The following is a 144,179-nucleotide window of genomic DNA, read 5'->3' on the forward strand; positions in this document are numbered from 1 at the left end:
CTTCCTTTTTTTAATTGAGGATTTCAGTACGACATTAGCTACAGAATTAAAACAATTAAAATTCATCAATATAACATAACTCAATTTCGTATTGAATATTTAAATTTTGACTCAATATTTGCTTAAATTTCAATTTAGTCCTTAAACCGAGACTAACTTTATTCTTCACATTTAATTCTATATTTTCATACAAATTCTACTTTAAACTAAATTTAACTCCTATTTTCACTTAAATCTCTAAATTTCTAATTTTTTCATAATTTAGTCTCTATTACTCAAAATTTACAATTTATTCTACAATTTAATCATTTTTCATTTCTAACTTAAAATCTATCAATTTAATCCCTAATACTAAAATTATTCAACATTAACAACCTTTAAAAACTCAATCAATGCTAAAATTTCAACATGGGTCGGGTAATACTTAACTCGAGATTTCAAAAACATAAAAATTACAAGAAGAAGGACTAAATTGACTAACTAATTAACTTTGTAATTTTAAAACCCCTAAGGCTGTGCGTCTGCTTCTTTTCTTCTTTCCCTTTTTCGTCCTTTCTAATTTGTTTTTGCTTTTGTCTTTTATTACTTTTCTTTTACTTATTTGTTTCATTTTAATTATATAATATATATACTTACGATAACCTATTATAATATATTTATATATTTTAACTTCAATATTATAATATATATTAAATAAATTTACACATGTAAGTTACTAATATCGTCCACTTAATAGAATAAGGTATAATTTCTTCTTTAGTCCCTTTAATTATTCTTTAATCTATAATTCAACTTTCACCTTATATGCAATTTAGTTCTTAAACTTAATTACTTTTAATTCAAGAAAGTTCACTTAACCGAAACCTAATTAATTACATAACTAGGTATGTAAATATTTATTAAAAATATTTACTAGTCCGATTTACAGGAACGGAGTCCCGGGAACACACTTCTTTTTTTTTCAATTTGGTCCTTTTTAATTAATTAACTATTGAAACGTTAAAATTTCTTAACGAAACTTTAATACTATCTTAATGACACTCTGTAGAGATTTTTATAAATATTTACGACTCAGTTTATAAAAACAAGGTCCCGGTACCTCATTTTTAAAAACCACTTGAACTTAATAAATCACTTATATAACATAAATTATCAAATCAAAAACCTTTTTAAAAATCGCACTTGTCTCATAAATATTATATAAATAATATTTACTAACTTACTCGTTGGATTTGGTGGTCTCAAAACCATTGTTTCCGACATCACTGAAAAACGGGTTGTTACACTACTAATCATAAAAGAATCTTAGCCTCTAAATCATCAACGTAGAATACATTTAGATTTAAGGAAGGTTTCAGTAGACACCACTTAAGGAAAAGAAGGAAGAACCCCTTTTCAGAACACACTCTCACATATAAATATGATTCATCTTGCTTTAACAATTGTCGTACGTATCAAAAATTATCTTCTTATTGGCCTACAGTTTCCGAGAAAATATAAATAAGTTCCCTTCATCAAACTTATCACGTTAAGATATACATTTGATTTCTAACCAAATTACTTTAAGCCTAGCTAACATAATATTCCATACAAATCAGCGTACTATACCTTTAGCTAATATTTATATCATATTTCACTTTTTATCCATTAACACAAATGTCTCAATAAATGAGCCCATTTGATCAATTAATTTTCATAGGACGTTTCATATGTAAGATTACAGGCTTTAATCTATGACTTATAACACATCCATACATAAACATATCAATGAAACAAATGCCTAATCAACAATATAAGCTAAAAAAAAAAAAAAAAAAAAGACAAATAAACAAACAAGAGAAAAAAAAAAAAGATGCAATAAAGTACGGGGACACTTTGTCCAAGTGGTCCAACATTCAACCGTTCATATACTATCGAAGTGGTTCAAATTGAAGTTAGGCTGTGATGGGTCATTCGACTATCATTAAAAAGATAATATAAATTACATCAGTTTTATCTATTATATAATTTCATACATTAAATTTTATTTCATGTAATTATACATAAAAAAATTGGAATGTAGACGTAGAAATTTTATTTTGATTCAAATATATAAATCTAAATGAATAAATGCTTTAGTTTATTTTTATATTTAATAAATAAAATTATTTATGTATTTAATATGTAAATATAAAATTCTATTATATTAATAATGATCATGATAATTTGTGAAAATCAATTAATTTTTTCACAATTTATTCTTGTTCTAATAGTTATTACAATGGACGTTCACTTAATTTATCATATCGAGAGACTAATTAATGTTGAATAAATAAATCCAACTATTAATGTCCGTATACTTAAAATGACTTGATGTTACATCTAATTATATCAGAATTTTTGTGTAATATGAATATATCCTTGATATTTATCACATTGAGGTAAGAAATTTTGGTAGGGTGGGTCTCTTGCGTTGCCAATCAGAAGCAAGAAAATTGTGACAAGTAAAGTTTTGGAGACCACCACTTGTTTGGCTCTCTAAATCATTCAGCTGAGCTATGTTCACACTAAAGGTCTCATACGTGCAATTAATGTTATAAATGAGATAGTAACATCTTGTTTAGCAAACAGTCGAAAAAGATGGATGACAGAATGAACAAGAGTGACAAAAAAGCAATGGAGAAGGAGGAGAAAGCTACCGTCGCAACAGATGATGAGCCTGAAATCAACTACAGATGATGGAAAGCCATGCCATTTATTATAGGTAACTTTGGAACAAAAGCTTGTTTGGTTTTGATTTTTTGCCTTGGGTTTTTGAGGTGTATGATTCATGGCAGGGAATGATACATTTAAGAAATTAGGAGCCATTGGGACCTTAGCCAACCTGTTGATCTACCTCACTACTGTCTTCAACGTAAAGAGTATTACAGCTGCAACTATGATTAATGTCTTCAATGGCACTACAAATTTTGGAACCCTGGTCGGAGCTTTCCTCTGCGATACTTACTTCGACCGTTACAAAACTTGGGATTTGCTACAGCTACCTCTTTCTTGGTAATAACATTTAACATAGATCACACCCTACCCTTCATTTGAAAACCCCCAACAAGGAAACTAATCATAAAAAAGTATAGATCTAAAGCTAAACTATAATAGGACATTGACCCAATCAAACTTTATCAATTTTGTGCTACAGTACAGATTTTGATATAATCTTTTGGCTTTTTTTTTTCTCTGCTCTTTTGTTTATAAAGGGATTGCTAGCAATACAACTAACAGCAGCTATCCCAGAGTTACATCCTCACCGGTGTGCAGCAAAAGAGAGTGGGGATGCGAAGGGCCAATAGCAGGGCAACTGCCATTTCTGCTAATGGGTTTGGGGCTAATGATTGTGGGAGATAGGGGCGTTTGGCCATGTAACTTGGCATTTGGGGTGGGCCAATTCAATCCTAAAACAGAAGTTGGAAAGAGAAGAATCGACAGCTTCTTCAATTGGTACTTCTTCACCTTCACTTTTGCGCAGATGGTATCCTTAACCCTCATCGTCTACATTCAATCAAACGTGAGTTGGGCTGTTGGCCTTGGGATTCCTGCAACTCTCATGTTTATAGCTTGTGTGGTGTATTTTGTTGGTTCTAAAATATATGTCAAAGTTCAAGCTACTGGTAGTCCAATGACCAGTGTAGCACAAGTAATAGTGGTAGCTATCAAGAAAAGAAAATTAAAACCTGTGGAGCAGTCTTGGCTCTCCCTTTTCAGGTATTTTCCTTCCAAGTCTATTAACTCCAAGCTTTCCTATACCGACCATTTCAGGTTAGCACACTATCTGCTCCCACTTATCAGTTTACTTTAAGTATATCCAATGCATGCCTCAGGACTAAGCAATGTAGCTAAAACAAGAGGGGAAAAGAACATGTTAAGAATTGGCTTAAGTTAGTTTTTTTTTCTTTTTTGTATATTTAGATTCCTAGACAAAGTAGCTATTGTGACACCCCAAGATGAAATAAAGGGTGATGGATCACCAGCGGATACATGGAGACTGTGCAACTTGCAGCAAGTAAAAGAACTGAAATGTCTGTTTAGAGTAGTTCCTATATGGGTATCACAAATCATGTATTGTGTTACCCTTGTTCAACTGCATAACTATGCCGTGTTTCAAGTCGTTCAATCTGATAGACGCCTCGGAAACAACAACTTCAAGATCCCAGCTGCATCCTATGTTATCTTCATGATGCTTAGCCTGACCATTTTTATGCCTGTATACGATTGAGTTATCATCCCATTCCTTCAAAAAATCAGAGGGAAAGAAGGGAGCATTACAATCCTGCAGAGGATCGGTATTGGGATGTTTGTCTCCATATTCACCATGCTTGTGTCTGGGATGGTAGAACAACACCGAAGAAGCATAACTCTGATGAAACCGACCCTAGGAGTTGTGCCAAGAAAATGTGTCATTTCGTCAATGTCAGCCTTGATTTTAATCCCTATATTCATACTTGGTGGACTGACGGAAGCGTTTGCATCCATTGGCCTCATTGAATTGTACTACAAGTAGTTCCCTGAGAACATGAAAAGCATCGGAGGGTCTCTATTCTATTGTAGGTTGGCAGGTTCAAATTATTTCAGTAGCTTGTTGATCTTTATAATTCATCGAACAACAAACCGCACAGCCATCGAAAACTAGTTAAAGGAGGATCTGGATAAGGGAAGATTAGATTACTACTATTACATAATTGCTGGCCTAGGAATCTTAAACTTGGACTACTTTTTGTTATGCGTAAGTTGGTATAAATACAAAGGAAATAGCGATAATACCCCTAAGCTTGAGCTTCACGTTAATGGCGAGAAACAGCAGTCTGATAAACCTTAGTCTTATGTTGAATTGTACTCATATATAGATGATGTATAGGTAGCTAACTTAGATGAAAACCCTTTATTACTTTAGCTTTAGATTATAAGATCCAACAAGAATATGCAGTTTTAGGACTGAAGAGAAGCAGGATAAATTCAAGAGATTGATGTTGCATCTAATTCATATTCTATTGACATGTTCCTACGAAACAAGAAAAATAAAAAGGATAAGTGAGAAGCCAGAATTCATGATCTTCATACTATTCTTGTTTTGATGTTTAGTTTTAAAGTACTTGTCCTTATATAGCTCCTTACTTTCCTTTGATTGTTTAAATGATTAAAGAAAAAATATATATGGAAAGAGGACCTAACATTTTTTATATATATATATAATTTGAATACGTATGTTAATTTTTATTAAAAATATTACATTTCGAATATATATTCTGAATGTTAGTATTAAAACTTAATTTTTTTAGTTTGCCTTTATTTTATTTTTTATATTATAAGATAATGGTCAAATTTTAGTTTTAATTATTATATTCTATTGAAACTTGATATTTAATCTACATGCTTTAATTTTTATATATTTTAGTTCATTTATTTTATAATATCATTAGTTAATCTAAATAATTAATTATTTCAATTAAAACGTTGACAATATTTTTTCTTTAAAACACTACAACAAAAAATTATTTTATCAATACAAGTTCGAGCGGGTGTTTATAAGGAAAAAATTCTAATCAATATTTTCAACATTATTTTTATTATTACATGACTACAAAATGAATGTATTTTTCTTTTAAATTTAAAATGCCATTCTAGTAGATTTAATAGAAGAATTTTAATAACGATAACAATTAGACTTAAAATTTTAAATTCAAAAATAAGAGTAAATTCTTAAAAATAAAAGAGGATAAAATCCAAATGTACATAATGTATAGATACTTGAAACATATTTTAATCTCCAAATTCTTACTCAATAATTTGATACAAATAAATAATCAACCCAACACGATATAAATTAGTTGATATTTTTTTGTTGTTAATATCATCTGTAAAAATTGTTTCATATTTATCAGACAGTTTATTTTCCAAGAAGAATCCATCCTTTTTTTTATTGGGTTAATGATAAACCATAAATGTAACATATTTTAGTTCCATGTTTGGCATATTTTTGGATGATTATGAGAATTAGTGAATTTGATGCTCCTAATCCCTTAAATTCATATTTCTATAATTAGGAGAGTATTTGGGAGCAAAAGGAGCGAAAAAGATGTCAAAATCAAAGTTTTCAGGATCCACACGGACTGAGCACATGCCCAAGTGATCCACACGGGCAGGCCACATGCCCATGTGCCAGCCCGTGTCGATATCGCTCCCTGCTTCCCAAACACGCGAAAAAAACCAATTTTTAAGGTTTCTGAGCATTCTAAAGTCTATATAAACACATTAGAAGAAGACCTAAGGGGGGGACACAGAGCCGTTGGAATCATCTTAGAAGCAGATCCAACTCAAGATTGAAGATCTCCATTCAAATTTCTCTCGAAGTTTATTTGGGTATTTTTATGTCTTTTTATTTTTCTAAAGTTGAGATGTTTTCCTGTAACGCCCCCTTTACCCGAGACCATCGCCGGAGTCGAGCACGAGGCATTACTAAACTTATTTGAGCACTTAAACAAATTCAAACAATTTATATCACACTTTCCAGACAAGCTGTCCAACTGTGTCATAGTTGCTAAATAATTCATATCTCGAGTTATAAAACTCGAAATCCAAATCCGTAAATTTTCTCTGAATTTATACTCATATATCTACTTACCAATTTTTTTCTAGAATTTTTGGTCAAGCCAATTAGTACAGTTTATTATTTAAAATCTCCCTGTTTCAGGGTTTGACTACTCTGACCTTTGTGTATTACGAATCAGATATCTCTGTACAGAGCTTCAATGACTATGCCGTTTGTCTCTAATAAAACTAGACTCAATAAGGAATCTGTACATATAAAGTATGACTTCTAATTATCTTTGTAAAATTTATGGTGAATTTCCAAAGTCAGAACAGGGGATCCAGAAATTGCTCTGGCCCTGTTTCACAAAAATTTAAACATCTCATAAAATATAGCTCATATACCTGTTTTGCTTCTTCCATATGAAAATAGACTCATCGAGATTCGATTCTATAATTTATTCATTATTTAATTCCATTTCTACTATTTTTAGTGATTTTTCAAAGTCAAACTACTGCTACTTACCGAAAACTGTTTTAGTACAAATATTGTTAACTAGTTTATAACATCTTTACTTCAATTCATTCAAACTCTATACATGCCATATAAATCTTCAAACATAAAACAAAAGCTACGGAATTGATCTGGATAGTGTGCTTTGTTGTGTTGATCCGATCTACCCACTTCACTTCAAGTCAATCTACATAAAAATATTAAACACACACAAGTAAGCTTATTGAAGCTTAGTAAGTTCATAGGTTAAAAGTAATGCTTACCAAACATAATATTTCCAAACAATACCAAAACATTTACTAAAGTTTCCTGCGATTCACAACCATTGTTATAATAATTCACATAGTTGAGCTCAACAGTAACAACTACTCAATCTCTTTCATTTGCATCACTTCTCTTTTATTTCTTATAATCAAATTAGGAAACGACTTACGAAATTGAGTACGTCGTTGCTCAATGCCACGATTCACAACTCAGTATGGTTTTCCTCATTGAAATACCATACCTACATTTTTTAACTCGGTATGGAAATGCCATACCTACATTTCTTAACTTCGGTATGGATTTGATAATACCATACCTACATTTCACACTTCGGTATGGATAATACCATACCTACATTTCACAACTCAGTATGGATGATACCATACCTACATTTCACACTTTGCCATGGAACAACCATGGTCTTATCCAATCAATTCATCACACGTCACGATCTGAACGTACTCAATCCTGCGTTTTCCTAATTTGCATTTCCACATTTATTCTTTCATTAACAAAATCTACACAATCCCACAACAAATTCGTATATAATAACACATTATATACTTCAATCATTCACAAATAAACATCTAATTTCAACCATATGAACTTACCCGCTAATTTGTAGAAGATATTGAAATTTTGGGACTATTCATAACTTTTTCTTTTCCTCGTTCTTCTTTGGATTCTTGATCTATAATATAAAATATTTCTACTCATTAGCATTTATTTGATTTCTATTTCACTTCACAATTTATGCTGTTCAAATTTCGAAATTGCACTTTTACCCCAAAATTTACTGATCTTCACAATTTAGTCCCTACTCAATTCACCCATCAATTGAACTAATTTTTCTCAATTAACACTTTATTTTATCATTATAAACTATTTCAAAACCTTTTATATTCTGAATTTCAACAGCAACCTTCAATTCACAACTTTTTCACAATTAGGTCCTAAATATCATTTCCTATCAAAATCACTTAATAAAACCACCTTAATATGAAATTAGAACTTAAATTTCATAATAATTCATCATAAAATTCCCTTATCCATCCAGGGTAACTTCCAATTTCACCCATAAAATCAAAAACTAATGAATTCTACAAGTGGACCTAATTGTAAAAGTCATAAAAACATAAAAGTATCAAGAAAAAGCAAGAATTAGACTCACATGATGTAAAAATATGAAAAACCAGCTTTCTCCAGACCTTCTATGGCGTTTTGGCTGAGAAATTATGAAGAAAATGTCTAGATTTTTCAATTACATCATTATTTAACTATTAACTTTTATCTATTTCCAATTTTGCCCCTTGTTCACATTGTTTTCTTGCTTATTTCATACCCAAACCGTCCAGCCATTAACCTTTGGGTCTAATTGCTCTTTAAATCCATCTTTTTAAATACTTAAGCTATTTACTCACAATTTAACAAATTTTGTGCTATTTTCAATTTAATCCTTTTCAATTAATTAGCCATCCAAACGTTAAAATTTTCTAACGAAACTTTAATACTAACTCAATGACACTCCATAAATATTTATAAAAATATTTATAGCTTGATTTTCAACTTTGAGGTCTCGATACCTCATTTTTGACCCGTTTGACCTAATAAATTCTTTTAATTCACTAATTTCACCATTTCACAAATTCTTCTAAATTCTTACTTGACTCATAAATATTAAATTACTATCTTGTTCAATCTTATTTGTCGAATTTAGTGATCTCAAATCACCATTTCCGACACCACTTGAAAATTAGTAGTTACAACTCTCCCCCTTTAAAAATTTCGTCCTCGAAATTTGTTACCTGAAAATAGATTTGGATACTGTGATCTTATTGACTCCTCTGTTTCCCAGGTTGCCTCCTCCATACCATGTCGATGCCATAATACTTTAACCAATGGTACTCTTTTGTTCATGATTCCTTAACTTCACGAGCCAAAATCTTCACTGGTTCTTCTGAATAAGTCATATCTGGTTGAAGCTCAATTTCAGTATGGGGAATTACGTGTGAAGGATCTGACCTATACCGCCTTAGCATAGACACATGAAACACATTATGAATCTTCTCAAGTTACGGAGGTAAAGCTAAACGATAAGCCACAGGACCAACCCTTTCCACAATTTCATATGGCCCTATGAATCTCGGACTTAATTTTCCCTTTTTACCAAATCGTAACACCCTTTTCCATGGTGAAACTTTTAAAAATACTCGATCACCCACTGCATATTCTATGTCTCTTCGTTTTAAATCCGCATATGACTTGACGATCCAGGCGACTTTTAGACTATCTCGAATAATCCGGACTTTCTCTTGGTTTCTCGAATCAAATCAACCCCAACTATTTTTGATTCACTCAATTCAGACCAACACAATGGAGTCTTGCATTTTCTACCATAAAGAGCCTCAAATGGTGTCATTTTTATACTAGGCGATAGCTATTGTTGTAAGCAAACTCGATAGCGGTAAATACCTTTCCCAACTGTCACCAAACTCGAGTATACAACATCTTAACATATCTTCTAAAATTTGAATCACTCGCTCTGATTGTCCATCTGTTTGAGGATGAAATCTTTGTACTAAAATTCGATCTGGTGCCTAAGGCTTCTTGCAATTTATTCCAAAATCTTGAAGTAAACCTCGGATCCGATGCGAAATGATAGATATTGGAACTCCATGTAGTCTCACAATCTCGACACATACAATTCGCTAACTTATTAAGTGAAAAATCTATTCATTGGAATAAAGTGTCTTGACTTTGTCAATCTATCAACAATCACCCATATCGAATCTTTCTTTCTGAGTCACGAGCAATCGACACAAAATCCATTGAAATATGCTCCCACTTCCATTCGGAATCATAATGGGTTGTAATAAACCCGTTGGCACTTGATGCTCTGCTTTAACTTGCGGCAAATCAAACATTTTGCAATAAATTCGAAATTTCTCTTTTCATACCGGGCCACCAATATGTCTTTTTCGATCACCATACATTTTGTACTACCGGATGAATAGAATACATACTATTATGTGCTTGAGAAAGAATATCATTCTTTAAATCGAATTATTGGGAACACAAATCCTATTATGATAGCGCAATATACCTTCATCATCAATACTAAACTCGAATCTAAATTATCCCGAACCATTTGTCGTTTCAAGACCAATTTTGGATCTTCATTTTGCGACTTCGAATTTGTTGAAGAAACATTGGTTTTACCTTCAATTCTACTAATACAACACCTTCTTCATTAAGAGCCAAATGAGCATTCATTGCTGAAGTGCAAACAAGGATGACTTTCGACTCGATGCATCAAGAACTACATTAGCTTTCCACGGATGATAGTCAATAACCAAATCATAGTCTTTCAAAGAACTCTAACCACCGTCTCTGTCTTAAGTTCGGTTCCTTCGAGTCATTAAGTATTTCAAACTTTTGTGATCCGTATACATATAACACTTCTCACCATATAAATAGTGTCTCCAAATTTTTAAGGCAAAAACAATTGCATTAACTCAAGATCATGTGTAGGGTAATTCTTTGCATGTGGTTTTAATTGCCGTGAAGCATAAGCCACTACCTTTCCATTGCATTAACACATGCATCCTTCACACACAACATACGGTATACGATTACGGTTGAGTTAAGACTGGAGCTTCTGTTAACATTTTCTTTAACTGATCAAAGCTCTGCTGACATTCATCAGACCACATAAACTCAACATTCTTCTGTAATAAGCGAGTCATTGGTGAAGCAATCATGGAAAAATTCTTTACAAAACGGCGATAGTATCCTGCTAATCCCGAAAACTTAGCACTTCATTTACATTCTTGGTGTTTTCCAATTCACCACTGCCGAAACTTTACTTGGATCCACACGAATTCCTTCAGCTGATATAATATGACCCAGAAATCCAACCTCATGAAGCCAAAACTCACATTTACTAAATTTCGCATATAACTGTTTTTCTCTCAAAGTCTGTAGTACAATTCTCAAGTGCTGTGCATGTTCGGATTCTGTCTTTGAATAGACCAATATGTCATCAATAAATACCACCACAAATCTATCCAAATAAGACTGAAAATTCGATTCATTAAATCCATAAATGCAGCAGGGGTATTCGTTAAACCAAAAGGCATTACCAAAAATTCGTAGTGACCATACCGAGTTCGAAAAATAGTCTTTGGCACATCACACTCTTTAACCTTCAGCTGATAATACCCAGATCTAAGGTCTATTTTTGAGAACAACTGCGGCACCTTTCAGTTGATCAAACAAATCATCGATACGAGGTAATGGATATTTATTTTAATTGTTACCTTATTCAACCGCACGTAATCAATACACAATGCAACGAACCATCTTTCTTTTCACAAATAAGACAAAGTGCCCCAAGGTGATGTACTCGGTCTGATGAACCCTTTATCCAATAACTCTTGCAACTGTGTCTTCAACTCTTTTAACTCAGCTGGTGCCATTCTATACGGTGTTATTGATATTGGAGCTGTACCCGGAATTACATCAATTGTGAATTCAACCTCACGATCTGGGGGTAAACCAGGTAATTCCTCAGGAAACACATCAGTAAACTCATTAACAACTGACAATTGTTCCATCTTCAATTCAAAACCCCGAGTATTAAGAATATAAGCTAGAAATGCTTTATTACCTTTCCGAATCAATTTTCAAGCTGTAAAGGCTGAAATAATCCTGACATCATTCTTTTTATCCCCAAACTCAGCTGAAACTATTTCCCCTGTCTGACATTTTAAATCAATCCGTTTTTCTCTACAATTCACTATGGCATCGTGTTCAATCAACCAATCCATTCCAAGAATAACATCAAATTCTCGGAAAGGTAACAACATTAAATCAGCAGAGAATTCACAGCCTTGTATTTTCAGTGGACAATTCCGACATATTAAATTAACCAACACACTTTGCCCTAGTGGATTAGTGACTTGCAATTCAAGGTCAGTGGACTCAACAGTCATTTTCTTTTCTGACACTAATGCAGTGCAAATATATGAATGTGTAGATCCAGGATCAATTAAAGCATACACAGAATCATCAAAAAGATAGAAATTACCAGCTATCACATCTGGAGCAGAAGCTTCTTCCCTTGCCCGGATAGCATATGTACGTGCAGGTACTCTTGTCTCTGATCGGGCTGCAGTATCTCTCGTTCCCGAATGAACAGTCCCAGTAGCACTACTTTGACCTGAACGTTTACCTTTCTGAGGAGTATTTGCTTGCTTCTCCCCTTGTTCTCTATCTTCTTTTAATAATTGAGGACAATCCCGAATAAAATGATCAGTTCCACCACATTTATAGCAAGCTCGGCTCTTCCCCAACACTCACCAATATGAAATCTACCACAATTTTACATCTAAGTCTCGAATATTTTGCACACTACTAACACTAGCTGCTGGTTTCTTAGTTACTCAGACATCTTGTTGAGTCGTTTCTTGTTATTCGATCGTTCGGGATTATAACAGTCGACGAATCATTCTGAACTTTTGGCGAAAAAGTCGAAGTTGGTCTAGAGAAACTTCTTTTGTATACCTCTTTACCTCTTCTTTCTCTTTGCATCTTTCATTATACACTTCTTCCATCTTTTGAGCTCGATCGACGAGAATCACAAATTCCGAATCTCTGTACCTCCAATCATCATTTTGATTTCATCATTAAGCCCTTCTTCAAATCTAATGCACATTTCTTCCTCTGTCGATTTTAACATCTCGAGCATATCTCTTGAGATACACAAATTCTCTTTCATATTCGCCACTTTGTTTTATTCCCTTGTCGAAGATCAAGAAATTCTCTCTTCTTCTTATCTAAATATCTCTTTCCCACATACTTCTTCTTAAATTCGTTTTGGAAGAATTCCCAGGTAAGTTTATCTGCAGGTACCACTGCCTCAATGGTTTCCCACCAATTATACGCTTCTTCTTTCAATAGCGAAACTGCACATCCCAAATAATCCTCCGGAGAACACATCATCTGTTTAAAAACTCTCTCCAAACTCTTTAACCAATACTCTGCTTTAACCGGATCATCGTCCGATCTCCCTCGAAATTCTTCAGCTCCAAACTTTCTGAGTTTTTCAATTGGTGTTCTTTTGCTAGATTCAGTTATCGGAGGAGGTGGAGGAGCAACCGGGGGTACTACAGATGTTGAGATAGGGGGAGGAGGTTGCGGAGTCTGATTTCTTTCTCGCACATTCTCATTATACCACTGATTCATGAATCCATAAATCATATTTTTGAGTTCTTGTTCTCGCATCAATGAAATTGGAGCTTCACTACTTGTTCCTTGTTCAGAGGTTTGTACTCTGCTATTAACTTCTTCTTGCTCGGTTTGTTCGGTCTATCGACATCTTTTCAAATCGAAGATAATCTATAATAAAACAAGGATTAGATCGGATCATACACAACACTATCACAGATTTATATGGCATGTAATTCTAGATACTTTTCACATCATACATATTCGAGAATCGCTAAACCGAAGCTCTGATACCAATAAATGTAACGCCCCCTTTACCCGAGACCATCGCCGGAGTCGAGCACGAGGCATTACTAAACTTATTTGAGCACTTAAACAAATTCAAACAATTTATATCACACTTTCCAGACAAGCTGTCCAACTGTGTCATAGTTGCTAAATAATTCATATCTCGAGTTATAAAACTCGAAATCCAAATCCGTAAATTTTCTCTGAATTTATACTCATATATCTACTTACCAATTTTTTTCTAGAATTTTTGGTCAAGCCAATTAGTACAGTTTATTATTTAAAATCTCCCCTGTTTCAGGGTTTGACTACTCTGACCTTTGTGTATTACGAATCAGATATCTCTCTGTACAGAGCTTCAATGACTATGCCGTTTGTCTCTAATAAAACTAGACTCAATAAGGAATCTGTACATATAAAGTATGACTTCTAATTATCTTTGTAAAATTTATGGTGAATTTCCAAAGTCAGAACAGGGGATCCAGAAATTGCTCTGGCCCTGTTTCACAAAAATTTAAACATCTCATAAAATATAGCTCATATACCTGTTTTGCTTCTTCCATATGAAAATAGACTCATCGAGATTCGATTCTATAATTTATTCATTATTTAATTCCATTTCTACTATTTTTAGTGATTTTTCAAAATCAAACTACTGCTACTTACGAAAACTGTTTTAGTACAAATATTGTTAACTAGTTTATAACATCTTTACTTCAATTCATTCAAACTCTATACATGCCATATAAATCTTCAAACATAAAACAAAAGCTACGGAATTGATCTGGATAGTGTGCTTTGTTGTGTTGATCCGATCTACCCACTTCACTTCAAGTCAATCTACATAAAATATTAAACACACACAAGTAAGCTTATTGAAGCTTAGTAAGTTCATAGGTTAAAAGTAATGCTTACCAAACATAATATTTCCAAACAATACCAAAACATTTACTAAAGTTTCCTGCGATTCACAACCATTGTTATAATAATTCACATAGTTGAGCTCAACAAGAACAACTACTCAATCTCTTTCATTTGCATCACTTCTCTTTTATTTCTTATAATCAAATTAGGAAGCGACTTACGAAATTGAGTACGTCGTTGCTCAATGCCACGATTCACAACTCAGTATGGTTTTCCTCATTGAAATACCATACCTACATTTTTTAACTTCGGTATGGGAAATGCCATACCTACATTTCTTAACTTCGAGATGGATTTGATAATACCATACCTACATTTCACAGCTCAGTATGGATAATACCATACCTACATTTCACAACTCAGTATGGATGATACCATACCTACATTTCACACTTTGCCATGGAACAACCATGGTCTTATCCGTCAATTCATCACACGTCACGATACTGAGCGTACTCAATCCTGCGTTTTCCTAATTTGCATTTCCACATTTATTCTTTCATTAACAAAATCTACACAATCCCACAACAAATTCGTATATAATAACACATTATATACTTCAATCATTCACAAATAAACATCTAATTTCAACCATATGAACTTACCCGGCTAATTTGTAGAAGATATTGAAATTTTGGGACTATTCATAACTTTTTCTTTTCCTCGTTCTTCTTTGGATTCTTGATCTATAATATAAAATATTTCTACTCATTAGCATTTATTTGATTTCTATTTCACTTCACAATTTATGCTGTTCAAATTTCGAAATTGCACTTTTACCCCAAAATTTACAGTCTTCACAATTTAGTCCCTACTCAATTCACCCATCAATTGAACTAATTTTTCTCAATTAACACTTTATTTTATCATTATAAACTATTTCAAAACCTTTTATATTCTGAATTTCAACAGCAACCTTCAATTCACAACTTTTTCACAATTAGGTCCTAAATATCATTTCCTATCAAAATCACTTAATAAAACCACCTTAATATGAAATTAGAACTTAAATTTCATAATAATTCATCATAAAATTCCCTTATCCATCCAGGGTAACTTCCAATTTCACCCATAAAATCAAAAACTAATGAATTCTACAAGTGGACCTAATTGTAAAAGTCATAAAAACATAAAAAGTATCAAGAAAAAGCAAGAATTAGACTCACATGATGTAAAAATATGAAAACCAGCTTTCTCCAGACCTTCTATGGCGTTTTGGCTGAGAAATTATGAAGAAAATGTCTAGATTTTTCAATTACATCATTATTTAACTATTAACTTTTATCTATTTCCAATTTTGCCCTTGTTCACATTGTTTTCTTGCTTATTTCATACCCAAACCGTCCAGCCATTAACCTTTGGGTCTAATTGCTCTTTAAATCCATCTTTTAAATACTTAAGCTATTTACTCACAATTTAACAAATTTTGTGCTATTTTCAATTTAATCCTTTTCAATTAATTAGCCATCCAAGCGTTAAAATTTTCTAACGAAACTTTAATACTAACTCAATGACACTCCATAAATATTTATAAAAATATTTATAGCTTGATTTTCAACTTTGAGGTCTCGATACCTCATTTTTGACCCGTTTGACCTAATAAATTCTTTTAATTCACTAATTTCACCATTTCACAAATTCTTCTAAATTCTTACTTGACTCATAAATATTAAATTACTATCTTGTTCAATCTTATTTGTCGAATTTAGTGATCTCAAATCACAATTTCCGACACCACTGAAAATTAGGCCGTTACATTTCCTTTTACATTATGAACTAAAATCCCTAAATACCTAGGGAGGATGAAACCTACGATGGATCTTATTATTTAATTGTTTGAATTACACGATAAATACTTGTTCTTGATTATGGGCTCTTAATCATTGTTTTAATATTTTCAGAATATTATTCCAAGTTTGATGTGCTTACTCAGTGGAGCAAAAGTCCCTGTTTAAGAGAAGATCTACCATAATTAAGCGGAGTTGATTGCAATCCTAGAAATAGGACGATATAAATCTGCCGGATTAGAGTCAAATCTAATAATGGAATCCATAGATCGAGTTAATGCGACAATAGGGGTTTTAATAAGAAAGAGATTTCAATTAATCAACCTAGAGTTAGTTGTTTTTAGTCTCGAAAGAGATATTAACATAATTTAGGGATTTCTACGGATCAAGACAAGTGAATAAATAGTTTGATTCAAAGTCAGAATAATAAGTGAAATCTAGGTGGATTCTTTCCTGGGTATTGTCCTCTTTGTAAGTTTTCTTCAAATATTTTTCCCAATTCACTCTCTATCGCGTTCAGTAGTTAATTAGTTAGTTAGTTTTAGATTAAAACAAATCCCTCATATTTTAGGCTAAATCATAGAAAGATAGTTAATACTAGTACTGTTAGTCATTGTGGATACGATATTTTGGACTCACCATAACTATACTACCATTCGATAGGTGCGCTTGCCTTAGTCGTGATCGTGGTCTAGTTTAGTGAATCATAAAAAGATCATCAAGTTTTTGGCACCGTTGCCGGGGACTAAGATATTAGGAACACTTGATTTTTATTAATTTAGCCATTTTATTTTATTGCATGTTATTTTTTTGTTTTGGTTTTATTTTTAATTACTAATTTTTCTTTTATTTGCTTCTGGAAGGTTCTTGTGGTTTATGACTAGAGAAAACCAGTCAGGACCTCTAATTTTTTACAGTGAAATTGAAAGCACAGCTTGCAGAAATCGTAGAGAAATAAGGCAGAGTCTACAGTATATAAAAGAAGAGCACGAGGACTAAACTAATAATACTGAGGAGATGGTTGAAACTGCTACGTCCTGTGATTGTCGCAATTCCTGTAAATTAGAATTCTGCTCCTCGTACTAAGTACGATTATGCTAAGCCCACTCTCACTGGGGCTGAATTGAGTATTGTTAGACCTGCCATTACTGCAAATAATTTTGAACTGAAACCTAACACTATTCAAATGATTCAACAGGTTGTTCAGCTTGATGGTTTGCAGGATGAAGACCCAAATACTCATTTGGCCAATTTCTTAGAGTTTTGTGATACTTTCAAGATAAATGGGGTTTCTGACGACGTCATTCGCTTACGATTATTCCCCTTCTCGTTAAGAAATAAGGCTAAGCAGTGGTTGAACTCCTCACCACGAGGGTCCATCACTACCTAGGATCAAATGACCGAGAAGTTTTTATTGAAATATTTCCTACCAGGTAAGATAGCTAAGTTGAGAAACGATATCTCCTCCTTCATGCAAATGGATTTAGAGACTTTATATGATGCATGGGAGATGTATAAGGACTTATTGAGAAGGTGCCCTCACTATGGGTTACCTCTATGGTTACAGGTTTAAACTTTTCATAATGGTTTGAACCCCTCAACTAGGCATATGATCGATGCAGTCGTCAGTGGTACCATAAATAATAAAACACCTGAGGAGGCTTATGAGTTCATAGAGGAGATGTCACTGAATAACTATCAGTGGCAAGTCATGAGGATAAAACCTAATAAAGTAGCCGGTGTTTTCAACCTCGACGTGGTCACCATGTTATCAACCAGGTAGAGCTCTTAAATAAAAAGATTGATGGTTTTTCATAGATAAAGTTAAAATTTCAAAAAAAATTCATGTTTATGCTCGTTTTTGATCAGGCCCAACCTGCTATAAAATAAAATAAAGTTTAAAAATTTTGCTATAAAAAAAGAATATATAAAGCCTAAACAAGGCATGGATATCAAAATCCAAAATAGCCTTAAAAAATTTTACTTTTTGAAATATCCTTTCTTTTGTAAATTATATTCATAAGGATATAATGAATTAGATGGTATAATTCATTATGTAAATTGGTTTGAACCCTAAACTAAATAAGCGATTACAATAGATATTTATGGGTTCACCCGACAATTGCATGTAATTGAAAAATCAAAGAGGCCGGAAATGGACTTCAATGTCCAGCCCAAATGAAGAGGTCTAACTTTGAAAACCAAAGGATATCATCCATCATCCACTTTAATTAAGTCATGCAAGCACGTCCACGTTATTATAACGCATATAATAAGGACCATGGAAGGTCCAGTATGGCAATATTATTGGCTTTTCCAATGATTCATTTAGTGCACGCACGAAACTGAAATTAAATTATATATTTTATAATAATAAAGATTTAATTTTGTTATTTTCATAGTCTATATTTTTATAACTTTTAAAAATTAAATTAAATTATTATTATTTTAGAGGTTAAAATAAAATTTTATCATTATTAATTTAAAATATTATAAACTATAAAAAGCTTAAAAATTTCTTATTTTAAGGAAACTGAAGTACTTGCCAACTCTATAAAATAATCTATATTCTAACAACAAAAAAGTTACGTCTGATTTTACTATACAACTAATCTATAATAACCATAATTTTCATAATATATATATATATATATATATATATATATATATATATATATGAAGCTAAAGTTAGTATAAAACTTAGTTCTTTATTATTTTTCATTGGATGTAACTATTAATAATTCCCAGTAGTTTGGAATTTTATTTGTAAGATATTTCACACAATTGATCCATCTATCAATTACCAGATATTCTATTTTTATCCAACTATCAGAGTTTGAATCAGGAAAGCAGTGAATCGTTCAAAACCAATAAAATATCCAAAATTGAAAATAATTCAAATATTTTATTCTTTTATTAATTTTAATTTTTAATAAAAATACTTTTCAACCAAATTATATATATTATAATAACTTTTTTTTCCTTTTACCGATTATGAAGATGATGATGAAATGAGAGGACTACAACGCCCACCGCGATGATGAAAAAAATTGGTTGTTTTTTCATCATTGTTCACTCTCAATATAAATTTTCTTTTTTTTTTTTAATATCCTAATTTTCTTTTTAGATTTTTATTTCAAATTTTTTAAAAACTACATGTTAGTTAAATTGTGCGTTGAACATGTTAGAGATCTTGAGAGTTTGAGTTGATTTTAAGTTAGAAGAAAGGAGGAACAGATGAAATTTTGTAGGGTGAAGGTCGGCAATTATGAGAAATGACTTGCGCACCTTAAGTTAGCATGCTTTCTTTTAAATGGTATAATTTCATATTTCAGTTTCGATCTTTCATGGTTTTATGAATATGCAATGCGAAGGACAATTTTATCTTATTAATAAAATAACATATTTATATATGCACAAAATCTACTAAAATCATTTAATATTTTTAATATTTGATTATCAATAAATATGTTTTAATTTCAAATTTATATTGTGTAGTTACATAATATCTATGAAATACAATATGAATTTATTAAACATATTTTTATTATTAAATACAAAAAAAATGTGCATAACACATGTAGGCAAACTAATTTAATTATAGTTTACTATATCATATTGTATAAATATCTAAAATTAATAAATTTACTATAAAAGTCGAAGTTTCCTAACAAAATTTAAATATTAGAGTTGAAATTTAAAATTTTATACGGGCAGGTAATATAAACTTCCAAAACATGATTGAATATATATATATATATATATATATATATATAGATTTTTGAAGACCAGAATTATGTTATACCTATACAAACACAATATTTTTCTATTTACAAAATTTATATGGGTGAACTTTGTACTGAAAATTTTACGTATTCATTACATTTTTAATTAATTAATGAAAACATATTTTAACTAATTTTAAATTTATAAAATATCTACTTTCAAAATTAATTTATTAATTTATATTACAAATTTAATATACACCGAGACCAGATCTCTTATATAATAAAAATTAATTGGAGGTAATTTTGTCTAGTCTTTGGTTATTGTAGGTCGAAAACTAGTTTAATTGTTTAAAAATAAAATATAGTTAAAATTATTATTAAATATAAATTTAAAAGTTGTGCCAACTCACCAGGTCTATTGTTAACTATCTCTCTCTTCATAACTTCAATGTGGTTTTGATATTATATAATTTAAGTTATGAAACTTAAGATATGGATAAGAGAGTTGCAATATGAATAATGAATTTATACCTACTATTTTCTACATTTCTACTTATTGCCCTATGCATAATTAAGTTATAAACTTCTTTGAAAAATTATAACAAACTCCAGTACAATGGAGTTAAATTAAATTTAAAAAAATATTTGATTTGGGCTCATCATCCCAAACAAAACATGAATTTGTTCTTGATAATATGATCAAAATACGTGAATTCCGCGTTGATAAAAACGAGTCACCAATTACTTGGGCTAATCAAGCACCATTGAGCTCCAGAAAATAAGTCGCCATACAATACACTCAAATAAACTTGAGTAGCTATTAACTCGACGGAGTTTTATTATTAAAAAAAAAAAAAAAAAAAAGAAAATTTCTTCAAGTTGAAAACTGATCAAACTTAGAAAAGGGCCTTGGCGAAAAAATTAATAAATTAATTTGGGGAGAGGTACACCCAAAATTTTAAAATGATAATTTAAAATTAATAAAATTATAAATTAATATATGGTCAAAATTAATTTAAAAATAGTTCTAGATTCCCCATTGAATGAGAGTGGCTACCAACTGCCCATAGGCTAGTTGCCACATGTCAGGGGTTGCTGAAAAAGGTGTCTCCAATGGGTATTTAAAATTTGAATTTTGAGAGAAAGACTTTGCATTGTTCTCAAGTTAATTGACTATTTCACACTAGTGTTTTAATTAATTAAATTCAAGCTCAAATAATGAGCTTCTTTTCTATAAAATTTCATTTCTCGTACCGAGTTTTAATTTTATCTAATATAAAACCCAATTTTTAAAAATAAAATTGAACAAGGTTGAAAATAAGTTTTGATTCACAAATTTGGTTCAACTAGTTGAATTACACCATCATTAATCAAGTTTTATAAAACTGGGTTTAGAGTGGTGGTATATTGTACATGTGTTCAATTTTTTGGTTAAATAACATAAATTTTAAGGTGAAATCAGTTTGGGGTTTGCCCCTGGCCCTTAGATTGCTAAAATAAGAAGTCTTGCAAAGTATAAGTGAAACTGTCACGGGCCGCGAATAGCACCGAACAAAAGCATCATCATCAGTATCAACTATCCATTTTCTCCGTTCGGCTTCTAATTTTGATCGACGGGGCACTTAAGAAAATGTGTATTTTCACTGAATAACACAATTCAAGCTGTTGAATCTAAGGTTTAGAAAGCACATTGATTTGACCTTTTGTTTTTTATAATAAAAGAAAGGAACTCAATCTAATTAACCATTACAAGAATCAGAACACAGCAAGTCATTCCTAAGCAGCGCCCAGGCACCAGGAGTTGGTTCTTCAAAGCAGTGTAAAACATCTTCCCTGTTAGCATCTCTGGGTTTTTATTAGTAGTCTCATTTGTGTGTGATTGAAAGTATAAATACTTTGAAGATTTCACTGGCAAAAGAAGGGTGACCCAAAAAAAAAAGAATCACAAACCAAAATTGCATCTAAAATCTAAAATGCAATGGGGGTTTCTACTGAAATAATTTTTAAAAAAAATTTATTTACCAAAATAAATTGTCAGCCCGATTATTTATCAAAATGGGTTGTTTTTCTCATTCGCGCCTATTTGACAGGCGCAATTCAATTTTTTATATTAATTTTTTTATTTTTTTAAATAAAATATCATTATTTTTATTTTTATTAAAAATATTTAAATATATATACAGGTAAAAATATGGTCTAACAGGTCAAAATACGGGTAAAAGCAGTTGTCGCTTGTCAAATAAGCACGATTAATCGAGCCTAACAGGTAGGCACGAATGGGCTGCCCACACAGTCCCCCTCCTGCAGCAGCAAACCGTCCACCCAGCTGCCCCTTACCTGCGTCTGATAGCTCTCCTCTGACCTTTGTTCTTTGCATGCATGTAATTTTTTGTTATTAATTATTAATTATTAATTATAAAATATTTATGTTTAGTATTTATAGTTTTGGATTAATATTTTGTATGAATGTAATTTTTTTTTTATAATTATTTTAAAATTAATTTGTTAGTAATTTAGGATTATGTTAAAATTTTTGTGTTTGTAATTATTTTAAAATTAATTTATTAGTAATTTAGGATTAAGTTATAAATTGTTGTGTTTAGTTTAATATTTGGTGAGTTTAACATATAAGTTTATAAAAAATTAAAATCATTTCATTTTGAAAATAAATTTGGACAAATAATGTTTAAGCTCATTTAAATTTTTTAAGTTACTGTTAAGTATTGGTATGTTAATAGTTGCTGTTAACTCATTTAATTTTTTTTTATATCAACTTGGATATCAAGATTAAGTTATATAAATTATTTAACACCCACAAATATCAATGTTTTTAGTGTTTTGTATTTTAAGCAACATACATTCCTGTGGGCCTCACCATTTGTGCCTCTGAGATAGGCACGATTAGTCGCGCCTCTGAGAAAGGCTCAATTAGTCGCGCCTTAGAGATAGGCACAACTTGTATTCGTATCTATAATCTGAAAACAAAAAATAATATTTTATTTTAAAAAACAAAAAAAAATATATTTTAATATAAAAAAAAAGAGTCGCTCCTGTTAGATAGGCACGAATGAAAAAAAATAATCTATTTTAATAAATAATCCAGCTAACAACTTATTTTAATATATAATTTTTTTTTAAACTTATATCAGTAAAAAAACCCATGCAAAGGCAATGAAGTTTGAAGGGATGGTAGCACCTCACACATGGAGTGGTTCCCACTCAATAGTTCATCCCACTAATACAGAATAATAAAATTCCAAATCTCCTTTTGTGGAGCCAATTCCAAGGAAATATGTCAACTGGAAGTAAAGCAACATACTGTTGTTCAACATTAAAGCAGCTCCACCATGAAAGTTACTGAAACTGTAGATAAAGAATTTATACAGAAAGTGTCAATCAAAGCATTCTCATGGGTTTTCACATCACGGAAAATACTACTTTTTTCAGCTTTCAGTGAGATAGCCGTATTAGCAATTCAAAGCCTGCTAACTGCTATGTTTGATCTTATCTCATTGAATTTTGCATATGCAAAGGGTCAAATGCCTGCGTTCAATAAGCGAATCTCTATATTTATGATCCCATAATGAATGAATAAAGCATAAAAGAAGCTGCAATGGATTGTGTAACATTTCTAAGAACCTTATCAGAAAAGTTGTTATTTAATTACATTCCTGGGGAATTGAAGCTTATCCAACTCTAAGAAGTAAGAATCCCCCCAAAGCAAACTAAGATTACACAAGGGGACAAAAAACAACCATTTCGAACCACAAACCAACACCAACACATTTGCATTTCAATGCCATTCATTGGGTTTTTATTGCTTACTTATAATTGCTACTACAGAACAGACTTAAACAAGAGAGATTATAAATACAGGAACTCAGTAAGCCCAAGACCAAAAGGCATGATCATCAAGAGGGAATCCAAAATTACAGGAACCTGCAGGCGGGTCGGAGTAATCGATGTCTTGGAGTTTAGGGAAGACGCATGAAGGAAGATGTAAGAGGCCCTTACTCAAGTTGTCTTCCTCATCTTGTGATAAATCAGACTGGTCTGGTTCAAATGGATAAGATGAACCAGCACCCTCCAAGAGTACTGAAGAATGAACCCCTTCAGTGTAATCGCTTTTCATCACTGGCACAACCTTAGACTCTTCCCCCTCGGCAGCCTCTGATGGTAGCTCTTGCGAGGATGTTTTCGCATCAGGAAGCTCCGACTTTCCCTTCTCTTTCCCTTCCAAAAGTAACTTGTCCGTGAGCTGAACAACCTGAAATATATAAACATGAAAATTGACTTCATTATTGACTATATGGAATTTTGTAGCTAATTAATTACCTCTTCTTTTAGTTTGTCAGTCTCCTTGACGAGATTGTCATAGTCGGCCTTGAGGCTATTATAGCTGGCTTGCAAACTGTCATAGTCTTTCTCAAGCTGCTTGGTCTTCCATCGAGCCCTGCGGTTCTGAAACCATATGGCAACTTGTCGTGATTGGAGCCCAAGGTCTTTAGCCAGCTGAACTTTCCTATCGGGTTCAAGCTTGTTCTCCGCCTCGAAACTTTTCTCTAGAAACTGGACTTGGTCAACCGTAAGCCGTCTCTTCTTTTCAGATCGATGTAAATACTCTTCTATATCCTCCTCCACCTTCTCTTCTTCATCAAATGTCCTAAAATACGATCTTCTTCGGTCAACGCCTTCGAAGCTTACCATCGATCTTGTACCTGAAACTGGACCATCATTTTTCAGATCACAAAGAAAGGATGAGAATAAAATTAAAAAAAAAAAAAAAGATGGAGAGAATACCAAGAAAAGGAGAAGGAGAAGAGCCTGGAATGAAAAGGGTATCAAGAGGCTCAGAAGAGGAAGGAACCCATTGACTTTGAAGCAAAACAGAGAGATTATTAGAACCAGCATCAGCACTAGTATTACTACGATAGACCCTCCCACCCGCCATTAAAATTTTCAAGCTAAAGGATCGATCTTGCTGTTTTTTTTTTTTCTTTCAAAATATCAGCTTCATCATTATCATCAACTCGTCAGAAGAAGATCCAATAAGATTAAAAGGGGAAAAGAAGGCCACACTGGATAGGTGGGTTTCTTTGTTTCAAAGAATATGAAATTCTTCACTTCACTTGTTTAAGGCTTGTGGCGAAAGAAGCTGGTGATGATGATTTCAGTGATATGGGATGTGTGGGAACAGCGGCAGATCACACCCATCATCAGTCAGAAGAAGTAGAAATTTTGTTGAGTTTCCGGTAGAGGAAATAGATGGAAGGAAAGCTTGGGGAAGAAGATGAAGTGGCAAAAAGAGAAAAAAAAAATTGAAACAAAAACAACAACAACAATGAGAGTTGAGTATGATGGGTTTGTATTAAGTCCAGCAGATTGGTTTTCATGGGGGCATGATGTGCTTAATTTGATTTTTATTTTATCTTTGTTTAATATTCCTAAAATAGCTTTAATGAATCAATTCTTTACACCTAAGGCCATCACTTTTTATTTGTGAAAAGTACTCAACATTGTTCCAACTTTTGCTTGGAATAGTATCTCCTAGTTTTAGATTGCTACCAATAGTTAGGATACAGTAACTTGCATGGCTTTCTTGGGCTCATATTGCCCTATTTGTTCTTTAAATGTGAAACAACACATGAATTTCATATGTAAAATTGCAAAAGCAATAGGGAATGAAAAGGAATCTTCCTTTAACTTATGAAAATGGGTAAAAAAGAAAATTGGATGACAACCCAAATATGAGAACATATCTATCAAAATCATCAACAACTTATGATCAAATTCAAGAAATTTTTAGAATTTCCAAAAGATATCTACAAAATGATAAGGAATCATATAAATTATTATAATAATTAAGGTTTATATGAAAAAAATACTCAAACTAGGTATCCTGTTAGAGGTATTTATGGGCCGAGTTGGGTTCAATCAAAATTTTAGGCCTGTTTATTAGGTTTGAGTTTGGCCCGACCTAAAAAATGAGACTAAAATTTTATCCAAACCCGACTTAGATAAAAATATTAAAATACAGGCCTAGCCTGACCCATCAATATTAATTTTTATATAATTTTTAAATATATACAATACATCAAAAGGCTAAAAACATTAAAATAAATATTTCTCAATCAATTTTAAAAAATATTTATACTTAAATAACTTGTCTCTAAAATAATAACAAAATTAACAATAAAACAACTGTTATATAATATCCAAACAATAAAAATAAAATAGTAGTAATATAATAGTAAAATAATAGCAAAATAGAGAAAACAATAAGAAAATAACATTAAAACAACAAAAAAAGTAGATTTTTTTTGTTCTTTTGTGAATTCGGGTTGGGCGTAGGCAAAAAATGTCTTACCTGAAGCTCGATCCATTTTTTAAACGGGCATTATTTTTTGTCCAAATTTATTTTTTGAGCCTATTTTTTGCTCAAAGCCTCCCACTTTTTGACCGGACTCGGCCCAGCCCATGAATGTAGCGACATAAAATTTGCTTGGGCGCTAATTGAGGTGATTTATTAAAAATTTGAAAATCGAATTTTGATTTTATAAAAAAGTGGAGAGTCGCCATCAATCCTTTTTCCTAGGTGTGATCGGACACCTAATAAATCCTCTTTTTAACAGAAAAATTTATTTTTGGGTAAAAAGAAGGCCGGGTTTAGGTCTACATTAAAACTCTAGAGAAAAATAGGGTTCGGGAGTCGGTTACGCACGAGGAAGGTATTAGCACTCTCGTGACGCCTAAAAAATAGTATCTCATTAAACATGTGTCGTCTCAATTTTCAAAAATGCGAGTTCAATGTAACATTTAATCGTGATCCAATCAAAACACGAGAATTTTTATAATTTTGGTTTCTTTTGAGAAGGACATTCCGTTTTTAACATAAGTCGATTGACATTCACCCAACATAGCGATGAAATCGACGACTTAATGTTAAATCAGTACGTTGCCTTGCTTATTGAAATTAATTAGAAAGCATGAATGAAAAATTTTAAATTAATAAAAAGCAAACTGATACAGAATGCGTAAGAAACAAAAAATAAAAGAGTTAGAAATACATCGAAGTAAATAATAAACCTGACAATAATGTTAGAAACGATAACAATGCATGCGATATTAAATGCGATAATAATATTATTAATCACGAAATAAAAACAGCGAATATATATATAAACATATAATAATAGTAAGTAAGGTGACGAAAACATAATATTAAAAATACTGATAATGCTACATATAAATATACATGATAATAGTATTAAAAACTATATACATAATATATAAAAATATAATATTAAAATATATATACATAAAAGGGTAAAATGAATAATATGGAAAAAAACTTAATATAATTAATAATGAAACATTTTAAAATAAATAAAATGGAGTTTAAAAATAAGGTATATAAAATAATTTAAAATAATAAAACAATTTTAAATAGATAATACATGAAAACAAATTCAAAATCAAATATATGTAAAACCCTTCAAAATAAATAAAATATACTGAAATAGCTTAAAATAAATGATACATAAAATTTACAAATAAGTAACGTATAACAAATTTTAGAATGACATAAAAAATAGTTTAGCTCAAATAACATTTAGAAAAAAAGAACAATATATAAATAATTTGAGAATAATATAACAAGTTTAAAATAAATAATGTATCAAAGTAATCTAAAATAAAAATAAAAAATAGTTATATATATAAAATAGTATACAAAATTTAAAGAATATGATAAATGAAATAATGTATTAATATATAATAAGGCAGTCTAAAAATAAATAGAATATATAAAAATAATATATGTAAGACAAATTTTAAAATAAACAGTATGTAATTATTTATGATAATCAAAAAAAAATACATATGAAAAGGTTTAAGCTGAATGATACAAAACTTGAAACAAATAATGCAAAACAATAAAATAATAAGCAATGGGTTTTTTACCTCAATATTATAAAAAAAAATTTATACACCAAAATAGGTTGTCAGTCAGATTAATTACGAAAATGGTATGTTTTTTTAGGTCGTGCCTATCTGACAGGCATAACCGATTTTTTTAATATTAAACTTTTTTTTGTTTAAAAAATTATTATTATATATATATATATTTTTTTTGGGTTAGTATACAACCCGTGTATATGGAAGCATACATACATGTTGTGCCTACCTAGTTGAGCCTATCTGACAGGCACGACTAGTTGTGCCTTCTTGGTAGGCACAACTGGTGGAGCCCACATGCTTAATTTTTCCCTATATATTCCCTCGAAAATCAGATGAAGAACATACAGAAAATTTAGCAGCAAAATAAAAGTAAGAAGAGAGTGAGAAGAAGCAAAGAAAGGAAAGTAAGAAGAAGGATAAGGTATTTTAATTTATTTATTTTTAAATAGGATGTAGAATTTTGTTAGAAATTTTATTATTTAAAAGTTTGTTAGATTATTAATTTTGTTAGCTTCTGAATAAAAAATTTTGCATTAAAAATTTTATGTAACTTTTTTTGCTATTCGAAACTATTTTGAGAATTTTGAAATTTTTTTAACAGATCTAGTATTGAATATGGAGAATCGGTTTTTCGTATGCGTTTATTTTGATGGAAAAATTTTGACAACAAACGTAGGATGTATATTTGAATGTCGCAAACAAGTGCAATGAGATTCAATAGAAATATCTCTTTTGATGATATGAAGGAAAAAATTAGTGAAAAAATTTATAAACGTTGTGGGAGAAGGATCTCGAAACTTTTCTACAAGTTTCCAGTTTCGACGGATCCCATAAAATTCACCGAAATGGAACTTGTAGACGATGAAAACGTGGAGACAATGGTCGCTCTTTATTGTGGGACTTGGAGCAACCAAAATGCACCGATTCGGTTATTTCTTTGAGTTAGGTGGTGTGGAGGAAACTGAAGATGCCACTCCATTAGGTGAAGAAGATAGAGCTCAAGAACCGTGTATGGTGGTTCCGGTATCATCGTTGGTAGTCAATCAACTATACATGGGATCGACATTGATCTTAATCTTTTACCCGACTAGCGTGGTTGGTGATGATGTATACCATAGTAGTGATCCTTCTGATCATGAAGTCGATAGTGAAAGTGATCCCGACATGGATGAGGTCTCGGATGATATTGACGATGAAGGCGTGAATGAGGAAGTAAATGTTAATGCGTCTTCAGTCGGGAACCAGATTCGTCATATTGTGATACATAATAATCCTGGGGTACACATGTCTCGGATAGACCCCGATGCGGTGCATGTAGCCGAGTTCCCAGAGTACCCTGAAATACAATCTAGTCATCGGATGACCGTATATTCTGATCCTGAGGAGTTGTTCGTGGGCCAGAGATTCGAAAATAAGGAAGTGTGTGTATTTGCCATTAAACGGTATAGTATGAATATATCAGTAGACTATAAAGTCGTCGTGTCTAAACCGACATTATATATTGGAGAATGTTGGAAGTCAGCGGAAGCTGCAATTGGCGGATACGAGCTGCATTTATCAAAAAAGTCGCAGATGTGGGAGATACGAAAATTTGTTGGGTCTCACACATGCACTTCATCACGTATGACAGAAGATCATCGAAAACTTGATTCCAAAACTATCTGTACGTGCATCATGCCAATGGTTGAAGACATGCCGGCCATTAAGGTTTCGGTACTAATTTTCGAAATACAGACACGATTCCTGTAACACCCCCTAACCCCAAACCGTCCCGGAAGAGAGTTATGGAGCATTACCAGAGTTTACAGAATAATTACACACAATTTCATTTACTTTCTTATGTTCATGTCAAAACTGTCTTCTTGAGTAACAGTCACTAAAATATTTATATCTAGAGCTACGAAAATCCAAATTAAGTTCCGTTAATTTTTCTTAAAACTAGACTCATATACCTTTCTACCATAAAATTTTTAGAATTTTTGGTTTAGCCAATTAGTACAGTTTATTCCTCAAAGTTACCCCTGATCTGCTGTTTGACAGTTTCGACCTTTCTTTACTAAAATTTAATTATCTCATAGCACAGGACTTGGATGATGTTCCTGTTTATTTTTCTTGAAAATAGACTCATTAAAGATTCTAAGCATATAAATTATAGCCTGTAATTATTTTTATATAATTTTTAATGATTTTCCCAATTCAGAATAGGGAATTCCAAAATCAATCTGACATTGTCTCACAAAAATTCAAATTCATACCAAATTAGTCAAATCCTATTTTATACCATAGCCAAATCTAAATTTATTTATTTCATCCTTACATTTACAATTTCAAAATGACATACACATAAGACATCCTAGGTACATGCCATTACCAATAATTAACACACTTTACCTTAATGAATTCGGGATCGATGGGATCTTGATTCAACGTTCTATCTTTACTAAACTGCATGCACGAAACAAACCGTCGCTGAGTATGGTATACTCAGTGGTATTTCTATAATCCGAACACTTGATAATATAACAATTAAACTTAAAATCACAATGATAAATATAACCATTCATTTATTTATTTTATAGATAAGTTTCATTTACTTACCATAAAAATTCTATACAAGCCATATAACAAACACAACAACATATTTGCTCAATTCTTTTCATTTGCTTACTGTATAAATTCTTTCAATATATTCACAATTCATTTGTATTCACACTTTACTTCTTAACAATATATCATTTTAATTCATTCTAACATCAATCATCATCTATTTGAACTTTACTCATTTCATGAACCTTTTGGTTCATGTTTTCAATCTCATATCTTAATTTCAATTCTCAATTCAATTTCTCATTTCATTCCAATAGTTCAATCAATCAAATTCACTCGATTTATCTTTTCACTTATTTACCTATATTAACAAACCCGGACTTTGATGGATACACGGATTCCAACCCAAACACACCAGTACGGCACATTGTGCCTAAAACGGTACATAGTACCTGATCAGTATACGACACATAAAGTGCCTAAAACGACACACGAGGTGCCTGATACGACACACGAGGTGCCTGATACGACACACGAGGTACCTGAAATACGACACATAAAGTGCCTAATCGGTAAAGCCGGCAAATCCTGTACACTTTCAGATCCTATGGCATACCAATTATATCCGACTTAGCCCGACTAGTTAATAGGGTATTTCATTCACTTTCTCAATTTAATAATTCTTTCATCAATATCTCATTCAGATAATTACATATATTTACCCATTTTCACAATTCATACAATTTCATTCAATTCAACAATATATTTCAATTATTCACATTAATTCATAATTCAATACAATTCAATTCATTTTCAATATCAAATATTCAAATATCACAATCTCATATATTCATACCAATTTCCTCATATTTCCAATCAATATATTTTTCAATATAACATTCATTCAATATTCAAATTTCTACATAAATCATATATATTATATAATTCAATCAATATAAATTCAATCAAAATAATTTCAATCAATATAAATTCAATAAAACAGATATTCATAAATCAATTCAATATAAATTTATCACACACTAAATCAATTCATTTCAATTATAAAGACACAATACAAATAATTCCCATCTTAATTATTTATCATAATATTTATCCAAAATTCAATTATCATAATTGCATAATATCTCATTCACACACACACACACATATATATATATATATATATTTATAATATATAATTCAATTTAATTCAATCAATATAAATTCATCACATACCAAATTAATCCATTTCCATTATAAACACAATAATTCTCACTTCAATATTTATTAAATGCATTGAATAAAAAAATATAACAATTAATAACTAGGTTCGGATTATAGAAATACAAACCGTATTTTCTCGAGCTAACTCCCTTTGTCTTTGCCATTTTTTCATTGCTTAGCCGAGGTTTCCCGAGACAACATTAGCTACGAGAATTAAAACAATTCATATTCGTTAATTCACTACTAATTTATATCTAATTAATACAATTTTATTCAATTTCTACTTTAATTTCAATTTAATCTTAACTAGATTTACTTACTTTTTCTATCTCAATTTATACTTCATTTCTATTCAAATTTTGTCCAAACTCATACTTAACTATTAAATTTCCAGCATATTTTCATAATTTCGAATTTATTTCCATTTAATCCCTAAAACTCAAAACTTATAGGTTAGTTTACGATTCAATCCTTTATTCAATTCCAATCAAAATTTCTATCAAATAAACCCCCAATTCCATCATTTTATTCAACATGAACCATACTTAGAAATCTAATGACTTTCAAAATTTCTACTTAAAACAAGTAGTATTTATCTCTAGGATTCCAAAAACTCAAAAATCATAAGAAAATGGGCTAAATTGACTTACCAAATTAACTTGGAACCTTTAAAACCTTATTTTCCCTTTTCTTTTCTTCCTTTCTCCCTTCTCTGTTTTGTCCCCTGCTATTCTGTTTCTTTCCTCTTTTATTCTTTTGTTTCTTTCTTTTGTTTCTTTTATATATATATATATAATGACAATAATAATTATAATAAAAATCTATTTAATAACAAATATTTATTTAACACTTGTACCAATCATTTTTATACACTTGTTTTTCTTTTTTTTATTATATATACATATATATTTAATAATTTAATAATATACATAATTCAAGAAAAATCTTGATTTTTCTTCCATTCACCGCCTCATTTCATGGGTATGGCTTAATTGCCATTTTGATCCTTTTATTTTCTATTACTTTAAAACTAAACTTTCACATTATATTCAATTTAATCTTTTATCCAATTATCTTTAATTAAGCTAAATTTACTTAATTAAACTTTAATTAATCACTCACTTAACTTCATAAATATTTTTACTTTTTTTTTATAATCTAATCCATTTTTCAGAAACGGTGACCTGAAAATACACTTTTCTAATAACCTTAAAGTTCGGGTCGTTACAATTCCAGTATCGAGTGTCATACCAAAAGGCATGGATAGCTAAACAGATGGCAATGGAGCAATTGTACGGAGATTTCGATGCATTATATAATGAGTTGCAGGGATGGATTGCCGCTATGAGGGAGTACGTACCAGGGACTGCCATTGAGTTGCAGACACGACCTTATTATGGCCTGGATGAGCAACTACAACAGAAAAAGAATTTTCCAACGGATGTTTTGGACGTTTGATCCATGTGTACGTGCATTTCCCCACTGCAAGCCGTTTGTGCAAGTAGATGGGACATGGCTATACGGTAAATATACACAGATTTTACTTCTTGCGATTGCTCAGGACGGGAACAATAACGTGCTCCCGATTGCATTTGCCATCGTAGATAAAGAGAATATGGAGTCATGGGAATTCTTCCTTACAAACCTGCGGAGGTATGTTGTTAGTAATGATAGTATTTGCATCATCTCCGATAGAGGGAAATGATTAATTGCTGCCATTAGGCGTTCCGGTGTGCCATGGAGATCTGTTTACTGCATACGGCACATTGCGTCTAACTTTCATCGAGATTATAAGAATGCAGACTGAAAGAGACAAGTTGTGAAAATGGGTAAAGAATAACCTTATCCTTTCAATATATAACCTAATGTTTTGTGATGAGACTGTAACTTATATTTTCTTAATACATACACAGCGTACGAGCTTGAGCCACACATTTTTCGGAAAAGGATGACTCGACTTGAGAATGACATGGAAGGTCAAACGAAGACATCTTTCCGACAATGGTTGGGTACTATGGAGCCGTGGCAATGGGCTCAAAGTTTTGACGAGGGCTTTCGTTACGGTCAAATGACTACAAACTTGGTGGAGGGCATCAACGCTGTGTTATTAAAAACACGACATCTTCCGATTTCATCTGTCTTCTCAACTATATTCTACAGGTTGGCTACCTTGATGCCAAGAATGGGTCAGCAACAAGTCAACTAGATAGAGGCAGGACACGTGTTTGTCGAATATGTTAGGGATGCAATGGTTGCAAACCGTTGGATGGCGAGGTTGATGAATATAGAAGTATATTCACGACGTAATGAAATGTTTCGCGTTACAGAGACCATCGGTCGTCGACCCGGTATACCACCTAGGTCCTACGGAGTTGATCTCCGAAATAGACGGTGCGATTGTAGGAGGTTCCAGACACTTCATTATCCTTGTGCACATGTTGTAGCAGCTTGTGCTAAAGTCTCGCTCAATGTGGATCAATTTATCGATGAAGTGTATACCCTCGAATACACGTTACGTGTATGGGAGAATGAGTTTCCCGTACTTTCTGACCTATCTACTTGGGAGGTTCCTCCGACGACATTCGAGCTTGTCCCAGACAAAGGGTTGCGTAGGAACCCAAAAGGTCGTCCGCAATCATCTAGAATCCGTAACGAAATGGACATTAGAGAGAAATCCGATGGGAAGTTGTGTGGAGTTTGCGGATTACAAGGTCATAATCGGAATAAATGCCCGCTCCAAACTACCATATTGGACAATTGTCACGATCAGATAGAAATTAAGATTTTGTTAATTACATGTTGGAAGAAAAAGTCCCACCAAGTAGTATTAAATGGATTTTTTAAGCATTTTAAAATTGATTGTTTTTAATACTCCTCTTTTTTTGCAATTATGCACTTCAACCCAAGCAAATCCAAAATTCGCCTTCGAAGCACATGTTTATATACAATTTACATACTTACTCCAGGTGAAGCATGACTATTTGTGTTCATACATACTTAACTCGAATTTATTATGTATTTCATTTACTATTATAATAACGTTCTTCAACTGAGGAAATGATAACTATCCTTTGTAATTAATGATAAAAAACTCATTACATAAATAGTCATTACATAATTTGCCAAAAAATTTATTACATAAAAAAAGAAGTTATTTATATTACAAAACCCCCTAAAATTGATGGTTTGATGGTGTGGTTCTAGGGGTATATTTTTGTGAAGCCCGACGTTCACGTTGCGGACGACTACGACGATCAACGTTCTCTTCATCTGTATGTGGAGGTGTGTGAAACATAGACGAAAAATCATATGTCTCAAATGCCATCGATGAACTTGAGCCGAGAGGAGTAGAATATGGAGGTGGATATGGGCCAGGAGGAGTAGAGTACGGCGGTGGATACGGCTCTGGAGGAGTTGAGTACATAGGTGGATACGGTCCGGAAGGAGTAGAGTACTGAGATAAGTATGAGCCGGGATGACTGGAGTACTGAGGTGGTAGTGGGCTGAAGATATCAAACTCTGAATGATATCCGTGGCCTGAGGAGCCCGAGAAATAGTCATCGCCCCCTAAATCTGGATGATAAGAACTATCTCCAGAGTGTAGTTCCGGCTCTAGCTCCTGCTGTGGCTCCAGCTCTGGTGCATGATTCGGATCTGGAAGATGTTGCCCAATTCGTGTCGTATGTGGGGGGACTACCATCGACCGCCCACCAAACAAAAATGGTTTCCCTATCTCACAGTACCACTGTAGGTACTGTAACGAGGGCTGAAGATCCAAGCCACGATCCATTTGAGGTACCCTCTCAAACCGGTTGTTCCACATCGTAACATATTCTTCATGCTTATCTCTCCAACGTAGGTCGAGTGAAATAAAATAATAAAATAAAATTGATATTGAAAAAACTTACCCCCTCTCCAGAATGATTCTCGATCTTCAGGCGGTATATCGGAACCGTGTATGATCTTAGATACGGTTTGTGCTCCATCTAAGAAAAAATTGTTAGAACAACATAATCCGAAAAAAAAAGTCAACTAATTGTTACAATGCATAAAAATTCATCACCTATTAACGAGTGGAAATATATATGATTGGTGACTAATTGATGCCAAGAATGGTATCCGGTAAAGTGCCTACGACTGCAGTAGTATGAGGCATCCGCCTATGTCCACCGCAGAAGGATCTGTCGTCCGACAAAGTTCTCGATACAACATGGCTAACACTACGGACCCCCAACTATATGAACGGGTGTTATGCAAATTAGATAATAGGGGTAAGTGCATCAAGTGAACAGTACTACCGTTTGATTCTTTCATAAGTACACCCCCTATAAGGTGCATAATGTAAGTTCGAACGGCCTGCATCACCTCCCGTTCATTGGCAGTACTCGGCAAATACTCAAAATTGGCTTTTAGCCATGACAACCTCAAACTAGCAAATTTCCCCTCACTTGGCGAGCGTCCAAGTAATTCATAGCAAAGGGTTGCCGGCCTGGAGATCGAACTTATGCCCGTGACCGCATTCCCGTCGATAGGGAGCCCGAGCTGTACTGCAACATCTTCTAGAGTGATGGTGCACTCCCCGCACGGCAAATGAAATGTGTGGGTCTCCGAATGCCATCGCTCGACTAAAGCGGAAATCAGGTCATATCGCAGATCAAAACTCCGGATCAATGCTGCTGATCCGAACCCGGCTAACTCCAAGAACGGTATTAGGCATTCATCTGGCTGAAACCCTATACTATTAACACGGCCTCTCAATACGCGGTACGACTCCTGACATTATTATATTAGCGAAATAATTAATACAATATAATTTAATTCAACCAATAACAAGACTATGAAATAAAAATTTTATTACCATCTCCTTAATGGTACTTGATATGTGATTTGTATTATCAATCAAAGAACCCATTTGTTACAAATCTACAATTAAAAAAAATTCAATTCAGTTTTTCTTATTTCAAAAGATACAATAAATTTTTCAAATTTTAGAAATAAACACAGAAATATCTCATAATTTCTCATTTTTACCTACAATTTTTTTTATGTTAGATAACAATAATAATATAATTAAAAACAAATAAACTATCTAAATATAAAAACATACAATTAAAAAAAATAGAAACATACCTAATTAGAAGAACTTCCAAATAACCTATAAAATTATGTAACAACAAATTTAATCAACATTTTAATAAATCAATAAAATTATCAAATAAATATATAATAATATAAAATTACATTATATAAAAATTACATTAAAAATCACAAAACACTAAACTATAAACACTAACAATTTATAATCATATACTAACACAAAATAACTATAAAATTATTTTTTAAATACATTACTAAAAAAATCACAATACATTAATACACACTAAACCACTAAACACTAACAATATATAACCTAATCTTAAATTACTAATAAAATAGCTATAAACATATTTTTTAAAAATATATTACTAAAAAATTACAATACGCTAATACTAAACCACTAAACACTAATAATTTATATAACCTAATCTTAAATTACTAATAAAATAGCTATAAAATTATTTTTTAAAATATATTACTAAAAAATCACAATACACTAATACACTAAACTACTAAAGACTAACAATTTATATAACCAAATCAACTATAATTTTTTTAAATATATTATTACTAAAAAATCACAATACACTAATACACTGAACACTAACAATTTGTAACTTAATCCCATAAATTATTAACAAAACAAATAACTATAACAAAATACAAAAAACTAATAATTTATAACCTAATCATAAACTACTAACAAAATAATTATACAATTTTTTAAAAAATTTACATACTAAAACTCACAAAACACCATAATTTTATAATAAATTACTAAAATAATACATTACCTTTTTTTTCTTCTTCTTCCTTCTTCTTCTTTCTTCTTCTTCTCCTTCACCTTCCTTCTTTTTCTCCTTCTCCTTTCTCTCCTTTCTTTCTCACCCGTAAATGCTTCAATATGGGGGGGACCATGCTTATAAGGTCCCCATAAATTTTTTTTTTCCCATGAGTGATAAGACTCATGCATGAGAAAAAATGGGCAGCATGCAGGGGGAAGGCAGCAGGAGCAAGGGGTGTTGTGCCTACCTGTCAGGCACGACTTGTCGTGTCTACCTGACAGGCTCGACCCGTTTCGGGTATTTTTACCCGTATAAAATCCGTTTTTTTACATATATATTAATATAAATATTAAAAAAATAATATAATAATACTTTTTTTAACGAAAAAAATTAATATTAAAAAAATCGGTTGTGCCTGTCAGATAGGCATGGCCTAAAAAAATATACCATTTTCGTAATTAATCTGGCTGACAACCTATTTTGGTGTATAAATTTCTTTTTTTATAATATTGAGGTAAAAAACCCAATAAACAATACAACAGTTTTTAAAAAATAAGCAAATAAATGAAGTAAATGAATTAAGGACAGGGATGAAAACAAGCTAAAATTTCGGGGTGCTCAATATAAATACTGGAAAGTTAATTAAGGATCCGAACGAAGCGCATTAAAACTAGCAGGGACTAGATGGGAAAACATTCCCTTGGTTCCCTCCGCATGTTCAGCAAGACAGCCCAAGGGACCGAATTGAAAAAAAAACCACACGAAATTTGAGGGCCAAATAAAAAATAATAAAAAAGAAATAAGCCTGATCAAGTGGTGCTACAAAAGGGAGGGATTAAAAATGTAAATCACCCTTTCAAGGTGGGAATGCACGGATTCACACCCGACACAGCTGTTTCATTCAATGTTTTAAAACCCATCTTTATATATATTTTTTTAGATAAAAAAACAAAAAAAGTTTTGAAACCTTTCATCTCTTCTGACGAAGGCTCTTTCTTTGCCCACCGTGCCACCATAGCACCGGCGGCCGACGATGCACAGACAAGGCCTTTCAACCCCGTTTCGAAACCTCCTTTTCCTTTTTTTTTAAAGAACTTTAAATCAGTTTTTATTTTTAAAAAAAATGGAGAAAATGATTAACAAACGAACATACAACCACTCCGTCGCCTTTTGGGACCCTCGGACACCGACTACGTCCGTCGACGAGGAGGGAGATCGATTCAGGTATTTTTCGTTTTCTTCTTCTTTTGATTTTCGTATAAAATATATGTAAAAATGAAAAGAATAGAATGAAATAAAGAGAAAAAAAAAAGAAACTACCGTCAAAACTTTTTCTCTTTTTTATTGATAAGTATTTTTTCTTTGAACAATCGGTTCCCCCTTTACATTGATTTTTTCATTTGGCTTTATAGCCGATTACATATGATTTGTTACTATTCTTTGCTTGTTTCTGCTTCTACTTTGCATGTTTCTCTGCCCTCTGTCTTGCTTTCTTTTTTTGTTCTCGTTTTGCAGGCTTAGACGGAAGCGATGGTGCAGAAACTTGCCATGTTGGTACAAGCGGTGTTAGGGGAGCTGATCTTCGAGCGTTGGACGTGCCGACGAAGCACGTGGGAGGGGGCAGTGGCTAGGGCGACTCCTAGGGTTTGGTTGAAAATGTTTTAGGATAGTGGGCTGATCTGTATTGGGTAATTGGGTTTAGGGCTTAAGTTAGGAATTGGGTTTTAATGAGGGTTGAACATTATTGGTTTATTTATATTAAGCCCAGGTCAAAATTGACCTATTATAATGAATAGGTACTTAAATTTTTTTTTGTCAAAGTATTTAAAATTTTATTTCGTTATCACTTTTAGTCTAACTGTTAACTTCCGTTAAAAAATTCTTTGAATCAATCCAAATATGAGATAATATATTTTAAATTAAATAAAAATATTTAAAGTTAATATTACATAAAAATAAATTAAAAGATCTCCTCTCTCTCAACATATATATATATATATATATATATATATTGCAAATTGACCTTCAAATTTCTCCCATCAAAACAAACCACATAAGTTCCAATATTTAAGCCTCATCTTATTTGCCATTAAAACAAACACCAATTTTTGTGTTGTTTCGCATTTTAAGTAATTTTTTTTCCCTTTCCTCTTTCAAATTCTTAAAACTGAAAAGATAAGATTATAAGGTTTTTGTTTTTCCAACGTCAAGGACATGCGAGGCTGTATTTGGGTATTTTATTTTACACATGGATTTTGGAGATTATTTGCTAAAAATATTGGATTTGTATAGTATTCAAATTTTAATTTTAATTTTATTTAATTAAAAACATTATATGTCATAGTTTGATTGGTTCAAATAATTTTTAACAAGAATTAAGAGTCGAATTTAAAATAAAACGAAATAAAACTGTAAAACCTACTTTGACAAAAAGAAAGATACTTAAATAGAAAAAATCGTGTCTAATAATTATACTTGGAAGATATAATAAGAAGGATGAAGTTGTAAATAATATCATTAAATTGCAGACTCCCTTTCTAATTTGATTTTTTTGGGGGGTAATAATAGCAAGCTAGTGCATATGAAGACTTGGTAGTAGTTTAAAATGATATGAATTTAATTTTAAGTAAATTTTAAAATAATGTATTATTTATGAATAAACAGATAAATTAAGTGGTAGGCTAATTGGCTTTACCTGTCTTTCCTTTTTCCCATCCTAATTACAAGATTGTTATTAGCTTTCTCATCTGTTGAGTATGCAATTTGAATTACTTGCATACGTTACTTGTATTGATTTATTTTGGATAAATAATTGATTTAGAAAAAATAAGTTACAAATTAAAAATAATTATAAAAGAAAAATAATTTTATTAAAATAAATAATATAAAAATATTCAATATGAATATTGTTATATTTGTAAAAATTTATAAATAGTTTTAATAAAATAAAAATTTAAAATAGAAATTATAATTAAATAAAATTTTAAAAAATTAAATTTCTTGGAATTACCTAGAAATTTTAAAATTCTCTTAAATATTTACTCAAACAAATAAATTCATTTTAGAATTTAAAAAACCTTATATAAATAAAATCCTTCTTGCAAATTCCTCACCTAAGTACACTCTTAAAAAAAAGGCAATTTTTTAAAATGGAATTTCGAGTTACCATATTTTGTCCCAAAGTTTTCTATACCTTTCCTAATAAGGATTGGTGTTGTGGTAAGCAATAAGATTGAGCATATTGTATCATGTCTTGACATGATACTTCCATGTAGAGTTCAACTTCTAAAGGAGATCATCCTGACCCTTCATCAATAGGTCAAACTAATTTCCCCACCAAGGATGTCATTCAAGGCTTTAACATCCCATTATCGTTTGTCAAGAGAGGCATTAAGTCTCTTAGTTTTGTGGCTTGAATTTAAACATACTACTAATGTTTTTTTCTTTCTTAAGATAAATAATATTATATTTTAAGAAATTGTGTTATCAAACGTAAAATAAGTAATGCTGTCGTTTCACTTGAATATTTCTTTTGGAACACCAACTCTTGTTTAGAATATTTATTGTTCAGAACAATTGCTGGTTGAGAATAACTATATCTAGAATACCTATACTTGAATATTATTTTTGTCGCTTTGGAAACACTATACTAGGGTGTTCCCACTAATTTAGGTAAGCACTATGATAGTTTGTTTCGTAAACACTATACCTAGTTGTTTCACTTTTTTAGAGAAACGTTATAACAAATTGTTCCCTCTTTTTTTAACGAAACAATATAGCTAGTTATTCTGAAAACACTATAGTTGATTGTTTTTACCTTTTTAGGAAAACACTACAGCAATCTATTCTCATTCTTTTAGGGAAGCGGAAAAGGGATTGTATGAAACTGTTACTCTATCCCTATCCCTTTATAATAGGAGAATGATAAATCAGATTTTTCCTCTTGATTTTTAGTATTTTCAGTTAGATTCATCACTGTTTCATACAATCATTTCTCAAAGGAAATATTATAACTAGTTATTTTTAATTTTTTTAAAGATTAACTATGATATGCACTTCTCAATTTTATTTATTTATTTATCTTAGAGAAAAGCAAAACATGGTCTTCCCAAATACCATAACTTACTCTTCTCAAAATTTTCGAGAACAATTTGCATGCTCTTCCCATTTTTTATATAACTTGCTAGTCTACAATTTTTAGAGAAACGTTATTATCTTCTTCTTTTTTTAAGGGAAAATGATTTAATGCTTAAGTGATTAAAATGAAAACACCTTAAAAATTGCATAATAAATTTGCAAGAATTTTTTTGAATGGTCAAAATGAGAGTGTTCTAAAAAATTAGGTAATTTATTATTTTAAAAATTAAAACAACGAGCATTTAATAAAATATCAAATTTGAGAGATGCAATGATGCTAAAATCTTGCATGTAATTGACTTTTGAATTCAAATTTTTTTTTATAGGACTTAAAATTATCATTTTTAAAATGGTTTTTGAAATTTCTTTTATAAAGATAGTTTTAAATGTTTTGAGTCAAACTTAACCAAAACATTAATAATCGCTCATTGTTTTTAAAAAAACCAAAATATTGATATCTTTTTTCAAATATTTGTGAAGCTGATTTTTTATTTTTTATAATTTCAACCGAAAAATAGTCGTAACAACGTCATCATCACCCATTTGTGTTTTATGAATAAAAGCATTCTTGAAAAGGAGTGATAACATCTCCAAGAACCAGCTTAAGTTTGTTTACCAGAATTTCAGGGGAATAGTAGGAAGCATTGTTCTTGGGGATGAGGGGATGAAGGTTTTATTGACTTTCCCTTGACATAATGTAGTTACCCATGAATTCCCAATTAGGCCCAGGAGCTTTTAAGTGGCCAAGAGAGAAGAAAGCTTCTCTGATATCTTCTTTTTGTAATGGGGGCATCCATTGGGGGAAGCAAGTACTCACTACGATTGTCTTGAAGACGACACAAATGATTGATAAAAGCTTCCTTAAGTCCCTCTGTGAAAAATAAAATAGAATAAAATAAATAAAAATAAAGAACACATAAATTTTACGTGGAAACCCTTTCGGGAAAAAAAACCACGAGCAGAGGAGAAGAAAATTCACTATGTCGAAAAATTTTTACTCAAATACAAGAGGAATAGACTATGTCTATTTATAGGCTTGCAAAGCCATATTCTAGTAGGATTGAAACACCTTATCCTAATCAATATAAAATAGATGGAGTTTAATAAGGTTTAAAAACCTTATTCTAAAATAAAATAAAAGAAGTCTAGTTCTACATGGATTTTACTTTTATTTTATTTTCCATCGTATTTTATTTAAATAAGAATTTGGGTCACTTAATTCTAACAATCTCCACCTTGACACAAATTCTCAATGAACAAGTTCTTCATCGCGAACTTTCAATAAACAAGTTCTTCACCTCTTCCAAAAACCCTTAAGGGTTTAACTTCAACAATGAACACCAACCAAGTCTAAGCAATGCTCAAACTTGGTTATAGGAAGTGACTTAGTCATCATATCTGCAGGATTTTCATGAGTGCTAATTTTGCTCACAACAATATCACCACGGGCAATAATATCACGAACAAAATGATACCGAATATCAATGTGTTTTGTTCTCTCATGAAACATTTGATCTTTTGTAAGAAAGATGGCACTCTGACTGTCACAAAATACTGTGCTGATTTGAAGGTCTTCATTGAGTTCACTAAATAGTCCCTTCAACCAAATAGCTTCTTTACAAGCCTCAGTAATCGCCATGTACTCAACTTCATTGGTAGACAAAGCGATCGTAGTTTGCAAAGTGACTTTCCAACTAATTGCACAACCTCCGATTGTAAAGACGTAACTTTGTGAGAGATCTTCTTCTATCAAGGTCTCCAGCAAAATCAGCATCAACATACCCTATAACTCCATCTTTAGTTCTTCCAAACTGTAAGCAAACATTAGTAGTGCCTCGTAAGTATCTTAAAATCCACTGAACTGCTTTCCAGTGTTCTTTACCAGGATTCGCCATGTATCTGCTAACTGCACCGATCGCATATGATAAATCGGGCGTGAACAAACCATAGCATACATGAGAGATCCTCTGCACTAGAGTATGGAACATGTAACATGTACTCAATCTCATTATCGATTGAGGAGATAAGGTAGATGAAAGTCTGAAATGGGTCGCTAAAGGAGTACTAACAGCTTAGCACTCTGCATATTGAACTGCAAAGAACTTTCTCAATGTACCCTTCCGACTTAGGTACAATTTACTTGCTTTTCTATCTCGAGAATCTCCATACCAAGTATCTTCTTTGCTGGTCCTAAATCTTTCATCTCAAATTCTTCACTTAGTTGGGCTTTAACCTTTCTTATCTCTCTTTATCTTTTGTTTGCTATCAACATGTCATCAACATAAAGAAGTAGATACACAAAAGAACCATCAACTTTTTTCTTAAAGTAGACACAACTGTCAAAACTACTTCTTTTGAAATCATGAGAAGTCATAAAGGAATCAAACCTCTTGTACCCTTGTCTTGGTGATTGTTTCAAACCGTAAAGGGACTTTTTCAAAAAGCAAACATAGTCTTCTTTTTACGAGACTATAAAACCCTCTGGTTGTTGCATGTAAATATCTTCCTCAAGTTCTCCATGCAAAATGCGTTTTACATCTAACCGCTCAAGCTCCAAATCATGCATGGCAACAATACCAAGCAAAGCTCGAATCGAACTATGCTTAACAACCGGAGAGAACACATCTGTGAAGTCCACTCGAATTTGATCTGTAACCCTTTACAACAAGCCTTGCTTTATATCCGGGTTCTTCAACTCCCAGAGTCCCTTCTTTCTTTTAAACACCCATTTACAACGAATGCCTTTTTACCTTTAGGAAGTTTTACAAGATCCCATGTTCTGCTTTTGTGGAGTGATTCCATCTCCTCTTGCATAGCAAACATCCACTTTTCGAGTCTTCACACTAATCGCCTCGAGAATAATTAAATGGCTCTTGATTCGCATCTATATCTTCACCACATTTAAAGCATAAGCAACTAGATCAACCTCGGCATACTTCTTTGGAGGTTTAATTTCTCTTCTTGTCCTGTTTTTGGCGATAGAGTATTGCGGTGAAGAAGCAACTCTATTCTCAATTTTGTACTTGGCTTGAGGAGTTGATTACGTATTAATCGATGCTCCACCGCTTTTGGTTTTCTTTATTGGAAGAGTCTTTAAGAGATAAGTTAGGTAGCATAGCGCTTTCATCAAAAACAACATCTCTGCTAATCACAACTTTTCTATTTTCAGACACCATAACTTATAGCCTTTTACACCACTTTATAACCAAGAAAACGCATTTAATGGATCTCGGTTCCAATTTTCCATTATCAACATGAGCATACGCAGGACACCCAAAAATCTTTAAATCGAAATAATTAGCGGATTACGGACCATACCTCTTGTGGAGTCTTTTTCTCAATGGCAACGGATGGAGATCGGTTGATCAAAAACATGCATGAGAGGTCGTACGCCCAAAATGACTTCGGTAAGTTGGCATTTGACAACATACATCGAACCTTCTCCATGATCGTTCGTTCATTCGCTCGCAACGCCGCTTTTGTGGAGTATGACGAATCGTCAAGTGTCTCATGATCCTTCGACTTGCACAATCTATTAAACTCATTAGAACGTAACTCTAAGCCATTGTGCATGCGGAGGTATTTTATCTGCTTTTCCGTCTGCTTTTTCAATCATAATTTTCCAAGACTTAAATGTGGAAAACACATCGCTTTCGCTTGGGAAGAACGCCCAAACTTTTCTCGGAAAAATCATCAATAAAGGTTAGCATATAATTAGCTCCACCTCTCGAAGGCACTCGGGCGGCCCCACGATCGAATGGATATACTCCAACGTTTCCTTCGTGTTATGGATTCCTCTAGTGAATCGAACTCTCTTTTGCTTCCCAAAACACAAGGCTCACGAAATTCAGTTTGCAAATTCCTTGTCCATTAAGAAGTCCTCTTTTGCTTAATTCGCCATGCCATTCTCACTCATATGCCCTAGGCGCATATGCCAAAGTTTAGTAATATCATCATCGACAAGGAAGAGGAAGCGGCAATTGCATCACCGATATGATAGAACTCAGAAACATATAACTTGGCAATCTTTCTTTGCCCTTTCATCACAACAAGGACCCTTTGAAATCTTTAAAACCCCACTTTCATTGTGTATCTGCACCTTTTGAATCAAGAGTACTCAACGAAATTAAATTTCTTTTCAATTCGGAACATGCCGCACGTCACTCGGTGTTCGACAACTCCATCAAACATCTTAACTTTAATTGTTCCAACACTGCGATTTTACATGAAGCATTATTTCCCATCAAAACAACACCTTCAGATCTTGTTTCATAAGTTGTAAACCAATCCCGATTGGGACTCATGTGGAAGGTGCAACTGAATCAAGTATCCACTCTCGCTTACTTTAGAATCATTGATGAAGCAACTAGAAGTTCACCATTGTTGTAGTCTTCTACAACATCGCCTTCACCGAATTTTCCGTTTGTTTTCCTTTTGATTCGCATGACCTCCTTTTAATCTTATTTTGTAGCTTATAGCACTTTCAGATTTAATGTGCCCTTTCTTCTTGCGAAGTTGCAAGTTTTACCTCTGTTTGAAGATTTCGATCTACCCTTAGATTTACCACGAGGATTCCGTTCTGTGTTCTACCACGATCATCATCAACATTCCGGTCTTGTCTCCCACGAACAATGAGACCCTCTCCCGAGAGTTGGGTTTAACCACAAGATGCTTCATCTTATCATACGAGGTTAAAGAATCATAAACCTCATCAACTGTGAGAGACTCATGGCTATATAAAATCGTGTCTCTAAAGGTTGAATAAGGCAGGGCAACGAACAAAGTAGAATCAACCCTAGATCTTCCTTATCATCTTGAACCTCCATGGCCTCCAAGTTTGAGAGAATTTCTTTAAACACTTTTTAGTGTTCGTGTACGACGCACCTTCCTCCAAACGATGAGCATAAAGACGCTGCTTCATATGCAACTTGCTTGTTAGAGTTTTCGACATACATATTTGTTCTAGCCTCTTCCATAATGCAATGGCGGTTTTCTCTTTCATCACATCCCGCAAAATTTCGTTGGACAAATGCGAGATGTAATTGTGTTAATGCCTTTCGATCCTTACGCTTCTTCTCTTCATCTGTTAATGTCGAAGGCATCTTATCTATCCTAGCGGGCATCCTCTAGATCCATCTGTGCAAGAAGCGCTTGCATCTTAATTTGCCACAACGCAAATCGGTGTTGCGATCCAACAATGAATTTCATACTTCAAAGACGCCATTACCGTGATCGAGATGAATAACCCTAAGCTCGATACCAATTTGTGAAAAATAAAATAGAATAAAATAAATAAAATAAAGAACACATAAATTTTACGTGGAAACCCTTTCGGAAAAAAAACCACGAGCGAGGAGAAGAAAATTCACTATGTCGAAAAATTTTTACTCAAATACAAGAGGAATAGACTATGTCTATTTATAGGCTTGCAAAGCCATATTCTAGTAGGATTGAAACACCTTATCCTAATCAATATAAAATAGATGGAGTTTAATAAGGTTTAAAAACCTTATTCTAAAATAAAATAAAAGAAGTCTAGTTCTACATGGATTTTACTTTTATTTTATTTTCCATCGTATTTTATTTAAATAAGAATTTGGGTCACTTAATTCTAACACCCTCTGTATTTTTAATAGCATTCCTATAGCTATCTTTTAAGAACCAAATTCCATTATCAACTCTTCTCTTTAATGGTTCCAGCTTCTTGCTGCCAATTCCTTATTTAATCATCTTTTCCTTCTAAGGCCTGGATTTTTTATTCTACCAACATACTCACTCTGTTTACTTGAAAAGCTGGCATGCCCTTAACATTCTTCTCCCATTTTGATTTCAACTTTTGTTTTACTTTACATCTACTATTATGTGTTTCAAATTTCAAGCAAGTCACTGAACACTTCACAATCCTTGAGATTGTCACAACTGATTAAAATCTCCCAGTAAGACAGATTTGGGTTGTGTTTATCATTGCTTTTCAAGCCAAATATTTAATAAAAATATTATCCAACTTCGATTCATAAGACTTAATTTGTCTTTAGTATTTACACACCATGTCAATGTTAGCTCATAATATTTGATAATTAAAAAAAGTCAAAAACTGCTAAAATCAACCTAATGGAACAAAGAGTTGAGTTTGATTATTTTGTTTGTCGATCTAGCAGTTGAAAATTGTCAATTTACTTGATTTTATATGTAAACTGAATCGATCCCGACTAAATACATACCTTTATTAACCCCAACAAAGACATTGCAAATCAGATCAAGATACATGTATGAACAAAGAATGGAGTTCAAGTGTGGTTTTAGTTCATGTGAGTAAGTTCGGACACCATTCAAGGCCGCAACTATGGCCCATAGTCTTTATTCAGAATCTAAAACTCTTGGGGCAATGGTAAGGTCAGTCCCTTATGGCATCGTCCCGGGTCAGATCAAGTAGGCTCTTCGACCATTTGGAGCCCACAGCCAAGTTGGGTCGCATGGTTGTAAGTTCAAAAAATTTAGATCGTTTCTTTAGACATTTCCCACCTGCACTAGAAATTTCTGTATCAATCATTCGACACAAGGAAATGATAAATGGTCCTTTCTTTCTACTAGAAGATTTTGGATGTAAACACTGCCTTGTCCATTCTAGGCTTGGAACCCAAAATATCTTTTTGTTTTTTTTGTATATATCTACAGAAAATTAATTGAGTTAAAAAATAATGCTGAAAAATGAGATTTGGAAATTTTTGTTTATTTGATATTATTGCGAAAAAAATTTGTGGTGACTTCGTAATATATTTGGATAGAAATTTTAAATAATCTATTTTATTTTTCTAAAAAATCTACTTATGTATTTTAAAAAAAATATTTTGATGTAATTGTCCATTGGGTATTAGATCAATTAGTATTGTTGTTTATTGTAAGCATAATGATGACATAAGTTTAAGTTCGCTCAAGTACCTATTATTCTCTAATTTAAAAATTTAAGAAGATTTATTGATAATAATAACAATTGTATAAAATAATAAGGGTTTGAGATGGTTTATCGATAGTAATAATAATTGTATAAAAATTATGAAAAATTTTATTACTATTTACCAAAGTTTCGAAACGTTTAAAGACTGAATTGACATTACAACTTAACTTGACACTAACTTAAAATTGACGATGGTTTTTTGTAAGTTACCACTCTACTTGCCATTCAATTGTTAAATGAATATTTTATAACTATATTTTTAATGTTAAATAATGCATATAAATTTTAATATTTTATAACTATATCTCACTTGACATTTTGATAACATGTTAAATAATGCCACCTAACATTGATAACATTTTAGTGTGCTATAGAAAAATGACAATACGAGCTAGAAATCAATTGGAGTACATTTAATATTCTTAATCGCATTTATTTACATATTTAAAATTATTTTTACTCACAATTTAAACTAATTTATTCTATTTTAATTGTGTACATATTGTATATATCACCCATCAACCGGGTCTCAATTTAGGCTCCATTTTTCACTGAAAATGACTTCAAGAAAATGATTTGTTTTTCTGGAAAAGTTAATATTTTCTATTGTTTGGTACATTTCCTGAAAAATATTTCATAAAAGCTATTTTCAGTGAAACAAACATACATTTGAGATTTTTCATATTTCTATTATTTAATTGAGTTTATTTTATATTTGACATTGTTCTTTGTAAAGCAAACACGACATAAATATATCTGTTATAAATATTTATTATTAAAAATATGAATATTTTAATTATATATATGAGTATTGTTTAAATAATGCTTAGCTTCATTTAACGTGTTAATATGTATTCTCATATATGTAATAAATATTTATTATTAAAATATTTATATTAAATATTTTCAATAATATATGAAGAATATTATTTAAAATTATTATTTTTAAAATTTATTATTAAAATAAAATTGAAATATTAAATAATTTATTAAAATAATAAATTATTAATATAATTTATTATATGATTAGATATAGATAATTAAATATGTATGTGTAATAATATTAGAAATTACAATATTTTATTAATTTTATTTTTAAAAATAAAAATAAAATTTAGTAATAATATAATAATATTAAACTTGATTTAAGTTGATTTTTATATAAAATAAATTCACCCAAAAGGAGCTTTTCTGAAAAATAACTTATATTTTTAAAATGGTAAGTCATTTGGTAGGATAAATGAAACAAACACAAGAAAACACAGAAAGTATTTTTCAAATCTATTTTCAATTAAACCAACGAAGTTTTAATCGTAAGATTTTAATCGTACAATTACTAAAAGCTCTTTATTTTACAAAATAATAAATATTATTTTGAGGATGATTTTATTTTTAATATAAAATCTAAAACATAATAACTTAATATCAATTTTAGTATTTCAATCAAAATTATATTTGATGATTAATTCTAACTATTTAAAATTTATTACATTCATTTTTCAGTAAAATCTAATATTATTATTATTAGATTCAACTCAATTTTTAAGGTTTGAGAAAACTCCAGAACTACTTGAAGAGCCCCACAATATAGCAACCCTTAACAATCAAACATCTTCCGAAAGATGGATGACTAGTAACGGAAAAATATGATTATACAACCTAAGTAGTAAAAAGATAATTAAAATATAAGCAGAATGAAAAATAATACATATAATTAAATTCAATATAAAAATATATTATTGTCAGATTTTGTATAACAATACTCATATCATACATGCACGCATTAGAATTGTACAAATAAAATTCTTTTACTACTCCCCGAATAACCCTTAGTTACCAGTCCAGAGTTCATAGATGTACATAAAATAAATAAGTGGCGCGCGCATGGCAAAAACGTTGAAACATGCATCCCACCATATGTGGCCACAACGCAACTATTGCCATATCTCCTTCCCTCTTTTTATCATGTTGGGCAAACATGTACCAGACTTATGGCTTAGTTGTCACTGCTATATCATTTCATATTTTATGTAATTTTTTTTGTTAATAATTTGTGTTATATAGATTTTGATATATTTGCATATTTATGTCATGTTTTTTATTTATTGTGTTTTTAGTTATTTATTTTTATTTTATATATTACATAATTGTGTGTCATGCTCAATATTGTCAACTCTTCAATAAGCTGTGAAATTGGTTTTAATAAAATTAAAATAATTAACTACAATACCACTAAGCTTAAAATTAGTGAATATTTGGTTTCAAATGTCATAATGATAATGTAAAAAAATATGTTTAAAATAGGTTTAAGTATAAAAGCATGCCAACACTTTTAAAAATATAATTTTATCGTTATTTTATGAAAATTGAGAAGTTAAAACCTTTTACTTTAAATTTTGTTAGAAGTTGATCTTCATACTTTACGAAAACTAGTAAGTTAGTCCAATTGTGTAACATTAGTAAACATTTCAAACTTCAAATTAGAAGCTTTAACAATTTATATGCAATGAATTAGTAAAATTCATCAGTTTAATTATTATATGTAATAAATTAACAAAAATCAACGATTTTAGTTCACATGATTATCAATAATTGGATTAACTTCTTACTTTTCAGTAAAATATGATGATTAAATTCTCATAAGTTAAAGTGGTGATATTAATTTGATAATTTTCATAAAGTGTAATAATAAAATTCATAATTAGACGATTAAAGTAAGAAAAGAAAAAAATGATTAAAATAATAAATTGTTATGATACATGCATCTTGAATGTTGTGGATGACTCTATACATATAATGACTTTTATGAGATTTATGTATTTATATGACATATTTGTATTATGGAATGAATCACCTCTCCTCCTATAAAATTGCAATGATGTATATGCTATGACACATCTTTTTTTAATGTATTTATTATTTGGAGTTGTGTATAAAATGAAAATTTTAAAATTGGAATAGTGATTGGAATTAATCAAATTTATCTATTCTTCAACTCAGTCAATTAAACTACAATTAGAGTAAAATCCAAAATTCAAGATCAACCTGATGGAATTCAAATAAAAGCTTAAACCTTTGACTTTTGCTTTGCCTTGGCCTTTGTGGTCTTTTTAAGAGGATGTTGACTGTGAATTTAATATGTAATTGTTGCGTTTTCGAATGGGATTGATTTTTAGATTATATTTTAATTGGTTTTCAATTTGATTAAAGTCTGATTTACATAATATTAAAATTTTGAAAATTTTGTTTATATTTTAAAATTAAGCTTATTTTTATTTTTGAATTTTAAATAAATTTTAATATATATATTTTTAAAATTATAATTTTTATTTTTAACAATTATATATATTTTATGTTTTTATTAAATTATGACAAAAATAAATTTTAAAAAATTTATACACTCTTAAAAGGTAATGATCAAATTGATAAAAATTATAATTGCTGAGGGCTGAAAATTATTTTACCTTTAATACCATTAATTTTAACAGCAAAATTAGATGAAGAGATCAAGATTTTCAAATTAAAAATATAATGATTCAATGTCTCAAAATTAAAATACATAAATTAGAATTTAATTTTGAAAAGAGTAAAAAACTCTAACATGTTTTAATCTTTTTATTTGAATGAAATTATAAAAAGATATTTACAAAAAATACTTTAAAATTTTATCGAATAATGTTGAAACTCATAATAGAAAACCGAAAATCAAATCAAATTATTACAAAAAAAAAAAAACACTACTAAATGGAATCAAAGTCAACTACAACATTAAAACATATTTGAGAGGAAATTAAGTATAGTGGAATTGGTTATCCAAAACCTCAGTTTAAGTGTACTGAGATTGAGGAGATGAAACATTTAATAGAATCAGAATCTAAATAATTTAAAAGGAAAAGAAAAAGTGAAGTGAAGTGAAAGGCAGAATCAAGATCAGCTTTTAAAATAATTGTTTATTGGCTTAATGTTAGGATTATATCCCATCCAAATATATTATTAACCAATGCTTACAAAATATTAATTTTCATCTTTTTTCTTTTTAAATTTGTATTTTTTATCAAATCACTCTAAAATGAATAAAATTGTTAATATTTGTTAACTTTACTAACGTAACATATACGTAGATTGCCACATGAATGATATATTAACATTTAATTAATTTTTTAAAATAATAAAAAATATTTTTAATTTTAAAATGATTTTTATATTTTGTAAGTTTTAAAATTTTAAAAATTTATTAAATGCCAACGTGCCTTTCACGACAATTCATATGTATGCCATGTCAGAAAAGTTGAAAAATGTTAATTTGATAAAAAGATATAAATTAAAGACTTAAAAGAGACGAAAAATTAAATAGATGACTAAAATGATTTTAAAAAAATTATTATACTCAAAAAAATGAATAAAATCTTTAAAGAGGTGCGGAAGGGGGGCATGGATCAGTGGGCGGTGGTATGTGACGGAACATCGGCCTACGTCCGGTACGACTCTTCCTTCATCAATAGGCAAAGGAGCTGGGCGTATAGTGACACTGTCCACCCTCTACAGTATGCCCATTCCTGCTCTGGTCAACAAGATATGCTGCTCGATATACTAGTTTAATGCACATGCAATCGCCCTTTAATTTCATTGGCTTTTATTTATTGTTTCCTAAAATGCTCATTCACCTTACATTGTTTCATTATAATGGTTACCATATCAAGGCCAAGGGCAAAAACTTGTGGGAACTCACACCTAACTTCCAAGTTATTTGTTATGGCCGGAAAGCTTCAGCGATGTGTCCCATGAAAAGCATCTATGCATGGGTGGCAATATATGCATGCAAGCAAATGGAAGGAAGTCTGGTCCCAATCCTAAAAGGCTATAAGCCACCCAATTTGGAGATTTGGAAAAGGTACATCGTTATCACGTCCACATAATCGGCTGAGCAAAGGGACTTTCAGGTGGCCTACAAAGGAAACCGGTGATGAAGGTAATGCCATTGGAATCAAATAGTACACCACACTCCTCAGATGGCCTTCTTTGTAGTGACTTGACTTGTGAGAATTGAAGCTGAAAACACTAGTAGCAACATGAAAAACGGACAGTAAATTCACATGTATTAGACGGTGACACGACATGACAAAGAGATTAGCTCTTTTTGTCAGATTAGAAATTCAATCAGCCTAATCCAAGTGATCTGGAACAACTTTTTTATACAAGAAAAAATTTCAACTGTTCATCACTTTATCTGTGTTAGGAAAGTCAAAATATAGGATTTATGAGGATAAAACACAGATAGTGGAAGTAGAAAAGGCACTTATCTCTCTTTTATTAGCTTTAAGTCCCAATGGCATTACCACCAGAAAGAGTGAGTGTGGGTGTGGGGCATGTACAGAAAGCAAGGATCTTAACTTTACCCTCATCAACATCATATCACTATAGCTTCATTTAATCTACTCCACTTGTTTCTTTTATTTTTATATCTCATTCTCAGATACTCATCCTTGTTTGGGCATCTATGTATTGCACAGTCTGGACAGGCAATCATCTGACACCACATTCATTTCCAATTTGCAGCTAATATCAACTAGAAAATAATCTCCTTACACATGTTCGCTATCATAATTTCCTTAGACATGAATAGACAAGTTTAAGTAGAACCTGAGAATTAATCCAGTTGGTTCCATGAAAACGTTGGCCTTAATATTTGCAATTCTTTCCTCTTTATGAGCTCCTTTGCGTAAATAATAAATATGACCATCATCATGAAGTTCAAATAATCTTCTTATTCGTGTTGTTTTGATGATAATGGTTAGGCATATCATCTGGGGTAATCGAAGCCCATCTAAAACAGAAAACATAACAGCATTTTTCAATCATCATAACAAGTGTGCAAACAGGTCTTGATTCCTAACCTAATATGCTTCTCATTTTTATCATCATTTCCTGTATGATTCACTATAACCAAGTGATCTTAGATAAGAATACACCTCCACTAGTATCTCTCTCTCTCTCTCTCCCTCCCCTTCAATCTACAACCTACACTGACAATATAGGAGGAAATGAGTAGTCATTATCATTGGGTCTAGACCTTTCTCTAAGGCTTGGACCACATATTTTCTGTCTATATAAATGACTCAAATCTCTACTACCTTTTATTCAAGAAATTCTGTATCAAATTCTTCTCTACCAGAGATATCCCACTTGAGTTTAAAACACTAAATATAATAATAACAATAAACGTTGCTATGGTGATCTTAACATCTTGTTCCTTTTTCTTATTTTATCTTCACGCTTTGCCACTTGATTCTAATGCAGTTGCTGGTTCATGTTGCAGGAAGAAGGACAAGAGTTAAACAAATGGGAAGGGTATGTAAATTGGAGGAATAAACCTGCTAAGAGAGACCAACACGGTGGCATGCTAGCAGCCTCCTTTGTCCTAGGTCAGTAGCACCATCATCTGTATTGTTTTTATCCGATTCCAAGGTCTTACAAAAGTACGCAACTTGGTTGTTGCAGCAAAGAACAGTTTAGATATAGTAAATTCAACAATATGAAAGAAATTTTTACGATATGTTATATTATCTTATATTGATATTGCAATTAAATTATACCCTAGTGGTGGAGATACTGGAGAATCTAGCTTTCCTGGCTAATGCAAGCAACCTTGTGCTATACCTTTCAAAGTTCATGCACTACTCTCCATCAAGTTCTGCAAACATTGTTACCAATTTCATGGGAACAGCCTTCCTCCTTGCTGTCCTTGGTGGCTTTTTATCGGATGCTTTCTTCACCACCTATCGCCTCTATTTGACAAGTGCTGCAATAGAATTCATGGTAAGAATCTTTAGTAAACTTAAACTCTTCCAACTTTATGTTAATTTTTTCCCCATTTTCTTTGGAAGCTTAGAACAATAAACTAGCCGAATATTGAAATATGAAAATCGACCAGCACAAAAGCTGCCATCAACTGGGGTACAAGTTGGTCAAGAGAGCACTTAATCGGCTTTTTCAAGCTATGTTGCTCCGATTTTTCATTTTTGTTGAGTTACTCAGCATCAAAAGCTTGTGTTTGATATATGGGTATGGAGATATGACTTTCAAAGATCCTCACAATACATGTAAAAACTTAAAAAAACCTGACCATATCTGTTTTGGGCAATTAGCCATATCCAAAACTTACACCCAAATTCGGGTAACATAAATTTCAAGTCTCTTTGGTAGGAAGGGTGTAGAACAGAAATCACCACAAAGTATCTGTTTGTTATTTCAAGCACGACGAAACATTTAATGCTTCATTCATCTAGAAGCATGTGTGAACAATGCTGCATGTCCCAATTAGCATTTCAAAGGGATATGTTACTACCCTAGGCCCACCTGATGATGTCCCTACCTACAATTGACACATTATCAATGGGTTCAGAACAATGACTCCATCGCAAGTAAGACAGGGCAAGCCTAGCCAATAATGATCAATGAAAAGAAGGGGTGGGGCAGGGGGAAATACAAAGATTGAAAGTGTTAATTTGGCCTGTCCTAGCATTGTAAATTTACATTTCATGGCAACTGGGCTTGGTCCCACAAATGAATCTGCTTTTCCTTTAGAGAAATTTTATTGGTGGAAGAAAAAAATTCCACGTCTAATTCCCCATCTGAGTCCACTTCAATTAAATGCAGTCCATGTCCAACCATGTAAAAACTTGATTAAAAGCGGGTGTTATTAATGCAATTAAGGGGGCAAAAGTGTATGTGCCATACAAGCTCCCCCAATCTTCATAAAGTAAATGTAGTGTGACCAAAAGAATATGGTGCCCATTAAAACTCCATTTGCCATTGTTTTTAGATGTGTAATAAGTAATAGGGACTTTTGTTTGTTTGTTTGTTTTCCCGCAGATATTTTTTACTTGGCTTCTACCTGATTTTTTTTAACAAATTCTAATAATCCAACAGGGCTTACTGATACTCACAGTGCAAGCTCACACACCTTCATTGAAACCACCAATTTGTGCTTCAGCAAGCACTGAAATTCAATGCGAGAAAGTCAATCTGCAGAAAGCAGCCATGTTGTTTACTGGACTTTATCTGGTGGCACTAGGTGTTGGTGGAATAAAAGGTTCACTTCCCCCTCATGGAGCTGAGCAATTTGATGATACCACCCCACAAGGGAGGAAGCAGAGATCATCCTTCTTCAATTACTATGTTTTCTCCCTCTCTTGTGGAGCTTTAATTGCAGTAACATTTGTGGTATGGATTGAAGACAACAAAGGGTGGCAATGGGGTTTTGGTGTTGCTACTGCTGCAATACTGGCTTCTATCCCCGTTTTTCTCCTTGGCTCTCCTATTTACAGGACAAAGATTCCAGCAGGAAGTCCCATTACCACAATGTTTAAGGTAGAAACTCAAACGAATATTTAAATTTAAGAGTACAAAAGCACTGCAAGTTGCAAAGCTAGAGCTTGACTAAGTAACCCTTTCTCATTCATGCCCAACAGGTTTTAATTGCAGCAGTTTACAACAATTGCAAGTCTAAGAATCCAAGCAATGCAGTCATGGGCATGGAGACAAGTCCCTCATCCTACACTACTGAAACCGGTGAAGAAGGGAATGCTACCAAGGTGAAGGTCCCAAGTCAGACTCTTACAGAAGACCTGGAGTTCCTAAATAAAGCAGTCACAGAACAAACAGTTAGCCCAATGTTACAGTGTACGGTAAAGCAAGTAGAAGAGGTGAAGGTAGTGCTTAAAATAATCCCAGTTTTTATGTGCACTATAATGCTGAACTGCTGCCTTGCTCAGCTCTCTACCTTTTCTATTCAACAAGCAGCCACCATGAACACCAAGATTGGTTCCTTAAAAGTTCCACCAGCTTCTCTACCTGTCTTCCCTGTCATCTTCATGATGCTCATTGCACCAACCTATAACCATGTCGTGATTCCATTTGCCAGGAAAGTAACCAAGACTGAAATGGGAATCACTCATCTCCAGAGAATAGGAACAGGGCTGATTCTATCCATCATTGCAATGGCAGTGGCAGCTATAGTGGAAATGAAGAGGAAAAAGGTAGCAATCGAGTCGGGGCTACTTAATTCTGCGGAGCCTCTACCGATCACATTCCTATGGATAGCTCTCCAGTACTTGTTTCTGGGATCTGCTGATCTTTTCACCTTAGCCGGCATGATGGACTTCTTCTTCACCGAGGCCCCGAAAAGCATGAGATCTTTGGCCACTTCCCTCTCTTGGGCTTCACTTTCCATGGGATACTATTTCAGTTCAGTGCTTATATCAATGGTCAACAATATTACCAGCATCTTTCGACACACGCCATGGCTTTTTGGTAGCAATTTGAATCACTACCACCTAGAGAGGTTTTATTGGTTAATGTGCATACTTAGCAGTCTAAATTTCTTCCATTATCTCTTCTGGGCAAACCGTTACAAGTACAGAACAGAAAGCACAGCTGATTAAAATATCTAGAGATCGACTAGTTGTGGTCAACCAAATTCATCAGTTGTACACCCCATTTATATGAATGATTAATGTCTAATACCTTTTCACTTACATTTGAATCAGCTAATAAACGAGTCAAGAAATGGCCGCAAAGTTGGCAGAGTGCACAAATCATCACACTTACTTTGCTTACTGAATGTTCAAGAGCAACACCATCCAAGAAAACAGCTTAATCTTGAAATATTTGCCTGCCTCCAAATAAAAAGAAGGATGTCTAAGTGGCACGAAATTAGCAATATTAACAACTAACGAGAGTATGGGTGTTTAAAGTATAGCATGCAACTTTTACTTGTAAACAGATTGAGATCAAAGTAAATGAAAAGTGTAATATGTAATGGAACAGTGACCTCGAATATGCATGTTAGCTGGACTCTTCAAGGGAGGAAAAGGGCAATGTCAGCCCATCCCCACTTTGATTGATCTGACGACAATATGTTGAGTACCTGAAACCGGGAAATGTTGGAACGAAATAAATATTCCATTGAAATAAGAGCAATAAATTTGGTAGTGGTCCTGCATTCTCATGTGCTTAATCACAAGTCATCTTTCCTTGGTTTCTAGGCAACTCAACAGTTCATCATCATTAATTGAAACATTAAGGCTAGCATGTGCCTACCCTTATACGGACACAAAAAAAACAAATAACAAATGAAGAAATACAACAACATACCTGCAAATTGCAAGGTGAATAACTAACATTGATCAAAATAAGTAACATTTTTCACCAAAAAAAAAAAAAAGAGTAACATTCAGAATTCCAATCATCACTCTCTTTTCAAAAGGTTTGCCTTAAATGACTAGATAACAATCAAACAGACTAGACCTCCTGCTTTTGGATGCAAATAATTTTATTCTATTTTAATTTTGATTGAAGCCTTGCAACAAAGGGGATGTAGCTCAGATGGTAGAGCGCTCGCTTAGCATGCGAGAGGTACGGGGATCGATACCCCGCATCTCCAAATCATTTTAATTATTTTTTGGATTTCTTGCTTCCATGTTCCGATTCCCAAACCCTCTTTCCTTGCTCAGAATGGGACTTCATTCCTTAAAATATAACTTTGTTATGGTGCCTTACTAGGAGCCAGCTCCAAGCACATTTTAATTTTATTTTATGATTCTTGTAACAGTTGCCTCAAAATATATAATTTTGTTATTGTGTGTTTACTTGCAGGCAGCTGCAAGGGTAATGAGAAAATTTTGAAAATCAAACCAACTGACATGATGATCACTGAATATGTAAATATATGCGAGAGTGGCTGGTATTGCTGATCAGCAACTGTCTATTGTTCATAGTTTTTGCGAGATAGCTTCTCTGTTAATGTCCCTGGGGAGGGGATTACTGCAAATGAAATGATGTGATTGACATGAAAGGAATTGCAGCTGCTCCCCATGTCACTTCTCAGATTGTAATGGAGATGGACTCCTCCAGGCCACCTTTCTGTAACTATATGACTGGGTTCTGCTTAAGACAGGGAATAATGGGTTTTGATGTGTGCCTGTTTAGTTCTTGCTGCCTTTGCTTTTGTAGTTGTGGTTGTCATCCATGACCAAGAACATGATTTGTAAAAAAATAACAAAAAATATGATACCGCGGAACAAAATGTGATCATATGAAGTTATCAAAATTTATACAATATGATTATGACACAAAAATAATACCAAGAATTGCCTGGTCTAGTTCATGAGTTCCTCTTGCTGCAATCTTGTCTTTTCTCATATGCAAATGCAACACTTGTTTTCACTGCAATTGTTTCCACAACATTAGCAGCTGCTTCATGGCTTAACTTCCGATGAACCCTTCATTAACTTAACTTTTTCTGCATTATTTGATATCTTTCACATCATTATTTATCACTAATACAAGGAACCTGTATACATAACAGTAAATACTACGATTTTGTGGCGACCAAATCAACTGAGTATGATGAATTGGGTATTCTTTCTAGTGCTTGATTGCCATTGAAAGTCCAATTCTAGGAATACTATTGTTGTCCCTTAAATCGAGCTCCCCTGCAATGGAGACATAGAACCTTTGCCAAATTTCCTGCCGAAGAACAGCACTGACTTTGCCATCAGTATTCATACGAGCCTTCACCAATGTATATGGCAACAGTGCATGCTGGGCTCCAAATGTAAGGGTGGTTGCATCCCTGGAAATCCTATGCTTCAACTCAGCTGCAATTGCAGTCATTGTTGGGGGGTTCAGTGGATGATAAACTGATGCTTTTACACTGTCACAACTATCACTCCTGCATTGTCACAGATGCTAGGTTTTTTATTTCTTCTATTCTAACAATAACAGTTCTATTTTCTTCTCTAAATTTATATACTGCATGCTCACAGGGTCATGGAAGCAATAAGGAAGGCACTATTCAAGCTCAAACCGGCACTGAATTTGTTGAGAGTCCTTGTTGTTATGTCGATCCCCAGGTCTGCTCCAAGAGAGACGACAGTGCTTCCTATTACACCCGAGATGTTAGCAATCGGATCAAATCCATGTGCAGAGTTTGCCTTCAGTCCTATTCCAGCACTAAACCCCACATAATCACGCAAGTATTGCAGTTCTGCCTGTTATTGCAATCACCATTGCCGTAAGACTTAGCACTGTGCATACTTACAATAGATTCTTGTCCATATTTATTGTGCATTACATTGTTCAAGTTTCATATGACAAGAAAATTTAAAGCATATTATTAAGTACCTGGCTTGAATCTGGAACAACAACTCTAAAAACTGTGTTCAATCCAGGCAAAACCTCTTCAACTGTAAAACCATAAAAACTTTGTAAGCCAGGAAATGAATCATCAGCTGAATTTCCTACAAACAAGAAATTCTGCTGCATATGATAGACTCAATTCAACTCAATTGTGCAAGAAGCAACTTGATTAATATATATATATATATATATATATATATATATATGGCCAAAAGCAGATTCCTGGAAAACAGACTTAAAACATAAAAGAGAATAAGAGGAGAAAAATTACTTTGGCATGAGAAATCAAAACTCCAATCATAACTTTGGTACCGAATCTGTAGTGGTTGAGGTTGAGCATAATCCTTGTACAGAAGATCTAACAAAACATTCAGATGGTAAGCATGAATGAAGAACAGCAAGTGCTTAAGGAAACAATTCTGAATCTGTATTAAACAATGTTATAAAGTAACCTCTAGCTTTCCTGCCTATAGCAAAGTATAAACCAGGATTCATGATAATTTGTTGTTTAAGCTTTTAAACAGCGGATTTCAGCTTGTTTATTAACCAGTTTTAATTTTAATATATATATATATATATATATATATTGTTTCACGAAAATTTATTGAGAATGAGAAGAATGAGCCAGAAAGGAAGCTTCAAAAGTAGTGACAAACAAAAGATTCCTGTATGAAACGAAATTTCCAGGAACCAATAATACGGTCCATCGAAAATGCCAGCCTAAATCAGATGTCTCTCATCTTGGATTTGCCTATACTTTTGTGAATTAGTGACAACTTAATTTAATATAGTGAGAAGGATACTATTATTTTCAGTCTTTTTTTTTTTTTCAAAGAGACTCTTATAAGAACTGAAAATACCAGCATTAGTGATACTGCCATTTTTTATGTTCATTTGCTTAATTTTTTTTTTCAAATTTTGATTTTGTTTGTGAGTAAATATGCAATTGCAGCAACAATATATGAGGATAGAAGTACTACGAATTGAACCATTTAAAAAGAAACACCAAGAAAATAAAGGCGACAAATACTGATGTAGATTTTAGGGGTAGGGAGATACTCCAATTGCTCAAAAACATAATAGAAATAAAATATGACGCAACAATTAAATTGTTTAGAGAGTTTCTTAATAAAAATTAAGTTATGAGGGCATACTGGAGCATATTAAAAGGCATAGAAGAGATACAACAAAATTTTCCTTCACCTTTAACAATGGTTTGAGATCTATTATCTAAGTTAACTGTAGAGGAGGAAGTAAAATGGGAGGTAACTAAGGATAGAAAAAAAAGATTTTGTTACCAAAACTATGATCAGAAGTACCTTAGTCAAAAGATTTACTTGGTTGATCCAAAGCGTGATACTATAAATATTCATTACAACCTAATCCAAACAATGAAACAGATTTGGTTCCTTGTGCATGGGTGGTTGAAAGCGGAAGAAGTCTATGTCCTTGAACTTGGGCTACATGAGCAGTGGGTCGATTATGGCGAGGAGGCTAAGACCCACTTCAGTTTCCTCTTCGATTATCACCTTGTGGCCAGTTTTTTGTACTGCTAGAATAGAGGCTTCTGCCTCAACTTGGGCTTGGTTTGAGGAGATGTGAAATAATCAGTCAGTCACCTCATCAGGAGTTGGAATGGTTGGGCTAGTAAGAATCTGATCTTGGGTCGAGGCTAAATCTGCTCACAATCTAATCGAAGGAAGTACCATGAAAAATTTATCCCATTGCTGCTCCTGATAAGCAACATTTTTAGTAAGAGACAGAACAACATTGAACTCATCCTTCAAAGTTTCAACCTGACCCAAGTAATTGGCCATATCCTGTTGGTTTTGCTACAGATGAATAAGATTTGAGACAACTTTGTAAATCTACCTAATATTATTGAAGTATAAAGTTTTGGCCTTAGTCCAAACTTTGTAAGAAGTTTTGTAGGACTGCAACAAAGAAAGTTGCTTTGGGTTAAATAAATGCCACGATAAACTACATAGTTCAACAGAAGCGACCCAATTTCATCAACTTCATTAACATCAATTTCTAGATGATCCTTGCATCATTGCCCTCTAAACCACAATTCAACATAAGCGACCCAAGATACGTAATTATTATTGCCTTGAAATTTGATAGTAATAATAGTTTGAGAACTTGAGGGATCCATACTGAAAAGAGAAGTTCAATGAAAACAGCAGCCGGGGTCGGAATAGCAAGTGCACAGCACCTCCGGAGTTGGATGAACAATATCAACCTTCGAGAAGACTTTGTTGGAAAAAAATCAGTTTAGAAATCGATTTTGTTGTACAATATTTTTTTTCTAAAATCGAGTCGTGTTATTTATAGCAATAAATAATTTACCAAATTAGTATCTATGATTTGGGCTAGGCACTTTAGGTTGTGTTCCGGCTATCTGCTAACACAATCTCCTTCATTATTCTTAAACTCTCAGCTTGCTTAGATTTTATGTTTTAAATTCACAAATCGATTAACACAATGAATAAATCTCTCTATAAAACAATGGGTATATATTGGCCTAGCCCATAGCCAATAGTCTTAGTTGAACGAGAAATAATTAAATATTAATATTTTAATAAAAAAATATAAAATCCCTATGAGATCGATTAAAGTGGGCAACGAATACCCTTGGTTTGAAGCTCATCACTCATCAAGTGGGCTTATTGGGTTCATTTGTATATTAAGTACAATTATATGTTTCTTTTCGGTCTTTAAACCAACTCAATAACTAATTTTATTTACAAAATATTATTTATTTAATTAATTAAAATAAGCTTAATTAATTTATTCAATTAAATTATTTTCTCAACTTAATTTTAATTCCATCAAATTCATGACGATTTTACTATCTAAAATCTACAAGTAAATAAATTTAATTGTCTTATTCAATAATCTGCAGTGACTAATTAATATAATTACTACTTCAAACTTCAATTATTTAATTATAATTAATTAAATAAAATAATTCAAAAAGTAATTTACTCTCTAAGTCATCTCTTACTCATAGCAAGAAAACGCATTTTGTAGATAGTAATACATGTGATCTATTTCTCTAATTCATCATTTTCATTTATTCATTGTATTGGTTCAAATAAAACCTTCAAGGGTTGCATCGAGATAGCGAAAGAACAAATTAAACAAATATAATTAGGACTCAAATAATTTGTGTAAAAATAGAACGTTGGTAATGACAATATATTGCAAAGAAAAGAGAAATAAAAATAAAGAACACACAGATTTTTACGTGAAAACCCTTTCGGGAAAAAATCACGGGCAGAGGAGAAGAAAATTCACTATGTTGAATTTGAATAATTACAAGAGGAGTAGACTATGTATATTTATAGGCTTGTAAAACCATATTCTAATAGGAGTGTAGTAAGATTGAAACACATTATTCTAATCAATATCAAATAGACAGAGTTTAATAAAGTTTAAAAAACTTTATTCTAGAATAAAATAAAAGAAGTGTAGTTCAATATGGATTTTACTTTTATTTTATTTTACCATTGTATTTTATTTAAATAAGGATTTGAGTCACTCAATTCTAACAATTTGTAATTAAGTTTCGACTCTTCGTCTATTAATTACAATATTAATCATGGAGTCAATTCACTAAAAGTACCATTACTGAACTCTCCCCATCATATACCATTACGAAAGCAATTTATCAAGTGCTTGATCAATGACCTGATCATATGTGTGTTACCCTCATAAGATATCTTTAATATATTTAGGTTAAATTTGTTCACCCAATATAATCATATTTTACATCATGGTAATAATTACATCTTCCTTCATGAAAATGTCAATCACTAACACATAGTAATTAAATTATTCGTCTTAGACAAATTGACCTGTGGCCATGTTATTTTTCCATCAATTATGTAATGTCAATGAAATGATATCATCTACCATTTATTAGGATATGAATTCTAGTATTGTAAATAAGTTATGCTGCAAAAGTCATATACCCAACATGCTAACTTTCGATTCTATACTAATTGAACTCAAGCTTTCAAAACATCAAATGTATATGTCTCAATCTTCTAAGAGTCACCCGCTCTGATACCAAAAACAAAGTATCTTCTTAATTGAACTTGATAAATGACATAATAGTCCTTGAATTGATTTACTTAGTTCCAATTCATCAGACTATGGACATTTAGTTTACCTACTAATATAAGTTGCCTTTGTATTATGATCTAGTCGCAAAATATAACTTAATATTAGTTAAACGTAAAGTAATCAGTGAGTCAATATTTGCTTAAATATTTTACTTTACGTGCAAAAACTATCAAGGATAAATACAAACAATATTAATGTAAATAATAAAATTTTATTAAACCAATCTTTAAAAAATTAAAAGTGTATATGATGAAAAACTATACTAAACGTACTGGATCTCAACAAACTCACTATGATGAATGGTGGTCGGAGGGTGGCTCACACGTTAGTGTGTGGGAGAAGAATAGAAATTATACAGTGATACGTGTAGGCTACACGTGTGTATTCCAATGGTCGGACCTAGTTAGAAAAGATGATTGGAAGTGGATTTTTTAGTGAGATAGGTGGTGAAAATGATGTAGCTCTAATACCATAGTAATTGAAAAGAGATTCAAGAAAAGAAGAAAAAACATTGTTAAATAACATAAACAACAATCATATAATATTCGAAGTTATTGCAAGTTGTTTTTAATATTTACATGAGTTGAGGGGTTAAAAAGCTAGTGTGTATCTCATTGATAACAATAAGACAGATATGCAAATCAAATTGTTTGTTTACTCTCCAATTGATTCAAACCTTTTAGACGCAAAAACTCCTAAAGCAAATGCCAAAGCAAGTGATAGAAGAATGTTGTTCCTAAGCAAATTGATAACCCTCTACAATATTTCTCCATTCTTTCTCATCTCTTTGTCAGTAGCATTAATAATATTATAATCATCAGTCTGCTTGCTTTGTTCCTCACTCTTAGCATGACAATGTTGTTCATGTGTTGTACTTGTTTAATTTTGTTCATTGCTTACTTCTTTTTGTTTTTCTTTTTCTTCTTGTAAACTCTTTTTCGTAGTGCTAGGGTTGCCATTTTTGTTTTCTTCTTCTTCTTCTTCTGTTCTCTTGGGAAAAGTTAGAGTGAGTATTTCATCCTCAAAAGATTGACCTACCTTTTTCATATCTAAATTCTCTGGCAATTTTAAAGCTTGCCCAAAATATGTGCATTTCTTATCATTCACTATTCTTTCTCCACTGATTGTTACATAGCCAGGGTATGCAAGTCCAACCTCCATCTCTTCCTTTCTGCAACCTATATGAATTGGGTTTTTCAATTTCAATACATAAATATTTTTTGTGACGCAAAAACTTAAACAAACAAGTGGTGCTATTCTCTATTGATGCTAAATGTTTTTTGGGATTTGTATAATTAATTCATCCTATTCCTAATTTTATTTGGCATGAAAGAATGGAGTTTTGATTTATTTATTTAGTTTTCATGTCATATTGAAAATAATTCATTAAGGATTTTCAAATATGATGCTTTTATCAACAGAATTTTTCTCTGAAATCTAGATAAACTCAAACTCTAGATAAACTCAAACTTAGGTAGGAGTTACAAATATGCTTGATATGTATAAAAACATGTCCATGGCAAATGAGTATTTCAAGAACAATGTTGGGTTGAACCCATATAGAATTTCTCTTAATTACTACTCTCACCATTTTGCATCACTACTTGAACAAAAAAGCAATTTTTATGCTTATAAGAGGCTTAAAAGCAACAAGGAAAAGAAAAGCTTCTGAACACAAACACATTCATGTTCCACGAATATCACCCATGTTGAACCAAATGATTGCAGAAAAAGAAACATAGAGATGAATGTGTTGATTTGTACCAGGAAGATGAACTAATAAGTAATGTTTCATTAAGTCTTCAATCCAATTCAAATGGGGTACCAACTCTTCAACTGTTCTTGCCCGACGAATATCACCCATAATGAACCAAAATTCCAAATGAAGTATTAATACTGAAACCAAACATTACCAGGGACTAAAACTATAGTTTCTTCTTTTATGTGTATGCTTTTCATTCAAGTTTTCTTGTCATTGTACTGCACCTTTATTCCTAACTTAGGACATTGTTTTCTTAGGTTGTATTTCAAGATAAGAAAGATTTTATACTTTTACTGTGCTTCAAGATTTTGCCAAGGGATACCAAGGGGATAAGTAATTTTTGGGTATTTTATTCCAATAATATAATTTTTTTTTAAAAATTACCAAATTAATACACATTTTATATTATTTGCTAAACTAGTACAAATTTTGTAAAAAACCGACTTTTTTAATATATTTTTAAATCCAGTCAAACATCAACTGGTAAAATCAATTTTTAAAATCTCATTAATATTTTAAAATATATAATAAAAAGGTGATTTTTTATTTTTGTATTATTAGAATAAAAATAAGAAGTTTAATTTTGTTAGCTAAATTACATATAAGATTTTTGGATATGAATAGGAATATATTTGCATACTTATATTTAAATAAGTAAACCAAATATAAGACACAAAGGAAAGCTTGAGCAAGCTTTCTAACATGCGGTGGTTAGTAGGGGTGAGCAAAATTCAATTCAACTCGAAAAAATCGAAAAAAATTTAAATTTCGAGTTAAACGAATCAAGTTATTCGAGTCAACTCGAAATTTTTTTCGAATTTTGAGTTCGAAGCAAGTTGAGTTTTCGAATTCGAATAACTCGAATAATTCGAATATCAAACTATAATATTTTATATTTTTACCTCAAACTCCCAAACCTTTTTATTTTTTCCTCAAAACTTTTACTCCTTCTCACTTTTGCCCCAAAACTTTTACTCCCCTCCTATCCCAACTCCCCCATCTACCCAAAATCCATTTCCCACCATCATTTTACTCTCCCATTTACTTTTCCTCAAAATTTTACTCCCAAAAAACCTTAAAACTTTTTATTTTTCCCCTAAATTTTTACTCCCTCCCACTTTCCCCCCAAAACTTTTACTTCCTTCCCATCCTAACCCCTATCTACCCCAAACCCGTCCCCCCTATTTTTTTTTAATATTTTCCCTCCAAAATTTTACTCCCCCTATTTACTTTCCTCAAACTTTTACTCACCAAAACTTTTACTTCTCACCCTTGACTCCCAAATAAAAATCCAAATTATCCAAAAAATCCCTAAACATAAATAGTAATAATTTTATTTATATCTACTATTTATATTATTAAATTAAATTTCACATTTTATATTATTTATATTATTGAATTGTTTAGTCATATTGAATATTTATATTAAAATTAAATTATTAATGATGCAATAAAATATTTGTGTTAAAATTTTATATTGGTATCAATTTCACATTTTATCTTTAAAATAAATTTTATTAAAAAAATCACATTTTACATTTAATATATTTTTAATTCCAAAATACATAGTGACAAGAATATGAAGATAATTGAAACAACTAAGCAAGTAAAGAAGCTAACCTGTATATAAAAGATTAATAAATAAATTATGATGTGATGAAAGGTAATAAAAAATTTGATTACGGTGGACAAATTTTATTACGATTGGTGACAGAGGTTACAAGGACCCAAAATTATTTTTTAAGATTTAACTCGAAAAATATATTTGAATTTATTCGATTTGAATTTCATCTCACTCGGCTCGATTCGAGAAAAATTCAAATCAAATTAGGATGATAAAATATGATTCGTCAACTCAATTGACTCGAAATATTCGATTCGATTGAACGCTTACCCCCAGTAGTCGGTAAGGTGAAGAATTAGTGAAATAGCCTTTAAACTTATGTGAAAAAAAAATTAAGCAAATGAATATTTTAGAGAGAATTTTGTGAATCAAAATATAAAAAAGTCTAAAAAAGTCATTTTACAATTTGTGGTAGACTCCTATTTATAAATTTTACAGATAGTAGTTATAAAACCAAACATTCAATGCGCGTAAAACTTTATGGATATGCTTATTACCGTCCGCTATATCTTAATTCTAAATGGTTTAATTATTATTTTGGGTCTTTAATTAATTACAATTTAAGTCCTCAATTTATTTTTAACTAAAATTTATAGCGATTGAATTTTACAATTTAGTTACTAGGCCCAACTTAATCACAATTTTGGTCAAATTAATCATTCAAAATTTAATTCACCTACATAATAACTCTGTAAATATCTTTATTTAATATTTATGAACTTGATTTACAAAAACAAGATCCTGTAACTGTATTTTTTAATACCACCGAAAATCAGATCATTACAAATATTAAGAGGAAACCTTTTAACTTCCCCCATATTTGATCTACCGGGTCAAACTTTTTATAAGATCCCAAAACTAAAGATACATTATAAATAATGACTTTTTGAAAAATAATTTATCTAAATAAAAATATTCTGAATGATGATTATTCCTAATATAGCTATTACTAAAGCATAGTTATTCTAAACAAAAATATTCCATCTCAACAAGAGTAGTTCTCTAATCATAGTTAATATGGATAACAATCATTTTAAACAGAAGATATTGTCAAATAACAATTGCTCTTAATAAAATAATTATTCTAAACAAGAGTTGTTATTCTAGAAAATATATTAAAGGTGTGTTTGTTTCACGAAAAATTACTTACGAAAAATGTGTGTGTGTGTTTTTTGCATTTTCTTGTATTCGTTTCATGGAAAACAGTTTGGTCAACAAAAAATGATTTATAATTCAAAAAAAAAAGAAAAGCCTTTTTTATTTTCTTGGAAGAAAACTCCTTTATAAATATTTTTTATATAAAAATTAACTTAAATCAAGCATAATATTATTATACTAATAATTAAATTTTAATTTTAATTTAAAAATATTAAAATAAAATATTATTAAACATATATATTTAATTATTTATATTTAATAATATGATAAATTATTAATATAATTATTATCTTAATAAATTATTTAATATTACATTTTATTTTAATAATAATTTTAAAATTTAAATATATTACAATTATAACTGTTTTATAATATAAAATTTAAAATATGTTATAAGTCCATGTACTCTTCAAATTTTGGAATTTAGTCCCGTACTTTTATTTTCAAGAATTTAGTCCATCTACTTCTTAAATTTGAAAATCAAGTTCTATTGTTAACATTATTAATTTTTTTTGTCAAGTTTGTTGATGTAACATTTTTAAATAAAATTTCTCACATAGTAGTCATGTAATTAAAGAATGATGTTGTAATAAATCTGAATTTAACAAAATATTTTTAACAGTGTTAATAGTTAGATCTAAATTTTGTAATCTAAAATGAAGTATTAAAATCTCAAAATAGAAGAACAAGGACTAAATCATTATTAGAAAATATTATCTTATCATAAAATAAATTTTGATTGTCAAAATGAAATTGTGTACTACAATATTTTGTAACAAATATATTATGTCGCGTTCGTTTCAAAAAATAATTTTAGAAAATAATTTCAGGAAAATTTGTCAAACATAAAAAATCTCAGCTTCCCAGAAATTATTTTTAAAATTTATTTTAGTGAAATAAATCCGGTCAAAAGTAACAACATCAATACTTATTTAAATTAACTTTTACGTAATTTCTTGAAATATAATATTAGAAGAGATAAAATATTAAAATTGTTTATCATGATTTGTTGGGTGCATTTGGAATGGAAAAATGTGAAGATAAAAGGGTTTGAAATCTTTTTCAATAGAAATTCATCTTTTGTTTTATTCTTCATAAATGTGGGATGCAAGTGTGCATACATACACATTCAATTCAATCAAATGTTCGACAAATGAAAACCCCAACCGAAAAAGCAATAATGACTGAAACAACGGCCCCTTTATTTTTCTTAAGAAAGTTCATTGCCATTTCTAATGGACTCTCATCTTCTTCCCATTTCTTTAACGTCTCTTTGGGAAAGCTCGCAACTTGGCAAGCTTCCTTACCGATCGCCTCTCCTTTGGGTTGTCGCTCCTCCTGATCATCTTCACGTTTACTTTGATTTTCAGGATGGTCAATGTTGGTTTGTTTTTGAACAGTAGTTTCTCCTAAGCCATTTGCAGCATAATTTCCATGGCTGAGCTCCTGCTGTTTGTCTTGTTCAGCAACCGATAGCTTGGGGAGAGTTACATGAAGAAAATCACCATCGAATTTTGCATTGATGTTATCCGTGTCTGAATTTTCAGGCACTTCAAAGGATTCCTCGAAGTATACGGATTTGTTCTCATCAACTCTTCTTTCTCCACTGATGATTATATGGCCAGTTGAAGCAAGCTCAAGCCTCAACTCCTCCTTTTTAAAACCTTATTCAACATACCACAACGCATGAACATCAATAATATATATTGTAAAATGCTATATATACATACAGAGAGGGTATTGCATTTGTACCAGGAAGATCAACCAAGAGAAAACTGGCCTTGTCGTCATGAGTCCAATCAGAGGAAGGCACAATCTTTTGACGGAAAAGATTAGCCATTGATCACCACTGGTTCCCAAATAGGCAAATTTGCTGCTTGCTTTACAATGAGGATCTACAATTCTATATATGTCTTTGTTTTGTATAGGTAGGAATGGAGAGATTTGGGTCATAAATGATTATATATAGGTACGTATTTAACCCATGTTGGTAACGTTGGTCTAATTTCTTGTGAATCCATGCGCATCAATTATTCCAAACTTCACTCAGACTTTGCTCTTCTTCATTGTATTACATGTCTTAGCTTCCTGCGCATGATATTCTTGCACTATCCAACAAGGAAAAACATGTTTTTTAGAATTTGTTGCAAAACCATATAATTTTAGACCTTCTTATTCATTTTAGTCGAATAAGTAAGCATAAAGCAAAGCAACTAATTCAATTTTATAATAATGTTTATATATATATATATATATATGATTCTTTTTCCTTTTAATGTTTATTTGTCAAGTTGAGTAATTGGTGTTAATTAAATATGATATATTTTGTCTAAATTATCATTAACATAATAATAAATTGTAATAATATTATGATTTGCATAAATTTTAACATCTAAAATAAACTTTAGATAATAATATAGACCCTCAGTGATAGACTAACCTTTTAAAATTGCAAGTTTGAGTTGAGTGAATTTTTTTCTCAAATTTATTTTAATTAACTTGTCATTCTTAACTTTTAAAAGATCATGTTGAGGTGAAGGTAATTGAGTTGTGCAAGGCCCACTTGTACAAAGCCTGGCGTGTTGGGTCAACCCAGGGCAATACTGTTGCTACCTTCAAATTAGGATGAGGTAATGTTTTCACTTCACAGTTCACACAGTTTGAGCTGTAGATTTGAGAGCCAACATTGCACTCATGATTTGTTGCTCAACTATAATATATTAAATTCTATCTATTTTTGTCCCTAAATATGAAAATTGTGAATAGCTGATGTTGTAGCGGGAAAATGAATTTTTGAAGAAGTATTTATTTATCGATCAACCTTAGGATTTATAATGTAGATAAATAATGGCAAAGCATGGCAGTTACTAGAGAAAAGATAGATAGGTGATTAGGCGTGTCATTTTTTAATTGTTAAATCTTGATTTCTACATTCCACCATCAAATTATATTCAAACAACATCTAATTTTGTTGTTCATATTCTAGCTAAGGAGGGAATCAAAAGCGAAGGAAGTACTTGTTGAATTGAGGAAGCTCCCGCGTCTATTATTCACCAGATGACGGGGGTTAGACAAGGTTTATAGATATGAGAATAAAGATTGTTGGATCCTGCCTCTATTTCTAATTTTAAGCTCAATAAAAGCCTTACTGAGGATAAGTCAACCATGCTTGAGTCTTTCGCATTATTGAAGAAAGTTATCTTCACCAAACCTAACATTTGGAAACCACACTAGTTTTACGTAAAAAAAAAAATAATTATTCAAAAAAATAGTAAAAATACACAAAAATGCACAAAAAAGTTAATTTTTCTTTTTTAACTTATGAACCATTTTGAATCGAATAAGTTGCAAAGTTGATACATTTCACAAATGTAATTTTGTGAGAAACCATTGTATTAAACGGTAAGATTTAAAATTTTGAAACTCTAAATGATGTATACATTACCTTTAATAAATAAGTGATAATACTCTTCATCCAACTATTATACACTATTTTATGAATGTGTTTATAATAAAATTAAATTAAATTAATTATATGTAAAGTAAATAAATAAATTAATAAATGTAGTTGAAAAATGGTTTATACGTTCTTATCCACCTATATTAGACCAAGGTCAATGAATTCATTTCCCTTATTAATATTTATGGTATCTCACATCCTCGTGATGTGCAATTTAATCTTCCATGATGTAATAATGGATGAAAGTTGTCGTAATTGATGGTATTTGTCTATTGTGACCTATATAGGCAACAATAATGACCATGAATTCGTTACAGTAATTAAGTTGCACAAAAAATATGTGAATTTTATTTTCTTTCAAAAATATTATTAAAAACCTATATATTTTTTTTCGAAGTCAATAGAGTGTAAGTGGAAGTACTATTTGTGATTGGGTGTTTGATGGTGATCATTGATCCCGGTACTAAATAATACTCTCATTGTCCTTATACCTAAGTTCTCTAACTCAAAAAGTATTTCACAATTTCACCCTACAAGCCTTTGTATTGTTTTATACAAGTTGATTATGAAGATTATAGCTAATTGCTTCAAAATGGTTTTTCCTTAAAATCATGGCACAAGAACAAGCTGGTTTTATATCGGGAAGGAACATCTCAGATAACATTATAATTACACAAGAGATTATTCACTCTATGAGAGGGAAACAGAATAAAAAACGATAGATTGTAACACCCCCCACCCGTATTCGTTGCCGGAATAAGGTACGAGGAATTACCGGAGTTTACGAATTAAAATTTTTTTAACTCAATATAACCTCTTTATAGATACCTAACATTTCCTGCAATTTTAAACCAAGACCAATCCACATCAACCAATCCAGTTTAATATATTTTCAAGATATATTCATGCATATTTATAAGATAACCTGTAACGCCCCCACGCCCAAAACCATCACCGGAGTCAAGCTTGAGGTGTTACTAAACTTATCTTACCTTTTAAACAACTCTAAATCACTTATTTTAATTTTCAGAATAAACTGTTTTTCTGCGTCATGGTTACTTAAAAATTCATTTCTTGAGTTTCAAAACTCGAAATTAAGATCCGTAAATTTTTCATAAAACTAGACTCATATATATATCTACTAATTTTTTTCTAGAATTTTTGACTTAGCCAATTAGTACAGTTTATTAGTTAAAGTTTCCCCTGTTTCAAAACTCGACTGCACTGACCTCTTCTTACTACAAACCATTTTTCTTCCTGTACAAAATTCATATGACTAAGTCATTTGTTTCTCCCAAAACTAGATTCAACAATAATTCTAACCATATAAATTATACCTTCTAATTAGTTTTGTACAATTTATGGTGAATTTCCAAAATTGAAACAGAGGATCCAGAAATCGCTCTGACCCTGTTTCACTAAAACTCAGATATATCATAAAATATAATACTTTTACCTGTTTTTCTTATTCCATAAGAAAATATACATAATAAGCTTTAATTTCATATATTATTCATCTTCAAACTATGTTTCTACAATTTTAGTGATTTTTCAAAGTTACATCATTTCTGTTACTTGAATCTGTTTTTAGGTTACTTTCACATTTTCATAATTTTCATGTGATAATCATCATTCAATCATACATATTAATAAACATGTATATCATCAGCTATTTTCTTAGCTAATCACTAGCAAGTATTTACACATCATTCATTATTCATATTATACCAAAAGTAGCTAAGTTTCTATACATGCCATACCCAAAACAAAACGTCTAGTTATACCGAGTTATTTCTTTGATAGTGTGATCGGCCTCCGACATTTCCTTCGATCCCGAGTGACTAGATAAGTACTATAAGAAGAAGAAAATAAAGAGATTAAGCACTAGGCTTAGTAAGATTACAAGCAAATAAATCACAACATTCAACATAATGGATAATTATGCATAATATCATCTAACATCATAAATTTCTTTACTTCTTAATTTCTATCTTCTTCTTTATTCCCTTACCTTCTTTCTTACCTGACCTTTCCTTTTTCATAAGTATAATCTACTTTTCCTTTACTGTTAATTCACTGTAATTTAACTCGTATCCTGACCCGTTGAACCACTCGAATACTAAGGATACTAGGGTCGTTCTGCTATCAATATCTCGCCAATGCCATGTCTTTGACATGGACTTACATGAATTATTCCTGTCTCCAATGCCATATATAATATGGACTTACATGGCTCAATCCTGTCTCCAAAGCCATATTTCTAATATGGACTTACATGGCTCATTTCGTTCATCTCATCAACCCTAATATCCTAACATTCCTAGGGTTCAACCGGGCTTTCTAACACTTTTCCTCTGTCACTTCACCTTAAATTCGACTTTAAATATTTTCATAACATAATATATAAATGCTGAAATTGACAATAATAATGTAAAATAAAAGAATATTGCATTTATTTACTGTAAACTTACCTTGATACAAAATGTGACTAAACCTTACAATTTAGTCCTTTACTTTTCTTTTCCTCGTTCTTCTTTGGATTCTTGATCTATAATATAAAATATTTCTACTCATTAGCATTTATTTGATTTCTATTTCACTTCACAATTTATGCTGTTCAAAATTCGAAATTGCACTTTTACCCCAAAATTTATAGTTTTTACAATTTAGTCCTGCTCAATTCACCCATCAATTGAACTAATTTTTCTAAATTAACACTTTTATTTTATCAATATAAACTATTTCACAGCCTTTGATATTCTGAATTTCAACACCAACATCTAATTCACAATTTTGCTCACAATTAGGTCCTAAATACCATTTTCTATCAAAATGACTTAATAAAACAACCTTAATATGAAATTAGAACTTCAATTTCATAATAATTCATCATAAACTACCCTTACTCAGCCAGGGTAACTTCCAATTTCACCCACCAAATCAAAAACTAATGAATTAGATGATTGGACCTAATTGTAAAAGTCACAAAAGCATAAAATTACTAAGAAATAGTAAAATTGAACTTACATGGTGCAAAAATATGAAAAACCAGCATAGGAGACCTGCTACGGCGTTTCGGCTGAGAAAGATGAAGAAATGTCTAGATTTTCAATCACATCGCTTTTTAACTATTAACTTTTATGCTAATTCCAATTTTGTCCCTTGTTCACATTGTTTTCTTGCTTATTTCATACCCAAACCGTCCAGCCATTAACCTTTGGGTCTAATTGCTCTTTAAATCCATCTTTTTAAATACTTAAGCTATTTACTCACAATTTAACAAATTTTGAGCTATTTTCAGTTTAGTCCTTTTTAATTAATTAGCTATCCAAACATCAAAATTTTCTAACGAAACTTTAATACTAACTCAATGACACTTCATAAATATTTATAAAAATATTTATAGCTCGATTTTCAAATTCGAGGTCTCGATACCTCGTTTTTGACCCGTCTGACCTAATAAATTATTTTAATTCACTAATTTCACCATTTCACAAATTCTTTTAATTCTTACTTGACTCATAAATATTAAGTTACTATCTTGTTCAATCTTATTTGTCCGATTTAGTGATCTCAAATCACCATTTTGACACCACTGAAAATTAGGCCGTTACATTCTACCTCGATTTGTGGTTTTGCAACCACTGTTCCGTTTAGGCCCTATTTCGGATGTTACATTTCTCCCCCTTTAGGGATTTTCGTCCCAAAATCTTACCGTGAAGAGATTTTGGTACTATTTTGTATAGCCTCTTGGGTTCCCATGTAGCCTCGTCTACCCCATGTCTATTCCATAGTATTTTCACAAGTGCAATACTTTTGTTCCTTGATTGCTTTACCTCTCGAGCTAGAATCTTTACGGTTCTTCACCGTAAGTCATGTCCGGTTGAATCTCAACCTTTGTCTAAGAAATCACATGTGACGGATCTGAATGATAACGACGTAGCATAGACACATGAAATACATTTTGAATCTTCTAACTCAATCGAGAAAGCTAACCAATATGCTAATGGTCCGACTCTCTCAATCACTTCAAACGGTCCAATAAAACATGGACTTAGTTTTCCTTTCTTGCCAAATCGAGAACTTTCTTCCACGGGATACTTTCAAAAAAACTTTGTCACCAACTTGATATTCGATCTCTTTTCTTTTAAATCGCATATGACTTCATGCATCAAGTCGCTTTTAAACAATTTCGATAACTTTCACTTTTCTTCTTTTCTTTAACTAGATCAACCTCAGAATCCGGCTTTCTTTAAGCTCATCCAATATAAAGGTGTGCGACATTTACGTCCATACAAAGCTTCATAAGGTGCCATCTTCAAACTCGATCGATAACTATTATTGTAGGCAAACTCTACTAATGGTAAATATTTTTCCCAACTGCCTTGAAATTCCAGTACACAACATCTAAGCATATCTTCAAGTACCTGAATAACTCTCTCTGACTGACCGTCGGTTTGAGGGTGGAAAGCTGTACTAAAACTCAACTTTGTGCCCAAAGCCTTCTGTAATTTCTTTCAAAACCTTGAAGTAACTCTTGGATCTCTGTCTAAAATGATCAATAATGGTACCCTGTGTAGTTTGACTATCTCTGACATATACAACTCGGCCAACTTGTCAAGTGAATAATCCATACGAACTGGGATAAAATGAGCCGACTTCGTTAACTTATCAATCACAACCTATACTGCATCTTTCTTTCTCGGTGTAAACGGCAATCCTGTCACAAAATCCATAGTAACTCGATCCCATTTCCACTCAGGGACTAGCACAGGCTGCAATAAACTGAAGGTACCGATGTTCGCCTTTACTGGCGACAGATCAAACATCTAAAACAAACTCGAAATGTCCTTTTCATTCCTACCCACCAAGACATTTTTTTTTAAATCATTATACATATTTATACTACGGATGAATAGACAAAGAACTACTATGTGCTTCCCAGTAAAATCTTTCGAATAAGCTCATCATTCTTGGTATGCATACCTGTCTCGAACATCAAACAACCGTCGAATCGATCTGAAAATCGACTCTACATCCGACTCAGACCGATCTCTTTTGGTTAACAACTCATCATCATTTTTTTTTTTGAGCTTCACAAATTTCTTCAAGAAACATCGGTTTAGCTCTCAACTCAGCTAAGATAAAACCATCATCCGATAAGGCTAGACTAGTGTTCAAAGCTCTTAATGCAAATAAAGATTTCCTACTCAAAGCATCAAGAACAACGTTTGCCTTACAGGTGATAATCGATCACTAGCTCATAATCTTTAATCAACTCTAACCATCTTCTTTGCCTCAAATTCAAATCTTTTGAGTCATCAAATATTTCAAACTTTTGTGATCGGTGAATATGTGGCACTTCTCACCGTACAAATGATGTCTCCAAATCTTCAAAAAAAACAATGGCGCTAGCTCTAAATCATGTGTCGAATAGTTCTTCTCATGTGGCTTTAGTTGTCTAGAGGCATAAGTAATTACCTTCCTTCTGCATAAGTATACAACCAAGTCCATTCATGGACGCATCATCAGAATCACAAACTCCTTACGGTTCTAGTTGCACTAAAGCAGGAGCTTTAGTCAACAATGCTTTTAATTTGTCAAAACTCGTTGACATTTCTCGATCCATTCAAACTTGACATCCTTTCGCAGCAATCTTGTCGTGGGGTAGCTATCATGGAAAATCCCTCTACAAATCGCCTATAATATCTGGCAAGACCAAGAAAACTTCTAACTTTTGATACATTTCTAGGAGGCTTCCAATCAACAATGGCTGAAATCTTGCTCGGATCAACCTTAATACCTTCACGAAACAATATGTCCAAGAAAACCAACTTCGTAACGAACTCACTTTTGCTGAACTTGACATACAACCGATTATCTTTCGAATCAGAAAAGCGTTCTCAAATGCTCTGCATGCTCAGTCTCATCATGAGAATAAATCAAGATATCATCAATAAACAAAACTACAAACTTATCCAAGTACGGTCTGAAAATTCGGTTCATTAAGTCCATGAAAATGGCAGGAGCATTAGTCAAGTCAAATGGCATCACAAGGAACTCATAATGACCATACCTAGTCCGGAAAGCAGTCTTCAAGACATCTGACTCTTTAACTCACAACTGATAATATCCGAATCTTAAATCTATCTTGAAAAACACAGTAGCTCCCTTCAATTGATCAAACAGATCATCAATTCTAGGCAATGGATACTTGTTCTTTACTGTTACCTTATTAAGTTGCCGATAATTTAAGCAGAATCTCATCGATCCGTCATATTACCTTGTTTCAATTCCAGGAATTCCTTTCTCTTCTGGTCAATAAACCTCTGACTGATGTACTTTTTACGAAATTCCTCCTGAAAGAAATCCCAAGTGACCCTCTCCTTTGGTACAACTGATACAAGTGTCTTCCACCAGTAGTAGGCTGAGTCTCTAAGAAGTGATACTACACATTCCATACATTCCTCGAGTGTACAAGATAACTCATCAAAGACTCTGATAGTATTTTCTAACCAAAATTCTGTTCTTTCTGCATTATCATCTTTTGTTGCTCGGAACTCTTCGCCTTTGTTTCTGATTCTATCAATGGTGGCTTTTCTCTTATCACTGTACCTGTGATTGGGGGAGCTTGAGCTACATGGGTAGCCTGATAATCATTAGGGGGTGGAGGTCTAACTGCCGGATTCGTACGAACGAACTCGGCAAACAAATCATTCAAAGCTTGGAAGAGAGCTTCTCGAGTCACTCCTCCCTGATTAATCATTCGCCTATTCTCGGATGGCGCTACCCTTCTACGGAGCAGGCGCATTACTTTCTACATCATCATCACCAGCTCACTCGGGATCCATTACAATAAAACAAAATATTTAAAAATCGTCGAGTCGTCACACTATCAAAATACAAGTATGGCATGTATAGCTAGACTTTTCTCACACTAGATGTTCCGAGAACCGACTAAACCTGCTCGATACCAATAAATGTAACGCCCCACGCCCAAAACCATCACCGAGTCAAGCTTGAGGTGTTACTAAACTTATCTTACCTTTTAAACAACTCTAAATCACTTATTTTAATTTTCGAATAAACTGTTTTTCTGCGTCATGGTTACTTAAAATTCATTTCTTGAGTTTCAAAACTCGAAATTAAGATCCGTAAATTTTTCATAAAACTAGACTCATATATATATCTACTAATTTTTTTCTAGAATTTTTGACTTAGCCAATTAGTACAGTTTATTAGTTAAAGTTTCCCCTGTTTCAAAACTCGACTGCACTGACATCTTCTTACTACAAACCATTTTTCTTCCTGTAAAAAATTCATATGACTAAGTCGTTTGTTTCTCCCAAAACTAGATTCAACAATAATTCTAACCATATAAATTATACCTTCTAATTAGTTTTGTACAATTTATGGTGAATTTCCAAAGTTGAAACAGAGGATCCAGAAATCGCTCTGACCCTGTTTCACTAAAACTCAGATATATCATAAAATATAATACTTTTACCTGTTTTTCTTATTCCATAAGAAAATATACATAATAAGCTTTAATTTCATATATTATTCATCTTCAAACTATGTTTCTACAATTTTTAGTGATTTTTCAAAGTTACATCATTTCTGTTACTTGAATCTGTTTTTAGGTTACTTTCACATTTTTCATAATTTTCATGTGATAATCATCATTCAATCATACATATTAATAAACATGTATATCATCAGCTATTTTCTTAGCTAATCACTAGCAAGTATTTACACATCATTCATTATTCATATTATACCAAAAGTAGCTAAGTTTCTATACATGCCATACCCAAAACAAAACGTCTAGTTATACCGAGTTATTTCTTTGATAGTGTGATCGGCCTCCGACATTTCCTTCGATCCCGAGTGACTAGATAAGTACTATAAGAAGAAGAAAATAAAGAGATTAAGCACTAGGCTTAGTAAGCTTACAAGCAAATAAATCACAACATTCAACATAATGGATAATTATGCATAATATCATCTAACATCATAAATTTCTTTACTTCTTAATTTCTATCTTCTTCTTTATTCCCTTACCTTCTTTCTTACTCGACCTTTCCTTTTCATAAGTATAATCTACTTTTCCTTTGCTGTTAATTCACTGTAATTTAACTCGTATCCTGACCCGTTGAACCACTCGGAATACTAAGGATACTAGGGTCGTTCCTGTCTATCAATATCCTGCCAATGCCATGTCTTTGACATGGACTTACATGAATTATTCCTGTCTCCAATGCCATATATAATATGGACTTACATGGCTCAATCCTGTCTCCAAAGCCATATTTCTAATATGGACTTACATGGCTCATTTCGTTCTGTCCTGTCAACCCTAATATCCTAACATTCCTAGGGTTCAACCGGGGCTTTCTAACACTTTTCCTCTGTCACTTCACCTTAAATTCGACTTTAAATATTTTCATAACATAATATATAAATGCTGGAAATTGACAATAATAATGTAAAATAAAAGAATATTGCATTTATTTACTGTAAACTTACCTTGATACAAAATGTGACTAAACCTTACAATTTAGTCCTTTACTTTTTCTTTTCCTCGTTCTTCTTTGGATTCTTGATCTATAATATAAAATATTTCTACTCATTAGCATTTATTTGATTTCTATTTCACTTCACAATTTATGCTGTTCAAAATTCGAAATTGCACTTTTACCCCAAAATTTATAGTTTTTACAATTTAGTCCCTGCTCAATTCACCCATCAATTGAACTAATTTTTTCTAAATTAACACTTTTATTTTATCAATATAAACTATTTCACAGCCTTTGATATTCTGAATTTCAACACCAACATCTAATTCACAATTTTGCTCACAATTAGGTCCTAAATACCATTTTCTATCAAAATGACTTAATAAAACAACCTTAATATGAAATTAGAACTTCAATTTCATAATAATTCATCATAAACTACCCTTACTCAGCCAGGGTAACTTCCAATTTCACCCACCAAATCAAAACTAATGAATTAGATGATTGGACCTAATTGTAAAAGTCACAAAAGCATAAAATTACTAAGAAATAGTAAAATTGAACTTACATGGTGCAAAAATATGAAAAACCAGCATAGGAGACCTGCTACGGCGTTTCGGCTGAGAAAGATGAAGAAATGTCTAGATTTTCAATCACATCAGTTTTTTAACTATTAACTTTTATGCTAATTCCAATTTTGTCCCTTGTTCACATTGTTTTCTTGCTTATTTCATACCCAAACCGTCCAGCCATTAACCTTTGGGTCTAATTGCTCTTTAAATCCATCTTTTTAAATACTTAAGCTATTTACTCACAATTTAACAAATTTTGAGCTATTTTCAGTTTAGTCCTTTTTAATTAATTAGCTATCCAAACATCAAAATTTTCTAACGAAACTTTAATACTAACTCAATGACACTTCATAAATATTTATAAAAATATTTATAGCTCGATTTTCAAATTCGAGGTCTCGATACCTCGTTTTTGACCCGTCTGACCTAATAAATTATTTTAATTCACTAATTTCACCATTTCACAAATTCTTTTTAATTCTTACTTGACTCATAAATATTAAGTTACTATCTTGTTCAATCTTATTTGTCCGATTTAGTGATCTCAAATCACCATTTTTGACACCACTGAAAATTAGGCCGTTACATTCTACCTCGGATTTGTGGTTTCGCAACCACTGTTCGGTTTAGGCCCTATTTCGGGATGTTACATAACCTCATCACATACCAAAGCCAATATTTGTTAGCCATACCAATGGTTGACTTTACAATCTTTTCACATTAACATTTACTTTATTAGCTTATACATGCCATTGATTTCCAAAATAAAGTTTCTTTATATACCGAAATCTTGAGGTTGATAGTGTGATGTGTCTCCGACCGAATCTGACCTCTGAGCTCTTAACACTATAAAACAGGGGAAAAGGAAACAGGGTAATCACTTTGTGTTTAGTAAGCTCATGTAACAAGAATTATACTTATCTAATATTTTCAATACAATGCAATAAACATTCAAATATCCATTCAATGCATTATTATCCTAACCTGCATAAACTCAACATTCAAGTTAGTCCAATAATTTCCATGTATCAATAGTATATATCATGATTGATGAGCTCATCAATACCATGATTTCAATTCCCTTGTTATTTTTCCATATTTATCCCGTTGAATTTCTCGGAATTTCGATGGATTTTCAGAGGTACACTTTTAGTGTACAATTTTCGGGTCCATCATTTCATATTCATGTGTGCACATTTCCATTTCAGAGAGCACACTTACGCGAACCTCATCCTTACAGCGAGATTACCAGTCTACGCTAAATCCCTTGTAATATAAACTCATAGAGTATTGTCGGGATTACCAGTCCAGGCTAAATCACTTGCAAAGACAATTACTCTAATGAGCTTGGATTTGAATTACCAGTCTAGGCTAAATTCAGACCCTAATTCGGATTACTCGTCCTGGCTAAATCCATTTTACACATATTCTTTGGGAGGGCTATATCAGGATAGGATCACCCGTCTGGGCTAGATCCTTTTTACCATCAATTCCTTTTCAGAGATCTATTGAAATTTCCTTTCATTCAACCGGGATTTCTTCCCCTTTTTATCAAATATATCAATGTTTCATCAATTTTCATACAATGAACATTCAAATCATATTCACATCAATAACATACATTTCAAGCATTTAAGAATATAATTCAAGTTACACAAACTTACCTCGATACTTGTTCGTATACAAAAATCTACTAATCCTAAACTTTTTCTTTTCTTCAATCTAGCTTCGTATTTAAATTTTCTGGATCTAAATAAATAAATTTAATCATCAATTTAATACATTTCATCTTCATATGTAACATTCTCTACAATTTCACTATTATTTATAGTTCATTCAAAGTTATCTACTTGAGTCATAGTCACTAAATTATTTATATTTTAAGCTATAGAACTCCAAATTAAGATCTGCTAATTTTTCCTGAAACTAGACTCATGTATCTTATTATCATAAAATTTTCATAATTTTTGGTTTAACCAATAAGTATAATTTATACTTTAAAATCACCCCTATTCTGCTGTCTGATAGTTCCAATCCTTTTTCACTAAAAATTAATTATCTCCTCAGACAAGGTTCGAATGATGTTCCTGTTTGTTTCTCTTGAAAGTAGACTCATTTAGGATTCTAAAAATATAAATTTAAGCCCCTAATTATTTTTATTCAATTTTTTATGATTTTCCAAATTCAAAACAGGGGAACCCGAATTCATTCTAACCTTGTCTCACAAAATTTATTATATCTCATAATTTATAATTCCATTGCTTACACTGTTTCTTCTATGAGAAACTAGACTCAATAAGCTTTAATTCCATATTTTTTTCATCCTTAATTTGATTCCACAATTTATGGTGATTTTTCAAAGTTATTCTACTGTTGCTGTCCAAAACTATTTTAGTGCAAGATGTTTATTACCATTTTCCCCTAAACTTTTAATAAATAATAATTTCGTCCCTATTCAATTAGCCTCTCAATTGAGCTGATTTTTTTCTCAATTAACACTTAATTCGATCACTTTAAACTACTTTATAACCTTTGGGAATCATAATTTCAACATTGGACTTTAATTCCAAACATTTTCACAATTAGGTCCTAAAAATCAATTTCTATTGAAATTACCTAATAAAATCATCTAATAAACAATTTAAAGCTTCAATTTCATGCTATTTCATCATAAACTTACAGTACTCGACCATGGTGACTTTCAATTTCATCCATGAAATCAAAAACTAATGAATTTAATTGTAGGACCTAGTTGTAAAAGTCTTAAAAACACAAAAATAATAAGAAAAAGGTAAGGATTAACTCACTTGGTGCAAAAATTATGAAATACCAGCTTAAAGAACCCCTCCTATGGCTTTTTTTTTCTGATGAGAATGAAGAGAAATCACAAGAAATCTAGATATTTCCATACTAGTCGTAATTTTATTTAGTTAATTATGCAATATTCTAATTTTGTCCTTAAATCATCTATTTTCTCGCTGATTTCATGCCCTTGCCGTCCAGCCCATATAAATTTTGGGTCTAATTGCCTTTTAAATCCTTTCTCATTAGACACTTAAGTTATTTAATCATCCCAGCCACTTTTACACCTTTTCCAATTTAGTCCTTTTAATTTAATTGACTACCCAAATATTAAAATTTTCTAACGAAATTTTAATACCATATTACTAACATTTCATAAATATTTATAAAAATATTTTTGACTTAGTTTTACGAGATCGAGATCTTGATACCTTGTTTTTACCCAATTTCTTCAATAATTTCTTTTTCTAACTAACCACTAAATTGGTAAAATTTTTCTATTGATATTTTCATACGATTTTCCTATCATATCAATATTTATGCAAAATTATTAAAATAAATTTATCTTTAAATCGGATTTGTGATTACGAAACTACTATTTCGATAACCTTGAATTTAGGCCATTACATGGATGACGGCTAAAATCGATTTGGAGAAAGCATATGATAGAGTCCGATGAGATTTCATTGATATCTCCCTCAAATTAGTTGGTATACCAGATTATCTTAGAAAGATAATCATGTAGGCTATTTCTTATTCCACTATGCAGACTTTGTGGAACGGTATGCTTATGCAAAGGTTTAAACCTGCTAGAGGGATCTGATAGAGGTGTCCTTTGTCTCCATACTTGTTCGTGCTTTGTATGGAATGGTTGGGTCATAGTATTCATTCGGCCATTTCTAGTGGTAGATGTTGTCTCATTCGCCTATCTCGGTTTGGACTGAATCTATCTCATCTTTTCTTTGTTTATAACCTTGTAATCTTCTCTAAATCAGATTTGAAACAAGCTCAAGTTCTTATGGAGACTCTAGATAACTTTTGTGCTTTCTCAAGGCATCAAGTCAATGCTTGCAAGACTAATATTTTCTTTTTTAGTGGTGTTGATGAGGACCTAAATGACAAAATTAGTTCTACACTTGGATTTCAAAAGGTACAAAATCTTGGAACCTATTTGGGAGTACCTTTATTTCATGATAAAGTGACGAGTGGTACTTTGAGGTTTGTGATTGATGAGGTGCGTAACAAATTACATAATTGGGATGTCAGACAACTCTCTTTTGTAAGTAGAATTATTTTAGTGCAATATGTTTTTATTTCTATACCTAATTGTTTTATGCAATCCATGATGTTACCCAAAAACATTTGTGCATAAATCAAAATAGTTAGGAAATTTATTTGGAGAGCATCAAATGGAAGGAAGAAGATGACCTTAGTGAACTGAGATTCTGTGTATCAGCCTCACGCTTGTGGTGGTATTGGATTTCGACACTTGGAGGATCAGAATGCTTCCTTTTTGATGAAGTTGGGTTTCGATTTAGTCTCAAATGACAATGCTTTATGGGTTCGTGTTCTTCATACGAAGTATGAAATGAAGGAGTTGATTTCAAACAGTATGGCAAGAGGGAAGTGTTCTTTCCCTTGGAGAGCTCTAGGTAAGGTTTGGCATTTACTATTTGAAAATTTAGTGTGGTCTAATTCTAGATGTTGGAGTTATTCTATGTACATTGAGATATGTTCTAAATTCACTTGAAATCCTCTAAAGCCCAAAATTGTTCACCTTGTCTACAGATTGAATCATTCATTAAATGGATTAAGAATCTATTCGATATGATAATAAGTGGGTCATCTATATTAAACTCTTTTATGACGTTAGGTATTCTTCCATCACCTAAATCCAACAACTATTTGTTAAAATCAAATATTGCATAGGATGTCGTATTCCTAAGTTGCATATTTAGTGTTAAAGTGAACAACCGACAATGATTCCAGATATTTGATTTCAAAATGTTATTGGAAGTGCCCAAAATATTTCAAGATATTTGATTTAAAGATGAGAGATATTTCAAAAAGTGTCCAAAAATGACCTAAAAGTTCGCTGACACAAATCTATCAAAAACCTAAAAAACTGTTTCAGTTCATTAAAGGCACTTTTATCTTCTTCTTTTTTCCTTTATGCAAATTTTGCCCTATAAATACAAAGTTTCTGGTTTAGAATAAGAAAGCCACATATAGCCACCTTAGTATTGTTTTATTTTTTTTTTTGTTTTCTTTTACATGAGTTTTCAAAAATAAAAGTAGCCAAAGAGATTTTAACATTTTGATTCTCCAAGTTTATTATATATAACTAATTTATTTTAATATTTTCTTTATTATTTGGTATTTGCATATCTTTTGTTTCAATTGTAAATATTTAGGTTTGTTGAATATTGTGAAAAATAAAATAGAATAAAATAAATAAAAATAAAGAACACATAAATTTTATGTGGAAACCCTTTCGGAAAAAAACCACGGCAGAGGAGAAGAAAATTCACTATGTCGAAAAATTTTTACTCAAATACAAGAGGAATAGACTATGTCTATTTATAGGCTTGCAAAGCCATATTCTAGTAGGATTGAAACACCTTATCCTAATCAATATAAAATAGATGGAGTTTAATAAGGTTTAAAACCTTATTCTAAAATAAAATAAAAGAAGTCTAGTTCTATATGGATTTTACTTTTATTTTATTTTCCATCGTATTTTATTTAAATAAGAATTTGGGTCACTTAATTCTAACAATCTCCACCTTGACACAAATTCTCAATGAACAAGTTCTTCATCGCGAACTTTCAATAAACAAGTTCTTCACCTCTTCCAAAAACCCCTTAAGGGTTTAACTTCAACAATGAACACCAACCAAGTCTAAGCAATGCTCAAACTTGGTTATAGGAAGTGACTTAGTCATCATATCTGCAGGATTTTCATGAGTGCTAATTTTGCTCACAACAATATCACCACGAGCAATAATATCACGAACAAAATGATACCGAATATCAATGTGTTTTGTTCTCTCATGAAACATTTGATCTTTTGTAAGAAAGATGGCACTGATTGTCACAAAATCTCGTCTTGATTTGAAGGTCTTCATTGAGTTCACTAAATAGTCCTTCAACCAAATAGCTTCTTTACAAGCCTCAAGAATCGCCATGTACTCACTTCAGTGGTAGACAAAGCGATCGTAGTTTGCAAAGTGGCTTTCCAACTAATTGCACAACCTCCGATTGTAAAGACGTAACTTGTGAGAGATCTTCTTCTATCAAGGTCTCCAAGAAAATCAGCATCAACATACCCTATAACTCCATCTTTAGTTCTTCCAAACTGTAAGCAAACATTAGTAGTGCCTCGTAAGTATCTTAAAATCCATTGAATCGCTTTCCGGTGTTCTTTACCGAGATTCGCCATGTATCGCTAATCTGCCGATTGCATATGATAAATCGGGCGTGAACAAACCATAGCATACATGAGAGATCCTCTGCACTAGAGTATGGAACATGTGACATGTACTCAATCTCATTATCGATTGAGGAGATAAGGCCGATGAAAGTCCGAAATGGGTCGCTAAAGGAGTACTAACGAGCTTAGCACTCGCATATTGAACACCGCAAAGAACTTTCTCAATGTACCCTTCCGACTTAGGTACAATTTACTTGCTTTTCTATCTCGAGAATCTCCATACCAAGTATCTTCTTTGCTGGTCCTAAATCTTTCATCTCAAATTCTTCACTTAGTTGGGCTTTAACCTTTCTTATCTCTCTTTATCTTTTCTTTGCTATCAACATGTCATCAACATAAAGAAGTAGATACACAAAAGAACCATCAACTTTTTTCTTAAAGTAGACACAATTGTCAAAACTACTTCTTTTGAAATCATGAGAAGTCATAAAGGAATCAAACCTCTTGTACCACTTGTCTTGGTGATCGTTTCAAACCGTAAAGGGACTTTTTCAGCAAGCAAACATAGTCCTCTTTTTCGAGACTATAAAACCCTCTCGGTTGTTGCATGTAAATATCTTCCTCAAGTTCTTCATGCAAAATGCGTTTTACATCTAACCGCCGAGCTCCAAATCATGCATGGCAACAATACCAAGCAAAGCTCGAATCGAACTATGCTTAACAACCGGAGAGAACACATCTGTGAAGTCCACTCGGAATTTGATCAGTAACCCTTTGCAACAAGCCTTGCTTTATATCCGGGTTCTTCAACTCCTGAGTCCCTTCTTTCTTTTAAACACCCATTTACAACGAAATGACCTTTTTACCTTTAGGAAGTTTTACAAGATCCCATGTTCTGTTTTTGTGGAGTGATTCCATCTCCTCTTGCATAGCAAACATCCACTTTTCGAGTCTTCACACTAATCGCCTCGAATAATTAAATGGCTCTTGATTCGCATCTATATCTTCACCACATTTAAAGCATAAGCAACTAGATCAACCTCGGCATACTTCTTTGGAGGTTTAATTTCTCTTCTTGTCCTGTTTTTGGCGATAGAGTATTGCGGTGAAGAAGCAACTCTATTCTCAATTTTTGTCTTGGCTTGAGGAGTTGATTCTCAGATTAATCGATGCTCCACCGCTTTTGGTTTTCTTTATTGGAAGAGTCTTTAAGAGATAAGTTAGGTAGCATAGCGGTTTCATCAAAACAACATCTCTGCTAATCACAACTTTTCTATTTTCGGACACCATAACTTATAGCCTTTTACACCACTTTATAACCAAGAAAACGCATTTAATGGATCTCGGTTCCAATTTTCCATTATCAACATGAGCATACGCAGACACCCAAAATCTTTAAATCGAATAATTAGCGGGATTACGGACCATACCTCTTGTGGAGTCTTTTCTCAATGGCAGCGGATGGAGATCGGTTGATCAAAAACATGCAGAGGGTCGCTTACGCCAAAATGACTTCGTAAGTTGGCATTTGACAACATACATCGAACCTTCTCCATGATCGTTCGTTCATTCGCTTCGCAACGCCGCTTTTGTTGTGGAGTATGACGAATCGTCAAGTGTCTCATGATCCTTCCGACTTGCACAATCTATTAAACTCATCGAATGTAACTCTAAGCCATTGTGCATGCGGAGGTATTTTATCTGCTTTTCCGTCTGTTTTTCAATCATAATTTTCCAAGACTTAAATGTGGAAAACACATCGCTTTTCGCTTCGGAAGAACGCCCAAACTTTTCGGAAAAATCATCAATAAAGGTTAGCATATAATTAGCTCCACCTCTCGAAGGCACTCTGGGCGGCCCCACAGATCGAATGGATATACTCCAACGCTTCCTTCGTGTTATGGATTCCTCTAGTGAATCGAACTCTCTTTTGCTTCCCAAAACACAAGTGCTCACGAAATTCGGTTTGCAAATTCCTTGCCCATTAAGAAGTCCTCTTTGCTTAATTCGCCATGCCATTCTCACTCATATGCCCTAGGCGCATATGCCAAAGTTTAGTAATATCATCATCGACAAGGAAGAGGAAGCGGCAATTGCATCACCAATATGATAGAACCTCAGAAACATATAACTTGGCAATCTTTCTTTGCCCTTTCATCACAACAAGGACCCTTTGAAATCTTTAAAACCCCACTTTCACCGTGTATCCGCACTTTTGAATCAAGAGTACTCAACGAAATTAAATTTCTTTTCAATTCGGAACATGCCGCACGTCACTAAGTGTTCGACAACTCCATCAAACATCTTAACTTTAATTGTTCCAACACTGCGATTTTACATGAAGCATTATTTCCCATCAAAACAACACCTTCAGATCTTCGTTTCATAAGTTGTAAACCAATCCGATTGGGACTCATGTGGAAGGTGCAGCTGAATCAAGTATCCACTCCTCGCTTACTTTAGAATCATTGATGAAGCAACTAGAAGTTCACCATCGCTGTAGTCTTCTACAACATCGACTTCACCGAATTTTTCCGGTTGTTTTCCTTTTGATTCGCACCTCCTTTTAATCTTATTTTGTAGCTTATAGCACTCAGATTTAATGTGCCCTTTCTTCTTGCAGAAGTTGCAAGTTTTACCTCTGTTTGAAGATTTCGATCTACCCTTAGATTTACCACGAGGATTCCGTTCCTGTGTTCTACCACGATCATCATCAACATTCGGTCTTGTCTCCCACGAACAATGAGACCCTCTCCCGAGAGTTGGGTTTAACCACAAGATGCTTCATCTTATCATACGAGGTTAAAGAATCATAAACCTCATCAACTGTGAGAGACTCGGCTATATAAAATCGTGTCTCTAAAGGTTGAATAAGACGGGCAACGAACAAAGTAGAATCAACCCTAGATCTTCCTTATCATCTTGAACCTCCATGGCCTCCAAGTTTGAGAGAATTTCTTTAAACACCGTTAAGTGTTCGTGTCTGACGCACCTTCCTCCAAACGATGAGCATAAAGACGCCGCTTCATATGCAACTTGCTTGTTAGAGTTTTCGACATACATATTTGTTCTAGCCTCTTCCATAATGCAATGGCGGTTTTCTCTTTCATCACATCCTGCAAAATTTCGTTGGACAAATGCGGATGTAATTGTGTTAATGCCTTTCGATCCTTACGCTTCTTCTCTTCATCTGTTAATGTCGAAGGCATCTTATCTATCCTAGCAGGGCATCCTCTAGATCCATCGTGCAAGAAGCGCTTGCATCTTAATTTGCCACAACGCAAATCGGTGTTGCGATCCAACAATGAATTTCATACTTCAAAGACGCCATTACCGTGATCGAGATGAATAACCCAAAGCTCGATACCAATTTGTGAAAAAATAAAATAGAATAAAATAAATAAAAATAAAGAATACATAAATTTTACGTGAAACCCTTTCGGAAAAAACCACGGCGAGGAGAAGAAAATTCACTATGTCGAAAAATTTTACTCAAATACAAGAGGAATAGACTATGTCTATTTATAGGCTTGCAAAGCCATATTCTAGTAGGATTGAAACACCTTATCCTAATCAATATAAAATAGATGGAGTTTAATAAGGTTTAAAACCTTATTCTAAAATAAAATAAAAGAAGTCTAGTTCTATATGGATTTTACTTTTATTTTATTTTCCATCGTATTTTATTTAAATAAGAATTTGGGTCACTTAATTCTAACAAATATAAAGCTCGTATTTGATAACTTGGAATATTTGTCTTGTCAATTAGAATTTTAAATTGGTAAATGTTTAATTATTTTAATAATTGTGAGGAATAACATAGTTGTGTATGTTGAAGTACGTAATTTATTGTGAATATGTAATCTAATATGAATGAACAATGTTTGTGTGAATTTGTTGGTTAGAATTGGATCTCTCTAATTCTTAATGCTATTAATAAACTGAATTTTAGGCACTTCGTTACAAAGTTCTTTGCTAATAAGAGAAATAGTTTCAACAAGCTCACTTTGGTTATTGAGAAGATAATATGAAAAATTGATTGTTAGGCACTTGTTGGTAACTATAACTAATATATTACGGAATATTGAAATTTATGTTTGCATTGATGATTAAACTTATGAGTCAAAACCGATATTCTATATGTGACTAAATTGTCTTATATTTTATTTTACTCTAGTTTTAAATTTAATTTCAAAATCTCTTTTTTATCTTTATTTTACTTGTTTTTACTAAATAAATAATAGAATTTCCACTCTACTATCTACAAATATTTATATTATTAAATAAAATTTTATTTTGTTAGTTCCCACTATCACTCATTAAATTAATGAGGCGATTCCTAAATTACCCATTGTAGACGTGGTTGGAATATAGGCCATATTAGATAAATTTATGGTCTTCTATTCTAACTCGTACTTCTTATTTGCAAATAAGAAGTCCACCCAATCGAGAAATGAGTGCTTACATTATTATCCTCTTTTTTGCTACATTTGCAATTATATTTACATTTTTATGGGTTCATTTTCTGTTTTTTTATTCGTTATGTCCTTTTTACAATTTTTATTATAGTTGTTTCTACTACACAACAAATGTATTATTTTAATCTTCTCAAACCATAAGCTTTTTAAATGTTAATCTAACTTAAAAATAGACATCACTAACTTAATATGTAATACAATTAACACATGCGTATCATGAGTATACACATCGAAAGCGCGGCCCTGAGAATGATATGATAAATGATGCCTTCTTTATTCAACTAGGGAGACGAATCCGACTGGCAACATGTGATAATGACAAAACTTGGGACATGCAATCAGGTTCAATGCTCTCGCTTTTCACGCCCTCTCAGCAGCTTTAAAGCTGCTAATTTTAGATAAAAATATTTTTCACAAGTCAGTCATCCAAAAACAAAGTATTACTATTTATTTGGGTTGTGACACTGATGTCTGTTAGCACCAGTCGGTATCATCGTCGACCGGCTTCTTCTCAACGATTTGTGATTCAAAAGTGCACTTAAGTATAACTGAAGGTCTTGGGTACCAACATGGGAAGCACACTTTTAAGTCGCAAAATCTTGAATGATCAATAACGCTTAAAGAAGATAATACCAATCTATGAACACGTGGGTGCACCATAGCATAAGAAAATCAGTGTACCAAGATTGTAAAATATTACGAATGAAAATCAAACTTTTAAGTGCTTTAATTCAATCATTCACACAAATTTTAAAAAACTTGTTAATTGGTAAACAAAAAGAAACCAAATCTCCAGACCTGCTGAATCATATATTTCTACCCTAAATCACTAACCTTGTTAATAGATGATTTCCAAAATCTCAACTTTTGATTGCTTAGGAACCTCCAGTTGAAGCAACTTGGTGCACTGCATGGAGAATCAAAAGCACTCCCACAATCACTTAGAAAGCATACACTACTGAAAAACGTTGAATACTATGTTACCCGGAATTTTAATTTCTATATTTGAATATGAGTATGAAAATATGCTAAATACATGGAAAAAGAATAAACATACTTGTATTGAATGCTCACTCTCAAAGTCCAAATGACTCGGATTAACATCCAAATCAGATGTATAAGCATTTGATGTCACATCCATGTGGAAGCAAATATATAAAATTCACAAGGACAAAAATCCGTTTACACTCACCTGACATGTCTTGAGCTCTAGTTCATCCCATTCTGACGAGGGATTGCTGCCTTCTACTATCCCGGTTCCGGCGTATACCAATGCTCCAGAATCCTATCAACTTAAACTGTCAAATATTTTGGTGACAGCATAAAAGCTTTCTTACAATAATTTAAAATGATTAAATTGACTCGCTACAAGTATAATAAGGTGATAATCTCGTTGGAGGTCATTGAAAAAGGAAAGCATTGATGTGGAACTATATGAAGCTTTGATGATACTTCAATGCTCACTCAAAAGTCAAACATGCTTTAGTAGAGGCCATTATTTAATTAGCTCACCTTTTCCACTAATGCTGACCTTATACCAACTGCAAACTCACTTTCGCCTCCTCCAAACCAACCAACTGGTCCAGCATACATCCCTCGGTCAAACATTTCTGAAGGCAGAAAAATTTAAGAAATCAGTATAGCAGCCATAAAATGGTTTTGTTCAGTAAGAGAATGGTAGTTGGCAGTCTAAGTTTATAGACAGATCATTTTCCCTAGATCACTAAACAATGAACATATGGAGCACAAGATGTCAAGCTGTAAAACTTAAGGAGGAACTCAAAATTTCTATAGAACCGACTTTTCAAATTTCCTCAGGTATCCGTGTCCAGTTTATATATTCAAACAGAGATACGAGGTTAGAAATCTCCAAATATTTGAAAAAGCTTTTAAAAGTGGAGTATATCTGTGTTGAGTATATCTGTGCCGATCACATACTCCTATCCCACGCTCATCCCAAGTAACATGGCTGTAGAAGAACAAACAAAAATATTGTATATAATATGTAAGGATACCAGTTTCTGAAATGAAGAGGCGTGCAGCTTCTCTTGGAAGTCCACAAACTGCTGGAGTTGGGTGGAGAGAAGACAAGATTTCAAACTGCACAGGAACGTAGGAACACAAAATATATCACAACAGCGAAGCTATAGAGAAAGCTACCGCCTAGATCTTTGACAAATTAGAAGTCTTTGTATTGAGACTACTACAGCTAACTGCTCATTCTAGAATCAACAACAGTTAAGAGCATGGAACTTTAATAAAACAGTTTATTCAAACTGACATACTAGATCATGCAAAAAAAAATTATTAGTGCTCTGATGGAGTTTTCGTTATTTGACATATGAAACTTATAATGAAATTACCTCATCATCTTCCCTTCTCAGGTTACCAGACAACTGGGCATATAAATGTTGAATTCTTCGAAGTTTTCGTACCGTTTTCTTTGGCTCAACAACAACTCTCTCACATACAGACTGTGAAGCAGAAAAGAGTAGAACAATCACTTTTTTTTCAGGTAAAACAGAGGCTTCGTTTCAAACTCTCTGACATTAAAACTTGATATTCTTTATATTTTATAAACATATTTAAAAATTATATGAATAGCCTTTTGATTTAAAGCATTCCAGGAAACTTAAACAATAAATATACACAGAAGAGGTAAAATAAGTAAGACTTGAACACACAAAGACGAAACATAGCCAACCTTTATAGGACAGAGGGAGCATCCAATAACATGAAACAATTGTTGCTAAATATACCCTTGTGAGTGAACAGCAAGCATATGCCAGAACGATACAACATACTGCGAGTACAGTGGTTTTTTAAGGAAATAGTGGCATCCCATAATAGCATGATTAAACCCTGCCCTTTCATGAGACCACTGAAATAGTGGTAACATGTTTTTATCTTTGACATTAGCTCACGTGTTTAAGTGCAGGAGAGGATGCATGATAGCATTGGACAGTGCATCAACCTAAATGATTCTACGAAAGAACTTTAATTTCATAAAAGTCCTAGTGAAGAAATTTCAGTGCCTAGAAAAGCAAATTGACAAATTGAGAAATCGGAAGAAAACTTGCCTCTAATTTGTTTTGTATGTTTTCTCGTACTACGGTAAATTCCAGGTGGTCCTTGGGACTACATGATTCGCAACAAAAACAGGTTATTAATCAGTAACAAAAGAATTTATGTAATAACACATTGAAAAAACGGAAGTTATTCGGTAAAGATTTGAGAGTAACAAAAGGAACCTGGAAAGTAGATCATTCTCTAGTTGAAGATCAAGATCACTGGATTCACCTCTAGCGCGGGTTGCAGCCAGTGCCTCACTACTAATGCTTAGCCATTTTCTGTGAAATAGTCGCTCTGGCTATTCACCAAAGCTCGCATAAGTCAAAGCAAGAAGAAACTGTTGTATATAATATATATTATATGAAGTATTTTCAAATAAAAAATATATATCCTTTTGTGGAATTGAATTTCAAATTTCAATTCAAACTTTGATTGATTTCAAACGTCACAATTATTCATAAATCTTTTAACATGAAAAGTTGTGATCATTCATAAAAGTACTTAGACAGCTATTGGTGCATTATATATAGATTTGGTTTGGAATAGAAAAAAATTAATCACTTCTCGTTCCAATTGTGAAAAATATTCTTTCTTTAGTGTTTCTTTGATTTCATTTTGATTTAGAACAATTCATAATACAATAAGAATTGTTCTGTTCGCGTAAAACCATAGTGTCCCAAGAATTGTATTTTCTAAAAATGCCTTGCCTTTATATTTTCAGATCCAATCCACACCTTGAGACACTTTTGATACTCAAAACAATTCAAAACAACCTAAGTTCAGCAAAGAAGGGGGAGGTCATAATTTTCCATTTCCCTGCATCATTACTTCATCTACAAGAGAGCCTTACACCAATAAACTTCTAATCAAATACAAATTCTGAATGGCAGTGAAATCAGGTCCATGAACTTCAAAATAGTGACATGGAATGTGAGGACATTGTAAATTATGGTTAATTATCACTTTGCAAAGGGTAGAAACTATCTATTTGATATCATGAATAATAAGGATCATTCCAAAGAGAAATCGAGAAGAGTATGTATATTCTAAATATAAATTAAACATGAGATCTAATATCAGCTGCAATGGAGTAGAAAGTGGGAAAAGGGATTTTAAGTATCTTACAGCTATCAAGTTTTACTTCTATCAACTATGCTTAAACTTCAGTCACGTCTCAAAACTATACCAATCAAATATCATGCAAAATTCACATTAGTAGGAAATATATTGAACACAGATTGTTGTCATAGGGGAAGAAGGAAAATTGGAGATAGAAATAAAGAGCATGTGGCAGAGTAGGGAAAAAGAGATGTATATTGCACAATGAAATCTGCTGTCACACTTACTGTATTTCCCACAAATGCGGGTCCATTAGGTGGCTGAAGACAAAACTGATATGCATCTTCTCCTTCAACCTGCAGTAAGTATACAGCTCAATGAAATTTATCTTCCCTTATAACGCTTTATAGAAGAGAAGAAAAGACAAAGAGTACCTGCAGACAAGCCAACCAAGCTATAGGATCGATATTTGTAGCGGTTAAAATCCTGCTGCTACGGGCAAGCACAACCTAGTTTTTCACATCAAAATGATTAACAAAAAAACCTGATGTATAGTGCAGGAGAGTAGAAGGACTATGGTTTAGGGATGGTGTTTCGGAGACTTCATCAGCAGAAGGGATTAAAAATACCTTAACAAGCTGTGAGCTGCTTGTGTTTATTTCCTGCAAAGCTTTCTCTACAGCAAGATCCCAATGTGTCTTATTGGGAACATGAGTTTTACTGAGGATGGGTTCTCCTGAAGCTTCTTTCTTCAACTTCACAACAACTGAAGCAATCTTCATAATTGGAAATTTAATTAACTGCACAGTACTAAACAGATCAAAGAGGCTATAGGTATATAGGATGAGCAAAATAAGTTAAAAAGTTGAGGCACCTGTTGCATTGTGGTTTCAAGTGAATGAATGGCTTCATCCCAAGTCCATGAAAGGGCATTGTCCCATGCAATCGTTATGGCAAGCATTGAACTTCCTTCAAGCTCATCAAACTCAACCTGTCATTTGGTATGTAGCGGTAGGTCGTTTAAATACTAAAGAGACAAAATAAAAAGTTAACTGAATTATTCCCTACAAACTACTTGGTCAACAAAAACAAGGTCTCAACCTGAGGGACCATAAAGTAAAATGAACCAAACGCCTTCCATTCAGGTGATATATTAGCCGTCGCATCAAAACGAATTGCTCCATATGCACGAATCAAAGGGCACTTTGCAGACAGAAACCTTCAATCCAAAGAAAACAAAGAAAACATACAACTAAATTCCAAATTCGTGAGGCATTATTTGCTTTGACCTGACAACTTTATTTAAGAGAAATCTGCACGATCTACCTCTTAATGGACCTCCAATCGTGATATGAGAAAGGATGAAGTTGTTGAAAGAAGACCGCCGAGCCGACACCGGCGGCACCAACAAGATTATGGGTAAAACAGTTGTCGCCATTTCCATTACCTATTTCCATCAAGAGATTGGAACCATTTCCATTGGCTCTGCTTCTTCTACCAGAGAAGAAACAACGTGGAAGATTATCATGTTGAGCATGGAGCCACTCGATTGCTTCGATTTGCTCCTCGATCGGTACCTTTAAACAACACTTACCAATTTCAGTTTTCTTTTGTCTTTACGGTGTTACTTTTGAATAGCCGTTACTTGCGCGGACACACGAGTCCCTCCAACGGATTTAACAATAATCCATTTGAATTTTACGGGTTTTTTAAACAGATAAACATTAATTTTGATTCTATGTATTATTATACATGAAATTTTTATGTAATTTTTTTTATAAATCACTTATGTAATTATCATTATAAAATTTATTTTACATTTACATATTACATAAATATAAATAATTTGATGTATTTAATTATATATATAGTTGAATTAAAATATATATTAAAATTATAATAAAAGTTTAAATTATAGTAAAATTTTAATAATATAATTATACTAAATCAAAATTTATGTATAAAAATATAAATTAGATTAGATGTGGTATTTTGAAGCTTCCATAGCTAAAAAGGCAAATAAGTAAAAAGAGTTAATTGATTAAATATGTCGATTTTTTGAAAATTTAGGGAAATAGATCGTTTTTTAAAAGTGTGTATGAAAGTGCGTCAAGCTGGGTGCATTTTCTGTTCAGTTAGTAGGAAAGTACGTCCACCTTTAAATTGCATTTTTTTTTTTACTTTTTAACATAATTCCTCTTTCACTCACATTATAATTTTTATTTCATGTTGTTTTAAGTTTTTATTTTTAATTAATATTTTTAACATATAAGCTCCTTTGATTAAATAAATATTGAGTATATCCTTAATTCCATTTCAGATTCAATTCATCTTCTAAACACATTTTAGTTTTTATTTCATGTTGTTTCAAAAAATTATTATAATAAATATATTGTTTTCAATTTTTTAATTCATCTTTTTATTAATAAATCTTTTATTTATGAAATCAAATAATTAATACAAATATCATTATTTTTAGTAAATATAATTTTATGTGTGTAATATTTATTTTTCAATTTGTATCATGAGTGTAGTAAATTTTATTATTATATATATTTTTATGTGTATTTAAAATATTTCATATATAAACATAATAATATTTGAAATAATTAATTAAAATATTTCACCTATAAAAATATTTGAAATATCATACATATAGTGTAGATGAAAAAATAATGATATTTGAAATATTTAAATGTCAAAATAATATTTATATTTGAATTAATTATTTCATTCTATAATATTAGAAATCATCATACCTATAATATACGTGGAGAAAATAAATATTTGACATATAAATATTATATATAAAGAAAATATATATAAAAATTAGTTAATATTTATATTATATATAAAGAAGTTATTAATTTTAAATATTTTTAACATAATGATATATCATATATGTAAAATATACATTTATTATATGATTTTATAAATAAAAAGCTATTAATTAAAAAGATGAATTAAAAATAAATAAATTTAAAAATAATATATTTATTAATTAAAAATAAAATTTGAAACAATAAAAATAAAATTATAAATTATAGATATATTTATTAATTAAAATTATTGAATCTTTCAATCATTTTATTAGTTTGGTTTTAGGTACACTAATTGCTAAATTATTACTAAATTTATATTTAATTATTTAATTTCAAATGATTATTAAATTAATTAAACTTTTAAGTTACTCAATTATTAAAAATTGTTGCTAAATGTTTTTTATTTGCATAAGTTATTTCATGAAATAACTTTAAATGTTACAAATTTACAAATTAAAATTCAAACATTTTTCTTTTCTGATTTTTTACACTGATCATTAGATTACCTTGGATTTAAGATATGTTTTTCTATTCATCGATAAGCATTGATCCATCGTACCGATCGTCAAATTGTCATTAAGAGCTCACTAGTTGAATTTTTTAAAAAAAGTTAACAATTGAATAATATAAATAAAAATTTTTAAATAATTTAATTACCATCTTATAATTTTTTAAAGTTTAATAACAAAAACATAAGTAATAATTTAGTTTAGTTTAGTGACTTTGGGAGTAAATATTTTCATATTGATGAAGGGACGAGGAAAATGCAAGATGTCATACTAACCATGTGGCAACAGCCATTATCTTGGAGATAATGACAGAAGAAATTAGCAAATCTTGCGCGTTCCTGGATGTTTAATTATGAAGGAAGGGGAAGTTTACCTGAAGTCGAAGAATGCCAGAGGTAAGAGGAGGAGGGTTACATTTCAACTCTCTAATAGCTACATCCAACCTCTCCATTGCCTTTGATGGTGATGGAACCGTTGTTAATGTGCGCGTCTCTATGCTGCCTATAGGGAGTTTGGGGTCTCCTTCGCACCCATTCATCAATGCTACCACTCTCCTAGTCTCATATTTCTGCTCCATTTTTAAACATTCCTTTACTTAATTAAATTATATCATAAATATGATGGTTAGCAGAAAACATAGAAAGAAAACAGAAAGTATAGAATTACGTTGTGAAACAGTGGGAGGGAATAGGGGGAACGAGTGTGACTGTGAAGGGAATAAGAAATGTTGCATTTGGTGGTCTCTGAATCCATGAAACGCGTAGTTAGGTAATGTCTCACTACAGCTCCGGCCATTATTTTCGGCGAGTAACAATACTGCACACACTAAAGAAGGAAACAAAAAAAGTTCAAGGTTCAGCAGCAGCCTCAACTTTTGTTAAAAAAACAAGTGGCAACCACTATTATTTATACCACTAATTACCAAAGGCCTCATGATATAAAATAAATTATTGATGCATTTATTTGTCTTTCCCTTTTCCAAGGAAAATCACACCTGCCCATACCGTTACATGGGCAAATTTTAGGGCTTTTTTTTAAAAAAAAAATAATATAAAATAAATTATTGATGCATTATCTATCTTTCCCTTTTCCAATGAAAATCACACTTGCCCATCTCATTGGTTGGCAACTTTTAAGATTTTTTACCTACATAATACAAAAATTTTAATTATTGAAATGGGATTGTTTTGCCATTATTAACAAAAATAAGTAGAAGTAACATTGATCCCACAATATTATTTGAGTAATCAGTGGCACCATACTTCTTTAGTTGCAATCATTTACATAATGATATAATTTTTTTTAAATAATCTTTTTTTGTGCTGTCTGAATAATCTGTGGCACCGATATGTAGTTATCTAAAAAAATATGTAGAGTATTTTATATTGTTAAACCCAAAAAATAATATTTTTTAATGATGTTGTCAACATATCAAACAGCACTGAAATAAATTTATTTTTTATTTTTTATTTTTTAAAAAATTAAAAATATATATATAAAAAAATAAAAAATCGACAAAATTCGTTATTGACCAATCACATTAGTGACAAGTCGACAGACCGATGCCGCCTAACAGCATGACGACGTCGGCTTAACAATCTGCCACAAACGTAACTGGTCAGTCATAGATTCTACCCCCACACAATCAATCCATTAAAATAAAAAAAGCCAAAGATTTTCCACAGCGCAAATAAAAAGAAAGGAAGGTAGGTTCCTCACAAAAAAAGTATGTTAATTTTCTTTTGTAATATTAGAATTATTTATATTTTAAATTTGTGATATTTATAATAATCATTATTATTAGTTTAGATTTGTGTTAAAAATTTATTTATTGATACATTATTTGATAAGATTAATATTAAGGTATGTTAACTTTGAAAACTATATTTATGTTTGAATTATTAGAATTGTGTATGTATATTTTGTAATGTGGGTTTATTTTGTTTTGTAGTGTATGTTTATTAAGATAGTTTTGGTAGTAGAATTATCTTAGTAAATATAACATTGATCATTATATTTTGATCAAATGATTAGACTTAGGTTGAAAGTACTATTAAAATTGGTTTGACTAGTGTATTTTTTATATTGTAATAATAATTTGTATATTTTAAAATATAACATTGAACATTATATTTTGGTTTGAATAATTAGATTTGTGTTGTGTTAGGATCGACTCGATTAAGCAATAAGTAAAAAAAAATAGCGGAATAAATTGAGAAATTGAACACACAAATTTAACGTAGAAAAACCCCTCCAAGGAGGATAAAAAATCACAGAAAAAATAATTTTATTATAATGGCAAAAGAACGAAGATTACAAAAGATGGAGATAAAAACTAAACCCCGAAAATCCAAAAACAAAGAATCCTCAAAACATAAACACAAAATTCTCTAAATGATGTTTTTTTTAATGTTGTAAAAGAGCCTATTTATAGGCTAAATTCATAGGTCAAATAATAATAAAATAATATAAACTAATCAGTGTTTGATTGAAACAAATAAACAGAATTTAACTAGAGGATTATTTCTCAAATTTGACTAAAATAGGAGTCATACTTTACAAATCTCCACCTTGACTCATATTTCCACAACCCCATCTTTGTCAAAGCCAGCAACGAGCCTATCTTGAACCATGCAGGGAATTAACTGAGTCGAATCCGTGCTTAGAAACTGGAAGACTTCTAGCCTTCAACTTGTACACTGCCAAATCAAAACTAACCCGGGTTTAATTTTCACTAAACACAGTGCACTAACTTTTCAAAACCTGCATCCAAAAGAGAACATCTCTTCAACAAACCGGTCATACATTTTCCCTCCTATGACCAAGTTGCCTCTGCTCCAAACGAGTTGACTTCGACTCTATAACAGACGAGGGACGTTCGATTTCACCAGTCACTATAAAACCTTCCAGAATATAAAGATTTCCAGTTCTTTTACCTTTTAACAAAACGAGAGCTCCACGAGATACTTTAATGTCGCTCGACTCGATGTTGATTCTGCATCCTTTCAAGTCTAAAATACTCAATGAGATGAGATTCTTTCGTAAATCAGGTACATACCTAACATCTGAGAGTATCCTAATCGTCTCATCGTGTATCCTAATTTTAACAGTACCAAATACTAATTACCATACTAGATGAATCGTTTCCCATATGCACAACTCTACCTTCAATTGAACTGTATGTGGAGAAACATTCTCTATTGGGACACATGTGGAAAGAACATCTCGAATCTAGAATCCACTCGGATGTGAGCTTGAAGTTATCGCTCGTTGGCACTAACAAGAAATCATCACCATTTTCATTGGCCAAATTAGCACCAACTACATCTTCCTCGTTACTCTTAGCAGCTCTTTTATTTCGCAGTTTATAACAATCTACTTTGACGTGACCTAACTTTTTACAATAGCGACACATTTTGTCTTGTTTCTTTGATGTTACCAAAACGGAAGCTTGCTTATCTGCCTTGCTATCCAAACCAAACTCATTTTCAAGTTTGTCTCTACTCAATAATGACCTTTCACATCTTCGAACGAGAGTTGGTCTCTGGCATAAATCAAGGCCTCCTAGAAATACTTGTATGAATGGGGTAAAGAGCACAGTAATAGTATAGCCTGATCTTTATCGTCAATATGAACCTCAACATTCTTTAAATCATTTAAAAGAGTAATGAATTGATTGATGTGATCTCTAAGAAGCTCACCTTCATTCATGCAAAATGTAAATAGACGTTATTTTAACACTAAACGGTTAGCTAGAGACTTAGTTGCATAAAGAGTTTCTAACCTTTTTCACAAGGCGTATGAGGTTTTTTCCATCAATACCTCCTGCAATACCATATTCGCGAGGCATAACTGGATTGCAGACAAGGCCTTTTCATCAAGCTCTTCCTATTCTGATTGATTTAGATTCTTAGGCTTTTTTACCGGTAACAACCTTTTTTAAGCCAGTTTGAACTAGAATTGCCATCATCCGAACTTGCCACAGATTGAAATTTGTCTCACTATCGAACTTCTCAATTTCAAACCTTGTTGCTGCCATATATAAATGGGCTGATCTATGAAAATTGAACTAGCTCTGATATCACTTGTTAGGATCGACCTGATTAAGCAACAAGTAAAAAAAATAGCGGAATAAATTGAGAAATTGAACACCCAAATTTAACGTGGAAAAACCCTTCCAAAGAGGACAAAAAACCACGGGTAAAGATAATTTTACTATAATGGCAAAAGAACGAAGAGTACAAAAGATGGAGATAAAAACTAAACCCCGAAAACAAAGAACCCTCAAAACATAAACACAAAATTCTCTAAATATGTTATAAGTTCTAATATCTAATGGGTGTTTTTTCTAAGGTTATGAAAGAACATATTTATAGGCTAAATTCATAGGTCAAATAATAATAAAATAATCTAAACTGATTAGTATTTGATTGAAATAAATAAACAGAGTTTAGCTAGAAGATTATTTCTCAAATTTGACTGAAATAGAGTCATAATTAACAAGTTGAAAATAATATTAAGATACCTTTTATATATAAAAAGTTAATTACGAAAATGGGCTACGAAAAAAAAATTCGTTACTTTTATATTGTATATTTGTTAAATCGATGATTAAAATTTTAATTGTTTGTGTAAATATCGAAATGGGTTCTTTAATTACAGCAGAAGATCACATAGCAATGATGATTCATGTGTCAGTAAAAAAAGTTATATTTTTTATTCAAGAGTATGTACGTAAAGTTGCACATAATTTTTTATTTAACTCGAAGATCTTAACTAATGTTGTAATTTAATATGATTAGGGTTCATACCACGTGTTAAGGCCGCATGGCCATGGTCCGAGCTACCGGCTAGACAAACTGATTATGCCCTACCGAGATGCCACCAAATTTGGACCAGCAGCATTAATCTGTGTTTTTTAGCTATAATGACCGACTTAATATTAACATTGGTTGAGTAGTGGCACCCAGAGACGCACACATATCATTTTCCATGTGGGGAATACACCATCACAATATAGGATGTTGCACTGCAATTAAGGCTCCTCATGGATGCAGTAACCAGTTCAAGAAAAGTAAAAGAACCTACGACGCTCTGCTATGACTTGCTTGAACACCCTCCTTGTGATGGTGGAGCTAAATTTATGGATTTAAAATTTTCATGGTTAAAGGCAAATTTCGAAACACTATTGAGTACTGTGACTGAAAGGTAGAATATGTGCGTTGCACGAGCATATATACTGTAGCTTATAAGGGGTACTTATCCCAAACATTAATAATAATAAAGCCCACTTGATGTACCTACCACTACTATCTAATTTGCAAGTTGTCTGTTCCTACAGTTAGGGATTAGCAGTACTAGCAATGTTGTATCATGAGCCTTTTTGAGTAACAGATCACAAAACATGAGATATAGGCAGGTGCCTGGTACTGTTACGATCTTGTGCGCTATACAGGATGCCATTTCTGGCATCAGTAGGTCACCAAGCACATGTGTTCCCACCTGTAAATAGGTTAAAAAAAATAAAACTTGGATCAAGATTTTTTTTATGAAAGTATGTTCTTACGAGTTTGTTTTATTTTTAGATAGTATACTTTTTAGAATATAATTTGGCCCGATCGGAATGGCCCATTACTTGAAAAGATTTAAGGTCCATCTACAAGCTTGACTCATATGGAAATATAATCTTCAATGATATGCAATCTTAGATATGATACAATCTTAGATATGATATGCAATTTTAGAAGATATGATTTTGTAATCTTAGAGATTTAATTTGTAGATACCTTTTAATCTTAACCGTTGATGTAATTGATCTGTACCGTTGGATTTGAGGAGGTTCAACTATAAATGGAGGCCTCTCCCTTCATTGTAGACGCTGGAGTTTTGGGAAACAATAAAAATTTTGAGAGCTTTCGCTCAAATTTCTCTCCCACTTACGTTCTTATTTTTTACGGTTTGTTCTTATTTTATTCTTTGTTCATCTTCGTTTTTCAACCCTTTTTATTTTGATTTAATCCATGTTTCCCTGATTTTTTTATATATTTTAATTTTTAATAATTTTTGTATCATATCAAACTCTTTCATTTTTTAATAATTTTTTTATTACTCTTAGTAAATTATTTTAAAAATTTTACTCAAATCATTATTTTAAAAATATATATATTTCATTTAATTGTCATATTTTATCCAAAAGTTTTTCTAAAATGAAGTAATGTTTTTCGTATTTAGGAATTTGGGAAATAGTGCCCTAACATGCTAGGTTACGATTTCCCGTTTGTCTAAATGCCTAAAGTATCATTCTAAATAGATTTTGTAAATCACGAGATGATTTCAGTTACGAGAGTTTAAGAATTTCGTGTCCTATCATGCTGGATGTGGTGTTTGTATCCTTTCGGAGCTAAGGAATATCGATTTTTCAACTTAAATAATTCCGATTTAAAAAAAGCGATCCTATTTTTAAATCCTTTCAAATTTTTGACATTAAGGCAGAAAACTATTCAATTTGGTACCAATTTTGGGCGTTGCGAGGGTGCTAATCCTTCCTCGTACGTAACCGACTCCCGAACCTATTTTCTTAATTTTCGTAGACCAAAACGTTTTATAGGGTGATCCAATCACACCTAAAAAGGTTGGTGGCAACTCCCGTTTTCGTTTTTCAAAAGTCTATCCCCATTTTTCAAACATCCCTTTAAAAAATGGTTTCGACAGCTTGGCGACTCCACTGGGAACTTAAGAGAGTCAAGCCAAGAAATTGAGTATTTTCTGTCTTAATGTCGGAAGTTTGGAAAATTTAAAATTGGATCCTTTTTACATGTGTTTGCTACATATGTTTGTTACCTTATTGCTGTACATTGCATTTGCATGACCGTTGTGGTCACACCCTTAAGTGGGAGTGAGAAGCTACGCTTTTGTAAGGTTTTCACCTTCGTATGAGCTAGTGGATTACTTCCGGGATACTGTACCTATGTCTTTGTGAGGTTTTCATCTCCGTATGGCCATAGGGAAATGTGTCCCCCTGAACTGAACTTGGTCTATATAAGCCTATAATGGGTGAAGACCAAAGAATCTGCTGGTTCAGGTACCCTGGCTTTAGAGCTAAAACTCATATAGTGAACTTTAAAGAGTTTAGAAAAGATAGTGATAGCCTTTAGTAAGCTACCCTTGTAAGTACTTGTTTATCATTTTTTTTATGATACTAACCTATATTTATTTTGCTGTCATTGCATGTCATTTGGCATTTAAAGGTGTCGATTCACGGCTCGATTTCTAGATTAGAAAGTTTTGTAATGAGGAATGAATACCTTGATAGAGTGGAGGATAATGCTTCTGTCTGTACCTGGTCAGAGAAAACCCAATTAGAGAAAGGAGATAGTGTCATTAAGGGATATACGTCAGAGTTATGGGACTTCACCCGTATTAATCGACGCAGAATGAGTTTCAGGAGCTGAGAAACATTTGGGCCCAATAGGATGACGAGGCTAAACAGCTTTTCTATCAAAATTATAGAGACCTTCCCTATTTGCTAGACGTCAAAGTAGATAGGCACTTGTTTCGAGCTATGGTACAGTTCTGGAACCCTGCTTATAGTTGCTTTACATTTGGTGATGTTGATCTTACACCTACTTTGGAGAAGTATACGACTTTACTGCGTTGCCCCGAGGATTCAGGGTCACAAGGCTTATGTTAGGCCTGCTAGTCTTCTAACTTTTGCAAAGAAGTTGGTGATGATTATTGGGATGAGTGAACAGTGGGCTGTAGCTCATGTATATCAAAAGGGTGATAGTAAGTGCGTTTCATGGGCCGTTTTGAGGGATTTGATATTGACACATCCAGACGTAAAGAAAAGGGTCGACGTCCTAGCTTTGAGTATTTACGGCATGGTGATTTTTCCAAAGGTGTTGGGGCACATAGATGAGGCAGTTGCGGATTTGTTCGATCACGTTGGTAAGCAGAATACACCGGTACCAGCAATCCTAGCTGAGACATTTAGATCTTTGAGTGCATGTCGGAGAGCCGGCAAAGGTAGATTCATTGGATGTGCACAGTTGCTGTTGGTTTGGTTCCACAGTTATTTTTGGAAGCTTGATAAGGTTCCTTGCCGAGTATTCTTTGAAGATTATTCTCCCTTAAAAGAAGCAGTAGACATGCCGAGGAGAGATGACATTTCAGAGGAAAGGTGGATAGACATTCTTCAGAATCTTCGAGAGAAAGATGTTATGTGGAAGGCTCCTTGGTTGGTTCCTAGTGAAGTCCTTTACCGCTGTGGCAGTTTTGATTAGGTCTCTTTGCCAGGGATTTGAGGAGTTGTTGGATATGCACCATTGCTTGTTCTAAGGCAATATAGAGCGAGGCAGTTCATACCGGTTACACAAGGTCTAGCTCAAAGTGATTTCTCTTATAAAGGAGATCACTATAAGAAGAAGATGCGAGAGATTTCTGAGGCTTGGAAGAAGCCTTTCTATATAAAGATCTTGACCGAAGGCTCGACATCAATCCTTGAGTATAAAGGGTAGTTTAGTAGGAGAGTCAACGATAATGTCCCTAGGCCAATTTTGGGAGTGGCTCGATCATTAGAGGAGAGCTTACGAGTGATTCCATCAGAGTTGGAAGTTATGAAGCAAGAGTTCGAGATAAAGAATTTAGAGATTGAAAGAAGATTGAGAAGCTCGAAGAGGAAAAAATGTGCTTAAGTCTTGACGTCGATGTTCAAAAGATGGAAGTCGAGAAGGTGAAAAAGGAAAAGAGAAAGATCGAGGAAGATCGAAATGATTTAAAGACGCACTACAAAAAGGCCCAAGTAACGTTGAAAAGGGTCAGATTAGGGAGATCTCCAGAGCAGTGGCAGCAAGAGATTCAAGAAGAAAGAGCCAAAGCCGAGTATTGGGAGAAGAAGTTCCAAGAGATACAGTCGCATAACCAGGCCCTAGAGAAGGAAAATCAAGGATTAAAAACTAAAGTGGCTAAACTTGGACGATCTCTTCATCATCACCGAAGTCGTAACCTTGCAATCGAGTTAAAGGCAAGCTTGAATTAGATTGAGGAAATGAAACACGATATCGGAAGGTTGGAAGCAGCACTACAGGGCTGTGAGCTACGGATTGAGCAACTCGAGGCAAGAGAAGAACAGTGGAAGGGAGAACTTCACCATCTTCAGGATCAAGTTGGAAATAGGGATTATCTCATGGGAGAAGCCTTAGTTCGATTCGAGAGGTTCTTGAACACTTGCGAGATTTGGCGAGACAAGCTAGAACGCCGAGTATAATGTATGAGTCATCGTCAGACAGAGGACGAGAGTTAACATTGTTATTAGGTAGGGTTAAGACTCTAGGCCTACAGGCGAAAGCGTATTTGTAATCCATTTTATGAAAAGATTTTTATTCCTTAAATAACATTTTCTAAAATGAAATTGAATCAGAATCGACATTTTTTTATATTCATGCATTTGCATTTCATAGCATCTCATTGTATCATATGCATTCAAGTTTATAGAAAGACCCTAATTAGTTAAAATTAATAGGGATAAAGAGAGTAATACACGACAAAGGATCAGAGCAAGGAAACCTTGAGAGCATTCGCCCTTACGAACCGGGAAGCTCTCTGAACAATTGGACTGTGGAGGAACTTCCTGTAGTCTTTAGGAATTTTTCAGAGTAATTCTCGAAACATTCTTGTTACTCTAGAGCCTAGGAGTAATATGATTTCATTTGTGAAATGGGCTTACAATCATCTATTATTTTTTACTAAAGCATAACTTTTATCAATTTGAACGAGTATTGTTTCATTTTTATCAACCAATATTCCGATAAATTTTGGCAATTCTTATTCTTTCATTCATAGCACATAAATAATCATTCTTAAATTCATTCATTCTTTATATATTCTTTATATTTCACAGATCCCTAGATATCAATGACATGAGCATTGATATTACAAATCCTGATTTCTCTCGTGAGCAAGACATGTGTTTAGAGGAATCACAGGATTTTGAAGATGTCCAGGATTGTGATGTGTCTCTAGATCTTTTGAGGATGGTGAAACAGGAGGAGAAACAAATCATGCCACATGAGAAAGAGGCAGTAGAGAATGTAGCCCTAGAGGAAGGGAAAAAGGTGAAAATTGGCACGCATATTGCTAATGATATAAGGCAAAGACTGATTGAGTTGTTACATGAGTTCAAGGATATCTTCGCATGGTCCTATCAAGATATGCCAGGGTTAAATACTGATATTGTGGTGCATCATCTTCCAATAAGACAGGTTTGTAAACCAGTTCAACAGAAGTTGCAAAGAATGAGACCAGATATCGTATTAAAAATAAAGGATGAAGTCAAGAAACAGTTCGATGCAGGATTCTTACAAGAGGTGAAGTATTCTAAATGGGTAGCTAACATTGTACCAGTTCCTAAGAAGGATAGGAAGGTACGAATGTGTGTTGATTACAGGGATCTGAACAAAGCTAGCCCAAAAGATAATTTCCCTTTGCCTCACATAGACACTTTGGTAGACAACACAGCGGGATATTCGTTGTTCTCCTTCATGGATGGTTTTTCAAGGTACAATCAGATAAAGATGCATCCTGAAGACATGGACAAAACCACCTTTATAACTTTGTGGGGGACTTTCTGTTACAAGGTAATCCCCTTTGGGCTAAAGAATACAGGGGCAACATACCAAAGGGCTATGGTGACCTTATTTCACGATATGATGCACAAGGAAATTGAGGTGTATGTTGATGATATGATTGCCAAATCTCGAATAGAAGAGGAACATATTGAGGTTTTAAAGAAACTATTCTTGAGATTAAGGAAGTTTCAGTTAAAACTTAATCTGGCAAAATGCACTTTCGGAGCCAGATCGGAGAAGTTACTAGGTTTTGTAGTCAGTGAAAAAGGAATAGAAGTTGATTCAGACAAAGTTAGAGCCATATAAGATTTGCTTTCACCGCGTACTCAGAAAGAAGTTCGGGGTTTTCTTAGAAGGTTGAATTATATTGCTCGGTTTATTTCACAATTAACTGAGAAATGTGACCCTATATTTCACAATAGGTATTTTAATTATGTTACCGTAATCATGTTATTAATTGTATAGTTTGTGTGGATGCCGTATAGTGCTTCAAACGTTGCGCCTGCTATTCCTCCGTCAGCTAGCTCTCACGTACTCATGTGGTGCATTAACGCACCCGTTTGAATTTTTCAATAATGAAATGGTACAATAGAGATCGGGTGTTGCGTCAATTTGGGTGTCATCAAGATATTCAAGACATTCTTATGCATTTGGATAATGACACCTACAAAATTAACAAGAGGGGGAAAGATTCAAAGAATTGGTATTAGAGCATCAAAAATATATTACATTGTAGAACGCCCGATTGAAGAGAAAGCCTCAGCTGGAATCATGTTTTTTTTTTTTATTTCACTCCCTCGGTTGACTACTAGGTGTGGTACATGTAGATTGGATTGCCTTACCTATATAGTGGTGAATTGATGGTAGTCCCTCTATATATGCATCGACAAGGTCCCCATCACAACCAACCTTGTCACCCGCCTCCTCCTTCCCCACCAGAGCCAAAGCCTAAACCTACAATGTCATACACACAATCGATCAGTAGTTCCTATCATCCTGAGTTAAGGATAAACAATTTTGCCCTAGAGTATTCAAGTTATGCACTTCACCCAGAGATGCGCGGTTGTAGTTCTTCCTATCAGCAACCGAGGTTACCATTGATGTTTAATATATTTAGCCCATTCCACCCCAGTACTTCACCCCTTTCAAGGAAACCTTTGTGACACTATTTTTCTAGTTTGCTCAGTACACCCCAAGGTTCGTGTATGGGTGATAGGAATGTAGGTTTGAGTAAGTTGAACATTGACTATCGGGAGTACCCACAACAGGAACAAATGCCATCATGATGGTACACCCTACAGATGACTCCATCAAACCATAAATTTTGATGGTTTAAAATCGATATTGGACCAATTGACCCCCTTTATTCCAAGAAAAATACCTATGAGACCAAAAAAAAAACAAAGTAAGAGAATAGGAAGAGATGGGTAAGAGTAAACTATCTAGAAAAGAGAGAAAAATAAAGTGTCATAAGTGTTTCATGGTTGGACACAACTTCAGAAGCTGTCAAACTTCATCTGCTATAAGTATTTTGATGACTAAGAATTTTAATGCAATTGTTGGCTAATTTGAGAACTCCTAACATGTGAATTTTATAGAGTACACCTCCACCAACTCGAGTAGCTCCAACAACTCCTGCTCCAGAAGCTTCTGTTCCACCAGCTCCTTCTTGTCTTGTTCCACCAGTTTATTCTCAAACAGTTGCATCCAAAGCATATGCATCATCACCACCAGGTCCTTCAACACAGCCAACTCCTCCCACCATGCAACATTTTCAACACAGCAAATACTTACAAGACTTCGTAGCAGGAGAAAACAAGTTGTGCAAAGGATTAGGTTATACACTAATGAGAAGACAATGATGCAAATTTTGAAGGTAAGTTACCAATTGTTGAACTGTTATGCTTATTATATTTTAGTGACATTTTTTTTAATTATGTATTTTTTGCATTGCAGCTTGGTATGAGAAGGGAAATCATGGTGATTGTCCCAACCAAGTGCACCAATAAAAGGAAGGGAAGCAACAATAAAGAAACTGTTGGTGGGACTCGGGAAAGTAGGAACACAAAAAAAGATAAGTCCAAAAATGGAGCCAAACACAATTATAAGCCATAGAGATAATTGATGTCAACATAATTTCGTGGATGAGTTATGAACTCTATTTTGTTGTTTATACCTCCTAGTTAGGTTCATTTAGTTAACATACGATGGATAACTTGATGGTTTTATTTTGTTGGACTCTATTTTGATGGTTGTATTTTATTGGATAGTTCTATCATGTTGATCATTTATATGATTATTGTATTGGGTGGTTCTATTTTGTTGATGTTGATTTTGGTATCTACATACACTTTTACAACAACATAAAAAGATTTTTCATTCAATTCAATTTATTCATTCTTAACAACGAATGCAACAAATACAAGAACAACATTTCAGCATCCACAGGCAAGATAACCCATAAACACCATTCATGATACAATTAACAACAACTTTTAAGCAACTATTTTTGTTGTTCCTTCAATTGCATTCTTCGCATTTGATCAATATTGAGCTCATCGTTCTCAAGTCTTAATCTCTTGTTCTCTGTCAATAACGTATTATTTTGAAGCATTATTTCATTGATTGTGCATCCTTGTTCTTCTATAGTTGAATCTATCCCGTCATTATTACCTTCAACCCACCAAAAAAATCACAACCCCCGATCTTCATTTCTTACATACAATAAAAAAATCAAAATACTAAAAATCTAAGAATACATCTTAAACCTAAATTGCAACAAAATGGCAGTACACACAAAACCCTTTGTTTCTCACAAACCCAACCATGGCAGACCAAAACAGAAACCCTAAGTTACCTCTTTTGAAGTCCACACACCCATAGAATTTTCGCACTTTGTTCTTTGGAATATTCGCGTTGTAAACGGGAGCTGTTAACCTGCAATGGTAGTCCAAAATCCTTTTCTGCGCACTTGATTTTTTGTTTGTAGAAGAAGACATGGTGGAGATGTGAAGGAGATGGAAAACGAAAGAGAGCACAAAACCTTATTCGCATTGCAAACGAAAGAGATAGGAACCAAAGAAGTGAATGGAAAAAAACAATTGGATGAACAAAAGAGCGAAAAATGAAAGAGATAGAAGAGAAAATTATTGAAGACATGGTGAAGAAAATTTTTTAAAGGAATAATATTATGGTTTAAAATTATTAAGTAATTATATTTAAAACTATCTGGTCAAAAAAATTAAACATGGGTCAAATGGGTCTTGGAAGTGCAACACATGGCGGCGTGCGAGTGGCCAACGCCGCCACTTCAGCAAAATCTTAACGCCATTAGGCTTAGGTACCAAACTAGTGGACGGGAAAAAAGTTCGAGCACCAATCTAAGACAAAAAAAAATCGTAAGTACTAATCTAGAAAAAGTAGACAAGTTTAAATACTAATTTTATATTTAACTTTTTTAAATAAATAAATATTATCTTATTATGACTTTATAAAAAATTTATTCTATCATAAATTTTAAAAATCCTACAATAATGGAACATGACAAATACATTTGGTTTATAAATAGTTTATCAAATATTAATATTTAACAGAAAATCAAAATTTTAGAAACCAGCCTACTATGGTAAATACATTTGATTAGAAATAACTTATCAAACATTGATTTTTAACTCAAGATTTTTTTTTTAATAGATATTGTCTATGTTAAAATTATGGTGACTTTATACCAAAAATATTCAATCATAAATTTAGAAAACCTTCAATATTGGAATAAGAAAATACATTTTATTAGAAATAATTTATCATATATTGATTTGTTTTTCTTTTAATAATTGGGGAGGAGAATGGAGTTGTTTGGAATCAAATTCAAACTTTCATTCTTTCAACATAATGTTTTTCCATTAAGCTAAGAAGTTGTTGGTATAATTTACTGATTTTTAGCTCAAAGTTTTTTTTTTTTTAAAGTTTAATAGATGTTGTCGATTGATGAAATTCAAAATTTGGGAGGCCAGCCATTAATATATATTAGATTATGCTGACTTTGTAAAAAATGTTCAATCATAATTTTTTTAAAAGCCACTAGTGATGAAATTTGATAAATACATTTTGGCTAGAAATATTTTATAAAATATTAAATTTTTGGTTTAAAGTGTAAATAGTTTTCAATTTTATAAAAAATTAAGCTCTTACATTTTTTTACACTTTATTGGGCACTTGAACTATCAAAATACAGTAAAAAGGTCAACCGTTAAAGTTAATTATTTATTAGTAAGTTTAATTTCAAGTTGGATTAAAATGTAATTAATCAATATTTTTAAAATATATATATTTTTGTTATATTAATATTATAATTTTCTATATTTTAATATTTTTAATCATTTTAAAATTATTTTAAATTTAAAATACATTTATATTTTTCTAAATTTAAAATATGTTTCTATATTTTTTATTATTTTTATTAATTTTAATAGTTTTTATCATTTTTACCACGTGTCACAATCACAGCATAACACATGGCGAAGATACCTCAAAAAAAAGATGGGGTCATTAACTTTAACGGTCAAAAGACTTTTTTTATGCACTTTGACAATTCAGATATCCAATTGATTAAAAAAAAAAGACTTAATTACTTTTTTTTTTTAAATTCAAAAACTTTGTACACCCTTAAACTTAAATTTTATCCATGGATAGAACTTGGGAGACCAACCATTTACATATATATTAGGTTATGCTGACTTTGTACCAAAATAGTCAATCATAGATTTTAAAAAAGCCTTATGCTGAAATTTGATAAACACATTTGGTTAAAAATAATTTATCAACATCATAAGATTGTTTGTTATTATTGTGGAGTTTCTAGACGCATCAGGCTAAAATGCTTCAAGATGTTGAGAGACCTAAAGATGAAACAAGCAAATACAATGGCAATTCTAATTGTTCGTGGCACTTCTCACAAATAGAAGCATAATCTTGTGTGGAGAAGGAAAGATCGAAGATGATTAGTTGTTGCTCATCAATCCTGAAGGCCAATTTAGATCATGTGCATTACTTTGACAATGGATGCTGTAATAGCCTGTTTTTAGTGAAATTGGAACAGTAGTTTCGGGACCACAAATTCGAGGCCAAAAGAAAATTTATTTTAATATTATTTTATAGTTTATAGCATGATAGAAATACCGTAAGAAAATTTCGTTAAGAAATTTTACTGTTTACATATCTAATTGGATGAAAAGAATCAAATTGCATAAAGTACAAAAGTTGAGTTCTAATAGTTAGAGGTATCAATTAGCTATGGGATTCAAAATTAGAGGTCCTTATATAGCAAATAGACCATTTAGTGGAGTTAGTATATAAGAATAATTATTTATCATTGAAAATTAGTAAATTATTAAGGGTAATTTTGGAAAGATGATTAAATAAAAGATGATAAATGAATTAAATAATAAAATATCATCATTTCATCATCTTTCCTAAAATTAAAACATGGAAACCCTAGCCACGAAAGTTTTATTCTAGCAAACTTATTTGGCTTAATTAGGTATGTATTCTTGTCCTATTTTTAATGATTTTTATGTTTCCGATATCGTAATAGCTTAATCTAGCTATCTCGGGGATTAATTTGTAAAACTATTAAAGTATTAGGGTTTTTCTATGGATGAGTATAGTTGAATTATGAAGTTTTATAATAGAAAAGGAAAGGTTGTTGATAGATAAACAACTTTGTAAAGAGAATTATGATGAAATTATGATTTAGGGACTAAATTGAAAAGATGGAAAATTTATGAAAAAAATTGAATTTCATGAAATACATGGGCTGCTATTGTTATACATAAAAATCAACTAGACTTGGAATAAATATTAAATTGTATGAATTTTATTTTCTGACCTAGGGACAAAATAGTAATTAATTAAAAGTATAGGGGCAAAATAGTATTTTTGCCAAAGATGTCTATTGGACTAAATTGAATAGAATTGTATTAAATTGTGTTAAATTCATTCGTATAGATTCAGATAGACAGAATACGGAGTTAGATCGAGGAAAAGAGAAAGTATCGGATTAGTAACTTTTGTGTATATGAACACTTGTCGAGGTAAGTTCATGTAACTAAATTGTATGTTTATATGTTTAAATTGAATGTTATGTTTATGAAATGTATAACTATCATGTATAAGCATTGATCAGATATCCGAATACATCTGACAAGTACCAAGTTCCGTTTGAACCTAAGAAATTCGATGGATACAAATGGCATTGTCATTAAGGGTTCCCGAATTGGTTGTGGTCCTGCATGTGTTACGGACACACCACAGCTCGCAAGAGCATCCCATTATTTAATTCTTATGAGCATCCCGATATATGGTTATCTTAAGCTTCCCGTTATTTGTGTAACGCCCCAATTTTCGGGAATTCTGTGAATGTTGGCATAGGTTTAATTATGTTAGTGGGCCTCTAGAAAGCCCAAACTTAAGATAGAACCCAACAATTTTAGTTAATTTTTGTTCCATAAGAAAAAAGGGGGTGAAATTATAAAATAGGACCTATGTGAAAATGTTTGAAAATGCTATAGGCTAAATTGAAGTGGCCAAATAAATAGGAGTGCAAAATAGGAGGATTTGCATGATAAACCTCCCATTTTACATGAAGTGGCCAACCATCATGTTGTTGTAGACAAAATGTACACTTGATATCCATAATTTATGGTACAAATTGATACAAATTGATAATGGGTTAGGTAAATGTTCCATGACAATGGATTAGGTAAATATTCCATGATAATGGGTTAGGTAAATGTTTCATGATAATGGGTTAGGTAAATATTTCATGATAATAATTACATGTCTTTTGTATTAAAGAATTAAATGGATGAAATATGAAGTTTTATTAAAAGAAAAAGGGGTGAAAAGAACAAAGTTTTGTCCATCTTTGTTCATCATAGCTGAAAGTTAGAGGAGAGAAAGGAGAGGAGAAAACTCTTGAGTATTTGGTCATTAGGAGGAGGAAAATTGAAGGTAAGTTCTTGGTATCTTGCTTCTATTTTGAGGTTCATGAGTTCTTCTTGATTCTACCTTAACTCTTGAAGTATATTTTGATTTTTAGTTGTGTTGTGAGCATTTAGTCATGAATTAAAATGAAGGAAATGGTTGTTGTTTCATGTTCTTTTGATGAAAAATGGAAGATATGTGAAGTTGAGCCAAACAAATGAGCATGCATGTGCCTTAGATGCTAAAGGGAAAAATCGGCTAACATGTTGTGCTTTGAAATGATGAAATGGAGATTATGCTTAAGTAAAAATCACAGATATGTGATGATTGATTGGTGATATACATGTTTAAATAACATGCATGCAAGATAGGTGTATGAAAGAGTGATTTGGTAATAAATCTGCTTGGGACAGCAGCAGTAACGTGACTTTGGAAAATCACCATAAATTGTGGGAGATGAATTAGAAGCTGAATAAATTATGTAATTAAATCTTATTGAGTCTAGTTTCTAATGAAATAAACAAGAACATATTTTGAATTCTGTACAATGATAAATTTGATTCGTAATGAAGAGTGGTCAGATTAGTCAAACAGTGAAACATGGGAAACTTTGAGAAAAATCTGGTATTGATTGGCTATACCAAAATTCTGAAAATTTTATGGATAAAAGATATATGAGTCTATTTTAAGGAAAATTAACGGCACTTGATTTGGAGTTTCGTAGCTCCAGTTATAAATAATTTAGTGACTGTTGCTCAGGAAGACAGCTTGCAGTGAAATTATGATTATGTGGTAAACATTGACAAAATTTGTTAATGAGTTGCTTATTGATTTCTTATAAGCTCACTATGATCTGTAGGTGTGGTTGGCGAATATTGTAAGGGGTTAATATGTAGTTTGTATTTGAATAGTTAGATTAACGTGTTAGTAATCCAATTGTAGGCGGTTCGTGTGTGGATCTCGTCAACATATCGTCGCAAACAGGTGTGTAACTAACACCCTCTTTCTTAGTCTGGATCGGTAAAAGTCGAAAAGCAAAAATGCCGAAAATCGGTATTTTGTAGATTTATGAAAAAGCGAATGCTCGTGAGGTAAATCGATTAATGTTTTTGGTAAGCTGCAAAATTTAGATTGCAAAGTGCATGATTTCTGTGCCCTCGATGTTTTTGGGCTTAATGGGCCAAAATTGGAATGATGGGCCAACGGGCCCAATTCGGTAAGAACCCTCGGTATGTGATTCTGTTAGTACGTGAAAAGTAGGAATATGCATGAAAAACCCTAAAAGCAGCTAAATTACTATAATACCCCTATGTATGAAAAATTACTGTTATACCCTTAGGTGCAAAATTACCGAAATACCCCTAGGGTTAAATTGACCTAAATGCATGTTTGATCGTTGTTATTTACTGCATGCCATGTTGTTATTATCTGATGCATGGACCGGGATATTGACGGAGGAAGTCTTGAAAGTGGCTTGTTCACGTCTTGGAGGCTTTGCCTCAATTTATCGATAATCGAGCAAAGAAGGTGCAACTGTGGAGTGTTGGGCTGGGTGGGTTGAGCTATTCCCCACATGGAGTGTATGGCTGGTACGGGTGGAGTGTAGTGGTTGGTGGGTTGAGTAGTCTCCCCAAATGGGCTTGCATATGTTTATTGATGTTGCATGTATTTTGAAATGGGCCTATGGGCCATACTGTTATCTGAATAAGGGGCTAAGGCCCAGTTTATTGTAATCTGAAAAGGGCTCTGGCCCAGTACCACTGTTACCTGAATGGGCTTAGGCCCAATAGGCTTGAGCTGACTTGGGCTTTGAATGGGTTTTCCTTACACACTGAGTTTCCCCAAACTCACCCCTTTTATTTTCATCCACGCAGGAAATCCCCAACCATAGTGGGCTTGGAGCTGTGAGGGAATTGAGTGGCCACCCGTTCTGAAAGTTTGATTTTCTTCTGGTGAACTGGACATCCTTTTAATTACGTTTGAGGTTTTGGGCTTTTAAATGTAATAAGGCCGCTTATTTATTTTTGATGGTTTTTATATGTTTTATTAAGATAGATAATATTTATTTTAACTGTTGAAATTGGATAGCTTTAGGGCGCGTTTTCAAAAACAACAGTTGATTTCAAAATAACACGACAACAACTAAAGCTTCCGCAATGAAAGTATTTTCCAAAATTAATCACTTTTCCTAAAATGACTTAATCAAATCGGTTTCTAGAAATATCCATGACGTTAAGGTGTGGCAATGGCGGTATGCATGTCTAGGATTGGATCCGAAGGAGCTTGGTATTAGCGATCCGATGGACTCACCACCTCTTTTCGGTTTCCTACCGGTGCATGACTTCCTTTCACTTTAACCCTTAATGAATTAATCTTTTGAACATCAAGTACGATTTTCTGGACTTAGAATGGAATTTTTTTTTTTTACGTTTTGATGTGGCATGCCGGATCCGGCCATAACTTCTGGGTCGGGTTTGGGGTGCTACAATTTGGCTCTCACGAGCTTCCCGATTAATGGCTCTCATGACTTCTCGTTTATGGCTTGTATGAGCTTCCCGATAATTGGCTTGCAAGAGCTTCCCGATAATTGGCTCGCAAGAGCTTCCCGTTATACAGCTCTATAAGCTTTCCCATTGCATGCTTGTATTGGTATACCTGTATATGAATTGACGGATTATAGATTTGTACACTTCGTGTGTACTACCCGTGTATCCAACGATATTTTAAATAGTTCAACGGGCAAAGTTTAGATATGAGACAATATGAATTCGAGATGAATTATTACGGGTATATATTTGAAATACATGGATATGATTTATACATGTTATATGGACACATGATGTGGAAAGTTTATGTATATGGAAATTTGATTATTGTTGAGCTCATACATGTTTCTTGATATTCATATGAACTACATGACTAACATGGCTGATAAGGATATGTGTTAGGGCTTTTGGCCAATTTGATTTGAATATGCCTAGAATGCTTACCTTAAATTGATTAAATGGTAAGTTAAATTTCATGTTATATGAACTTACTAAGCATTAAATGCTTACTCTGTTTTATTCCCCCTATTTTATAGTAACTCGGAAGCTCGTTTAAATGCTTACCTTAAATGTCATTAAATGGTAAGTTAAATTTCATGTTATACAAACTTACTAAGCATTAAATGCTTACTCTATTTTATTTCCCCTATTTTATAGTAACTCGGAAGCTCGTTAAGGTTGGAAGCTGGTTGGAGCCAGATCACACTATCTATCGACTCATTTCGGTATATATTGTAAATCAATTTTGGTTATAATGGCATGTATAGGTTAACTTGGCCATTGGTGGCATGTACTTATCTTGTTGAGATTAGCCATTTGAGTGGCTTGTATTGGATTTTTTTATGTGTTTATAAATGGCCTTACCATGCTTGGTATGTGTTTGAAATGGTTGAATGGTGGAAATCATATAGGCATATTAATGTTAGGTTTGAGATAGTATATTTGGTACAAATATGTATATATATGTATTTCGTCAATTTGGTAAGTATGAATTATTGGATATAAGTGGTAATATAATATGTATAAGACTTGATTTTGGCTTGATTTAAATGCCTTGTTAAGTCTTGTTATTGTGTAAAAATGTTTGATTAGTTGATGGAAAATTTGGGGTGAGAAATGTGGCTTGAAAATGACCTATTTTCATCCTCATGGGTAAAGACATCAACGTGTGTCTAGGCCATGTGCTTACACGGTATGTGGCTTGGCCTTGTGACCTCTGCACCTTATTAATACAAGTCAGTATGCTCGCATGGCCTACCACACGAGCTTGTGGCTTGGCCATGTGACCCAAGTAAAAGAGCTCATAAGTTTGGACACAGGCTAGGACACGACCGTATGTCCCTATTTCGAATATCCACATGGCCTGGGACACGGGTGTGTCTCTTGACCGTGTGAGACAAACGTCTTGGCCACACGGGTATATGTCTCCTGCACTTTTGAAAATTTTGAATGTTTTCCAAAAAATTCTCTGAGTACCTGGTTTAGTCCTGACTTATTTCTAACATGTATTTTGGGCCTCAATGGCTCACATAAGGGACAATATGATGGATTTGGATTAGTTTTTGGTGTGAGTGTTAAATTATATGAAATATCTGTTATTTGATCTGTATATTTCGGTAATGCTCCGTAACCTTATTCCGGCGACGGGTTCAGGTTGGAGGTGTTACAGATGCTTTGATCACATGACTAGTAACAAATCTTATTTATCTAATTTCAAGAAAAATCATGACAGTTGTGTAACCTTCAGAGATGGCAAGAATAGTCAAATTATTGATAAATGAATCTTAAATGTTGACGAAATATCAAGGCTTCAGAAAGTTTTTCTTGTTGAAGGTTTGAAGACCAAATTGATCAATATCATCCAGTTATACTTGTTAATTTCACTTAAAATAAGTGTTTGGTAAACTATTGTTGCAATGAGCCTGTAATGGAAAGAGTAAGGACATTAGACAATTGCTACAAGCTAATTCAACTTTTGCAATGTAACAAGGCAAGTAGCTCTGAACTTGTACTGTGACATGAAACACTTGATCATGTTCATTTCAAAGCTTTGCAACGTTTAGTTCATTATGATGCAATGAAGGGGTGTCCCAAATTAGGAGACCCATACTAAAAAAATATGGTGATTTCTTAAAAGGCAAAGAGTAGAGCAAGTCATGTATATAGTTACAATTGATTCAGAAAACTAGTCTATTGAAGTTAATTTATATGGACTTAATTGGTTTAATGTAAATAAAAAGCTTAGAGGCAAAAAGTATGTACTCATGTGTAAATGATTACTCAAGATATACATTCTACCCTTTTAACCTTACAATTCTTTTCTTTTTCAAAATATTTTCAAAAAATTCAAGTCGATGTGTGATAAAAAAATAATTCATTTATAATAAAATGATAAAAGAAAACATATATTTTATCTTTTGAAAAAAATATAGTTTCTTTTTAAAACGAAAATTATACATTATTGATCCATATAATTTTCATTTAAAAATAAAATATATTTATCATTCTTTTTGTTGGGATGTGCATGTAAATTAGAATTAATTTAAGGGTAAACTATACCAACAATCACTCAACTTTGATAAAATAACAAAATAGTCACTAAATTTTCAATTCAGTCACTAAACTTTAGAAAAATAACAAAACAGTCACTAACGTTATCAAAAAGTGACAAATCAATCACCCATTAACATTTTTCGTTGCAAGCCTAATGGAGCAAGTGACATGGCCCGTTAACTAGCTAAGGTGACCAGTTAACTTGCCACATTAGATATGAGGAGTTAAAGGGTCTTAATTTTGAGGGGAAAAGGGACGGGCGGGTAAGCAAAAAGAAGAAGAAGAAGAAGTCACTACTCTTTCTTGTTGCATTCTTGTTATCGTACCAAAATTTATACTAGACTTTATCATTTCAATTTCATCAGCAGTAACCAAATCGAAAATCAAATTTGAAGAATTTGAGTTCTTATTCTCTCTGTTCAGTTGCAAATCAGCCAACAAAAAACCAGGGTCCAAATTCAAGAAATCTGGTGATTTCCCTTTAGAAAACTCATTTATAGTAACAAATTCATTCATTTGAGAGTTGAGAAAATCAGGTTTCCATCTTTTATCTACTAAAATTTCCTTTGTTTTTTTAGAAAATCCACATGCAAATGCAGCAGACACATCCCCTTTTTCCCTTAACCTAACATTAGTATGTCTTTGCCTTTTCGATCAAGCTTAAAACCAACATTTTACACCAAACCCTAACTTTTTTCTTCTTCTTAATCAAACCCTACCAAAACAAAAATGAAACCACAAAAATCAGCACAAACATGGGAACTAAAAAATTTACAATAAACAAACAAAACCCAAATCAAATATAATCCTATACAACCATTAAATCACCATAAAACAATGTAAATTACAAGTGAACCTGGTAAGAGAGTAATAGTGGATGAAAAGTTTGAAAATTTTACATGTTCCCAAAGTTGAAATAATTGCTAAGGCTCTTTTTGTTCTTCTTCTTCTCCTTCTTTTACTATCCAGCCTAGTTAGGGTTCTTAAATTGGGGCAGTTTACAGGGATGATAGTTCAACTTTCTATTACAGACGAAACGAAAAATGGTTACTGGTGACTAGTTTGTTATTTTTCGTAAATTTTAGTAATTGTTAGTATACTTTACCCTTAATTTAAATATACATTATTTTGATTGAATTTCTTAAAAATGCTAATTTTTAAGAAAAAATATCAGATTAGGCCATTTACTCGAAAAATTACAAGACTAAGCCAATTTTACGAATACGTTTCTAGCTAAAAGCATTCTCAACTGATTTATAAAAAAGTGTTTTCAGTTGGAAGCATTTTCAACGTATTTGTAGGAAAACACTTCCAATTGGAAGCACTTTCTACCCCAATATCTTTTTTTTAACTTTTATTTTTTGGTGCCACATCTTGTGAAAATAAAACTTACAAAATAGGTCTTTATATAGACCCATGTATCATTTCTCTTATTTTTTTAAGCGATGTGGGATATGGGTCTATATAGACTCATAATCTATTTGTAGTTTGTTCCTAGACAATGTGGGATTGCTTACTCTTTTAACTAACAACATAAGATCAAAAGCTACACTTAATTTTTTAAAAATTAAAGACAAAATTTTGTACAACTTGCCGTATGTTAAAGTTTAATGTTGTACAAATTTTTGTCTTTAGTTTTAAAAAATTAAGTGTAGTCTTTAATCTTATGTTGTTAGTTAAAGGAGTAAACAATCTCACATTGTTTAGGAACAAATTGCAAATGGATTATGTATAACAACCCGATTTTGAGCTTAATCGGAACAGTAGTTTCGAGATCATAAATCCAAAGTTAGAGAAACTATTTTATTATTTTTTTAATATTCTTTTATGTGTTATAGCATGATTATATAGGTGCATGAAAATTTTGGTGAATTATTTTTAGCGATTGTGAGCCCAATTGTGAAAAAGGACTAAATCGCATAAAGTGCAAAAGTCCTATTTTGATAGCTAAGGGTGTTAAATAGCTAGAGAACCAAAATTGGGGGTCTTTAAAGGTAAATAGACCCTTGGATAAGTGATGGCCGGCCATAGGAGACAAAAGATAGAGAAAGTCAAAGTTAGGTGGAAATTTGGTAAATTATTTGACCAAAATGAAATAAAATAAAGAGGAAAAGATATCATATTTTCCTCACCCTATTCACCACTGAAAATACTAGAAAAAATAGGGGTTTGGAAGCTTTAAAAATTGCGGCCACTCTTTACCTTCGCAAGTAAGTAATTTTAATAGTTTTTCTTGATGATTTTTGTATATTTGGACCCCTTGTAGCATTAGCTTTCAAATGAGGGGACTATTTTGCAAAATGGTTGAAATTTTAGGGTTTTAACATGATAGTAAATATGTTTATTTCTGAAATTTTATGGAAGAAAATGAATCATGGTTTTTAAATAAACAACTTTTGTGAAGTAATTTTCACGGAAACCCTAACTAAGGACCATTTTGCATACGTTGTGAAAAAAATGTTACATGTGTGTAATAACGAGAATTGTGGGCTACTTCTAGTATAAAAAGTATTTGTCTAGGCTTGGTTAGTGAGAAAATGTGATAAAAATTGATTTTTGGACATAAGGGTAAAATGGTCATTTTACAAAAGTCTAGGGGCAAAATGATCATTTTGCCCAATTTTTAAATTGTTGAGTACCTAGATTAATAAAATGATTAAATGTGTGAATTCTCATTATTATAGATCAAGAATTACAAAATTAGACCAGGGAAAAGCAAAGCAAGTGGACTAAGCCGAACTAGTCGTCTACATTTTGTAATTCGAGGTAAGTTGTATGTAAATAATACAACTACATAGTTATTATATGTTTTTGAATTGATATAGCATAAATTGCTTGTTTGTGGAAATGATTATATATGATAAATATTGAGATAGTAGAACTCCCATTTGAACCTTAGGAAATAAATCGGATATTCATGCCATGACATTCGGGTTATTTGTGTGCTAGTGTAAGACGTGTCTGGGACATGCATCGACCACATTATGAGAGCCAGTGTAAGACCATGTCTGGGACATGGCATCGGCATTGAGACAAGAGCTAGTGTAAGACATGTCTGGGACATGCATCAGCCTCAAGATGTAAGCCAGTGTAAGAAATGTCCGGGACATGCATCGGCATGTATACAGTTGTCAGTGTAAGACCATGTCTGAGACATGGCATCGGCATGGATATGTGAGAGCTAGTGTAAGACCATGTCTGGGACATGACGTCGGCCTCGATTTCGATAGTCAGTGTAAGACCATGTTTGGGACATGGCATCGACTTGATAGATGAGCCAGTGTAAGACTATGTTTGGGACATGGCATCAGCATTATACCCTGTGTTTGAGGCTTAGTGAATATCAGATAGTATTCCAAATAGTTCAATGGTAAGAGTTACAGTTTAAGTTAAACGAGAAAAGTATAACCATGTTGTGAGTGGTACAGGTACCTATTTGAAATGTATGAGATATGAGTTCAATAGATGCTATGTAAATTGTATTGGATAGTGATGAGTAAGTTGTGCTTATGCCTACTTTTGTACTATGAGCATGATGATGAATGATAAAGTTGTTGTTATATTTATTTGCATGCAACTTACTAAGCTTTATCCTTTCTCCCTCTCCTTTCCATTTTCTTATAGTGCCGCCTAATTAGCTCGAGGATCATCGGACGTCGGAGACATCAATCATACTATCAATTGAAGTACTTGGTATAACTGGTTTTATTATTTTGAATATGGCATGTATAAGGCTTAGACATTTGAGTTTTGTGTCAATGTTATTTTGGCCAAATGTGTTGGCTTAGGATAAATCCCTTCATTTTGTTTAAAGCCTTGGATAATGGCTAATGTTCATTATTGATATATACAAATGATGATATTTTCAAGGATGAGTAAATTGCATGAATGAGATAATGCCTTTTGTGGCTGATTAGACCATGTATTATTGTGTGGATTTGCCATGTTAGATGTTATATAGGTTAGTGCAAGTAAGGGTGGCAAAAAGGCTTGGTAAATAGCCTTATTTTGTCCACACGAGTAGACATACGAGAGTGTATCTAGGCCGTGTGTGACACACGGTCAGCCCTATGGGCGTGTTGCTTGGTCGTGTGTCCCCTATACGTAAAATTTGCAAGTCAGTATGCATGGTAGTAAACACACGGGCAGAAACACGATCGTGTGTCTCAGCCATGTGAAGGACACGGCCTCTGGCCACGGGTGTATGCCTTAGCCGTGTGCCCTAAATTGGATGCTGACGTCAGAAACAGAATGTCAAGGTTTTTAGACATGGGCTAAGACACGGGCATGTGTCAGGCCGTGTAAAAACCCCTGTAGGTTCGAATTTAGAATTTAATTCATACGGGCATGGGACACGGGCTTGTCCCTAGATGCTTAGGCCGTGTGTGTCACACGGGCCATCAGCACGGCCATGTTATAATGACCGCATGGGCGTGTTGCCCTTTCCACACGGGCGTGTGCCCTATTTCAGGAGTTATTTTTCTAAAGTTAGTTAAAGGACCCGGATTGGTCCTAATTGGTTTGCAATGAATTTTTGGGGCCTCGTAGGCCCATATTAAGGAGTTTAAAAAAAGTTCGAAAAAGTTTTTAATTTGTCCGAGTTTTAATGACATCTAAATGATTGTATGCATGTGATTAAGTGTGGAAAGCCTCGTATTCAGTCCCAGAGTAGGGCTCGAGTGTGGGGTGTTACATTATGAGTAGACCTAGATCCTACATCGCTTAAGAAAATAAGAGAAATAAGACTTAGGATCTATATAAAGACATATTTTATATGTTTTATTTTTACAAGAGGTGGCACAAAAAAAAGATATTAAGGACAAAATGTTTTCTTTTACAAATACACTAAAAACATGTTTTCATAAAATCGACCTAATCTTATAATTTTTCGAGAAAAATATCTAATCGATAATTATTTAAAAAAAAGATGTTTTTCATACATTCACTCAATTATTTCCATTCAAAATATTATCTCATCTATACAATTTGATGATATTTTAATTTATCATTTTAATTATTGGGACAATTTTTTATGTGACTTAAAATAATTGTTAATTTTTTTATATTTTAATGAATAAAAATAAGTTTTATGTTTAAATATTAATTTTAACTCAATATTTTTTAAAAAAATAAATAGATATTTTCGAGACCAAACCCATCAAAGCATGTTTGTGAAACACGAGGCTACCAAAACAACTGGAATTAATTTTTTATAATTTTTCTTAAATTATCTCTGTAGAATATCAATAATAGGTTAAAGTATTTAAAATCTCTTATTATATTAATTTTTATTATTAAATGAATTAATTTAATTTTATATTATTAAATAATTAATTAGTTAATTAAATTTATTATATAGAAAATATATTGAAAATTACTTTTTATTGAAATTTAATTTCAAAAAGACTCCATTTATAAAATCATAAAAATTTTAAAATTATCTCTGTGGAATAATAAATAATATTTGTCATACAAGAAATGTTAATTATATTTCAATTTAATTTAATTTTATTCTTTTTAATAACAAGGAAACTAATTTGATCTATTTAATAGTAAAGGGATTAATTTGATCAAATTCCTATAATAGAGGGACCTCTCAAGTACATTCACATTTAATAATATATATATAGTATTATTTAAGCATCGATTGAGTTAGTGTCACTAGTCAATCAAGCACTATTTCAATTAGAGAAATTACAAAATATTATTTCGTAATTAAAATAAATTATCTTATCTAAGAATATTTTAATTTTTTTATTTAAAATTAGTAACCATGTCAAAGGAGAACTCCCTTTCAATAGAAGCATCAATACATTCCCCTTGATAAGTTGTTTCAACAAAGGTGTGATGGACGTTAATTCTTCAACAATTTCGTAAGTATTGAGTTTTAACTCATAGCAATAAAAATCTTTTGCACGAAATCTTGAGAGAATATTCATAATGTTTGGAATAATCTCAATTTGATTTCTAGTAGTTGCTATATTAGTTGCAACTTCATGTTTCACTCGAACATCAACCAATCGATAATATGTTCTCTCTCATATTTATTTCTAGTTGCATCTTGACTGAATTGCAATTGTATTGTAACAAATTTCCATATAAGATGATTCAATATCTTATAACAATAGCATATGATATAACCAACAAAACCACGATAATAGCAAATAACATTTTTTTCTTATTCTCCATCATTTCATGAGATAGCCTCTCATTCTTCTTCCAGACTCTATTTTTGGAAGTATCTTATGGCAGCTGTAGACTGAGTTCAAGCTTGAGATCTTTCAAGAGGTTTTTTTGTATCTAAGCCTGATATGGCTTGGTACTCCACAATGATGGCACACAAGTGTACCTTTAGGTCTCTAAATCTTCTCATCATTGTGGACAATTTCTTCTTTCATTGAATTTTCATGTTTCTCTCTATTGCCTTTTGCTTTAACAAAAACAATTGAAGACATTGTTTCATCACATCAAGTCCACCTCAGCCTAACATATTCATCACATCAAGTCCAGCAGCAAGAATCTCAACTAACATATTCATTGTTGACCCTATCCTTTCAAAATCAATTGGGTAGTTGAGAACTTTACAATTTCACTGAGTTAGACACTTTTAACGTTAAAAAAAGTGTAGGTTTTTTACCTAAATAATTTAAAAATACTGAAATAGTGTCTCAGCTGAATTATATATGAAAATGGTATTTTTTTGAATCGCGCTTATCTGACAAACACAATAAATTTTTTATATTAAAAAATATATTTTTTATTATTTTATTTTATTAAAAATATTTAAATATATATATACATGTCAAAATACAGTCAACAGATCAAAATAAGGGTTAAAATACCGAGACAAGCCACGCTTGTCGATAGACGAATCGGTCACTCCTGTGTAGTCGTGATCGCCTCCCTCCTGCGCCCCTCCTTGATCAAAAATATTTTTGTTATTAATTGTTATTTATAAATTGTTTATGTTTAATGTTTATAGTTTTGTGTTAATATTTTGTATAAATGTAATTTTTATAATTATTTTAAAATTAATTTATTAGTAATTTAGGATTATGTTATAAATTGTTGTGTTTGTAATTATTTAAAATTAATTTATTAGTAATTTAGGATTATGTTATAAATTGTTGTGTTTAGTTTAGTATTTGGTGAGTTTTAGTAATGTAAAATTATTTTGTTAAATATTTTTCTAGTAATTTATTATAAATTTTTCTGTTTTGTGAGTTTTAGTAATGTAAAAATATTTTGTTAAATATTTTGTTAGTAATTTATTATAAATTTTTGAGTTTTGTGAGTTTTTGGAAATGTAAAATTATTTTGTTAAATATTTTGTTAGTAATTTATTATAAATTATTGTGTTTTGTGAGTTTTTAGTAATGTAAATTTTTTTAAAAAAATAATTTTATAGCTATTTTGTTCAACCAATCACGCCTGTCAGATAGGCTCCACTAGTTGCGCCTACCAGATAGGCGCCACCTACCCCCATACCATTTTCGTATCTCTACACGGGTCATATACTGATCCGGGAAAAAAATACATGTAACGACCCGTTTTCAATGAAATCGGAATAGTGATTTTGGGACCACAAATCTAATGTTGTAAAATTTATTTTAATATATTTTAATATCCATAGCATGTTAGAACCATGGAATAAAAATTTCGTTCAAAAATTTTCTTGTTTATATACTCAATTTGTGAAATAGGACTAAATCGCATAAAGTGTGAAAGTTGTGTTCTACTAGCTAAAGGTGTCAAATAGTTATAGAACTTTAAAATAGAGGTCCTTATTGAGTAATTAGACCAGAGTTAGTGGAGGTACACGGAGTAAAATCATGAAATTGTCAAAGTTAGGTTGGTATTAGGTGATTTTATTGATAAAAAAATAAAACAAAAAGAAGACAATAGTGTTCATCTTCTTCTCCACCGAAAATTGCAGCAAAATAGGGGCTTTTGAAGCTTAAAATTTCAGCCACTTAGTTCCCTTGCATGTCAGTGATTCTTTGACCCGTTTTTATTAATTTTTATGTTTTTGGGACCGTAATAGCATAAGCTAGCTAAATAGGGGACTAATTTGTAATATGATTGAAAGTCTAGGGTTTTTCCATGAGAGTATTTTTGTTTTTCTTGAAGTACAATGGAAGAAAATGAATCTTAGTTGTTTAATAAATAACTTTTGTTAAAAGATTTTAAGTGAAATTGTCAATTAGGGACTAAAATGAGAAATGTGAAATTTATGTGTTAAATGTGTGAAATTGTGAAATATATGGGCTGATATAGGTATATATGAAAATTAGTTAGGCTTGTGTATAGATGAAATTGCATGAATTTCATTTTTTACGAGCCTAGGGACTAAATTGTAAAGAAGTCAAATGTTAGGGGCAAAATGGTAATTTTTTCATATTATGAAATTGGACTGAATTGAATAGGATATTTATTAAATTATTTAAATTTGATATTATATAGATCAAGAAAAGTCACTGTCGAAACCATTTTTTGAAAAACGGGGTTCGACTTTATATTTTGAAAAGAAAACGAAAATTGGGAGTCGCCACCAATCTTTTTTTGTTTAGGTGTGATCGGATCACCAAGAAGTTTAGTCGTTTAATAAAACATTTTGGTTTACTAAAACAACGATTTTGGTCTACGAAATTTGAGAAAATGGGTTTGGGAGTCGGTTACGTTTGAGGAAGGATTAGCACCTCGTGGCGCCCAAAATTGGTACCTAATTGATTAATTAATGTATTAATGTCAAAATTGAAAAGATTTAAAATAAATTTTGAAATATGATCCCTTTTTATGAATGTTTGGATAACTTGAGTGGATATTAAGATTCTCTTGTTTCGAAGAAATAAAATATCACATCCAACACGTAGGACACGACATTTCAAACCTTCGATATCAAAATCATCTCATAATTTCCAAATTTATGCATCGAAATTTTAAGAAGGATATTCGATCGTTTGGTCAAACGATAAATCGAAACCCAACACGTAGGGCACTATTTTCTCGAAAATTCCAAACAACGGAATATTGCCTTTGTGTTTTAAAAAAATCCCTTTTTTATGTATCGGATAAAGGCTATGGTACGATTGTATTGTGTTATGCTAAATGAAATTATAATAGCATGCATACCGAAAAATGTAGTAAATGTAATGACATAAATGACGATAATGAGTACAAAATAATCAATAAAATAAATAAAGAATCAATGAACACAATAAGTAACTAAACAAAAATTACTTAATAAAACAAAAGGAAGCTCGAATAATAATGATAAGAACTAATTAAGAAAAAATATTGGGTAAAACAAATAAAAGGATGGTGAGAATAATAATGATAATAACCATATAATAAGAATGACAATAATAATATTATAAGTGAAAACCTAAATGAGTTGATTTATAAAAGTATGCAAACAATGGGTAATAAACAAATGAATCACAATAATAATAAATATTTTAAAATTTGAAATTATTTAAAAGATATAAATAAAATGAATGATAAAATGATAGTAATAAGAGTAACAATGTAAAAAATATGTATATATATATTAATTTAATATACAAAGATACATATAAAAATTTCAAAATAAATATTACGTATGATAGTTTAAAAGAAATGATGTATATAAAATATTTAAAATTGATAATAATTTGAAATCCATGACATGTTCAAAAAATAGAAATAATAATAATAGTAATAATAATGTAAATAAATACAAAAGAAAATATATAATATAACAAAATCAATATAAAATTAATTAGTTTAATAATGATGATAGCAATAGTAATAATATAATAATAAAGTAGATAATAATAATAATAATAATAATAATAATAATACGTTAATAAGAATAATAATAGTATATTAATAATAACAATAATAGAAAGTAATGATAAAATAATAAAAAATAATAATAATAATAAAATAAAGAATAGTGCCAACAATAACATAAATGGTAATAGAAAAGCAATAATAGAAACAGTAATAATAATAAAAGTAATAGTAATAATAATGAAACATATGAATGACAGAACACATAACAATATAAATTTAAAATATGAAATGAGAGTATAAGGAAACAAATAAATAAATAGGCAATGCGTAAACAAATAAAACAAAAACATAATAACCTATAAAGATGGGAATTAAACGAATAAAAGATTAAATCGGAATCAAAAATGAAATTTAGGGTCTGGAGTGTAATATAAATAACGAATAAGGACTGAATCAAAATCAACTGAAGTTAAAAGGATAAATCGTAAAAATAAAAATAAGAGGGGCCTAAATTAAACACGAACAAATAACGAGGATCAAATGAGAAATTATTTCCCGATCCCCAAAACTCACCGTTCAAAGGGATGAAAATAAAATGGAACTAAAATCACATGGCTAAATTTAAAAGAGAAAATGAAAATAGGATCGGGTTGAATAGACTTTAGAAAGCGGAGGGACTGAAATAGCAAATTTCCCTCCATGCAAAACACGCGGATCTGGGGATATTCGGTCGATCACGGGTTAGAGGCCAAAACGACGTCGTTTTGGCCTCGAACCCATATATCAAAACGCGTCGTTTTATGATTGCTATATAAGACAAAATTTCAGATTTTTTTTTCACTTTTAACACTCTCTTCACAAAAAAATTGAAGAATCCTCTCAACCCCTTTTCCCTTTCCAAGATCCGGCACCCAAACTAGTTGTCGACCGTCGCAGGTTCTGCCACCGTCGACCGCCGTCTTGCCAAGGTCGAACTCAAAAGTCACCGATTTTTGACGATTAACCAGGGTAAGTCTCTTCTCTTTCTCTCCTCCTCTTTATATATTTTATTTAAAACAAATTTGAAATAGCAAACAAAAAGGCAAATCGAAATGAAAAAAAATGAAAAGGAAATCCAAGATTAAAACCTTTTGCTTCTGCTTTTTTCTTTTGGCTTTGATTGCTCAATATTCGTGTAATACAATGTTTTTTTTTGTATTAAAAATCGGTTTTCCCCTCTTATAACCAAATAATCTCTATTATTTTATTTTTGCTTGTCCTTCTGCTTTGTTGCCTCTGTTGTCTTTTTGTTTTGCTTGTTGCTTTGGTTTTGCAGGTGTCAGAAGAGCTGGTGGTACGGGCGATGGGACGGGGGCCGACGTGCACGTGGAGGGCGGCGCGGCATAAAAGGGGAAAGACCCTAAGGTTTCTGGAAATTTGTTTAAGTTATGGGCTAGGTTTTGGGGTTAGTTTTTGGGCCATAGAGTATTTGGGCCTTGTAAATGGAGTTGTAATTAGACCATTTAATTTTTATTTGGTTTATTTTTGTTTAGTGGGACCGGGCAAAAATGGGCTTTTACAATCACGTTTGGATTTAAACCGGGGAAAAGAAAAAGTAGTGGATTGAACGGTCGACTTACTCCGTATTAATTTGAGGTAAGTTCGTACAATCACATTGTGTATTTATATACTTTAATTGAATTATATGTATGTGAATTTAATAATTATGTTGTATAAATATGGAATGCATAACTAATATAGTATTATAAATATCGAGCCCTATTTAAACCCTAAAAATTCGTAAGATACAATTGACATGTCATATCATTAGGGTTACCGATTTTGGTTGAGATCCTGCATGTGTTGCGGACTCACCGCAGCTCGTATGAGCTTACCGATTCTTAGCTCTTAAGAGCTTACCGTTATTCAACTCGGAGGAGCTTACTGATATTCAACTCAGATGAGCTTACAGTTTATCACTCATATGAGCATACATGTATAAGAATTGATGGTTTACCGTTCAGTACACTTCGTGTGTACCACCCGCGTATCCTATGATATTCTAGATGGTTTAATGAGCATAGTGTCATTACGGGATTATACAGGTCAATATGAACAAGTGCAGATATTCACATGGAAATGATTGGTATTTGAGATATGGAATCATAGCATAGATGGTTTTCGGTTTTATGCGAACATATGACTAACATGATTATGGATTGTATGATAGGTTTTGGTCAAATTAAATTGAGTTATGTTTTGGTTTATTTACCTAAATTTTTGGTTATATGGTAAGTTTTATTCTATGAATTATGAACTTATTAAGCTTAATTGTTTACTCTGTTTATTGGTTCATGTTTTATAGTATTCTGGAAGCTCACTCGATTCGGAAGTCGTCGGAGATCGCGTCACCCTATCAAATACTCATTTTTGTATTTTGGACTTTATATTTTGAGGTTAAATGGCATGTATAGGTGTTTTGGCTAATGTGGCTTATATGTCTTATGTTGTTTTGGTTATATGTATAGCCATGTGATTTGACTTATTTTGGTATACTTGGTTAAGTAAATATGTATAAATGATCTTTTGGTATGTTGTGTATATTTGCTATGTGAAAGTCATGTTGATGAATTGGTATTGAAAGTGCAAAGTGGTTGAAATTTGAGAATGTTATGAATGCTAAGTTAGACATAATGTCTCATACATGTAATTCACCATTTAGGTAACCTTTGAAGTATGTTGGGTATGTTTTAAGGTGGTCGAATGGATTTGTTTGTTATAAACTTGACATTGGTTGATTTTGTGTGCCTACTATGCCTTAGTTGTATGCATATTGATGTGTGTAGGTTGGTACCACTTTCAAATGAGAAAAATGACTTGGAAAATAGTCTATTTCTATCCACATGGTCGAGAGACAGGCGTGTGTCTCGGTAGTGTGTGATACACGACCATGTGTCCGTGATGTTTCTTTTAAAACCAAGTCAGTAGCTTCACACGGTGTGTGGCTTGGTCGTGCGGCACAATCCAGTTTTCACGGCCTAGCACACACCGCGAGACGAGCATGTGAGGCCATTTCAAAGGGTACACAACCCGGCACACGGTGTGTGGTCCGACAGTGTGACCTAAGTCGAGAGTTACACCGCCGTGTCTCAACCATGTGAAGGACACGGCTTCTGGCCACGGGTGTATGCCTTAGCCGTGTGCCCTAAATTGGATGCTGACGTCAGAAATAGAATGTCAAGGTTTTTAGACATGGGCTAAGACACGGGCGTGTCATGGCTATGTGAGGACACAGGCCATAGACACGGGCATGTGTCGTGCCGTGTGAAAACCCTATAGGTTCAATTTAGAATTTAATTCACACGGCTGTAACACCCCAATTTTCGGGAATCTGTGAATGTTGGCATAGGTTTAATTATGTTAGTGGGCCTCTAGAAGGCCCAAGCTTAAGATAGAACCCGTAATTTTAGTTAATTTTTGTTCCATAAGAAAAGGGAGTGAAATTATGAAATAGGACCTATGTGAAAATGTTTGAAAATGCTATAGGCTAAATTGAAGTGGCCAAATAAATAGGAGTGCAAAATAGGAGGATTTGCATGACAAACCTCCCATTTACATGAAGTGGCCAGCCATCATGTTGTTGTAGACAAAATGTGCACTTGATATCCATAATTTATGGTACAAATTGATACAAATTGATAATGGGTTAGGTAAATGTTCCATGATAATGGGTTAGGTAAATGTTTCATGATAAGAATTTTATGTCTTTTGTATTAAAGAATTAAATGGATGAAATATGAAGTTTTATTAAAAGAAAAAGGGGTGAAAAGAACAAAGTTTTGTCCATCTTTGTTCATCATAGCCTAAAGTTAGAGAAGAGAAAGGAGAGGAGAAAGCTCTTGAATGTTAGGTCACTTGGGGAAGAAAATTGAAGGTAAGTTCATGGTAGTTTGCTTCTATCTTGATGTTCATGAGTTCTTCTTGATTCTATCTTAACTCTTGAAGCATATTTTGGTTTTTGGTTGTGTTGTGAGCATTTGATCATGAATTAAAATGAAGGAAATGGTTGTTGTTTCATGTTCTTTTGATGAAAAATGGAAGATAGGTGAAGTTGAGCCAAACAAATGAACATGCATGTGCCTTAGATGTTAAAGGGAAAAATCAGCTATCATGTTGTGCTTTAAAATGATGAAATGGAGATTATACTTAAGTAAAATCATAGATATGTGATGATTGATTGGTGATATACATGTTTAAATAACAAGCATGCAAGTTAGGTGTGAAAGAGTGATTTGGTAATAAATCTGCTTGGGACAGCAGCAGTAACGTGACTTTGTAAAATCACCATAAATTGTGGGAGATGAATTAGAAGCTGAATAAATTATGTAATTAAATATTAATGAGTCTAGTTTCAAATGGAATAAACGAGAACATATTTTGAATTCTGTACAATGAGAAATTTGATTCGTAATGAAGAGTGGTCAGATTAGTCAAATAGTGAAACATGGGAAACTTTGAAAAAAATCTGGTATTTATTGGCCAAACCAAAAATTCTGAAAATTTTATGGATATAAGATATATGAGTCTATTTTCAGGGAAAATTAACAGCACTTGATTTGGAGTTTCGTAGCTCGAGTTATAAATGATTTAGTGACTGTTGCTCAGGAAGACAGCTTACAGTGAAATTATGATTATGTGGTAAACATTGACAAAATTTGTTAATGAGTTGCTTATTGATTTCTTATAAGCTTACTATGATCTGTAGGTGTGGTTGGCGAATATTGTAAGGGGTTATCGTAGTTTGTATTTGAATAGTTAGATTAACGTGTTAGTAATCCAATTGTAGGCGGTTCGTGTGTGGATCTCAATCGAGATATCGTCGCAAACAGGTGTGTAACTAACACCCTCTTTCATAGTCTGGATCGGCAAAAGTCGAAAAGCCGAAATGCTGAAAACTGGTATTTTGTAAATTTGCGAGTGTGCGAATGCTCGTGAGATAAATCGATTAATGTTTTTGGTAAGCTGCAAAATTTGGACTGCAAAGTGCATGATTTCTGTGCCTTCGATATTTTTGGGCTTAATGGGCCAAAATTGGAATGATGGGCCAACGGGCCCAATTCGATAAGAACTCTCGATACGTGATTCTGTAGTACGTGAAAGGTAGGAATATGCATGAAAAACCCTAAAATAGATAAATTACTGAAATACCTTTAAAAGTGGAAAATTTACAGTTTTACCCCTGGGAGATAAATTACCGAAATACCCCTAGGGTTAAATTGACTTAAATGCATGTTTAACTGTTGTTATTTACTGCATGCCATGTTATTATCGATGCATGGGACTGGGATATTGACGGAGGAAGTCTTGAAAGTGGCTTGTCCACATCTTGGAGGCTTTGCCTCAATTCTTTGATAATCGAGCGAAAGGTCAAGAATGTGGAGTGTTAAATTTGGATGGGTTGAGCTATTCCCACATGGAGTGTATGGCTGGTGCGGTGGAGTGTAGTGGTTGGTGGGTTGAGTAGTCTCCCCAAATGGGCTTGCATATGTTTCTTGATGTTGCATGTATTTTGAAATGGGCCTATGGGCCATCATTTATCTGAATAAGGGCTAAGGCCCGTTTATTATGTCTGAAAAGGGCTCGGCCCAGACCACTGTTACCCAAATGGGCTTGCATATGTTTACTGATGTTGCATGTATTTTGAAATGGGCCTATGGGCCATCTTGTTATCTGAATAAGGGCTAAGGCCCGGTTATTTATAATCTGAAAAGGGCTCGGCCCAATACCATTTATTACTGAATGGGCTTAGGCCCAATGGGCTTGAGTGACTTGCGCTTTGAATGGGTTTTCCTTACGCATGAGTTTCCCCAAACTCACCCTTTTATTTTCATCCACGCAGAAAATCCCCAACCATAGTGGGCTTGGAGTCGTGAGGGAATTGGAGTGGCCACCGTTCATGAACGCCCAATTTTCGGAATCTGTGAATGTTGGCATAGGTTTAATTATGTTAGTGGGCCTCTAGAAAGCCCAAGCTTAAGATAGAACCCGCAATTTTAGTTAATTTTTGTTCCATAAGAAAAAGGGGTGAAATTATGAAATAGGACCTATGTGAAAATGTTTGAAAATGCTATAGGCTAAATTGAAGTGGCCAAATAAATAGGAGTGCAAAATAGGAGGATTTGCATGACAAACCTCCCATTTACATGAAGTGGCCAGCCATCATGTTGTTGTAGACAAAATGTACACTTGATATCCATAATTTATGGTACAAATTGATACAAATTGATAATAGGTTAGGTAAATGTTTCATGATAATAGGTTAGGTAAATGTTCCATGATAATAGGTTAGGTAAATGTTCCATAATAATGGGTTAGGTAAATGTTTCATGATAATAGGTTAGGTAAATGTTTCATGATAAGACTTTCATGTCTTTTGTATTAAAGAATTAAATGGATGAAATATGAAGTTTTATTAAAAGAAAAAGGGGTGAAAAGAACAAAGTTTTGTCCATCTTTGTTCATCATAGCTGAAGTTAGAGAAGAGAAAGGAGAGGAGAAAGCTCTTGAGTATTCGGTCATTAGGAGGAGGAAAATTGAAGGTAAGTTCTTGGTACATTGCTTCTATTTTGAGGTTCATGAGTTCTTCTTGATTCTACCTTAACTCTTGAAATATATTTTGATTTTTAGTTGTGTTGTGAGCATTTGGTCATAAATTAAAATGAAGGACATGGTTGTTGTTTCATGTTCTTTTGATGAAAAATAGAAGATATGTGAAGTTGAGCCAAACAAATGAGCATGCATGTGCCTTAGATGCTAAAGGAAAAATCGGCTAACATGTTGTGCTTTAAAATGATGAAATGGAGATTATGCTTAGGTAAAAATCATAGATATGTGATGATTGATTGGTGATATACATGTTTAAATAACATGCATGCAAGAAAGGTGTATGAATGAGTGATTTGGTAATAAATCTACTTGGGACAGCAGCAGTAATGTGACTTTGGAAAATCACCATAAATTGTGGGAGATGAATTAGAAGCTGAATAAATTATGTAATTAAATCTTATTGAGTCTAGTTTCTAATGAAATAAACAAGAACATATTTTGAATTCTGTACAATGAGAAATTTGATTCATAATGAAGAGTGGTCAGATTAGTCAAACAGTGAAACATGGGAAACTTTGAGAAAAATCTGGTATTAATTGGCTAAACCAAAACTTCTGAAAATTTTATGGATAGAAGATATATGAGTCTATTTTCAGGGAAAATTAACAGAACTTGATTTGGAGTTTTGTAGCTCCAGTTATAAATGATTTAGTGACTGTTGCTCAGGAAGACAGCTTGCAATGAAATTATGATTATGTGGTAAACATTGACAAAAATTTGTTAATGAGTTGCTTATTGATTTCTTATAAGCTTACTATGATCTGTAGGTGTGGTTGGCTGAATATTGTAAGGGGTTAATACGTAGTTCGTATTTGAATAGTTAGATTAACGTGTTAGTAATCCAATTGTAGGCGGTTCGTGTGTGGATCTCGTCGAAGATATCGTCATAAACATGTGTGTAATGACACCCTCTCATAGAATAGATTGGCAAAAGCCGAAAAGTCGAAATGCTTAAAAGTCGGTATTTTGGGAATTTCTTGAGTGTCTGAATGCTTGTAAGATATTTGGGTTTGTATATTTGGTAATCTAAAGTAATAAACTGCGATGCGCGATTTAGTACATTTTGATAATTTGGGCTTAATGGGCCAAAGATCGGGTTCATGGGCCAACTGCCCAATTTAGTAAGTATGTGCGGTAAGTGTTCTGATAGTACGTAAATAGTTAGGATATGCATGAAAACCCTAAAAGTAGCTAAATTACTATAATACCCCTATGTATGGAAAATTACTGTTATACCCCTAGGTGCAAAATTACCGTTATACCCCTAGGGTTAATTTTGATTGAAAAGCATGACGATCGATTACGTATGATTTATGCCATAATTATATATCATTGCATGGGGACATGGGTTATATTATGGAGGAAGCGTTACGGTGGCTCGCCACAAATATCGATCTGGTGGCTCGCCACATATATCTCTGATACGTGGCTTTGCCACGATTATCTATATCTGGTGACTCTGTCACATTATACATTCTGCGACCATGCTGCAAATTACGTGGTGTGTAGCGGTTGGGTGGGTCGAGTTGTCTCCCCACACGGTGTAAGGTTGGTACGGGGTGTATACGATTGGATATGGTTGGGTTTACGCATAAACATGTAATATACATTACGTTACATTATGGGCCTATGGGCTTTATTCGAATTACATTGCTCGGCTAAGGCCAACTTATTCTATTTCGTGGTTTAAGCCGATATAGGCTATGGTTGGGTTAATTTACACATTGAGTTTCCCAAACTCACCCCTTTATTTTCATCCACGCAGTAATCCCCAACCATAGTGGGCTTGGAGTCGTGAGGGAATTGGAGTGGCCACATTCGAAAGTTTGATTTTCTTACGGTGAACTGGACATCCTTTTAATTACGTTTGAAGTTTTGGGTTTTAAATGTAATAAGGCCGCTTATTTATTTTGATGGTTTTTTATATGTATTACTAAGATAGGTAATACTTATTTTAACTGTTGAAATTGGATAGCTTTAGGTAGCGTTTTCAAAAACAACAGTTGATTTCAAAATAACACGACAACAAGCAAAGCTTCCGCAATGAAAGTATTTTCCAAAATTAATCACTTTTCCTAAAATGACTTAATCAAATTGGTTTCTAGAAATATCCATGACGTTAAAGTGTGGCAATGGCGGTATGCATGTCTAGGATTGGATCCGAAGGAGCTTGGTATAGCGATCCGATGGACTCACCACCTCTTTTCCGGTCTCCTACGATGCATGACTTCCATTCACTTTAACCTTTAATGAATTAATTTTTGAACATCAAGTACGATTTTCGGACTTAGAATGGAAAATTTTTTTTTTTTACGTTTTTGATGTGGCATGCCGGATCCGGCCATAACTTCTGGGCCGGGTTTGGGGTGTTAAACGTTCTGAAAGTTTTATTTTCTTCTGGTGAACTGGACATCCTTTTATTTACGTTTGATGTTTTGGGTTTTTAAATGTAATAAGGCCGCTTAATTATTTTTAATGGTTTTAATATGTATTACTAAGATAGGTATTACTTATTTTAACTGTTGAAATTGGATAGCTTTAGGGCGCATTTTCAAAAACAACAGTTGATTTCAAAATAACACGACAACAAGCAAAGCTTCCGCAATGAAAGTATTTTCCAAAATTAATCACTTTTCCTAAAATGACTTAATCAAATCGGTTTCCTAGAAATATCCATGACGTTAAGGTGTGGCAATGGCGGTATGCATGTCTAGGATTGGATCCGAAGGAGCTTGGTATAGCGATCCGATGGACTCACCACCTCTTTTCCGGTTTCCTACCTAGTGCACACCTCCATTCACTTTAACCCTTAATGAAATTATCTTTTAAAACACTAAGTAGGTTTTTCGGATCAACAATATAAAATGTTTTTTAACGCTTCGATGTGGCATGTCGGATCCACCATAACGTCTGGGCGAGTTTGGGGTGTTACGGGTATGGTACACGGGCTTGTCCCTAGATGCTTAGGCGTGTGTGTCACACGGCCATCAGCACACCATGTTATAATGACCGCATGGGCGTGTTGCCCTTTCCACACGGGCGTGTGCCCTATTTCAGGAGTTATTTTTCTAAAGTTAGTTAAAGGACCCGGATTGGTCCTAATTGGTTTGCAATGAATGTTTGGGGCCTCGTAGGCCCATATTAAGGAGTTTAAAAAAAGTTCGAAAAAGTTTTTAATTTGTCCGAGTTTTAATGACATCTAAATGATTGTATGCATGTGATTAAGTGTGGAAAGCCTCGTATTCAGTCCCAGAGTAGGGCTCGAGTGTGGGGTGTTACATTATGAGTAGACCTAGATCCTACATCGCTAAAGAAAATAAGAGAAATAAGACTTAGGATCTATATAAAGACATATTTTGTATGTTTTATTTTTACAAGAGGTGGCACAAAAAAAAGATATTAAGGATGAAAATGTTTTCTTTTACAAATACACTAAAAACATGTTTTCATAAAATCGACCTAATCTCATAATTTTTAGAGAAAAATATCTAATCTGATAATTATTTAAAAAAAGATGTTTTTCATACATTCACTCAATTATTTCCATTCAAAATATTATCTCATCTATACAATTTGATGATATTTTAATTTATCATTTTAATTATTGGGACAATTTTTTATGTGACTTAAAATAATTGTTAATTTTTTTATATTTTTAATGAATAAAAATAAGTTTTATGTTTAAATATTAATTTTAACTCAATATTTTTTAAAAAAATAAATAGATATTTTCGAGACCAAACCCATCAAAGCATGTTTGTGAAACACGAGGCTACCAAAACAAGCTGGAATTAAATTTTTATAATTTTTCTTAAATTATCTCTGTAGAATATCAATAATAGGTTAAAGTATTTAAAATCTCTTATTATATTAATTTTTATTATTAAATAAATTAATTTAATTTTATATTATTAAATAATTAATTAGTTAATTAAATTTATTATATAGAAAATATATTGAAAATTACTTTTTATTGAAATTTAATTTCAAAAAGACTCCATTTATAAAATCATAAAAATTTTAAAAATTATCTCGTGGAATAATAAATAATATTTGTCATACGGTAAATGTTAATTATATTTCAATTTAATTTAATTTTATTCTTTTTAATAACAAGGAAACTAATTTGATCTATTTAATAGTAGAGGATTAATTTGATCAAATTCCTATAATAGAGGACCTCTCAAGTACATTCACATTTAATAATATATATATAGTATTATTTAAGCATCTGATTGAGTTAGTGTCACTAGTCAATCAAGCACTATTTCAATTAGAGAAATTACAAAATATTATTTCGTAATTAAAATAAATTATCTTATCTAAGAATATTTTAATTTTTTTATTTAAAATTAGTAACCATGTCAAAGGAGAACTCCTTTCAATAGAAGCATCAATACATTCCCTTGATAAGTTGTTTCAACAAAGGTGTGATGGACGTTAATTCTTCAA

At 32.3% G+C, this 144,179-nt stretch overlaps 8 protein-coding genes, 2 long non-coding RNA genes, 2 other non-coding genes and 1 pseudogene across 15 annotated transcripts in view; 6 read left to right on the forward strand and 7 right to left on the reverse strand.

Annotated features, from left to right (window-relative positions):
* Positions 1 to 2,380: 2,380 nt before the first annotated feature.
* Positions 2,381 to 5,075, forward strand: LOC108479908 (protein NRT1/ PTR FAMILY 2.11-like; annotated as a pseudogene).
* A 12,932-nt stretch (positions 5,076 to 18,007) lies between these two features.
* On the reverse strand, positions 18,008 to 18,114 carry LOC128286266 (small nucleolar RNA R71). The gene has a single exon (XR_008276809.1). It is a non-coding gene; the product is annotated as a small nucleolar RNA R71 (small nucleolar RNA).
* Positions 18,115 to 23,909: 5,795 nt separating this feature from the next.
* LOC108477419 (homeobox-leucine zipper protein HAT5-like) lies at positions 23,910 to 25,773 on the reverse strand. Of its 2 annotated transcripts, none has more exons than XM_017779960.2 (3): positions 25,092 to 25,773; positions 24,627 to 25,009; positions 23,910 to 24,558 (listed from the first exon to the last, which is right to left on the reverse strand). In XM_017779960.2, exons 1-3 carry the CDS (start codon positions 25,240 to 25,242, stop codon positions 24,172 to 24,174), a joined length of 921 nt encoding a protein of 306 aa, XP_017635449.1. In that variant the 5' UTR covers positions 25,243 to 25,773; the 3' UTR covers positions 23,910 to 24,171. The 2 variants fall into 2 exon arrangements, with proteins under 2 accessions (XP_017635449.1, XP_017635448.1); XM_017779959.2 differs by having other exon boundaries at positions 24,627 to 25,015.
* Positions 25,774 to 34,269: 8,496 nt separating this feature from the next.
* LOC108478027 (uncharacterized) lies at positions 34,270 to 34,998 on the forward strand. The gene is made up of 2 exons (XM_017780465.1): positions 34,270 to 34,732; positions 34,988 to 34,998. The coding sequence occupies exons 1-2, from the start codon at positions 34,270 to 34,272 to the stop codon at positions 34,996 to 34,998; spliced, it is 474 nt and encodes a 157-aa protein (XP_017635954.1).
* Positions 34,999 to 35,193: 195 nt separating this feature from the next.
* LOC108478028 (extensin-like) lies at positions 35,194 to 35,844 on the reverse strand. The gene has a single exon (XM_017780466.1). It carries the CDS (start codon positions 35,842 to 35,844, stop codon positions 35,194 to 35,196), a length of 651 nt encoding a protein of 216 aa, XP_017635955.1.
* Positions 35,845 to 38,846: 3,002 nt separating this feature from the next.
* LOC128285675 (uncharacterized) lies at positions 38,847 to 39,723 on the forward strand. 2 transcript variants are annotated; one of them, XR_008276202.1, is made up of 2 exons: positions 38,847 to 39,127; positions 39,419 to 39,723. It is a non-coding gene; the product is annotated as an uncharacterized LOC128285675 (long non-coding RNA). The 2 variants fall into 2 exon arrangements; XR_008276203.1 differs by having other exon boundaries at positions 39,425 to 39,723.
* Positions 39,724 to 55,132: 15,409 nt separating this feature from the next.
* On the forward strand, positions 55,133 to 58,591 carry LOC108478513 (protein NRT1/ PTR FAMILY 4.6-like). The gene is made up of 5 exons (XM_017780970.2): positions 55,133 to 55,225; positions 55,312 to 55,417; positions 55,594 to 55,811; positions 56,925 to 57,365; positions 57,467 to 58,591. The coding sequence occupies exons 1-5, from the start codon at positions 55,223 to 55,225 to the stop codon at positions 58,436 to 58,438; spliced, it is 1,740 nt and encodes a 579-aa protein (XP_017636459.1). The 5' UTR covers positions 55,133 to 55,222; the 3' UTR covers positions 58,439 to 58,591.
* Positions 58,592 to 59,366: 775 nt separating this feature from the next.
* On the forward strand, positions 59,367 to 59,439 carry TRNAA-AGC (transfer RNA alanine (anticodon AGC)). The gene has a single exon. It is a non-coding gene; the product is annotated as a tRNA-Ala (tRNA).
* Positions 59,440 to 60,039: 600 nt separating this feature from the next.
* On the reverse strand, positions 60,040 to 61,750 carry LOC108478708 (mitochondrial outer membrane protein porin of 36 kDa-like). Its single transcript, XM_017781183.2, has 5 exons — positions 61,649 to 61,750; positions 61,468 to 61,554; positions 61,182 to 61,243; positions 60,822 to 61,048; positions 60,040 to 60,729 (listed from the first exon to the last, which is right to left on the reverse strand). The coding sequence occupies exons 1-5, from the start codon at positions 61,689 to 61,691 to the stop codon at positions 60,423 to 60,425; spliced, it is 726 nt and encodes a 241-aa protein (XP_017636672.1). The 5' UTR covers positions 61,692 to 61,750; the 3' UTR covers positions 60,040 to 60,422.
* A 4,094-nt stretch (positions 61,751 to 65,844) lies between these two features.
* Positions 65,845 to 67,236, reverse strand: LOC108478029 (15.4 kDa class V heat shock protein-like). The gene is made up of 2 exons (XM_053022514.1): positions 67,092 to 67,236; positions 65,845 to 66,505 (listed from the first exon to the last, which is right to left on the reverse strand). The coding sequence occupies exons 1-2, from the start codon at positions 67,189 to 67,191 to the stop codon at positions 66,207 to 66,209; spliced, it is 399 nt and encodes a 132-aa protein (XP_052878474.1). The 5' UTR covers positions 67,192 to 67,236; the 3' UTR covers positions 65,845 to 66,206.
* Positions 67,237 to 70,929: 3,693 nt separating this feature from the next.
* LOC108478782 (inactive protein RESTRICTED TEV MOVEMENT 2-like) lies at positions 70,930 to 71,828 on the reverse strand. The gene is made up of 2 exons (XM_017781241.2): positions 71,624 to 71,828; positions 70,930 to 71,535 (listed from the first exon to the last, which is right to left on the reverse strand). Exons 1-2 carry the CDS (start codon positions 71,709 to 71,711, stop codon positions 71,006 to 71,008), a joined length of 618 nt encoding a protein of 205 aa, XP_017636730.1. The 5' UTR covers positions 71,712 to 71,828; the 3' UTR covers positions 70,930 to 71,005.
* A 22,001-nt stretch (positions 71,829 to 93,829) lies between these two features.
* On the reverse strand, positions 93,830 to 101,476 carry LOC108476936 (isochorismate synthase 2, chloroplastic-like). Its single transcript, XM_017779314.2, has 15 exons — positions 101,264 to 101,476; positions 100,971 to 101,165; positions 98,593 to 98,843; positions 98,368 to 98,485; positions 98,141 to 98,257; positions 97,896 to 98,042; positions 97,701 to 97,775; positions 97,554 to 97,622; positions 96,387 to 96,505; positions 96,216 to 96,273; positions 95,499 to 95,609; positions 95,151 to 95,235; positions 94,648 to 94,745; positions 94,328 to 94,420; positions 93,830 to 94,042 (listed from the first exon to the last, which is right to left on the reverse strand). Exons 1-15 carry the CDS (start codon positions 101,390 to 101,392, stop codon positions 93,974 to 93,976), a joined length of 1,734 nt encoding a protein of 577 aa, XP_017634803.1. The 5' UTR covers positions 101,393 to 101,476; the 3' UTR covers positions 93,830 to 93,973.
* Positions 101,477 to 118,087: 16,611 nt separating this feature from the next.
* Positions 118,088 to 144,179, forward strand: part of LOC128285641 (uncharacterized) — a 36,238-nt gene continuing 10,146 nt past the window's right edge. The window contains exons 1-3 of one of the 2 annotated variants that reach the window (XR_008276158.1): positions 118,088 to 118,233; positions 119,149 to 119,190; positions 120,081 to 120,319. This is a non-coding gene — a long non-coding RNA (uncharacterized LOC128285641). Of the gene's footprint in view, positions 118,234 to 119,148; positions 119,191 to 120,080; positions 120,320 to 144,179 lie in introns of those variants that run through there. The other variant, XR_008276159.1, reaches the window with a different exon arrangement.

Source organism: Gossypium arboreum, chromosome 12 (assembly GCF_025698485.1).
Source record: "Gossypium arboreum isolate Shixiya-1 chromosome 12, ASM2569848v2, whole genome shotgun sequence".
In the NCBI taxonomy this organism is placed as follows: Eukaryota; Viridiplantae; Streptophyta; class Magnoliopsida; order Malvales; family Malvaceae; genus Gossypium; species Gossypium arboreum.

Bases quoted from the DNA above. Each gene is read 5' to 3' on its own strand.
- LOC108477419 (XM_017779959.2), bottom strand. From the start codon at position 25,242: ATGGCGGGTGGGAGGGTCTATCGTAGTAATACTAGTGCTGATGCTGGT. The intron at 25,016-25,091 runs GTATTCTCTCCA...ATGATGGTCCAG, and splicing joins TTCTCCTTCTCCTTTTCTTG to TTTCAGGTACAAGATCGATG. The intron at 24,559-24,626 runs GTAATTAATTAG...TATATATTTCAG, and splicing joins CTGACAAACTAAAAGAAGAG to GTTGTTCAGCTCACGGACAA.
- LOC108478027 (XM_017780465.1), top strand. From the start codon at position 34,270: ATGGTTGCAAACCGTTGGATGGCGAGGTTGATGAATATAGAAGTATAT.
- LOC108478028 (XM_017780466.1), bottom strand. From the start codon at position 35,844: ATGTGGAACAACCGGTTTGAGAGGGTACCTCAAATGGATCGTGGCTTG.
- LOC108478513 (XM_017780970.2), top strand. The intron at 55,812-56,924 runs GTAAGAATCTTT...ATAATCCAACAG, and splicing joins GTGCTGCAATAGAATTCATG to GGCTTACTGATACTCACAGT. The intron at 57,366-57,466 runs GTAGAAACTCAA...CATGCCCAACAG, and splicing joins CCATTACCACAATGTTTAAG to GTTTTAATTGCAGCAGTTTA.
- LOC108478708 (XM_017781183.2), bottom strand. From the start codon at position 61,691: ATGAATCCTGGTTTATACTTTGCTATAGGCAGGAAAGCTAGAG. The intron at 61,244-61,467 runs GTAATTTTTCTC...ATGGTTTTACAG, and splicing joins TTTTGATTTCTCATGCCAAA to TTGAAGAGGTTTTGCCTGGA. The intron at 60,730-60,821 runs GTGAGCATGCAG...GTGACAATGCAG, and splicing joins CTTATTGCTTCCATGACCCT to GAGTGATAGTTGTGACAGTG.
- LOC108478029 (XM_053022514.1), bottom strand. From the start codon at position 67,191: ATGGGTGATATTCGTCGGGCAAGAACAGTTGAAGAGTTGGTACCCCAT. The intron at 66,506-67,091 runs GTACAAATCAAC...CAATTCATATAG, and splicing joins CTTATTAGTTCATCTTCCTG to GTTGCAGAAAGGAAGAGATG.
- LOC108478782 (XM_017781241.2), bottom strand. From the start codon at position 71,711: ATGGCTAATCTTTTCCGTCAAAAGATTGTGCCTTCCTCTGATTGGACT. The intron at 71,536-71,623 runs GTACAAATGCAA...ATGTTGAATAAG, and splicing joins TCTCTTGGTTGATCTTCCTG to GTTTTAAAAAGGAGGAGTTG.
- LOC108476936 (XM_017779314.2), bottom strand. From the start codon at position 101,392: ATGGCCGGAGCTGTAGTGAGACATTACCTAACTACGCGTTTCATGGAT. The intron at 97,776-97,895 runs GTATTTTTAATC...GTGAAAAACTAG, and splicing joins GCAGCTCACAGCTTGTTAAG to GTTGTGCTTGCCCGTAGCAG. The intron at 97,623-97,700 runs GTACTCTTTGTC...TACTTACTGCAG, and splicing joins CTTGGTTGGCTTGTCTGCAG to GTTGAAGGAGAAGATGCATA.